At 42.1% G+C, this 144,179-nt stretch overlaps 1 protein-coding gene across 1 annotated transcript; it reads left to right on the top strand.

Moving 5' to 3' along the window:
* The first annotated feature begins 31,945 nt into the window (after nucleotides 1-31,945).
* Nucleotides 31,946-75,807, top strand: LOC125884433 (cytochrome P450 26B1). The gene is made up of 7 exons (XM_049569386.1): nucleotides 31,946-33,234; nucleotides 55,106-55,330; nucleotides 67,746-67,864; nucleotides 68,425-68,581; nucleotides 68,968-69,123; nucleotides 70,909-71,193; nucleotides 72,293-75,807. The coding sequence occupies exons 1-7, from the start codon at nucleotides 33,031-33,033 to the stop codon at nucleotides 72,683-72,685; spliced, it is 1,539 nt and encodes a 512-aa protein (XP_049425343.1). The 5' UTR covers nucleotides 31,946-33,030; the 3' UTR covers nucleotides 72,686-75,807.
* The last annotated feature ends 68,372 nt before the right edge of the window (nucleotides 75,808-144,179 follow it).

The following is a 144,179-nucleotide window of genomic DNA, read 5'->3' as shown; positions in this document are numbered from 1 at the left end:
ATTATTGTTGTGACAAAGACAACTTCTGGTAATGTCATCCTGGTTAATGTCAGCTTGTCATAATCAAGACAACCCAAACAATGTCAAACTTGACATTAAAGGGCCAGTGTGTAATATTTGGCATGGTTTATTGTCAATCTGAATCTGAATCTGAATATTCTACCCATTAATATGTTTATACACGTGTATGATCGCTATAAAATAAAATTCGTTTGGTTTTCGTAGCCTTATAATTATGCTTTATATATATATATATATATATATATATATATATATATATAGCAAGGGCCTTGCCTTAGAGAGGTCGCCATCTTGCGCCGCCATGTATGTACGGCAGACCGAGTGGACAATCCAGCCAGCCAGAGAACGCGTTTCGCGTGTATAAATGAACCAACGAAGACAGCGGAAGGAAGGAAGAAGGAGGAGGAAACAGCAGAGAGTGTTAGTAGTTCATCGATAGAGAGTAGTGAAAAGTTTTTTTAGTTATAAAGTCTGGGAATGGACCACACTTACCACGCAACAGGAGAGAATGAACCTGAAGCGTCATCTGCGAGGAAAAGAAGACACAACTTCACTCCTTGTGATGCACTCTCTGTGGCACTTTTCCTCCTGATGATACATCTCCCCAACGATGGTAGCAGTAGCACCGAATCCCATTCTGTGCATTCAGCCTCTCTTCTCGCCCGCTCAGTATCAAACACATGGAGTTCCTCAAAATCGCGTTCAAAGTCGTCCATTGCAGCTACTATAGTCCGGAGATATTGCTAGGCTAAATAAACAGCTGAGCTCTGTTTACCGGCTACGCTGTCAGTCAGTGTGCGGGCTGGAGATTGGTGGAGCAGAGAGGGGAGGGGGGTCCCCACTCCTTATGGTAAACGAGTATGTGTGTATGAAGTGTGTGTGTTACGCTAGAAGAGTCAGAGTTTGGGACGGAGTCTTTTACCCTCTGGAGTGTTACCAGAGTTTCTGGAGTGCTCAAATAAACTGGCCTTTTCCCAAACGCTCCTCTGGTCTCCTGCTCGTGAGGGATTCATTACAATATCGTAACATGGTTTAGATTTCGAAATAAACATTCACCTCGTCGCTAGATAGACCTACTCCCGAAAAACTCGTGTCTGTGCAATGCTTTTGTCCCTACAAGGCCACCGTCATTTACCCGACAGGAGGGGTGAGCGAGCCCTGCAATCTAGAATTTGACCACTGATGTCACTGTTTTCAACCCATTTTACACACTGGCCCTTTAATCAAAGTGACATTACCAGAAGATGTCTTTGTCATGACAAATTGACATTAAATTTGTTTGGGATGTCCTTATGACATTAACCAGGATGACATTACCAGAAGTTGTCTTTGTCACAACAATAATAATCATTATGTCAACTTGTCATGACAAAGACATCTTCTGGTAATGTCATCCTGGTTAATGTCAAGTTGTCATAATCAAGACAAATCAAACACTGTCAACTACAAAAACCAAATGACACTTAATGACAGCAGTCATAAAGGTTTATGACATGTGCATAATGTTCATGACAGTGTCATGTCACTCTTATGTAGATACCTTCAAGTAAAGTGTTACCAAATTTGTAAAATATGATGGTGAGGAAAACTGAGGAAGGACAAAGAGTGAGATGAAGTGTCTCTTATCTGTACCAGTGTATTTCTGTCCACACGTACCTGCTCATGGTGGTAAAGCTTTCAACACCGTCCTCACTTCCTGGTTTCAACCTGGTTTGCATATCGTCTGGCTCCTGTGTGCGAGATAGAGAGTTAAATAATCAGTCCTTCAGATATCAGCGTGTTCAACTCTTCCTCAGACAGAAAGACAGATGGACGTGTGATGAAAAGATACAGAGAGTGAAAAGAAACTGTCACAATATGTGATAGATGTGTGTGTATGTGTGTGTTTTCATTAAATTAAAAGACGTTTAAACTTTGACCTCTAGCAGGTTTTCAAAAGAATTTCAGAAACCACAAAGCTAAACATCAGTTATCCTTTCAAAATAAAAGCTTGATTTTTCACTTTGTAACAAACAGTTCCTGCAAACGAATGAATCCTACATGTGTGTATCCACTTAAACTGCGTGTACACACACACACACACACACACACACACACACACACACACAGGTCTAATGAAGACGGATGAGACAGCACACACACTTCTCCTCGCCTCCTGGTTATTGATGAGCCTGAGGGGTCAAAGGTTACAGAAACACCAACTGTGTGTGTAACTTTCTCTTTCCCTTTCCCATCATTCTTCATTTTAGGATAAAAACAAAACTGTATTTAGACTATCCTCTTTTTGTTTCATTTTTGTTTCTATGTTTTTTAATTCCCATTGTCTCTCCTCTTCCTTTTCTCTTCTTTATTCCTGTTTTATTCCTTTTTCTCTCCTTCTCATGTCTCTCTGTTCTTAATACTCCATGAAGATACAACTACTAAATTATAACTGTTGTACTGAAGTTGCTGTACTTTATTTTACTTCCCTCCTCTTCCTCCATTTCTCTGTAAGTTTCAGTTCCTTTGATGAATCTACTTCTTCATGTAATTCAGTCAGTTTCTTCGTCAGCTTTAGTCACATTCATGTTCAAACGTTATCCTCTCTTAGATGTGTAATAAACTCTTGACTTGCACACACTTATTTGTTGTATTTGTTTTATAAGTGAACAAAATCAGTGCCTTCATTAATTCCTTCAAATGTTTGAGCCAAACAGTATCCTCATTCAGATTTTAAGAAGCTTCAAATTATATTCAGCCACAAAACAAACCTGAAAAGCTGCTAAGAGAAGTACGGAGAGTTGTTGCATAGAGATGATACACCATCTCTTCTAGTTGCATTGGTGCGAACCGACACATTTTTAGAATGCTGCAGAACAGCATATTGCAGGTAGCGGCCTGTTTCAACTCCACTCGTCGCGAATCTTTGGTCTGAACTGGGCTTTAGCGCTTTTGCAATTTGACCTACAAAGCCCTCATTATGTTAGTTTATATCAGTGGTTCTCAAACTGGGGGGCAGGCCCTCCTAAAGGGGCATCAAGCCACTGCAGGTGGGGCATGGATAACCACAAGGAAATTATGGAGTAATTACGATTTATGTAGGGGAAATTTTGTTTGCTGATGCTATCATTCATTCATTCATTTTCCGTAGCCGCTTATCCTGTTGGGGGTCGCGGGGGGGCTGGAGCCTATCCCAGCTGACATCGGACAAGAGGCAGGGTTCACCCTGGACAGGTCGCCAGGCTATCACAGGGCTGACACATAGAGACAGACAACCATTCACACTCACATTCACACCTAAGGACAATTTAGAGTCACCAATTAACCTGCATGTCTTTGGACTGTGGGAGGAAGCCGGAGTACCCGGAGGAAACCCACGCTGACACAGGGAGAACATGCAAACTCCGCACAGTAGGGCTCCCACACCCTGTGTTTGAACTATGCGGCAGTGCAGTGCGGCCATAATGCCACCATGCTGACCCTTATTTCACTAAAATTCAACATGGATCCTTTCTTTGTGAAGTACTATTTGGACTAATGTCAGTTTACCACAGGAGGTCTATAATATAAATGTCCGAACCACATGGGACAAGAAATCTCCGTAATTCTACCAGAGATGGGAGTGGTAACTCGGTTTGCGTCCTGGCGTCACCTCCCTGTCGGCATGTGCGTGCTACGTTGCTTCCTTTAAGCATCAGCTGAAGGATAATAATAACTAAAGATTAGACCAATATGAAATATTGCCCATGATCAGGATTGTGTGTACACAATGATTAGCAGTATGGATTTATATTAGGCCTACCTAACACAACCAGAAGTCTCGTGGCTCTGAAAAGTGCTTTCTTCTCGACCTTTTTGATTGCTCTCCCACGTACAGTAGGGCTATGCCATCATTAGAAGAATGTCCACTATCACGACTGCCGACAACACCAAATGCTTCTTCAAGCGCCTCCATCATCAAAAAAACGCGGAAAACTAGTTGTAAACGCAGAAAAATGGTTGTAAACAGGAAGTGACGAAATATTTACATACATTTTTAATATTGCAGAAGGTAAAAGACGCCGTAATTTTTACTGACATAATCCGTATTGATTACAGTCATGGCGCATTCGGATGGGACTAAAATCCCTGGTAATAATTACTTTACCCCACGTCTCCATGTTAAACTAATCCCGTCTGAATAGGGCTTTAGTTGCTTCCCAATTAATGACTGCTAAAAAAATTGTGGGATGGTGGTCACGAACTTGTTTCAGCCTCTGAGGGGGTGCATGTCAGAAAAAGTTTGATGACAATGGTTTAAATCCAGGATCCTGAAACATGGATGACCCCTGTAAAGTCACCTAAAGATGGTTTGGTTGAAGTTGTTGGCAAACCTCCCTGAGCCAAAACTCTAAACCCAGAAAATATTGCGTTCACTAATAACATGCCCCTGTTGCCTTCGGATATAATGACTCAGCTCTTAAGCTAGTTAGATCGGTATGCCAGTGTATTCAGCTGACATTAGATGAGAGAAACGCCTGTTCATTCACTTGTTCTTGTAGATGTAGTTTTGTAAAGACTAAAAAGACACCACCCTCTGAACTCTTAAGATACCGAGCATCTGCACGTGAATCCAAAACTCAAGGTTTGTGAACCTTCTACTGCTTATAGATTTTAACCTTCCAAACTTTCTGCTGTCCGTCAAATAGCATTTTAATTTATGTCCGAACACAATTAGCGCACATCAACATTAATGTGCATTTGATGATTTATTTATAGGATAAATTAGCTCAGAACATCAAGTGCGGAAATCATTTTTTAGTCTTGGATGTCCAAGTTTCCTTTTTTCCCCCGACAGCGGCACGACACACCAGAAAATATTTGTAAAAGTAACTCGATTTAAAACTGGAAATGTCCTCTGAGCTGCAGGACGACCACATTACTCCTCTCCCTCTGCGGATGCCTGTGGTCCATCCCTTCTTTCCCTCCTCGCTCTCATCTCTCTATCTCCTCATCTCCTATCGCTTCATCTCTTTCAGTGAGTTTTACTAATATTCCCCAAAAATAGCTGCGGCCTGACCATCAAATTCTCTTTGTTACTGAATAACTACTACTGTGTGTGTGTGTGTGTGTGTGTGTGTGTGTGTGTGTGTGTGTGAAGCTCTGCCAGTTTTTCATTCCTTTCTTGTTCCTGACCACATATGAAGAAAGCTGAATTATAATGGAGCCCATTATTAAGGCTTAGCAGAGACCTGATAGCTCTGTGTTTTGGGGATTGTTATGACATGTGTGTTTGCGTGTGTGTGTGTGTGTGTGTGTGTGTGTGTGCTGGATTTTTCCCCTCGTATTCACGGTGAATACAAAAACATTAAAGTGTCGGGCGGCATTACTGTAATTGCCGTTTTAGATCTGATTCGATACAGACCTCTCTGGGGAAGTTTTCGGAAATGTGTGCGTGTGTGTGCGTGTGTGTGCGTGTGTGTGTGCGTGTGTGTGTGTGTGAGCAAGAGAGAGAGAGGTAAAGAGAGAGTCAGTTATCCAGATGGGAAACTGACTAACTGATTATCGTTATGATTTCTGGGAAATGAGCAACGTTAGCGAACACAGACGAACTGTGCTTATTGCTAATTTGTTCGGTTTTATTATCATAGTTATGTTGTGATAAATTCAGTACATTGTGTTTCACTGAATTAAAACTCATTATTTTGGAGCATTTACATAACTAAAGATTTTCTTGTAACTTCATTAACCCTTTAACACTTATCCTCCTTTTGCAAGAGGTCGCCTAAATTAAAACAAACTGACTATTCTTTGTTGTTACCTGCACATCCAGATTTCCCATTTTTACTACGTTATTAGACAGTAAGGTGGCTCTTTACCCTGCCTTATATCGCACCTGAATTCTTTTAATGACAGTTTTTTCTATTAAAAAAATAACCTAAATTATTGAAGAGATGAGAGTCTAATCTTTTGATACATATATTACATATTCATATTCTTGTAACTAACACTGAACTAGATGTCCGTACATAGGTCTAGATTTCAGGAAGGACGCAGGAGACACATCCCCTTCAATATCTAGAACATGTGAATTTGTCCCTCTCAGTAAAAACATGAAAGTAGCAGAGGACAAAGACATTTACATCATAAACTGATGTACAAAAGGCAGAAAAAAAGAGCATAAATATCCACCAGACTGCAGGAGGTGTTTGATGCTCAAAGTTTTCTAGCAGGTTAACTGGTACTCAAGTAATTAACTGGATTGTTTTAACTACAGGATGCATTGATTGGATTGCTTTATTTGGTAACTCTTTACTTGAAGGTATCTACATAAGGCTGACATGACACTGTCATGAACTTGTCATAAACATTATGAACATGTCATAAACGTTTATGACTGCTGTCATTAAGTGTCATTCAGTCTTTGTAATGACAAGTTGACATTGTTTGGGTTGTCTTGATTATGACAACTTGACATTAACCAGGATGACATTACCAGATGTCTTTGTCATAAACACAAAAAGAGGTGCATTTCTTGTTAATGTCAAGTTGTCATGACAAAGACAACTTCTGGTAATGTCACTTTAATTAATGTCAAGGTGTCATAATCAAGACAACCCAAACACTGTCATTACAAAAACTGAATGACACTTAATGACAGCAGTCATTAACGTTTATGACATGTACATAATGTTTATAAAAGGTTTATGACAGGGTCATGTCACTCTTATGTAGATACCTTCAAGTAAAGTGTTAGCATTTATTTTAACGTGAAATGTAAAAACAGGGCGACATGGTGGTGCAGTGGTTATTGTTGAAACAAAAACTAAAAGGTCGGGAGTCAGGCCAGTAAGCTTGCGATCTTGTTTCCTTCTTCTCGAACAAACTTTCTTTGTTTTCTATTAAATATCAAAAACTCAAATACTCAGAAGTCAAAAAATCACTGGAGACACGTAGAATCAGATGCAACTGAGTTTTATTGTGCACGCAGGCATCAGCACAACACAACTCAATGAGTCAAACTCGGGAGCAAGACTGAAATTTCTTTGTTTGCACACTTGTTTTTATTGTGAAGAGTCTTCACTTTTTTCCCTTTCATCCTAAAACCCGCCTCTTTACTTGTACTCGTATTCCCGCTCTCCTTTTCTTTCTTGGAGCCAATTTCACCGTGTAATGCTCTTCTGGGCAGCCTAAGCTCGCCTCCTCTTGAGTCATATCAGGACAAGCTGGAATTTCCCTAATTTTCTACCAATATTGCTGAGCCCATCCTCATGCTATTTTTAGAAATGATGAAGTGCTCAATGAGTGTATGTGTGTGTCACAGGAATACATAAAATAATAAACCAGTGCGTGACTTCTCAGTGCACAGAGTACATTGTGTATCTCTTGACCACTTTTTTAATTTCAATCACTTCCTAAATTGAGTGATGGCACGTGTTGCGTTCAGATGTGACGATCTGTTTTGTGTTCTTCTAGCTCGCTTCCTCTGCTTCCAAGTTCTGTTAATCCCATGCGGCAAAATGTTGACCTGTGATAACATAAGAATGAGAAAAACAACAATTAGCTTCCATAAACGTAAATATTTTCTGTCAGTGATAGATTTTTTTGTTTCCTTGTTGTGAGCAAAATCTGGGGAGAAAAAGTAAAAAGTTTCCAGCCTTCTTCCATTTAAAGTCATTACAGTGAACGCAATTCTGTTGATTTCGAAGTAATGAGTTTGAACTTTTCCCACCACTGATGTTGAAGCACAACAAGAGTTGAGTGAAAGAGAAACAAAGTAAGAATGTATGAACACGCACAAACACAAACACACACAGAGCTGAGTCATTGAGCCCAGATGTCTTTATTTGCCTCTTCACCTACGTACACAAGAATGACTGCTGAAGTCAGATACAAACACTCGTAAAACATGATTTAACACACACACACACTCATACCAGGCACTAATGAACCTTTGAATACACTCGTACACACATTGCATCGTCATGAACACGCTTGACAACATACACATGCTCACGTTGACCTGATGAACTCTGTTTTCTTGCTGACGGCTGTGTGTCATCATGGGAAACTGATGCTACATGTGTTATCTATAAACCGCTGCTTAACAACAGTGTGTGTGTGTCACAGAGCGAAAGAGTGTGTAGCTCATGGTGTTTGTGGAAAATAGGTTGTTGGACACACACACACACACACACACACACACACAAACACAGACTGTGCCCCCTGTGCAGTGCAGACTAATAGTTTAGGGATGTGTGTATCGCCTTGTTGGCACCGATCAGTGTGGCTGTCAGCAGGAGATCTGACACCCCGAGGACACACAGACGTTTTACACACGAGTCAGTGTGGAGCGGCGGGGTTACGAGCAGCTTAGTGCTGCCCAGTAAAATGCCATGCAGTCTGCGGTCACACGCTCTGTCAGACATAATCCACCACCATCCATTAGAAACAACGAGCTTTACGGCAAATTCATAGTTACTGCAAGAAAACAAATGTTTGGCCATTTTTTGACACGTACGTATGCAAAACCATGACCAAAATTTTCCACTGATCTTAACCAAAATCATTTATCTAAGGCTGAGTGGAGACTAGATGAAGTCGTGTTGGAGTACAGTCTATCCCCTAAAAACTAGATACATCTGGAGTTACAATTTCAGGCAGTCCTTTCAATGTAGGGTGATGAGAATGGGCCAAATTTGGGACAGGGGAGTTGGGGTGGTCAAAACTCAACTGCAAAATGTACTCTTTGCGTTCGTGAGTTCAACCGTCTGTCATTCGATCAAAGAAACACAGTGACTGATCCAAGTCAGCGACAGATGGTTTAATCAACTGATGGCACTACTGTATGAGGACGGCCCATTGTTCAGACAGCCCAAAATTCCAAAGTCCAACAGTCCATTATCCCAAAAACAAATGCCCAAGTCCCGTTACTCTGAAAACACCTATTCCCTGTAGTTAGACAACCCAATCGCCAGAAAAAAAATGCTTGCATTGTACATTTCATTTGTCAACAGCGCTGTCGTTAACCTGTGGTTAGGTTTAGGCACAAAAATGACTTGGTTATGGGAAAAGTTCATGTTTTGGCTTTAAACAACCACATCTCGTGGCACTAAAGTTGCTAGCAAAGCAGGGAAAAACACTGGAGTTCAGTGGCTCAAATGCTGGTGGGAAACATCATGAAGCGTATGTAAAGACATCCTGGATCGGTGGCTCAAATGCTGCCAAGAAACACTGCCAAGAGTTGGTAAAAACTCCTGGGATTGGTGGCTCAGACATCAAAGGAAAACTGTGATGTACCTGCAGGAAGTGTGTATTTTTGGAGAAACAGGCCTTTCTACTGATGTCAGGTTTTTGTGGGGGCCAACAGGCTGTCGGAACAAAGGCATGATACCTACTGTATACATGGCTAAAGAAAACCTACAACAGCCTTAAATCATGTAGGCTATGGACATAACAGTGCCCATCTGTGGGCAACACCAAAATAATCTTTTACAATGATCAGTAGCAGGATTCAGGATTAAGGACAACTGCTTGGGATTCGTCCCGAGTTTTCTAGGGACGTCTGGTCACTGTATTTCAATAGTTGCTTCAGTCTGAAAAAGAAGTGGACTCAAAATTGCTACCCCTAAAGCCATGCTGCTAGCCTGGCTAGAATTCTAAAGAAAACCAAGAAAAACCCAAAAGTTCGTACTGTAGCACAAGATGAGGAAGGCTTAACAAGAATCAACAAACAAACAAAAAGACAGAAAGAAACAAAGAGAGAAGAGCAACTAACCCTGGTGTCAGAATTGTGAATGCAAAAATAAGCCAAAACAAAAAAAACTTTACTTAAAGAGAAAAAAAGGGAGAAAGGTTAAGTGCTAATTTAAGACGCCTTCCGCAAGTCAACTAAGCACTGACAATCAGGCGCCTGATTATCAGCACCTGAGGGTACCAGAAGCTCTAAACAAGAGTCATTCTCGGAACCCATCGGCTGTATTCGGCGTCTGACTTCCGGCAGACGGTGAGACAGCCTCTCGGGGCAGACCCCACGAATTTTTGGCATTGATTTGGGCGGAGCAGGTGAATTTCCATTTCCGACTTCCGTTTATATATAAGTAAATATGCTGAACCATTGCGATGGATTCAGAGTTTGCAGTGACGCCAATTATGTTCCGCCTCGTTAGTTCACCGCACGGACCATTTAACCTGGCAACAACTGCAGCCGGCTCAAACGTGATTGGTCAATATCACGCAGGCTACAAACAGCCTAAAACCGGAAACCATGGCTCTTCCGCTCTTCTTCCGGAGGCAAGATCTCCGGGGTTTGTCTGTATATAGAGACTAAACAAAAGTCAATAGCAACAGCAAAAAAAAGGCTGTTTGGCATTGGCAGAGAAGATTTGGCAAATTTTTCATAGGCGCATCCCACATACTGAGCTCTGCTGCTCATCCCACAAATGCATGTTCCTTACAAATGTGGCACCATTTATAAGTAAAATAAACAGGCTTTCTAATGGTATAAGATTTATTGCCAAGAAGCATTGTTATAACAAAGAAATAATCTACCAAACACCCTTTTCTGCTTAGTTTATGTAAACCTTTGATCTCTGGACACACTGATGCAATTTCTTTCAGAAATGTGGAAATTTTCTTGTTTTTAATTTTCTCTTGACTAATTTTTTTTTGCAATTCTATGGGTCATATTTTCTTTCGTTGCTCAAAGCCTTCTTCCCATGTTTTTAAAAGGAATCAAGCCAATTTGCTCAGGTTTCAAATGGTTCAGAAAAAAGAGGCAAAGCATGTGTTTTTCTATGATTTTATCTGTTGCACATTGTTGATTGTTTGGTCTGTTCAACAGAAACCTACAGTAAATCATCAGTTTGGAGCCTCCTCTCTGTTACAGCATCACTGTTCCTCCACGCCTCATTTATTCTTGTCATTTTTCATGTTATTTGTCAAGAAAGAGCACAGTCGCTCCACCTCTTTCCCCCCAGCACCACTTATTTTCTCTTTTACATCCAGCTTCTCCGTCAGAAAGTTTATTTGTCACATCAAAAGCAACTACTTTCATCCCCTTTGTTTTGCTGCGTCATCGCATGTCGCCACGACAGCTGACGAGGGTGGATTAAGGTCTGTCTGTCCCTCTCTCACACTCTCACAAAGAGATATTTTCTTAATTTAAACCATTCTCCGTCCCCACCAGTAGCGAAATGGTTCCCTGTGGAGCTTTTGACGTCCAGAGAGTCAAAGGGGAACTAAATTTTGGTTAAGTGACTCAGAGATCACAACAAACGGAGCCACTGGCTCCTCATAAATAACAATAACTGAATTTTATGTCTGTTTTATTTTTGCAAGTTAAAGGTTCTCTGAGTTAAAGGTTTTGTCAAAAACATCCTGGTCTCATCATCTTAAATTACAAAGTGTGTCAGAGAAAGATTCCCACGAGCTGAGACACTTCAGATTTACACATTTCAGCTAAATTAGATTCAGTTGTCGGGTCATGACTGTGTGCAAAAAAAAAGTTGAATTTCCCTCTTAACTTTGTAGAATTGTCTGGGAACTGCTTAAGCTACAACAACTGCAGACTTCTATTGTGGCCGACGAGGGCCAACGCACTACAAGTAGACACAACACAGGCGTATGAAGAAACGTCCTCAAAAACTTGATGACAATTTGATGACACATAAGCAGCATTTAGAAAAAACGCTGCAAGATGCTCATGACACAACACAATGGAAACTGTCTCCAGGAGACACTAAAAACTGATGCACACTGCTCGGACATGCTCGTTGTTACCATGGTTATTGGTTTATGAAGTCATGAAGGTCAACTTTCGGTCAGTAATGTTGGACAATCACATATAAAATGTGAGGTTGTTTTGGCTCATTTTAATATGTGATCTGTGATATGTACGAATACTGCGCATGTGTCGTTGAATTTTCTTGCGTTGATGCTTTCGTGTATCATCAAATTGATGCTTCAGTGTGTCGGGAAGTTGATTTTTTTCCCTCGAGTGTCATCAAGTTGATGTTTTTTGTGTGTTCTAAAGTTGATGTTTTTGTGTGTTGCCAAATTTGATGTTTTCATATTGTTAATTTTTTTTTGTCATGTTTTGTCACAAAGTTTATGTGTGTCGTCAAGTCAGTGAATGTTTTCTGGAGGCTGTGTATGTGTCATCAAATTTTCGTGTCATGAAGTTGATGTTTTTGTGTGAAGTCAAGTGAATTTTTTTATGTCATCATATTGATGTTTTCATGTGTTTGTAACTTGATGTTTTTGCGTGTCGTGACTTCCTGTGAAGTCTGTTTTCATGTGTTGCTAAGTTGGTTAATGTTTTTTATAATACTGCTACGTTGATTTTCTTGTGGTCAAGTTGATGTTTTCGTGTCGTCAAATGTTTAAGTGTGTTGCTAATTTTATACTTTGCATGGTTGTGAATGTGATGTAAAGTTTTTTGTCGTGTTGTCAAGATGGTGAATGTTTTCTGAATACTGCGCATGTGTCACACATTTTCGTGTTGTGAAGTTGAAATTTTTTGTGGCACAAAGTTAATTTATTTTCTAGTTTAATCAAGTTGATGTTTTCATGTATCCTGAAGTAGATTTTTTTGTGTTTTCAAGTTGATGTTTTTGTTTGTTGCCAAATTTGATGTTTTCACATATTGTGAAGTTGATGTGAAGTTTTTTTGTCACGTGTTGTCAAGTTGATCAATCAGTCAACCAATTTTATTTACAAAGCTCAATATCACAAATCACAATTTGCCTCAGAGGGCTTTACAGCATACGACATCCCTCTGACACTCGCAGCGAATAAGGAAAATCTCCCCCCAAAAATGGTGGAAACCTCAGGAAGAGCAACTGAGGAGAGATCCCTCTTCCAGGACGGACAGACGTGATGTTTTCGTGTGTCCTCAAGTTGGAGAATGTTTTCTAAACACTGCGCATGTGTCATTGAATTTTCATGTGTTGTGAAGTTGATGTTTTCGTGTGTTGTCCAGGTAATTTTTTTAAAAGTTTCATCAGGCTTGTGTTGTCAGGTCGATGCTCTTGTCTGATGAAAGGTTGGCTTTATGTCTGTTGTCAAGTTTTTTGTTGGTGAATGTTTTCTAACTAACCTCATGCTTCACCTATGAGAACAGGACTGTGAGGACGTGTTGGCTATGAGAGCAGCTGAAGATGCCGGGCTAGAACGGCAAAAAACCCCAAACAAAGCGTCCCGGTACCAGACTGGAGTACTACAGCCCTGCTCAAGGGCTCATTAGCAGTTATGTTTGAGGGAAGAGACATCACCAACTCACTCCCCTCAGGCAAGACGGAGGGTTCAAACCCACAACCCCTGCAGACATGGAAACACATAGTTCTGATCAAATGAAGCTCTAATTAAGTTGTCGCACAGCAACCTTGTGGAGATGCATAAAAAAACCCACATCCTAGTTTTACTCAGAAGTCTTCCCACAAGCCCCGATCCAGAAAATTTGGCGAGGAGTTTCGGGGGGGCAGCCACTTTGTACTTAATTAGTTCAAGGAATCTGCATGTACTGTTTAACCACACTTAGTCGCTGACCCCGTATGTATCCTGTGGGCATCAAACCCAGCACAGATAGTCCTCTTCTTCTGACTTACTTTATCCTCAAACTATGTCTCCTGCTCAGTTTTGGTATTTGCCTTTAGAGGCACATGTCTTTAACTGCACAGTTCCAAAGAAAACTGTTCTAAATGTGTTGTTTTGTTTTGGAAAGTGACGAATAAAAGTTATTTCTTAAAATAAAAACCAGACTATTGACCTCCCGAACTTTTAGGTCTGGAACTGCAACCACAGCCACAGAAACTGTTACAGCCTTCATTAATCCAACATTCACAGAGCGTTTATTAACACTTGAGAAAGCACATGAGGATAAAGTTCATTAGCTGCAAAACAAAGAGTGCAACGTGTAAAACCTCCCCAGTAAAATGAACCATTAGCCACATCTGTAACTACTGAGTCACTTCAACATTTCAGTTCATTAAAGTCTTGTTTCTTTGTGTTTTCTCTTCACGGTGGCTTTGCTGTTGTTTTGTTGTTGTCTTCTTCAGCTTTGCCAGGTCATTTTTATTGTGTATTCATTACCGTGGGTCTGCAGCTGCCCAGATGTTCTAATGGAGCTTACCTAAGAGCACTAATGATGATAAAATGTGCAAAGCTAATTGGTGCAGCCTGTGATTACATAGCAAAAGGTTAACTAACCCATTTCAATTTAATATAATAAAAGCCTTTCTGATGATCATCTTTTTCCACAGTCACTCTGTGAAGCAATTCCAAATTCAAATATTATCTACGTCTGCCTATTTAACCTCTTAACCTCTTAACTATCTGCTTCAGCACTCACTCACTTGAAACTGTGTGATGCCACGATTGAGTATTATTAAACAGGAAAACCCAAAAACAACACCTGAAAGTAGAGATACATTGTTGGTATTGTATGGGCAGCACTGTGGGTTGTATTAAAGGGTAGGAACATTAGACCTATGTGGTCGTACGGGTTGGAGGACTTGTTGAGACTATGAGATATGGTTGCTCTGACAGAAACACTCCACTGTGGTCTGGAAAGTAACTAAAGCCTTATTTCCACTACATGGTACGGCATGGCTCGACCGCACTTAACTTGCTTGGAGCCATTCATTGTGCTTTTACATTGGCAAAAGTTGTGGATAGTACCTGGTATTTTTTCTGCTACCACATCAGTCAAAGTTCCAAGCAGTGTTAATTTCTGTGACGAAAACTATGACGAACATTTTCCATCAATGGCTCTTTTTCCACGACAAAAACGAGCCGATGACAAGCTAAAAATAGATAAAGATGAAGACGAAATCTATGTTGGTGGACTTTCACACATTGACAGCAGAGAACGGCCGTGATTACAAATATCTTCAAATGCCGCAAGAGCAACAGCCTAGTATACTCCAGTAAACAGTCTGCATCAGGATGTTTTGCTAGCCAGCAAAATCACTCACACAGCGGGGCGGCGTCAGCTGTTGGTGTGAGTTGTGAGCTGTATTTCAGCAGAAAATAATCATCTGTGTGTGTCTGACTGTGGATGGCGCAGCTGCTGAATAGATTTGGGGAGTTTGTTAGTTGCAGCGGTGGCTGTTAGTGGGTAGCTCCGCTTGTTAGCTGCTGAATGGCAGCAGAGCTAGCAGCCGCCGGCTGCAGTGAGAATGAAACTGGGGACAAATCCTAGTTGTCTCAGATTAGTCATATGCGGTGTCAAAGTTTTTGAGAGCATAAACAGAGAGATGTTGAGCTTTTCAAATGATGATCAGTCAGCGTGTGCTCGTAAATCACCCCTTAAACCTGTCAATCACCGCTGGAGAAATGATAGTTTGTACAGTAAGTGTGTAGAACTGTCTAAATTAAATTTTTATACAACCTGTTACCTTGATTCTAATTTCAGATTCATGAATGAGCCTCACTGGATTAGTTAAAAGAAAAACAATTGGAAAACATAATGACTAAAAGTTGATTAAAAGGTTTTGAATTTTCGTTGACTAAAACTATGAAGGATAAACATGACTAAAATGTGACTAAAACTAATAAGTATTTTCTAGGGCCCGACCGATTTATCGGCTGGCTGATCATAGCCATTAGAGAATAATCAGCAATCTGCCAAAAGTTGATTGGCCGATTTGAAAATAGTAAAATGTTCTTCCTTCAGTTTATATCTTTGTAACGAGTGTTTGAACTATATTCTATATGTTTTCTGACATTTATCCTAACGATATGAGGCGGTCTTTGTGGAAAAAAAGCTTGTTTAGTGGACTAACTTTGCACTTGAAGGTTGCCCGTTCACTTACGTTTTAACAGGTCTGACGCTACTATGCGCCACTAGTCACTTTAAACAAATTTAGGACGATAGGAGACAGGTTGAAATACACCGAAATTTCCCTTTAAGCCATCAAAAGCAGGTATTTCGGGGGGGGTTTTAAATTGAAAAACGTAAAGATTTAATAGACCGATATATCAGTTATCGGATTTTTTTATTCCATAATATCGGAATCGGCATCGGCCCCAAAAAATCCATATCAGTCGGGCCCTAGTATTTTCATCTAAAGACTAATATCTGAAACAGCTGTCAAAAATTAACAATCTGGGCCGACACTTGAAGGTGGACTTGTTGTGATGATCAGACTCTCACCTACATTGAGAGGGTACTATCTGCAGTGGAAAATGAAATCTCAAAAAGCACACTGTGCCAAAAGAAAGTAGAGTTATGTCGAGCTAAACCATGCAGTGGAAACGCGTACACCTATGTAGTACAGTAAGGTACAAAAGTGAGTAAGGCTACTTGATACTTCGACTCTGCTGCATTCTAAAAAGAAAATACTGGACTTTTTACTTCACTACATTAACTGTATTTTACAGCTACAGATTGTGCACAGTAAAAATATATTCATCTTTTATACGTGATGCTGTGGTACAGCCAGCATAGAAACAACTATCTAACAGTACATCAATTGAAAATGAGCTCCATGTCGACCATCCAATAATGCAACACTATGGGATTTTCATTGTAGGATAACTGTTTCATAAAATATCACAGTTTTGCAGTATCAAGGTATTACACAATTATTATTATTTTTTTCTCATTGTTACTATTATTATCTTTTATAACACCCAAAAAAATTCAACTCAGAGCGGAAAAGCTCCCCACACTATCCCTGCCTTTTCCCCATTGTCCAATCGGATGATTTGAGAGGCGGGCCTTGGTCACAACAACTAGGGGTGTCACGATTATAGATTTACAGTTTTACGATTATCACAATTATTATGCATTAATTAATCTCACATTATAAATGTGTAAAATCACATGAACACTCCTTAGATCTTTAAAGGACAACTTCGGTATTTTTTTTATTTCCCCATGTGTTTGTGTGCGTATGATTCATGGGTACAACTCGTTTTAAAATTGGTTCAGTATTGAGGGAGGTGGATGCAGCCGGTAGCCGCGAAACAAGCTAAAACGGTAACGGGGGCAAATGCGTCCCGTATAAGTTTGCGCATTAAAAGTGCTTTTTTTCGCCACTGACTGGTTCAGATCGCCAGTGCTATCTCTGTAAATAGCATACCAGCCTTTCCCTTACCTCTGGGCTGTGTGATGCCACAAGCTTTGCTCCACTGTGTCTGTAGCTCTCTCTACTCATGGGACAGCCGTTTTCTTGAGGAAGAGGTGTTTCAGGATTGGATGTCTTCTCTTCTTCGGCTGGCAGTAGTCATCTTGGGAGAAGTGAGCACTGCAGACCCGATGGTCTGCAAGGCGCAGTGTCTGGACAGGAGTGTTAGCATCCATTTGTAGCACAACTAGCCACAACTTCAGCATCTCAAAGGCAGCCTATGAAAGCTGTACGGGGTGTTGCGCGACATCCTGTTCTTGCAATTCGGATAAGTACAAACACGAACCACTGTTTTCAATCGATGCAGTAAAACTCTGAGCTGTACTCCGGGACAACCAGCGCCACTCTGAGCAGTGCTCAGCATGGCTCCTGTGTTTTCTTCCGGCAACAAGCAAAGCTCTCGCGAGATGATGATGTCACAGCTGGCAGAAGGCGAAGGGTAAGAGAAATGCTTAGTATGCTATCTACAGAGATAGCACTGGCGATCTGAATTGGTCAGTGGCGAAAAAAAGCTCTTTTAATGTGCAAACTTATACGGGACGCGTTTGCCCCCGTTACCGTTTTAGCTTGTTTCACGGCTGCCGGCTGCATCCGCCTCCCTCAATACTGAACCAATTTTAAAACGAGTTGTACCCATGAATCATACGCACACATACACATGGGGAAATAGAGCCCAGGTTGAAAAATACTGAAGTTATCCTTTAAGTTTCATTTATTTCCATGCCAACATAACAAAAATAATAAAGCAACAAAGAAAAGTAACCAAAAAGTGCAAGATTTAATGACAATAATCGCACTGGAAATAAACAAAAATCACCTCTGTGTTAAACATCCGCAGCAGGATTTCCCTTTTGGGAAAAAAGGTTTCAAATGCTACATGTATGCTACAGACTTTCTGTAAACTAAATTACAAAAATGTTTCTGAACATTTCTTTTGGACCTGAGAAGAGAATTTTTAAACAGGAAAAAAAAAAAACATCGAGCTAGCTTTTGGTTTATAGCTGCGCTTTGAAACATAAATAATCCATACTTCATCACTCGGAGACGCCTATTCACCTGTACCGCTTGTGTAACTTTGTTTTCGTTCCATGAGAGTTGCGCTGATCTGCCTACTGTATATGGTTCCGTGTCCCAGCATAATCTTTGGAGAGTGACAGTGTTGAGGAATCTTTACGAATAATTAACCGTGGCGTTTAAAATCGCGGTTAAAAGTGAAATCAAGTCATCGTGACATCCGTAACGACAACAACTTCACAGTTGGTGAACAATGGAGGAGAAACTGGTGGTAGAGGTTGCTGGATACCCAGAGCTATACGGCCTGATGATAGACAGCAGGTTGTCAAACTGCCCCTGAGTCATCCTCAATATGTCTGGAAACATCCATCATGGAGGAGAAGCTCCTGGACCAACTGGTGGTACTCCCCATGACCCACTCTCTTTCTTAGGGTCTCATGTACCCACACAGATCTCTGTTTATCTGTGACCAACAAGCTATTTGCTGACAGTCTCTCACTCTCAACCAGAGCGACAGCAAGTTCCCTGTGCCTCAACATTTTAGGAGCAAGCTACTAATTACTGTGAAATTTGAAAAACAAACAATAAGAAAAAAAAAGGTAGATTGATTACACAAAAAGGTTAGGGTCCGAGGGTGATAAGGTGGTTGCACGGCAACAATAAAAAGGCAGTGCAGTGCGCCTCACATTATACACCCTGCAAAACACTTTCTGTGTGATCGGGGCCTTAATTGTCTGTTTTTATAATGTCATTTAACTTTTTATAAAGTTGTATGTTAATGCAAAACACAATAAACAAAGTGAAGAAAATATTGGATTCAGTATTAAGGTACTGCTTACATGTTAATGCACCAGTAACAATCATCCCATTTCACTGAGCACTTGTGCTTTCAGTGCATTTTGCTAAAAATATTCAGAAACATTTACTAAAGTGAAGGATCCGAACACTTCTCTCACCCCTAGTCTGTCAGGGTTGAAGAGGTTAAAAAGCTATCCAACATATTTTGGCGATGCACCCACCAAACTACCACTACTGCGTGCCAAACTTGGCTAAATTTGTCCTAATTCGTAAATCGCTTGTGCTCCATCAGCAGATAATAGCAACCCTCCGGCACTGACCGACTGCACTGACTGCAACTTCCCATAATCCCCCCCTCCTGGTTTTACTGTGGAACACCCACAAATCCCCAAAAAACAGTAAAGAAAAGGCTGACGGTGCAAATGTCCTCGTATAAAGGAGTCTCTGGCTGTTATCTGACTTGTTGTGAACCCTCAGAAGTCTGACTGTGCTGCCTGTAAATCAGTGTGTTACTGTAAGTCTGTGATTCCTGTGAGTCAGTAGGCAGCGTGTGATGATGTCATACCTCGTTGACCTCATCCGACAGCGCATGCTCTAATATAACCCAGGCGGCGGGGTCACCAGGGAGCCACTAATGAGGTCATTATGACTGTAAAACCTCTGTCTTGTTGATGACTCTCTGGCTCGCCCCGCCCCTTTTATATTGAGTCAAGTTTTTATGCCTCACATCTTGACTGTGTTTCATGCTATTTATTGTTTTTATTGTTCTCTTGAATTTTGTCTTTAGGTAAAATGTGGTTGTCTGTGCTGTGTTTTGTGTTTTAAAACCCACAATTACATGTTACTCCTTAAACAGAGCTATTGTGCAACTTTTTTGGGTGGTTCATTGATATACTTTTGCATAAGAGAGTGCTGTGTCTTACACAAACATAAAAAAAAGAAGAAAATTGCTCAGGATTTTCTAAGAGTCCTGCAATTTGCCATGTGAGCTACAGAGACCCAAAAGCCACAATTATCTTGTGCATGTCACAGTGTGCACTTCCGACCTGCCATACATGCCACTGTCTGAGTTAACCCAGTAAATTTCCACTGACCCCGCCAGGCCACCACCTGCCTCTGACTCTCCTGCTTCGCTTGCTCCCCGGTAAACCACTCAGCCGTCTGTCCGCGACCAAGAGCTCTGCTTTCATGTCCCTGGTTTCTGTTCGCCTGTTCTCCATGGCTGAGTAGAGGGACTGCCAGTCAGCTCTACGCTGTGAGTGACCCTGTTCTGCTGCCTGTGATTTCCTGTGCTGTGGTCTACCTCGTCACGTGGCTGCACTTTCTGCCTTTGTCTGTGTGCCGGCGTTTTTCTCGCAGAAAATGGAGATTTTCAAAAACAGCTTCCAAAGTTAATGTTATCAAAAATATCCGCTCCTATGGAGACATGTGAACAGGACAGACAGAGATTTTGGAAAACGATAACGTTGCAACCCAGTTCGCACATGCCCATTAGGCGCCCGGGAACTACAACAACAATGGCAGATATATGCCGGGTTGTTTACATTTTGTTAGCACTTTTGGGACTACTTACAAGCTTACAAATGAACTTAGCACTGCTGCATCAACATCACCGCTACATTGGCGCACAAAGACGACTGCTGTGCCCGATATTAGTAAGTGCGTAGCAGCTAGCTATGCTACATAAGTTTAAAATGTAGTTTATCAGTAGCCATAGCCATCAGCCTGTTTAGATGCGCATCTAGAAGTATCGCATTGGAAAATTATGATGTAAACGCCAAAATTCAAATTAAAATCCCCTGATTCGTACAAACTAAAATACGCTCGCTTTAGCCGGGTTTTGCTTGATTCGAAAAAATGTTGATTCGCAAAACGGGGGATGGAAACAGTTATGTTGGAATTAAGTCTGACATAGCGTACCTCTCTCCATGGTGATATCCACACTCCGGGTCGGGAAGGCGGTAATGCATTTACAAGCTGGTTGCCAACCGCCAGAAAACATAGAAGAAGAAGAATGCGAGACTTGTTTTGTTTTTCCGGTTCTGCGTAAAACTCGCGCGAGTTCGTAGTTTTCACCAAAGTCCGTACATTTAATGAAAACACACAGGATTCATATTTCTTTTAATGCGCATTTCCCAATGATTCGAATCACTTTTGGATGGAAACATAGCTGTTGTTTTTATCACTAGTGCCAAGAGGAAAACAAATCACTGTGCATGCACATAACGTTCTTCTATGGCGTATCGCCACCTACTGGCCTGGCATGCTAACTGCTAATAATTTCATGTTACAAATCAGTGTTTCTCTGACGATGTTTGGCATGTTGGAGACAGGCCGCTAGTCCACCACCTGGTAACGTGTGCTCACCTATTTTCTCATCAAGACATTCAGGAGGTTTTTTACCAGGAGCTGAATTCTCTGCAGAGGTCTCCGCCTCACCAAAACAAACAGACCCAGTGATTTCAACCGAAGAAAACACTGAATAAAGCAGTTTCACGTTTAAAAAGTCAGTGTTTTTCTGAGGCAGAGTTAGGTTAGGGTCAGGGTTAAGATATCCTGGGTAAGTTGAACTGGCTTATGTACAGACCTCTGCTCCCTACGTAGATAAAAACAGCTCATTCTGAGGTAACAAAAACACAATGATTCTTTTTTTTTTTTTCAGGTGATTATACACTGAGGAAAATATATTTATTATACTGAATTTGCCAATATATCCATCTACCCACACTGGACCTTTAAATTAAAATAATCTTTTGTTTTTTTTTTAAATACTGAAACCTGTTTTCTTCCTGTTCCTTCCTTCCTGATCTTCCAGTATTTTTTACGACACTCTCGCTTTCTCTTTTTCCGTCTTACCTCCATCTCTTTTTTTCCCCTTGTCATGCACATGCATGCGTGTGTGTGCTCGTGTTCGCTTCCTGTGTCCCACTAAGCCCCCTAAAGCCTAAGCTAAACACCTCGGCTGTGAAAGGTCGTTCCAGGGTCAGAGGAAATTGAAAATACATTCGCTAGCAAAACTCACACGCACCATCATCATGCACACACTCTCTCTCTCTAACACACACTGACACGCTCTTTTCTTTCCCTCGCTGACTGACTGTCACACACCCACACCGTCTCCACTCGGGCTAACTGAGGTAAGCGTGTGTGTGTGTGTGTGTGTGTGTGTGTGTGTGTGTGTGTTGATGTAAAGTGTTAAAAGCTTAAACGGACATAGCTGTGGAATGTAAAGATAAGGCGTCTCTGCTTTTACAAAGAAACACACACACACACCTCGAGCTGCAGCCCCATGGTAATTATCTAACTTACACACATGACAGTGTTAATGGGCTAAGCACTGCCAAATCTTCCCGTCCCTGACCTGGAATGGGTACACTGGAAGTCTAACACATTACACAAGAGGTTGTGACCTTGTAACGGAATGGATGAGGTCACTTAAAGCTGCAGGAGGAGGATTGTTTTTGGGGTGGCAGCAGTTTGGTTGTGTGTTTATGAACACTCAGGAGCGACGTAATTAAGAGCTGGTTTGAACCTCAACTGACCTCTGAAAAACAGTCATCGCTTCGTCACAATCTGTTCAAACAGAACAGAAGATTGAATCACAGCTGCCTTTATCTGCATCATCAGCTCCTCCTTGGGGATTGTTTTTCTCCACTACAGACTCTGAGATTCACTTCTGGAAACTCGCATTCTTTAACATCTGTATGCGAAGCAATGCCAGCGACTCAACGCCACCTCGAGCAGCTACAACAGTGGAAAGTTATTTATGTTTTGGGGGCAGTTTTCTCTGTGATTATGGTTCCTTTAAAGCTGCCAACAGTGTCCATAACATCACTGTCATGCCCATAATCACAGTAAAACATTCCTGCTTGGGTATTAGTGATATAATGTATATAATGATCCTAACTGTAACAAACATTCAGTCAAATAAAGGCCTGTCTCAATTAGAGGTCTGGTCTGGGTGCCAAGCAGTTCATTTTTATGGAAGTTCTTTGGATGTATAAAACCGGATTGTTGACTACCCACTGGAGCTAACACTAGTTAGCTGTTTAGATCACACATACAAATACAAATGTTTTGTCAGTATGGCGATGGTACACATCTTCAGCTTGGTTCATTTCATTTTATTGAAACCATGAGCACTAGAGAAGACCGTAACTCATTCAGATTTACCGGCATGATGGAATAATAAGTAGTGACTCTGTACCTCTAGACTTAAGTCAGAATGTGTGTCCATTACTCGAATCTATGGTACGTCAGTGATATTCCTTTAGTCTGTAAGGGTCCAATAATCAATTGAATCAAAAGTGCTTTTTCATAAAAATTATTCCAAGTTAGGATCATTGTTTTAACAGGTTAAAGTGGTGTCGGATCGGTATGCCGGGTGCCGTAATCCTCGAGTGCCACGACAAGACTGGTCTAATATGACACATAGTTGATATGGGGGGCTGTTGATGACTTGTGGGAGGAGCTGTTGATGACGCCGCACAGCGACCCACTGGTGGTGGACTAACAGGAAACAGCTGATAGCAGGAATTAGCGAGCAGCTCGTAGCAAGAGGGAAACGCAAACCTGACAGACACAGTAAAGATGAGCAACTGGGGAGACAAGGAATTGCGCGCCCTCCTTGTCCTCACAAACTAAGTCCCAAATATAAGCCTGCTGAGTTCAGTGATTTGAGCAAATATTAGCCTGGGCTATTAATCAAAGTTTTACAGAATGTTAATTTGTACATTTCATACAAATTATTAACATTTCTAAAGGGGCGTAATATGCGAGCTGGCTTTGTCATCAGGATAGTGAACGGTGGGACGCCTAGGCCAGATGTCTGCCAAGCTGCAGACAACCGTTTGAGACGAGTGAGTCACCGCTGTTTTTTAAGCAGATTTTTCGCCAACAAACATGGGTGTCTTTTAGCAACCCGTTGTTGAACTGTTATAGTGAATGAAAAGTGTTTGTTTCCCAGCTGCGATTGTGCCATCAAAACCGTGTTTTTTAAGTCCAAACACAATCTTTCCAAACCATAACCAAGTGGTTTTGTGCCTAATAACCATACATTAACTAAAGAGCTGCTGAAACATAAAGTTTTAATGTTTCTGCTACATAATGATGTACAAATATAATATATAAGCAGTTTGCAGAAACCGAGGTTGTCAGTTATAGCAAGACAAGACAGTGGTGGAAGAAGTATTCCAATATTTTACTAAAGTAAAAGTAGCAGTACTACGCCCATTCCACCCTACGGCCCTTTGCTGCATGTTGTCCCCCATCTCTTTCCCCTTTTCACGCTTACAACTGTCCTGTCAATTAAAGGCCAAAAAATCCCTAAAACATATCTTTAAAAAACACTCTACTACTTTACAAATTGAAGTCCTGCATTAATATGTTTTTTAATTTATTTCAAATATGTGAAATAAATAAAAAATTAAAATTATAGGTAAGAAAACAAAATTAAAGTACGTAGCAGATATATTCTACCCTGGAAATCCAGAGTTCTCGCGAGAGCACAATTTGAATTTGTTCAGCGAGTCACTTTGGCAATCAGTAATGATGCTCATTACCCATGCCGTTGGAGCCGAGCTGCACCAATCACATTGGTGCATCTGATATAGGCGGGCCAGAGGCGAGCTAAACAGATGACGACAGCGCTGCGACGACGAAGTCCGGAATCAGTCAGTAAACAATGCAAGATGGCTACGGATGAACACCAGTTGTTTGAAACGGCTTTGGCCGCTACAATGAACGAGTTAGACTTGGCTTTTTCTCTAAAAGAGGAACAGAAGACGGCGCTCGAATCTTTCCTTTGCAAGAAGGACGTTTTTGCTGTTTTGCCAACCGGATACGGCAAGAGTCTAATCTACCAGTTAGCTTCGCTGGTAGCTACGCGTATACGTCACCCCGTGTACTGTTCTGATTGGTCGTAGTGTTATCCAATTGTGTGCAGTGATATTTACAAATGCATGCTTGGTGCCGCCCCTCGAGTTGGGCCATTTGCATTACTCATAGCCAGACCCTAAATCTTTCTAGATTTGGGTCTGGATTTCCAGGCTAGACATATTCAGTAAACAACAAAAATGTATGTGCAAAAAGGAGTAGAAAGAAGTGAATACTTATTAAATCTGACGCTTTTTTATGTTTTATGAATAAACTTTATATTAAAAATGTTGCATCTGATTATAGTGGAGCTCATTTTCAATCAATCAGTCAATCAACATTTATTTCTATAGCCCTTTACAAAACCCAAAGGTACCCAAAGTGCTTAGCGACAATGTCAAGTAACATTGAAAGTACATGAAGTACCAAAAAAACCCCCAAAACAAACAATAAAACAATACATAGTGCGACAGTGCTGCAGGGTATTAAAAGCCTTTCAACACAGATAAAATAGAATAAAACAGAATAAACATAAAAAGGATAGCTCTAGTCGGAATTAAAAGCCATTCTATAAAGGTAGGTCTTCAGCTTAGATTTAAAAAGGCCGAGATCAGCAGTGGTGCAAATGTCAGGGGGGAGCTTGTTCCACAATCTTGGAGCAGCAACAGCGAAAGAACGGTCACCCCATTGTTTGTATCTCAACCTTGGGACTTCTAACAGAAGCTGACCAGATGAGCGCATTGCCCTGCCACCATCGCGGATAGTTAAAATCTCTGACAAGTAGAGATGAGCCTGGCCGTTAATGGCATTAAAAGCAAACAACAGAAGTTTAAAATCTATCCTAAAACGAACTGGAAGCCAGTGGAGTGACGACAGCACAGGGGTGATGTGTTGAAAATCTGATGAATGCATGAATTGCCTTCTCAAGGTCCTGCCGATTGAGAAAAGGCCTCACTTTGGCCAAGAGACGGAGCTGGAAAAAGCTCGTTCTAACAACAGAACCTATCTGTTTATCGAATTTCAAACCATTGTCAAATGTTACTCCAAGATTTTTTTTACGTGTGGTTTACTTTGTTCACTGCTGGGTAGCTTAATCTTCAATAATCCATCATAATTTATTAGTTGATTTCTATTTTGTATAAACAATGTTAATCTGTAAAGTAACTGAAGCTGATAAATAAATGTAATGCAGTAAAAAGTACGATATTTGACCACGAGATGTGGTAGAGTGGAAGAAATACTCAAGTAAAGTACAAATACGCCGAATTCTGACCCCACCATCTGAATGTTGCAGCAGAAATCGAGACTCATTAGACCCGGCGATGTTTTTCCAATCTTCTATTTCTAATCTTCTATTGTCCAGTTTTGGTGAGTATAAGTACTTCATGACTACAGTACTTGAGTGAATGTACTTCGTTTCATTCCACCACTGGGACAAGAGATAAATGTTTGGTTGGGTTTATCTGCAGCGCTTTGACACTATCCATGGTACTGACACTCCCACCACCTCAAGTCAGCTTTCATGTAGCTCTGATTTAGCTCTATCTCAACCTCTGTGGGCTGAACTCGTGAATGCTGGTCAAAGGTTGAATGTGAGGCCAAGTTTCATGCGTTCATTGTGAAACCCAAGTGAAACCACTGGGATGTTGGGTGGCAAACAGCAGCAAATAGATACAGCATCACGACAAACTGGAGCTCCTCATGCTGAGACCTTAAACTGTATGAATACACACATACATGCAGAGTGTATAATTCCCACGCTGAACAGCTCCTATACGTTCCCTTTCAGCGTTTAACCTTTTGCATAATCTGTGCGTCTTGTTTTGAAAAACAGGCTCATCTGTGTATGAATGTGGAGGATTGTACCTTAAGGCTGTTTTGCTGGAGGATTTACATACATTACATACAGTCTTTTCTTTACAGTAATCCATGGGGCACTGGCGTGTGTGCTGAGGTTAAACATGCTTCATGTATATACATAAATTATGTGCAGCTCTGATTCATGTTCAGTGTTTTTGAATGCATTCTTATTATTAGCACGTATAAGTGTTATTTTTTATGTTTTTTGCAGTTTTTTTTTTTTTTTTTGCATTTTTGTTTAGTTCCTGTTTGACATTTTCTCTGTTTTTGTTTTGTCTGCTTGTTATAAGTTTATTTAGACTTACTGCTTATTAATAACTAAACAAGACACTGAAATGCTGTAAAACTTCAATTAATAGCCCAGGCTATTATCTGCTTAAATCACTGAAATCAACAGGCCTATAGAGGGAATCGCTTTGTTGTTTACAAATACTTCCGGGTAGAAAACCAGCAGAGTTTGTAAAGCCTATAAACACAATGATTGAACAAACATTACTATTTCTGTGTGCACGTTTTGTAATTAATGATGTTAGCTTTGATGCTGCTGTTAGCTGTCCCTGTCAGCTGCAGCCACTGATGTTTTCTAGACATTGTGATTTCCCAAAACTGAATAAATACCACACATAGCAACACGAAACTGCTTTGCTAGCTCAATCATGTTGTAACTAAGATATCCGCTGGAAAAAATATTTTTTTCATGGACCGTTTATTGAATTACTGAGTTATTACAGACACGGCTAACGGCTAACAGCAAACGGTTAGCCCAGCTAATAATGTTTGTTCAATCATTGTGTTTATAGACTATATATATATATATATATATATACATATATAGCTAAACTCTGCTGGTTTTCTACCCAGAAGTATTTGTAAACAACAAGGCGATTCCCTCTATATTTGGGACAGGGAAATTCGATCAAATTGTTTACTTGTTTTTTGTTTGTTTTTCATTTTAAATATTTTATTGTCAAATTTTCAATTTAACAAAACCTACAGAACACATACACAACCCCCGCCCCCACATACAAACCAAAAGAGGACCTAACTCAAAAGAAGTAGATTAAATCGAAAATAAATTGATACAACATACAACATGAAGTAAGAGGCGGCACAGTGATGTAGTGTTGCCTCACAGCAAGAGCGTTCCTGGGGATTTGAACCCAGGGTGGAGGAGCCCTTCTGTGCAGAGTCTGCATGTTCTCGTGTCAGCGTGGGTTTCCTCCAGGTGCTCCAGCTTCCTCCCACAGTCCAAAGACATGCAGGTTAACTGGTGACTCTAAATTGTCCATAGGTGTGAATGTGAGCGTGAATGGTTGTCTGTCTCTATGTGTCAGCCCTGTGATAGTCTGGCGACCTGTCCAGGGTGAACCCTGCCTCTCGCCTAATGTCAGCTGGGATAGGCTCCAGCTACGCCGCGGCCCTCAAGAGGATAAGCGGTTATGGAAAATGCATGAACATAAAGTAAGATGCAATATAAATAACCCTGGCTTAATCAGAAGACCAACGGTGTATCAATCTGGTATCCTTTTAGAGTATACATGATCTTTTCTCTGAGCTAGATTATGATACCCTGTGTGTAACTAATTACGTGCCTTACCCTTATTGATCCCGTAGTTTGAATAGTCTAGGAGCAGGAGCACGGATGCAAAATACATCCATGAGCAGGAGTCACCATGGATGCAGGGGCCACTTGCAGGTGCCAGGTGGGAGCATCTCACGAGATTTTGAAGTATCTCGTCTCCTCGTTCAGGAAACAAAATTACTCAGAAAAAATTACCACGAAAAACAGAAAAAATGACCCAAAAAACAGAAAAGATTACCACAAAAAAAACAGAAAAAAATACTCAGAAAAACAGAAAAATTACCACGAAAAACAGAAAAAAATTACTTGGAAAAACAGAAAAAAATACTCAGAAAAACAGGGCTTTTTTTTATTTGTCAAGTGAATGCAATATGCTTCCGTACACAACTGTATGGCTTTAAAACTGTTCATTTATTTTTTTGAAAGTGTGGATGTCCGTGTTTTCCTGGGACAAAAGAAGAATAAATAAAAACAAAAAAACAAACTGGTATCAGTATCGGCCCGGAATTTCAGAATGGGTGCATCCCTAATCCAATTAGAACGTTAATAAGTACATTTTATCGTTGTTTTACAATGTCATATTTAACTGTTTACTTTTTTAATGATCATTAATTTATACTATTATAACACGTACAACATGCACAACTTTCCTAGGGTGCTAAATGTGCTGAGGCCACTGGTAAAAAAAACATTATTTAATTCACCACAACACTTAAATAAACTTTTTTTTTTTTACCCACTATAGTATCTCACCTCCCAACTAACATATTATCTATTCATAACCACAAAATCTACATTCACGTTTTTTCATTTTGTGGTCCACATTTAGCTCGCTGCTGAAAATCACGTCAACCCAAATCATCAAAGATAGGGTACGCTCTGACCCACATGCAGCAATAAAGCATTCTGGGTAGTTTTGTGAACCAGACTCAACCCGAAGTAAAGCTTTAAGGTGAGTTTGAGTAAGACTGTATCAACAGAATCACCGGTCAGATCTGACCCGAAACACCACAGACGTAACCTGTTTTATTTTTTTGGAGAATTTTTCAACACAAATAAAATGATTAATGATGGTTTCGTTGTGTTTATTTAGTTGGATGATTTATAAAAGATTTTAACTTGAAATGGGTCCAATTTAACCAAAACACAATAGGAAGGTTTAAGTGTTCAGGGAAGATTAAATCTGAACACCTACAGTCCCAGAATCTCCATCAGCTGAAGATCAACTAATACGATCAAAAGCTCTGGAACAGCTATTAAATGGATCTTGTGGTGAGAGTGTTAAGCCGATAGTATGGTAGTTTTTCCATCTATTCCACGTGGTTCAGATTCACAAAACAAGTCTTCAATCTCATTTGAACTCTCCGAACTGAACACTGAAGACATCAGAGCTGATGCTGGTTCTGACCTTTTGACCCTGTTCACATTCTCATTACCTCACTCCTGAAGGCTTGTGGAAATGAGATCAAGAAATCTTTCATCAAGCAGATGCGGCCGACAGAGTGTTGAGTCACCTTCAAATATTGAGGGAAATCATGCTCGAGGATAATAAGTGATGTAAACATGCTGTTTTCTCACATAAAAATCCCCACAAAGGTTCTGACGAATTCCCGAAGCATTAGTGAGTCGCACATGAGCATTCACAGGAATCTAGAGAGCTGATTAAGTCATCACATCCCCTCAGATGTGTTTACCCTTCCTCTCATGTCAGCAGATCATTCATGAGGTATCAGTGCGTCTGTGTGTGTATTCACCAGAGAGCTGTGTGTGCACAGATCTAAAACACCGTAAACTTAAATAAAGAAAAACAAAAGAAAATCAAAACAACGCCGTCGTCTTCTGCTCTTTCCTGTCATCCCCCCTCTTTCCTCTCCTCTTTCTGGCCGGCTGCCATGTGTTTCTGCTCCGCTAGGCGGCAGCATTGAGCCGCTGTCAGAGATCGAGTGTGAGATGCTGGGTGGACGAGGAGGAAGGGCAAAGACACAGAGAGACCTGGAGTTCTTCAGTGAAATCAAAGACTGGCTTGTTCCTTATTCTGCGCTGAATGAGGGAATGAGTAAGGAAAGAGGTGTGAGGAGGGATGAAGAGGAAAGGCAAAGGGAGATGGAGGGGTTGGGGGGATGAGAATGAGACAAAAAGAGGCACAAAAGTTAATTAAAAAAAGACAAGAGGGGAAACAGCAGCAGCTGAGACTCAATAATGAGAGAAGAAGAAGAGCAGATGTTGTGAAGCAAACTGCCGAACGCTTTTGCTTCATTCACACTCCTTATTGTCTGAATGACCTTTTGCAGGTGTGTGTGTGCCCCACAGCTGGGGTCAGGGTCTCCTCTCTGACTCTCTGTTACGTAACGGCCGGTTATATCCCTGATCACAGTCAGAGAGGACCTAATTGAAGCCAGTCATTTTCTTTGGAATGGAGGTGGCGCAGCAGCGTGCCGAGAACAGCCCCGACTCCCCCCAGCGCCTGCTCCTGATTGATCTCACTGTTTTCTAAGGGGTTAGGAAGGAGAAGCCGAGGCGAGGACGGGGACGGGGGACACGTGGCCGGGGAGCTGGAGTCGAACCCGTGACCCCTTCCGGTTACGGGGCGCGTTGAGTCAGTCGGTTCAGCTCGCAGGTCATCGGAGTTTAAAGTCAGTTTTGATTCAGCGGGGAAGCAGACAGAGTTGAGTGATGGGATGACGATCAGGGAATTCTTACTTTCGAAGAAATTAAGACAGAAAGAAAGAGCGGGATTTTCCATCTCTGTTGTAGTGCCTCTGAGCAACACGCTGCTCCAGTGTGCACAAGAGTCAAACATGAAGATAATAAGGTGATAATGTGTAAATCAAATCACCTCTGAGGAGTTCTGAATCATTTCTGACACAGTGAAACCAACATTTCCGCTCCTCCAGGCTGATTTTAGCCATTTGGCACAGACTCATTCTGGAAACAAATGATGCCAGTTCCGGTCCGAGGTCCGCGATTGGCGTCCCGTGATGCACCGGGAACAAGCACGTGACAAAACACGAAGATGCGGAGCGGGAGACGCGGCCGATAAACTACAAACGTGCGCCAAAGGGCGTGCGTAAAAGCGCGCGTCTTCAATCCCTGGAAAGTTTGGAGCGATCTCTTTTTTTGTTTTGTTTTGGGTTTTTTTTAACTGCAGTGGGGTTTGTTATTGATTCTAACTGAGTCTAATGCTTCTACTAGCTGGTAAAAAATTAGGTGACATTAATCCCGACGTGCGCGCAGCGCTGCTTCAGTCTGCAGGTGATTAGTTCAGGCGTGCGCACGTACTGCACGGAGACAGAAGTCATAAAAGTAACTCCAAGCCCCGCTTCTCTCTCCTTCCCTCTCCCTCTGTTTCTCTCTGGTTGGCGCTCAGCCAGCTCCAGCACGCTCCAAGCCTCCTCTCCTCTTGCGCCGCTTGCCGCTCACTTTACACCACCCCTCCTTCTGAGAGGAGAGAGGAGGGGAAGGGAAAGGGGAGGAGGAGGGGGTCCTCCAGGAGCTGAAAGAGGTGGAGCAGAGGGGAGGGATGGAGGGAGGAAGGGGGGAGAGGAGGAGGAGGAGGAGGAGGGGAGTCTCTCTCGCTCTGTAGCCGGCGCTGGAGTGAGGTGGGGTGGGGTTGGAGGGGGGCGACGGGAGCCCTTGGCCGCCTATTCGCCTTCCAGTTGCCTCCGCACTATATAAACACTCATTGGTGCCTCTGGCTTGACGCACACACACACACACGTACACACACACGCACACACACTGAGGGTGACTTGTATAGGCAGCCAGAGAGAGAGAGAGGAGAGGAGAGAGAGGAGCGCTCTCAGAAACAGAAAGGTACACAGAGAAGAGAGTGGACGACAGAAAGTAAGAGAAGGAGAAAGAGGACGGTGGCTCCTGAGCATCTCCTGCGCACCTTTTCATTCCTGCACGCTCACGGATCTTAAAAAGTCTACACTTTATCTTCCTCGTGTTTGCTCCAGAGAGAGATTACAACTTCTGTAAAGAGGCTTTTGTTGTTTCTTTTTTCTTTCTAAATTTTTTTTGGAGTTGAGAGAGACGCGATTCCTGGAAGACTTTTCGTTCATTTTTTCCCCCCCAAACCAAGTCTTTCCATCCCTCGAGAAGTTTTAAAAAGTAAAGCCCTTGTTAGTTCCAGGGCTCGGCTTCACTTTTTCCACGTGTCCCACGGTGTCCCAGCTCCTGACATAAACGTGTCACCTTGAGATTTTTTTGCTTGCCTTCAAGTCTCAGACTCTAAAAGAAAAAAAAACAACAACTTCATTTTATGTCACTGACCCACAAACGAGACCAAAGATGAGATTTCAAACATCAGGACAGTCCCCAGTCTTGTGTGGTTGTTGTTCGAAATGCTTAAATCATTAAAACAAAGTGCGTTTTAATGGTTTTATTTTTCCACTCTACAAGCTGAGGTGTGATAGTGAAGATACGGGGAGCCGGGCAGCGCTGCTCACCTGTAGCATCTCCTCCGCTCAGCCGACACTTTGATTTGCACTTTTTACGCACATGAAACGCCACTTTGTGACTATTTGAAGAAAGAGATCACATCTATCTGACAGAAAGAACCGCACTCCACACAGTTCATTCATTCTGAAGACACAGCCGCCACGGCTTTGGAGTGCGTAAAGGAGCATTGCGCTTTTACGCAAAAAAAACTTGAAACTCCAACTTTAAAACCACCACAGGGATCCAGAGCTGCTCGTTTTTGTCACAAATACTAAGTTTAAAGAAACTTCCAGCAGCTTTTTCAGAGGCGTCCAGAGCTCCAGAGAGACCGCCGGGCTCTCCATCACCATGCTGTTCGACACTTTCGACCTCGTCTCGGCTCTGGCCACACTGGCCGCCTGCCTGGTGTCCATGGCCCTGCTCCTCGCCGTCTCCCAGCAGCTGTGGCAGCTCCGGTGGACGGCCACGCGGGATAAAAACTGCAAGCTGCCCATGCCCAAAGGATCCATGGGCTTCCCCTTCATCGGCGAGACCTGCCACTGGCTCCTGCAGGTAAGCGCGCCCTTGGGGCGGGGAGGGGGGGACCGGTGGAGCGAGACACGGTGTCTGGGTCAGCGCGGGTCCTGGTGTCTGCACGGGCACTGAGTGGGAATTTATCCGTGTGTGATGAAATCACTCTGATCTATTTCTTTATTAGATTCTTCAACACTTTCTCTTTAATTTAGCGCTCTGAGTTCATTCATCGCGCTTTTAAAAAGTGTGTTTTAACTGTGTGCGCTCCTTTAACGGATCTCTGTCTGCAATATCAAGTTACTAATGATGAGTTAGTCTGCAGCGGGATGGTGGTGATCCTGATTTTGACGAGCAGGGAGCATTTTAACCACACATATTGCTGCTTTTTCATAGATTTTGCCACATGCGCTGCGTGCGCTCCAGCCAGTGATGCTCACAAAGCAAATACTCGTATTTCTCTCATCATATTAGAACTTTTATCAATTTGGCTCAACATCTCCTGATGCGCACTGTAAAACCAGCTCATAGAGTGTCACCTCGGCGCGTGTAATCTCTATTTTCATGCGTAATGTGTGTCTTTAGGTTCATTTAAACTGTTTCATCCTCATCTCCTGCACACAGAGCGACTCCAGTCCGCGCGCAGCCGCCGGCAGCGACACACACGCGCGAGCATCAAAGACCTTCACTTCACTTTTGATTAGTTTATAACCCTGCAATCTCTCTCTCCCACTCTACTGGGGCTCCATCAGACGATCACATCAGTTTGTTGTTTTATTATCTCAGACGGGAGCGTGTCGGGTCAGCCAACCGCGGCGCGACTTTCCCTGCGCGGAGGGGTCGAGCTGCAGTCAGGCTGATAGGCTATCGATCACATCAGATACGCTGCTGGCAATTAGTGCCGGCGGGTGTGTCTGCGCGGAGGGCAAATAGAGACTGGAATATAAAGCCTCACTATCACGTCATGAGCTCACATGAATGTTTAATATGCAGAAAATGACAAGAATGTGGGGATTACTCGGGAAAGTTTGCGCGGAGGCAGACTGAGGGAGGGGAGGAGAGGGGAGCTGTGCACACCTCGCACTCCCTCCTGTCTTCTCCTGAGTCCAGACGCTGCAGCTCCGCTCCCTGCATACTCATCCTGGCTGCATCCAAAGTTCCCAGCATGCTGCATGTTTCAGAAATCACTCCAAAAAAAAAAAAAAAAAAAAATCCTCATCTTACAAGTTGATTGGCAGACGGAGTGTAAAGTTGCAGAAATCCTCAAACATGCACGTGTAGCTGTGACTTTTTGAAGCTCTCAGAGAGGGATATGGATCATGTATCGGTGACACGCTTCACTCTTCCACCTTTATGCCTCCAAACTTGAGGTAGTGATCTTGTACACAGTGTTTGCTCCCGATCAATCAGCCCCACGGTCCTCTCTGTGCAGGAGGAACTATGCATGAGTCTGAACCTGTGTGTAACCTTCATGTTCAGAGCCAGAGAAGGAGACTTTTATCAGCTGAGGACTTGCAGTCTGACCCCAGTCCTGCTACTCAGCGTGAACTGATGGCTCCCAGGAGCACGCCGACAGACAGAGGTTGGGGGTGTGTGGAGGAGAATGAATAAAAAAGTAAGAGGGAGGTAAAATGTAAAACCTTAAATAGGGGGAGGGAAGCAAAGCAGGGGTTCGACGAGCGGAGGCACTTTGGCCGTGTGCGGGGCTTGAACTCGCGGTGCTCCTCTCTGTTACATCTGACACCGAGCGAGACGCGTTCCCGGAATGCAACCGAGGACCACGGCCAAGTTTATGGTGAGGGGAAGGGGTGGAGTAATGTCAGTCAGATAGAGGAATGAAAGGCTGAGTGTGCCTATACTTATGAGGACCAAATGCCCCTACAAGCGGAGCGAAACCTGGCAGAAGTGAGCAGAGCTTTGGTCCTTTGACCTAATCTCAAAGTCAAAGTTGATGCAGTTGATGAAATGCCTCATGAATACTGTTAAACTGTATGTATGAGAGAGACCGAGATGCTGGGCTGCAGCCTAACCCTCATGTGCTCTGTGGGCAAAGTGAGACGGACACAGATGGAGATCTGATGGGACCTTCTTGCCCAGATGCTGTTTAATGTCTCGGCTACTGGTCTCCTGCTTGATTGCTCGCGGAGACGACATGTCAGACGTGCTCAGAGACGAGTCGTCTCTCTGCGACAGAAAAGAGCTCCGAATGTGCCAAGAACTGAGGCGCACACAGCTTTTGATTAAGTTCAAGAAATTAAGAGAAGAAGTGGCAGATGTTGGGTTTTTGTTGCTACATGGTCTTGATTAAGAGTGTCAGAACAGAGGAACACAGCTGTGCACGGTGCATGTCATTTATTTTAGCATGTGATGAAGAGATAAGAAGTTATGCTTTCATGTCAAATACAGCGCCAAACCAAATCTTACAAACACTGTTTTTGAGTCAAGATCTCCTTTATGAAAGTTAAACGGCTGTTCTAACAAACTCACAGAGATTCAGACACAAACTTTAAGTTGATGTTGAACTGGGTAGCAAACTATCATTATTCATTTGGAGTCATCATTGTGTCCACCTGATGAATTTAAGTCCCATTTTCACTCTCTTTTAGCTCCGATTTTGGTCTCCACCAACTCCTGAGAAAAACAGCTGGCTCTTTAGCTGCTAAATGCTCCACTATGTTCACCAGCTAAGTGCTAGCTTTGTCTATTTACTGTTTGGTGTTGAGCAGGTAACATACAGTGTGTTTTTAAAGCTGCTGCTGCCGAAAACGACGCCGCAAGAGTGAACCAAAACAAGTTGTGGGCGGGAGACAAGCGACATCTTTCATATTGTCACATTGTTTTCACAAAGAAATACTGAGTACAGCTGCTTTACCGGAGGGTAATGAAAAGTAGCTAAACATTGTGTGTTTGTATGTGTGAATGAGCGATATGTGCAAAAATTCTTTGGATGAACGGCCAAAAATCCATTTAAAGGAGCAGTGTGTAAGATCTGGGGGGATTTAGTGGCCCCTAGAGGTGAGGATGGCAAAATGCAACCAGCTGAAACTTCTCCTGGTTAGAATTCCTTCAGTGTTCATTGTTCAGCAGTTTAACGTTACAAATCCAGTGAGCCAGTGTTTGGTTTGTCCATTCTGGGCTACTGTAGAAGTATGGCCTAGCAACATGGCGGTCTCTGCTATATATAGACAGTTTTAACGTCTCATTCTCAGGTAACAAATACACAGCAATTCTTAGTTTCAGGTGTTATACACTAAAGAAGACACACTTATTGTATTATATTCTATTTCAGCCGACACATCACCCTAAATCTTACACACTGGGACTTTAAATACGTTAAAGTTTCATCACCTTCTTTTTCTTTACTCTCGTTTTCTTTTGCTCTTTTACTCCTGCTCCTCTTTTCTCTTAACGTCTCCTCCAGATCTCCTACATACTTTCTGTCTGAAAGTGAGTACATATACATACAGTTTATTTTTAACTCGACACGCGGCAGTAGAAGAACATTTTTGTGACATATCCATTTTAAAGCGTTCTGCAGTCTGAAAAAAAAGTTTTACGGTCACTCTGCCAAAGACCTGTCTGCTCTCATTAGGAGCTGGAGCTTTCTGAAGGGACGGTGCCAAGCAGGAGCGTTACTACCTCGCAGACACACACACACACACACACACACACACACACACACACACACACACACACGTGTACTGAAACACTACCTACATGGTGCAGATTCATGCATATGTCGAGATAAACACAGATACACCAGTATGCTCTCCATACACACGTTTAAACACAAAGCATGGACGACCACACACACTCTCATTCATTTAAATGTTTACAGTCATAATGTTATTTATGAACACAAACACGAATCCACACATTAGCATGTTTTCATGACTTATATGGATATTTTCATAAACTACACCAGATGGAAATTGACGGCACTTTTTTTTAAAATGTTTCTAGAGAAACGCTGTAACTTTCAACAAAATGTTCACGAGTCAGTTTAAGTCATTTTGTCAGGGCTGTGGTTGTCACACTACTTTCAGCAACGTACCAAATATGACATATTTTTTCAGCTACGTACCCGCTGACCTGCACAAATATAAAGAGGTTTGATAATAATGAGGTGAAGCCCTTTAAACATTCTTCCTGATTGACTACTGATGTTTTTTGTTGGTTCTGATTTGGCTTTTGTTTTCAAGTCGTTCGGCAGGTTTTCAGCTGTATTGCTGATGTTTAAATGACAAATCGATTTTCTTGATTTCCGTCTTTCATTCAATATTATAATGATTAATGATTGTATTGTAAATAGGAATGCTGAATATAAAATGTGGTTTGCGTTATTTATGTAACTCATTATAGTATAATTATCTTAGGATTTATGCATGACTGATATAATCAAGATTTTCTCATGCCCTGTTTATACGTTTTCTTTTGAGAAGAAATGCACCAAAACTTCGTAAATATCCCACATAATCATGAGCCAGTAATTCATACATAACTTGCGTATTCTGGAAGGCTGCGATCACGTAAACAGTGCGCTGATAGGAGTAAAGGAGGAATCGGTCCCGAGTGGTCCACCTAAAAAGGCAGGTTGGGGTGGTGGACGGGTCACAAAACATAGGACTTTTTGTCAGGAGACCGGTGTTCGGAACCACGTGAACTTTGAGTCATTTAAAGGTATGCTGTCACCCTGATTCTTTTCGTGAAGCTAACAACAGTAACTTGCCTAAATCTTAAGACAGCTAACCACACTCTTTTCCTTACCGTAACCACAATATCTAATGTGTAGGATATCATATGAATCCTTGTACAAGGTTACGTTGATTACATTAACATTTAATCAAACTCTCATGTACCTCCTGCAGTACTCCAAAGAAACCCTAGGGGGTACCTGTGTCCCTATTTGACAAACCAATGTAGGGGGTTACATTAATTGCGCAAAAGTTAAAGTTACGGACACTTTTTTTGTTTAAAAAACGGCTCTTGTCCATAAATTTTGAAATTATTCAGACACAAAACAACAAATAAAATGCCTTCAATAGGGTCGAAACACATAGCTATTTACAGAATACGTGCTTAAGATTTGATGGATTTGAAAAATTTAACTCAAACACAATACTGGAACTTCTTTGTCAAGAACTAGCTACAAATTAAATTTCAAACTGGAAGACAAAAGCGGTTCCTAAACAGCAACATGCAAACTTAACGTTATTCACCAAAATAGCATAAAATATTTTACATGTGCTGAAAATTAAAGTAGGTACCTTGTGCTTCCACCTGGGGTCACCAAAGAGCAAAGTTCCCATACATGGTTTTGAATTAACTGACTGTTTAGATGTGAAATTAAAAATGTTTGGATTATGAACAGGTTAAATAGTGTTCTAGGATTTCTGGGTAATGAAGTTCTTTAAACGTCCAAAAAAAGTTAACTTTTTGGCCCTTCTAGAACGCAAATTTGTGAATCCTAGGACAGCGAAGGAATGACCCGCCCTACTCTCCCTGTGACTGGCTAGTATGGGCTGCCTTCGTTGGTTGGATTGGTTAGGTTTAGGTAAGAGGAGTGGGATTGGTTATGGTAAGAAGGTAAGCCAATCAGAGGCAGAGTAAGGCAGGACATTCCTTCGCTATCCCAGGATTCGCAAATTCCAACACATTCTCAATCCAACCTCATCACATATTAACGTTTGGTCATGGACTTTCCACATCCACATACGACGTGCAAGGTACCCTAGGTGCGTTGGTTGTTGACGTTCTGGGACGCCATGTCAAGTTCTGCCTGTTACATGCATTGTCATCTTTCACTACGTCAGTACAACACCGCAAATTGACTTATTTTTTTCCCCCTTCAGCAATGAACGCACATGGTTTGGTACAGGAATAAAGAACAGGGTTTGGCTTTAGAGTCTCACCGGACACAAACACCGCTCTCTGAGGTGAAAGTCCGCCCCACTCAGACTTTTTGCTGCCTTAACTCTCATCCTTGTCCTGCCTCGTTTCCCCCCTGACGCCCCCAGGTGGCGATAAACTATAATGGCAATTGGCCGCGTATCATGCCAACATTAAAGGATGCCCTTTTTTTGTTGGTTTCTGATGCCACAAGTCGTCGACTTCGGAGTGAGACTGGGGTCAATATTCGTGGGGAGGACAGCACAGAGCGTGTTTGTCAGAATCAATATCGACACACAGACTGATGCTTTTCTCAGTCAGCAAGCAAGCCTATCACTTATTCTGGATACAGCTTCTCCTGGTCTGGTGCTGATACCTAGCACACACACACACACACACACACACACACACACAAATACATACGCATGCAGTGCAGACAGGCTGGACTGAATCTGGGTCAGACCAGAGGAAATGAACACATGGCAGAGACACTCAGACTGTACTGTGTGTATGTGTGATTTAAATTTGTGAATGAGCCTGAGCCAGAAAGAGCGACACACACGCACACATGCACACACACACACACACACACACACACACACACACACACACACACACACACACACAGAAGATTTCTGTGTTATCAGTAGGCAAATTTGGTCTTCAGCAGTCTGAACAAACTTTAGCTTCAGTGCATCACATACACATGCATATACACTGTACACACACACACACACACACACACACACACACACACTAATGCGTTGTCCTTCTGTCTGCCAGCCTGTCTTCTTGTCTCTGTCTTTTGCAGTGATGAAGTGTAAATGATGGTGGGCAGGGTAATAACAGTCCTGCAGACCAAACACTCTCTCATCTCACACAGTGATGACAGCTCTCTCTCCCTCTTCCTCCCTCTTCTCCTCTTCCTCCTCTACACCTGTCCTGCTGCCTCCTGCTCCTTCTGGTAGCACTTTCACAAACCAAATCCCTCAACATTCAACAGGCAGTTAGGGATCCAGCCATGGTAATGATTTCTTTTTAAGGGTGAATCCATCCTTTAATCTCCATCTGTCCCTCGTGGCACACTCGTGGTGCCTTCAAGTGCGGTTGTCTTTGCCAGAACAGTCAATCTGAGCAACCATCTAATGTGGTTTTCAGAACTTTGCTGGTGGAAAGTTTCTGACAGCTTCAAGTTTTGATGTAAACATTAACATAAGTTTGTAATATTTAAAAGTAAAAAACACAAAATCATTCATAAGTTCTGGTCGTTAGTCACGTAGCAACGTTGTTCTCAAGAGCTAAACCACTTAAATGCTTTCCGTATCCAAAATACAAAGTCAGAAGTTGCGTTTGGAGGCAGCTGTGTTTCCCGTTGTGCTGCAGGAAGCTCACGGGTCATAATGTAAACTTGTCAGACAAAAATAAAAAACCTACCATGTTTGTTGGCAGCGTCACAACTGGCTAACTTCAAGTGTTTGGCGCTGCAAACATGCACTTGCATGTTTTAACATTTCGTCAACATACTGAGTACGAAAACTTGGCAGTTTCAAACATAGCTCAGTGGTGTGAGGAAATGATGTGGACACCCAAAATAAAAACACCTGTCACTACCCTTTAACATTTCCAAAAATATCTGGAATTACATATTTCTGACTTTTTTTGCAGCCTGTCATCGTCTCTGTTCAGATTTCCATTGTTAACCAACTCAAAACTTCAGGATCATGTGCCAGTTTAAGCATTTCGGAAGCTCAAACTTTTGATTTTATGGTGACAGCTTCCAACAAACTAACAAGAAATCAGCTGACAAAGGATCTGAATCTAAAAACTACAGTTAGGATTTCCGGTTTTGCTGGTACAGTCCGGTGTACAGGCTTAAACCAGTTTGACTTTATGCAAACCAGCTGAACCAGCAGTCACCAAGACACATTCTGGCAAATAAAAAAAGTAGCCTATGTCAGTAACCTGTGCAGAAGGCGTAATGGCATGGAATCAGGTAATAGAGGTAAAATTCATTGTGGATGGAGAGCTCTGATGTGATAGTTGGACACGCATTGACTGCGGGAGCTGCTGCTCAGTCAAGTGTGGCATTCGGTATACTGGTCTGCTCAGGTATTTGGCTTAATATCAAACTGGTTATAACATGTTTACATCGACCAAACCTGACCGAAAACCTGCTCTTACGGTGACCTGCTCTGTTACTCACAAACCCCTTTTACGCTGCCTCTTCAAGGTGGGAATTTCACGCTGTTATTCCGCCTCACTGTTCTGTATAAACGGTGAAATTGCGGGATGGGGGGGACAGAGTTGCCTCGTCTTCAAGCTTCACAGGGAGATTTAAAAAGCAACCGATAGCAGTTAGCGCCTAACTCAAAGAGGAAGAACAGCGGCCAAAGATGTTCGCAAATTGAGAAAAGAGTGATGTGAGGGAGCTCCTTACCCTCTGAGCAAAGGACGAGATCGACCGCCATATAACAGGGGCAGGAAATGATTGTTTATGCCATGTTATGCCATTGTTATGGATTAAAAAGGGCTGCCAATGCGTATATTACATGTCATGCTAGAGATTGGTGCTGTTGTCATGTCCATCACGTCTCTTTTGCTTCTGCTGGTGACGGCACGCTGTCTAAAATCACACACTGGAGTGGCATGATGCCACCGTTGTTTGGAAGGCCTTGGTGACACGATCTCATTGTAAAAACGGCTACAGACTCTCCACGATATCAAAGCCCACTTGTTACGAGTGAACCGTGGTTGAAGTCTTCCTTTATATCCTGAAACTGTTTTTCCAGCCGAAGACAACCCTTCTGCTCTACAGCACATGTGGGACCTTTTGTTTTTAGGTGGATTGTGCCTTTAACCAGCTCAGACAGAGCGGGGATTGTGAAGGCCTGGTGGCTTCATCTATAGTAAGGTTCCATTACTGCGGTCCAGCCCGCTGTGTGCTGCATAGCTGCGGTTACACAGTCCTAACACACACACACAGACACGGTAGATGGAAATACTATGAGTATATAAGCACATCACATGCAGCAGACGCACATATAGAGTACGTAGCATGCGCACAGCTAGACAAACACGCACACGTGCACAGCAGAGTGTGAGCGCAGACAGATCATATTACAAAACCAAATAATTAACGTTCTTTCTTTCTTTCTTTCTTTCTTTCTTCGAGAGTGGCAGGGAACTGGCAAGTGTGTGTTTGTTGGGTGAGAGATACATAGTTCATTGAGCGGGCACAAGGGACAGCCCGTTATGTGTGTGTGTGTAACAGTGTTAACATTCAAGGCAGGACCCTTGAACCTCCAAGGACTCTTCCTCTCACAACCCTCTAACTTTTTTTAAGCTTCTCTCCATCTTTATTTTGCTCATCGCTCTTATTTTCGTCCCATTTTTATTCAATTTATTGACGGAAAATCAAGTGTGAGGCATATTTGTGTTATTTTTGTGTGTTGAATTTAATGTTTAACTGTTGTATTTAACCTTTGCGTTTTTGCGTTATCGTATTATCTGTCCACACCGGCTTCTCTCCTGTCGCTCTATTTTTTCTCGTTTTCTTCTTTGCACTTCTTCGGTCCTTTCTAACTCTCCCCTCGTCTCGCGTCTCTTTTTTCGGCATCTATCTTTTCTCTACTCTGTCTTCCTTTTACAGCCGCCTCCTCGCCTCTTTCTGCGTTCTTCCTGCGCTCAGAAATGACGCGGACATACGCTGTAGCTTTATCGCAAAAAAAAATACAGTGACAAAAGTACCTGAATCAAATTTTTTTTATTGGTAAAAGCATCACTCTCCATCTCGCCTTTATCTTCCTCCCTCTTCTTCTTCTCCTCCATCCATCCATCCATCCCTGCCTTCCTCCTCCTCCTCTTGTTCAGATTAGCAGGAGGTGCTGGCAGCAGTCTCCCTTGCCCCTTCTTTCACCCCGAGAACACACTGCTCCCTCCTCCAAACACTCTTGTCCTGGGCCGAGTTTAGAGCACAATGTTAAGCTGTCCCTCTCAATGAGTGCGTGTGTGAAAGAGAGCTTATGAACTTTGTGGATGTGGGTAAATACTAAGAATAAGACTGGAATTACTAATTTCTTTTTCTATTGTCAACAAATCCCAGGAAATGACCAAAACCGACAATGCGTTAGTCCGTCTCTGGACACTTCGGTGCGCTCGCTTCCAAACACAGTTTCTTCCTGTTGAAGAATAAAATCTCAAACGTGTGTTTTCATTTCTACAAAAGGCAAAGTCATTTCGTAAAACAGCTGGGCACTGCAGTTTTTAGCAAAGGTTGTGCAAACAGGAGTAAATGGTGCACTTGTTGGAGGACTATCTTCAGCTGCGGATGAATACACACTTGTGGTTCCAACCTTTTCTTTGTCCCTCATCAAACACGACTCATCAAGTTTCAAACCTGATATTACTTAACACCTTTTTACAATATTTTACAGTATTTTTTTTTTTACACAACTAAACTGTCAATGTTTACGTTAGCTTGTGATTTAGCTCACTGTTTTAACTGCGTATTCACACATTTTGAGGGGTCAAAATTTCAAACCCTTGACCCATGACTTTTCAAGGACCCATAATGAAATCTCCATGACCAGACACAACATATCAAACAAACACTGCTCCATCTCAAATATGCAGTCCAATTGAAAAGCAGTAGCGTGGTGATTGCATAGGTACAGAAACTTTGGGATTCATGACCCTCCATTTGAAGTCGCAGTGTCGAAATATTTTTGTTTTTCCACACTAATGTTCAAACATATCAGATTCAGACTCTGTTAAAACACAATTGATGAAATTCTTGGATGAACGCAGGGAGAAAATTTAAATATGTGCAGCTACAGAAAATACATTTGCTGTTACGTTAGATTGCGTGGCAGGTTATTCGTGGAAAATTAATTTCATCATTACACTAATTTTTATGACTTTCTTCAAACCTTTTAAGGATTTAACTAATTCCATGACTTTCCCAGGTTTTCCAGACCTTGTTTATTACTTTTAGTTAACTGTTTCAGTGTCCAGTGTTTAAACATCTCTGCTTGCTTGCAAACGACTTTTCATTTTTCATTTTTATCTGTATTCAGATTATTCAAATTTCAAATAACAATACAAATATTATCAAAAGTATAACTGTACATGTATTTGTTGAGTTTGTGTGTGTATTCGCTTGTAGCTGCAGTGTGTGTGTGTGTGTGTGTGTGTGTGTGTGTGTGTGTGTGTGTCAGGGTATTAGCTGGGGTCCCAGGGTGAGTGCTTAGAGAGTTTTCAACAACCATAATCTCCCTTCCTATAATGTCCCCGGGTCAGGGGCCAACCCTCTCTCTCCGGCTCTCCCTCGTCTGCTCTCTCCCTCTCTCCCTCTCTATTCTCCTTGTTTTTTGGCTGAACTATCCGAAGCCCTTCTTCGTTAATCCGTCCTTTTTGAAGCGAGCACCCTTCCCATCTCCCCGCCTCCTCTGCCACGCTCTGCGCTCGCTTTCTCTCGCTCCGCTTTTGGCGCTCACCTCTTTGACACTCTCCCTTTCTCTGGTCTCCTTTTTCTTTTCTTCTCATTCTTTATCTCCCCTCTTCCTCTTCTTCTCTTTCTTTCCCGTCTTTCCTCCCTCTCATCCCGCTCTCTCATTTCCCCCTCTTTCGTCGTCTCCCTCTCTGTCCCTGTGATGCGGTGGCGTGACCGCAAAGGGACGGGGTTCATTGTCAAGTCGAGGACCTATCGCACCATTCAAACACACAATCACACACACACACACACACACACACACACACACACACACATATGAAAACTCACACACTGGTTCCTTGGTATCTCTGGCACCAGCTGAATGATTGACAGCTGAAAGGAAAGAAGGAATTCCCTCACAGCCTTTGACCTCGTTTCCTCTCTCTCGTCCTTCTCTGCTGCTGCTTTTCATTTTTAACCTTTATTCTACTTACAGTCCTCAACATTCACCCTCTCCTGACACATTCTGGCCCCGTCTTTGTGCCTCTGCACCGCCTTTCCCAAAAAAAATCAGTCAGTCAAGCTGTGTTGGCAAACTGTGCCTCCTTTGAATTTCTGTTTTTCTTTAGGTGACACGTCTTTTCTTTGTTGCCAACCCGCCTGTTACCAAATACATTGTTGTTTTCCAGACGCTGTTTTTCTGATGCGGGTGACACTTTCCTGTCGCTAATGATAACATTTGACTCACCTGCTCCTTCGCGGCCATCACACCCCGCTGACAAAGATCGACCGATGCGTCACCGCGCGCCGTTCCATCATTGCCTTCCCCGTGTTAAAAGCTGCACTCGAAACAAACGGAACTGACGGCCGTCGTGCACAGACTCTCTGCACCTGCACCGAGAGGAAACAAGCAGTCAGTTCTCTGTTATCTCTCCTCTCCAGTTTGTTTAGTGTGATTGGTGATTTAGGGTTTGAGTAAATACAGAGGGCATCACAGGAATTACTTGATGACTGTGTGAAAGATTTGTTGAGTTACTACAAAATAAAGTTGGAAAGTTTGGCGACTCAGTCGTCCAAGGTTGCAGGTTAGATCATAAGAGCTCCCAAAGCTGCAGTTAGGTTTCGATTGCCAGTCTAAACCCAGGCTGCATGTCAGATTAGACACTAGCGACCACGAGTACGATGAGACGGAGGCAGAAAATGGCGTCCCACAGCAAAGAGGGCGAGTGATGATTAAAGGAGATAAAGACAAGTAACTGCAGAGTGTCAGCCCTGGAGGTCAAAGGTTTCCTTTAAGAAGACCTCGTTTTTCTCCAGGCGCCAGGTGGTGTACAGCATACGTCTTAAAATTCTGCGTGCTTTTCTACCACCCGCATTTACTTGTAGTTTTACTTTCAATACTGAAGTAGATTTAATACAATAAAATTACTTTTGACACTTTAACTCAAGTGATGTTCTAACAGACATCTTCTGTTAAGATATCTCTACTTCATGCTACAGGTGCATTAAAATATTTCAACCCACTGCACAGTTTTTAACCTGCTGATTTTGTAACGCTAAGAAGGCGGAGAGCGTCAGGATGCGTGCTGTTCTGGAGCCAGGATGTTCTGGTCTTTATGCGTCTTCGTCGACTGTGCGAGTTTATAAACGTGCTGTAATTTAAAGTGGAATGTATTTACGTCAATCGACAAGACATTTTTAAGTTGTAGATTGATTTTGCAGAACATTAAATCCAACTGGGAGATGACAAGATATTCGATAACCGACTGGCTGCAAACTTTAGCCACACAAAAATGTAATCTTCCTCCGTCTCTGCTCACTCCATTTCAAAATGCTCTCGTCCTCATATCATCGACTCCTTCTCCTCCTCTCCCTTTTTCATGCAAACTATCAGCAGGACACATCTGAGCCTCTTTGTTTCCCACTCTGAAATGCTGTCAGTCATTTCCTGCTACTGTTTTCCCATCAGCCTCTGGTTCTAGAAAACCCCTCTCTGCTCCGTCTAAGCGTCACCCCGATATTTCAGTTTTACAGCACTTTCCCTCCCTCTCCACACACACGCTGTCACCCCAGCTAGCCGGTGTGTGTGTGTGCTGGTCGAGCCACGGCGTTGATCTGAGTAAACATAATTAGCTGTGTTTTTTTGTCTTGCCCTAATAAAAGAGTCATTTGTTGGACATTTCCACTGCGCTACAAAGAGGACATTTATAAGCCCGGGCCCAGGTTGCCCCCAGGCCAACCCCAACAGAACAGACGGGGGTATTTTTAGCACGGCCGGCGCGCTAGCTAGCTCTGCTCGGACAGCGTGTGTGTGAGAGGGGTGTGTGTTTGTAGAGAGAGTGGGGGGGGGGGGGGGGGACCACAAGAGGGAGATTTTATGAGATTTTCTGTGATCCTGGTGGCGTTTGTTAGACTTTTTTGAGTGTATGTGCGAATATGTAATGAAAGGTTTTATGTGTGAGTGTTTGGATGGCGTGTGTGGAAAATCCTCACAGAACACCCCCCCCCCCACACCCCACCCCCCTCCTCCTCCTCTCTCCCTCCTTTATTGAGGCTCTTGTAAAATATCTGATAAATCTCTGTTCAAAAAAATATAAAAGGGAGTCTGTGGAAGCTGACATCGCTGCTCACCACGGCGGCTGCATCCAGACTGCACACACACGAAATCTTAAGCACTACACTTTGGGAATATTCCCTCGCTTTGTTACTAAACACTTTTCCTGACCCTTACTGGTGTGTGTGTAACCTTTAACCCTCACATAACCTTCATTTTACCTTTATTCTTACCTCAACTGGGATCCTAAATCTTAACCTGCAGCGCTGTGCAGCATGTTACACCTAATGACGCCTCGGGGTCCAGTGTTCGCTGTTCTCAACCTGCCGGCGCCGCTTTTATTTTTTAACCTCAAAGTGAACGAGGAGTTTTGGAGCGAGACGAACACAAAGTGGTAAAAAGTGGTTTTACAGGTTTTACAAAGGCAGGAAAAGTTGTATTTGTTGCGACAAAGACGACGTCATCGCATAAAGTTACCACGAGCCAGACTGCAGAGGAGTGAGGAAGCAGGAGACTTTGTGGTGTTGCTTGTTGCACGTAGAGCATCGTGGAGCCTCGATGCTCCTGATTTTGATATGGCCTGGGGCTTTTATTGCACATCAACCCCTTTGGTGGCTCCTTCCCCAGAGTAAACCCTCTCTAACACACACATTAAAGCAAGGGCATAGGTTTTATTTGAACTTTGGGGCATCCTTCGCCAGATAATTCAGAGCATCAAACACTGAAATTTGTGGCCAATTTGTGGGTTGTGTTATAAAACGTATTGAACGTGTTATATTTAAGCGATAAGACAACATGGTTGCGTTGTGATCTTGCAAATTTCGTGGGGTCAATATGATTTTACTTTGACCAAACATGCTGGAGACACTTTTTAATTGAGCCGTTTTCATTTTTAGCAAAGAAATTTTGCAACTTTACTGTCATTAACAGTCACGTTAAACCTGTCTAATGACCCCTGACAACTGAAGTGAACAGGCAGGAATCATTTAAAATTGAATTCAATTTTAAAAAAGGGGGTTTCTATCTAGAAAAGAAAAAGATAATGGCGACCTCTTTGTTTTTGGCGAATAAACTTTGTTTTACATTGCAGCTGTTTATGCTACTATTAGGTAGTAGAATCCAAATAAAAGCATTTCAATATCTAACTGTTTCACGAGTAATTTAATTTGCAGACATCTTTGCAGTTAATTGCAGCGATGAAATTTGGCGTCAGAGACGTCACGGTAGCTTTAAATTCGCCATACGTACACCACCTGCGTTCACAAACAACAAGCACAAAAATCATGTGAGGCTGCAGTTAAACAGGGAAAAAAAGCGTGAGTGTTCCTGACACGCTTTCATTTCTGGCTTTGTTCAAAGATTATTCACATTAACAACCAGCGACTGCTGGAAAAAACTGAGTGGTTCCCCTTTACGTCCACATGCACACATCGTTTTTGTGCCTCCTCCACATGCAGCTCTCTTAGTTGCTAGGCAACACATCCACAAGAAAAAAAAAAAGCTTTAAAACTTTATGCCCTCCATCATTAAGAAAAACCTCTTTATGGTTTTCAGCTCACATCAGAGTTTGTTGCCTGTGACCTCGGCGGTAAAATCAGCCGTAATGTTGTGGTAGCAATTTTGGTTTCTGGGTCCTTTTTTTTTTTTTTTTTTTTGTGAAACTGAGCGAGTGTTTACAGTGAAGGCTCCTCCGCTCCGCTGAAGTTTGGAGGGAAAGTGTGTTTCAGCCTGCGCAATCAGTGTGAAGCTGTGACGCCTGCGTCTCTGCGGCGACGTCTACGACTCGGTGTGTGTGTGTGTGTGTGTGTGTGTGCCGTGATCTTGTGTGCGGTTTTGTACGTGTTCTCCTGCAAGAGAAGTGTGGCGTCATTACATCACAACTTTTCCATGCTTGCTCTGTCTGTGTGTGTGTGTGTTTTGCCAGATTTTAGAGGGGGGGGGGGGGTGTACACTTCTCACCTTTTACGCTAAATGTCATCCAGACCACACCCCTGGCACACACACACACACACACGGATTATTTTAGTGAAGGTTTTTTGTTAAACGCACAATTATTTTCCGGGGACTAAGATGGATGAAAACCATCAGCGTCCTGCCAAAAATGTGTGTGTGTGAAAAGAAAATACAGAGAAATGGAAAGAGAAAATGTATGAAGAGATACACACATAATGCACGGAGCTGCAACCACACACACACACACACACCAAAAAAAGTACACAATCGACCCAATCTGATGCTGTATCTTGGAGTGTGAAAGGGAGCCTTGTCTGGCTGCCTGAGGAACTCCCTTCGAATTGGACTATGTGTGTGTGTGTGTGTGTGTGTGTGTGTGTGTGTGTGTGAGCAGGCCTGCCAGGCAGACATACTAAACCACTCTACATCCATGTGGCAGCAAAATGTAGCTTGGAAAACAACCCCACTCTTACACGCACACACACCCCGAGGGCTCCAGAGGCCAGCCGGCGACCTGGTGTGTGTGCGCTAATGTGTGTGTCTGTGTGTGTGTGTCTGAGAGTGTATGTGTGTGCATGCCACAGTAAAAAAAAAGGAAGTGTACAGGAGCTGTGAAAACAGTTCAGGTCAACAGTTTGTGCCCAGACAGATCGACAGAGGGAGAAAATGAAACCGAAATCTGCAAAGGTGAAGGCTAAAAGAGAGAATGTTTCTTTAAAAATACACTCCTAAAAAAAAAAGCAACTTGGCGAGCAACATGTAGGTGCTTATTTCCAATTAGTACGATGAAAGTCAATGGCAGAAAATGTTTCTGCACTGGTTTAAATGTCAAGATTTAGTGCAAATCCCTGAAAATCAAAGAGCGGTAGCTTTTCAGTCATTTTGCACTGATGCTCCACAGAAGGAAATGCGACGAAGAAGCAGCTGAGACTGCTCTTGTGGACCTGAATGCAATGCAGCTGCAACCAACGACGCATGCTGAGTAAAGCTTTATAGAAAAACTCAAAAACAGCTCTTAAAAAAATGCACGGCGCAGATAAAATAATGTCAACACCTCATGAAAAGCTCGTAACATCTGAAGCAGCTTAAGCGCAGTGACAAACTACAGCTCCAGAGGCGGGGCATGTTGGGCCGAATGCTAATTAGCAGCATTTTTCATCTATAAAAGCAGTCTGGCAATCAAGACTTTTCAAAGCAACATGAAACAGCCAACAGAGCTGCAAAGAGGCTGAAGCATCTGTGCTCAATTTGGGCCGAGTTCACACAGAGAGACGTTAAGATGTGAGGTGCGTCTCGAGAAGGGGAGAAAGAGATGAGCTGCGACTGCCGGGAGTTAAGACGGCAGACGTGTTGTGTGTGTGGGTAACAGGTATGTCGCGCTACGTCGAATGAAAATTTGAAAATATTTGAAGATTTCCATGGAAAAGGAAAACACAGTTGAGTTGCACCTGTCCGTGGAAACATATGGAGCTGAAAAGCGTTTGTGTGAATGAAGCCTCAAAAAACTGACAGGAATCATATAATATGTTCCAAACAAAAAAAGACCACGGTTACGGTCACCTGAGAGTGCAGAGCTGATCTTCTTCCAGGCGCTGTTTGTAAGTGTGTAGGCCTATTGTCTGTGGGACAGATGTAAAGCTGATGTCGAGCTACAGACGTAAAACTTTTCCACATTTACCACAGACTATTTAAGGAAGAAGGTACGATCTGTCAGCTGTGATTGGTTTTCCCTTGTCACATGGCATGCGGTGCAAATGCCAAATTCTGCTCTAGCGTTTCAGCCCGCGTCTACTTTGAAAACTATGACTTTGACGGTGCAAAAAACACAGCGTGCGTACGGCCCCTCAGACCGCCCTGAATACTCTTCTTCAGGCACACTTCTGCAAGTGTTTACATTACGTAGCCTACACTGCTACATGTAGCTACATGCTAACATCAGGGAAACTTGGCTGCCAATGTTGTCATTTTCTCCCTGATTTCGGATCAGATTCCCACTGGAACATCTCCTGTCACCAGGATTTTGGTTTAGAAGCTTTCATTGGTGGTTTTTCACAGCATAAAGTGCCACTACACTGCGTTACAGTCATTCCCCAGCTGCGAGTACACTGCTACATGTAGCCACATGCTAACATCTGGGAAACCTGTAGTCTTGTTTGCAGATGTTTATTTCTCCATGATTTCAGATCAGATTCCTGCCGGAACATGTCCGCAATTCGCCGTTACGGTCAGTTCTTGGCTGCAATGATGATGCAGCGAATCCGAGACACTGACCAACCAGGGCTTTTGCGGGAGGGGGGCTTCAAGAGACGGGCACTGTTTAGCACCAACAGTATGAGGAAAATAAATTGCTTTTTCAACATTAAAGCGTGTAAACATGTTGTAGAGGAAACCCAAAATACAAGAGTAAAAGGGCACTTCTAATGAAGTGTTAATGAAAAGGATTAAAGTGATGAAGAAAAGAATAAAAGCACCAAACATAAAGTTCCTGCTAATAATAATCTGATACTTTCACTCAGGATGACTAGCAGCAGCTGGGCAGGTAGTTTCTGTTTCCTCAGTTTTAACAGCTCCTGGCGACTGCAGCAGGTTTTTGATTTGATTGTATTAAATGTATCAAGGCTTCACGGCAGGACTCTGCAGCCACAAATTACACCGTAAACCAGAATCACAGTGAGGAGAAACTTCGCTGCTTCAGTCAGTGGAACGCTGCAAAAGATGAAGCCGCGTTTGTGCACACACACACTTTCTCACACACACACACACACTCACACCGCTGCTGTGAGAGGCGTGTCTCAAACAGGAAACAAACTACCTGCTAAAATTAGTCCCAGAAAGAATTCTGCATTCACACACACACACATGCGCTTATGCGTCGTACGCTCTCTCCCAAAGACAAACACACAAACGTGCTGATGGTTTCCAGTAATGTCGCTCTTAATGTCAGTTAAAGAAAAAGTCTCCATCATCTTATACATGTCTGTTTCACAGCACCTCACAGTGCTGCTGCTTTGGCACATATGTTTATATATGTCACCCAATTGTGTGTGTGTGTGTGTGTGTGTGTGTGTGTGTGTGTGTGTGCCTCACAGTCGTACATATCTCTTTCCCCAGGAGTAAACTGGGGTCAAACCAGTTAGTGTTGTCACGGCAATTTGCAGTTAGGCCTCTGCGTGTTTGTTTGCTTTGCACGTTTCTTTTTTTTGTGAATTTTATGAATCTGGAGTACCCGAACATGCGTGTGTGTTTTTACTGTATGTGTGTGAATGATGTGTTTGTCGGCCAGTGTTGGTGTGTATGCCCCGTGTGTGTGTGTGTGTGTGTAACACAGTAAGCTGCCCTCAGGCTGATATATATTCTTTTCACTCAAACAGCCCATTTACAGTTCTGGGGTCGGCTCCCTCTCGCTCTGCCGTGACCCGGACCGTTTAGAGGTCAGCGTCAAAGCTGAACCCAGGTCAGCTCGCTAACTGACTCCAGCTCTGGTCCTCTGGGGGTTTACTGACAGCCAGGTTGCTCAAACTGTGGAGTAGGGGCCAAAAATGGGCTGTGCGGCTTCTTTTAGTCAGTCCTAGTGGGAAAAAGGGGGTTTCTGGATCGTCTGTAGCAAAGACGTTTGCATTTCCAAAGCATACTTAGTGATTTTTGGCATCCCCCACTCGGCGCTCTTTGCTGTGATGCCTCTGTGCTCCGACTTCTCAAGATCGGCTGTAAATATTGGCGTCGTCTTGCTTGGATTTTATGTAGATTCAGGTAGAGTTCCTGCCCGTTGTCTTCTCCTTTTAAGCCAAAGGACTGATGGCTATCGCTGTTCGTTCTTATTACCCATTTAGTTCTTCTTCCTCTTCTTATTCCAACTGAGCCGGAAACCTCAAACACATGACTTCCTACTAAACACTGATGGCACTGATTCACAAAAGGATTGCGCAGCTTTTGCGTCCGCTAAACCAGCGCAAATGAGACAAAAAGAAACCATGTGATTCTCAATGCACCGCTATTTTGCCAAGCAAATAACGTCTCAGTGCTCCTGTGCTATCGGCATGTTTTTAATTAGGTATAATACGCATACATTTGGCGCAAAATTGGCCTCTTTTTAGATCAGCGCTAACAGCCACACGCAATTAGAATAAAAATTATTAGCGTCTGAACGAGAATATCACTTTTCTTTTCCTCTCTGCCATTGCACTGCTGCCAAGACAAAATTTATTCTTTGCTACATGGATAATTATGATCCGATGCAAAAATGTATGACCCTGTTTGAGCGTTAATGTCATTAGCACACTACCTTTTGTGAATTGGACCTTGAGACGGGGCAGATAGTGGTTGCAAGGGATGTGCAATTCATGGTGCTATCAGCGGCCGCAATCTGTTCTTCATGAATCTTCGTGAGTGTTTAGAAGCGCTTTTATGAAATGGAGGTTGATTCAGATTAGAAGAATTTACCAAACCAGTTTAAGAAAGCTTGGGTTCTGGGGTGAATTAATGTAAGTGACTGTAAAAACGTTTCTGGAATCAAAAAGGGGCTCCAGAAAGTGTTCAAATAAAATGATCTGAGAAGGAATGACCACATTACCGTTTAGATTTAGTTTCATTTGCAAGCCCCCGAAAAAACTGCTGGGATCCATTGATGTAAAGGAAAGGAGGGGTCTGTTAATGGAAGATAATAGTCAATACCATAAGACAGTAACTAAAAAAGATGAACTGGGGCTGATCCTTGAGAAAGTACATCGAGATCTTTTTACATGTCTTCATTCTGGTCCTTCTGGATGAGAAATTTCATTTACTGTACTTGAAGCCTGAGCTGAAAATGTTTTGAAAACCTTTGACCTCGACGATTCATTGGTTGATGTTAAAGCTGAACTCAGATCACATCCTAAAGGCATCCCGAATCAGCTTTCATTGAATTAACCTGGTGTATACGGGCTTTTTAAACATCTGCAGTCTGCTACCTTCAGTGTATAAGTTTACTTTTGCTCTGGGAGCTGGGATGATGGAAACATCAGTAACTTTTAGCATGTGGGGACCCACCAGAAACGCTCTGTTTGGGCCCCAAACCACAGAGAGAAAAATACTTACTCAGAGCTTTTAGAGGTGAAGATCAAAGCTGGAGTGAAGGTCAGATCCTAAAGGCTGTTTTAAATTAATAGCAAGCGTAAAAATCAGTCGTAAGAATCGCTGAAGAGCTTAAAACTGGAAAGGTCTGGTTTGCAAAATACCATTCGCGTCTTTTGGCAGCTTGTAGAGAAAGTTTTGTTAATGATGTGATGGTGAGGACGAGGAGAATGATGACGACGCCAGGAAAGATGATGATTGTCGCAACTTTACAAAGTATCCTTAAAAAGTAAAGAAAGCTGGGGATGTGGTATTTCTATCTTCAGCTTTTCGACCCCAGCTGGCCTAAAAGATTGATATTTAAGTGTCCCTTATCAAATTTCTGAAAGCCCATTCTGCTTTTCGTTTGCTTAGAGTCAAACTGAGTATATAAAAAAGTGGAGCTCAAGTGAGAATAACGAGAAATATAACAGAAAATCAGAAGTAGGAGATGAGGGGGATCTCCATCAACCGAAGGGATAGGTAAAGTCAGCTAAACAGGGTGGAGTGTTTGGGGATTTCCTTTCACCTCTTATCACTGTATGTCTCTACTGGTAAAGGGAAATTCCACCTTTTAGCAAAATTCACACCATTGCCTCAGCAGTCGTGCTCTACCCAAGCATCCTTTAAAACTATATGTTCTTTCTCGCTTTCATCAGGCTTCGAAGTTTTAAGCGTCCCTACCTTCTTCCTGTGTGAATAGAAACCTTTATGAGGTGAACATGTAGCAGGAAATACAGTAAACGATATCTATGTCATTGAAATTAAATAAAACATTGGGTGATCTGGGAATGAAAAAGCATCAGGTAATCAGATCAGATCAGATCAGATCAGATCAAGCAACCCTTGAGGGTCAGGTCCCAACTAATGATCCTCCACATGGAAAAGGTCTTAGAATAGTTCGTCAAACTCTTGTCTCTTGAGAGTTCACATTTTTGGTTAAGATTTCTAGAGCTCTAAGATTGATCTTCATGTCTCCTCTCTGTCTCCCTGTCTAGGGTTCGGGCTTCCACGCGTCGCGGAGGCAGAAGTACGGCAACGTGTTCAAGACCCACCTTCTGGGCCGCCCTCTGATCCGAGTGACGGGCGCCGAAAACGTGCGCAAGGTGCTGATGGGCGAGCACACGCTGGTGACGGTAGACTGGCCCCAGAGCACTTCAACGCTGCTGGGACCCAACTCACTGGCCAACAGCATCGGAGACATCCACCGCAAGAGGAGGAAGGTCAGGAGATACACACCCAAATATGCAAATGCACGACCATGCACATTCGGAGATCAGGGCAATATCGTATAGTATCGTATATCGTAGAGTTTCGACACATTCGAACACACACATGCGCCTGAAAGACTCCACTGTCAAAAGCACTGGACTCATGTGCTGCACAATGAGGAAGGTAGGACACACTCTTCCAGACACACACAAACAGAACGACAGAGTATCAGTGTAAAGCTATCCCGTCCTCTCAGTCTTATCAGCAGCGTTCTGGCTACTGAAGCGTGAGAACGATCCCTCCATAACTCCGTCCTCTCCTCCACTCATCTACATGGAGAGAAAGGGATTCCAGTCACCCGCCTGCCCTCTATTACCTGTTTTTCTGTCTTTTCCTCATCTTCTCTTCTTATTTTTTCTGATTTCTTGTGTATTCTGACTATCACATATATATCTCTGTCTCTTTTTCATTTCTCAGCCTCTTTCTCATCTCCTGTCTGTCTTTGCTTCCTCCCTTCTCTCTCTCTGTCTTTTCCGTGCCAGGACCATTCAGGTAATCAGCCACTTACCTCTCCCTCCTATTATCCCGTTATCCCCAGGGCACATACCTTCCCTCTCTTTCGCCCCCCTCTTTCTCTCACACACACATGTAATGCGCACACACACAAAGTCACAGATAAACACACGCATACACACAGAGGACAAAAACGAGATGAACAGGAAGCTCAGTCTGGTGTTTTTTCCTGTAAATCAGTCTCTAGTTTGCTCTCTCTGGATTTCTCTTTTTTTTTTGAGAGACAGAGAGGTTTGGAGGCGGGGTCAGGTTTCGTTGCCGCGGTGCCCGGGGACAGTGAGGGGTCGGCTGGGTCTAATCTGGGCTCTGATCCCCTCTCCTCTCCCTGGAGACCCCCGCACTAACCTCATGTAATGACCCCTGATTAGGAAGGCTGCCTCCAACACGGCACAAAGAGGGGCTTTCTGTGGGGGGCTCCACACACACACACACACACACACACACACGTAACAGTACACAAACGCATAGTATGTGCACACACCTGAACATTCCCCAGCTCTCAACCCAAACAGCCAGATGCAGAGACGGATACAGGGTCGGTAATGTTGCTTATGGCTGAAACGTTTGAGCCTCGTGTGGCTGAGCAACCACACTGCTGAAATACCTTTGAGCAAGACAAGCAATCTCATACCTGCTGCCATTCTGTCTCTCTGTCTGTCTGTCTGACCTCTGAGGAAAGAAGTTTTCCCTACAGAGGTCAAGTGATGACGGGTCACATCAGAGTTTGACTGTACTGGCTCTAACATAAACTGTACCTCAACCTCCATCCAGTTAAAACAACCAATCGCCAGAGAAAAATGTTGGCATTGTGCGTTCCTGCAAACCACCGATATGTTAAATTTTTCTGTTATTACGTAGCGAATACGTTGAAATGTTACGCTTCTTTACATTTCAACAACACTGTGGTATGTGTGGTTAGGTTAAGGCATAAATACGCTTGGTTATGGTTCGGAAAAGATTATGTCTGGGGGGCACGATGCTGGCAGGAAAAGCAGCGACGTCTCGGCAAAAAACCAACACTCTTCGTGACACTATCCCTGCTGATAGGTTGCCATGAAACACCCACATTTGGTGGCTAAAAAGCAGCCGGAAACACAGCAACACCTCGCAAGATCACAACAGTTTTGTTGTTTATTAGTGTCAAACAGTGGTCTGCAACTTGGCAGGTGTCTCCCCTTAGGTGTCACGCTATCCACCATCCCCTCCACCTGTCCATGACAAAGTCAGGCCATATACTACGTCCCTTTAGAAATGTTGATATGGTACGTTTGAAAGATTTAATGTAACATAATTGAAACTTGCAGGAACAGAAAAATTGAGTTCTCTTCAGGCAACGGGTCTGGTTCTACTTCCTGTCAAAAACACTTTCTGTACGGCATACAGGAACTAATGTCTTTACATCCATCCTGAGTTTGTTTGGAAGAAACAGAAGAAGAAGAAAGGGCAAATTAGTGTCAACACAGTGAGCTAACATGAACAGAAAACGTATAACAAGGAGGTATGATCCCGCCGCCACGGATTGATTGACAGGTGTGAGAAGTGCAAAAAGGGCCCTCAACTTACAGTAAGAGATATAACTACGTATCTCTGTAAGTGCGATGCTTGCAATCTTGTTCAACGGCACCTGAACAGGACATGTGGTGCCTGTTTGACCTTCTGACTGTTGCACCGTTTTGATAACAAGAGGGACAATGGATAGACGGACGAGGAGGAAATTGAGAGAAAGAAAGAAGGGCAGAGAGGTCAGCTGGGCAGTTTTCAAGAATTATGTAGTGTGTCTGTGTGTGTGTATGTGTGTGTGTGTGTGTGTGTGTGTGTGTGTGTGTATGTGTGTGTGTGTGTGTGTGTGTGTGTGCGTGTGTGGGTTGGCAGCGCTCCCTCCTGTTTTCTGGGTAATAAAACTAAGTCAACAGCAAAAGCGAAACAACATCAACTAAAGAGAAAGAATGAGCGACTGGCTTACTGTCTGACCCACTGGACCAGAACTGCTCCTCTGTGTGTGTGTGTGTCTGGGTGTGTGTTAGTGTCTGCCCTCCTTGTGGTTTTTGTACGGAAAAACAATCTTCACACAGCACATTAGCCTTTCGGTGGATCAACACAGCCAGCCAGTTTCCATCTAACCCCGTGTTAAGCTAGGAAACTAACTCCCTCAAAGAGCCACAGCGGCCTGGTTTTCCACTACAGGCCGGTCAGGGCCAAACGGGGCCAGCCAGGGCTCACACATCATCCTTGTCTGGAAAACAACATCAAACATATGCATTTCTGCTGCGGACAGACAGTTTATCACCTCAGTTGCCATATCAAGGCTGTGGTCTTCTCCTGACTATTGTGGATAGTCAGGAGAAGTGGTTCAGACTTTGGACCCACCCCCACAAGGCAAACATCACACATACTTGGATACGTGTTACTGGACAAAATTAATCTCTATAAACAGCCGTCTGCATCTGTTGGCAATGGGACAAGATTTTGGTATCGGACATGTTCTGGTTTCCGTTTGTAGCCCCAGTAGAATTCGTCAATGACCTCTGTGATGCATTGGCTGAAATGTAGTCTCAGACCCTGACAGCTGTCATCCAACGCCCAGTTAGCTTTAAATGAACTTTTACAAATGTATATACATTCATAGACATCCATTCATTGTCATCCGCTGATCTGTGGCCAGGTTGCGGGGGCAGCAGGCCAAGCAAAGCACCCTAGACGTCCCTCTTCCTAGCAACCCTTTCCAGCTCCTCCTGGGGGTTCTGGGTCTGGCCGGGGGCCTCCTACCAGTTGGACGTGCCTGGAACACCTCTAACGGGAGGTGCCCAGGAGGCATCCTGATCAGATGCCTGAACCACCTCAACTAACCCCTTTCGGCACAAAGGAGCAGCAGCTCTACTCCGAACTCCCTCCGGATGACCCTATCTCTAAGGCTGAGCCCAGACACCCCACGGAGGACACTCATTTCAGCTTGTGTCATAGATAGATATCTGCTCGGCGTATGGAAGAGGAGGTCTCGGATATCCTTTGGAATATTGGCCCTGGACTGACAGCCCAGAGTCCTGAGATTGGGACAATACGAAACTGACATGAACTCAAAAATTACATTTAGTTATCCCAGGTGTTTGCGTTCCAACATTGCTCTTGCACGCCGTAAAGTTTTTACGACAGCTGGACGGTAAAGGTGTTTCTGAAAATAGGCTTCACCTGCTGTAAATATATCACATGTGAGATCTGAACCGATTAAGATTCGATAAGATTCCTCATCAAAGACCTTATGCTGACCTTGTGACGGACTGAACTGCGACCATTTTGCTGTGAGGTGACACTTCTTAAGAGTTCTGCGTGCAAATGATAAAAAATACGAAGTAAATTTGACCTCACGTTCCCTCGGCTGCTCAAAAAAAGCAAAATATATAATTTCTGTAGCTGTCCCAACATCAAAACCTGACAACACACACAGTAAGTGTGCTGTAGTAAACACGCTGAAGTGGCCTCAGTAAGCCCTACATGACCTGCAGTGGAAAAATGTCCCTTTATACTGAAATAACAGCGGGTGAATCCAAGTTGGGCGCATACACACACATGCAAATACACACAGTGTTGACAGTGGCAGCCAGTTCTTTATTTTCACCCTTCTTACATACCTCTCGCTCTCTGTTCCTCCACTGCTTTAACTCCCTCATTCTCTCCCTCTCTCCGTCCCTCTCCACATTTTCCTCTCCCCTTGTTTTTCCTTTATTTTTTTGGAAACCATCCCTCCATCTCTAAATTTAGGAAAAGGAGAAACACAGGCGGGGAACACGGAGGGTGAGATTGGACAGGAGTAAAAAAAGACATGTGGAGGGATTCGAATTGACATCTGCCTCAATTTAAGTGTCACTTTTAAAGCTGACATCTTCAAGCTGCTTTCTTTCCGTGTGTTTTACACGCAGGCCAGTTTTCCTCTCCCTTAAGGTGCCATCAGTGTGGTAGAGCATGTCAAAGCTACTCTGAGAAAGAGATGTAGTGAAACCAGTCTGCTGCTCCGCGTGCAGCCCTCCTGGCTGTCTCGGTGTGTGTGTGTGTGTGTGTGTGTGTGTGTGTGAGATGGTGAGTCTGTGTCCTGTACTTCTGCTCATCACCAGTAGAGGGCACTGCCAATTCTGACTGAGCTGAAGCCCATCCTGTCCATCCCCTCTTTGCCTCACTCAGTTTTTATCAGCCTCTAAGGTCAAATTTAAAAGAAAGGAAATATGAATAGTGAGGTTTTTTCTACAGGGAGGTGAACACAGACCCAAAGCCATGTTCACTGTATCCCTGTTGTCTTAAGACACCTGAGAGGATTGTTATCAGAGCCAGAAATACTTTATTGATCCCTGAGGGGGCAATGGCTCCTGTTACAGTCACTCTTACATCTAAGCTTAGAGAAACTGTAAGGGATAAGAAGTATGTAAAGGTATGTACATTATGCTTCAATGCATTCACTGGCCACTTTATTAGGTACACCTTGCCAGACGGGCTGGTCTGAGTATTTACTGGGATTTTCACACACAGCCATCCCTAGGGTTTACAGAGGATGGTCCCAACAAGAGAAAATATCCAGTCCAAAATGTCTTGTTGACGCCAGAGGTCAGAGGTCAGAGGTCAGAGGAGAATGGCCAGACTGGTTCAAGATGATAGAAAGGCAACAGGAAGTCAAATAACCACTGGTTCTACAGCAGCAGAAGACCACACCAGGTGCCACTCCTGTCAGCTAACAACAGGAAACTGAGGCTACAGTTCACACAGGCTCACCAAAACTGGACAATAGAAGATTGGAAAAACGTTGCCTGGTCTGATGAGTCTGGATTTCTGCTGCCACATTCAGATGGTAAGGTCATAATTTGGCGTCATGGATCCATCCTGCCTTGTATCAATGCTTCAGGCTGCTGCTGGTGGTGTAATGGTGTGGGGGAGATTTTCTTAGTACCAACTGAGCATGGTTTAAACACCACAGCCTACCTGAGTATTGTTGCTGACCGTGTCCATCCCTTTATGACCACAGTGTACCCATCTTCTGATGGCTACTTCCAGCAGGATAACGCACCATGTCACAAAGCTCACATCATCTCAAACATGACAATGAGTTCACTGTACTCCAATGGCCTCCACAGTCACCAGATCTCAGTCCAATAGAGCACCTTTGGGATGTGCTGGAACGGGAGCAACTGTGTGATGTCATCATGTCAATATGGATCAAAGTCTCTGAGGAATGTTTCCAGCACCTTGTTGAATCTATGACACAAAGAATTAGAAACGGGGTCCAACCTGGTACTAGCAAGGTGTTCCTAATAAAGCGGCCGATGAGTTTATATTGAGTTTATAGCATGGGTCAAAGTTTCTCCTATCAAGTCTGTTTTTACACGGCAATGCCCGCAGATGAGGACCTGCTATGAATTGACCTTTAAGAACAGTGCCTGAGTAAAAGTAATTAGTTGCTTTCCGATACTGACGTACTTCCAAAATGTCCTGCAAGCAAAGTGTTTCGTACATAAACATTAAAAAAACATGAAATGTCAAGTAGATTAAATTGTAGCGATGAATCACATCCTCTTGTGTTTGTATGTAAATCCCCAATTAGTGACTGCGGGCTTATTTAGTGGAGCAATAAGGACATTATTTCCCTTTAAAACACAACGGAGTGAAACCTTAAGGTTCAGATAATGTTGTGGATGTTAAAGAAAATAAGTTTAAGTTGGTCTTGACTGCTGTTAACATGCTTTCAGATCAATCATAAGCTGAAATAATATGATTCAGCCTCGTATGTGACTCTTGCTGTAACACTAACTTCACCTGGCTGCTCTGACCTCTACATCTAAAGCCAACAAAGCAAATCCTCTTCTGATTCCAGGTGATGATAGAAGCAGGGAGAGACGTGTGGACTGCTTGTTTGACTAAGAGAAAGGAATAAGAAGTATTTTAAAAAAGGATGGATGAAGGGGCAGGGAGAGACGGGAAGAGGTGGGAGTACAGAGAGAGAGAGAGAGAGAGAGAGAGAGAGAGAAGGAGGGAAAGGAGGGCAGAGAGAAGAATAAAGGAGTCTTTACATGTCTGTGGAACCAGCAGCTCGCAGCACTTTCACATAATTTAAGACATATGGACGTTATTAGGACGACCGTGTCTGTGTGTGTGTGCGACAGTGTGTGTGTGTGTGTGTGTGTGTGTCTTTAAGCCTGTGTCTTTGCGCTGCAGGCTACAGAAGACAGTCACGTTTTTGTGGTGCAGCAAAATGACTGAACAATCCCCCCACCACCTCCTCCACCCCCGGCCTGTGTGGAACTTGGAACATCCCAGAGTGACGCTGCATAAAAAACTGTGCTTGATTGGCAGCCAGGCCGTGTAGGGAGATACCATATGCATGTGTGTTTGTCTGACCTGTAGTTACCTTTCAGAGTCTCCCGTCCGCCTGCACACACACACACACACACACACACACACACACACACACACACACACACATAAAGCGACTGACTGACTCGCTGGTCCTACAGTAGCTCAACCCTGCTCCGACTTTATGAATGTCTGTGTGTGTGTGTGTGTGTGTGTGTGTGTGTGTGTGTAGGACTAAGCAAAGCACTCGCCCAAATTGACCAATTATGCATAATCCAGTGCAGACGGGTTAAATGGCTAAATTCACAGTGTTACACAACCTCCTCTGGCTTAACGAATATTTCCCTGATGATTCTGAAACATGTTTGTCTAGTTTTCAAGGCGAGTGATCTACAAACTAGCCAACAGCTGGCTCAGTCACAGATAAACACTTGAGTCATGGATGCAAACCACTGAAGTGAGCAGCTGATTGATTGGAAACTAATTCACTCTTCAAACGACTGATTAACCAAAGAATTAGCATCCAATTTACCGATGAAGGAGCCCATAAAATGAACCAACGGCCACGTAACCAACTAAATCTTTAACAGACGGTAAAACAGCTCCCTTAAACTGACCACATAACCACGAGAGTAATTTACTTAATAACTCTATGTATGACAAATGGACTAAGTAATCAGTGAAATTACTCAAATGACTCACCTGATGTAACCAACCGACGCATTTCTGCCAGATCTGGCGATGAAGGGTGTCTCAACACTTTCTATTCTGTTCCTATGGAGAGCAGAAGCAGTTGCGCAGTGCATGGCGGGAGTGTTGTAGTGAGTTCGAAGTAGGGGTTGTGGTGTGTATCCTGGTCGCAGGATTTATACTCCTGTGTCAAATCAACATCAAATCTGTGGTGTAGGCTCTACATAGGTGTGTACCACTACGTTGTAGCCCGCCCCAAAAAGTAACTAAACGCTGTGGTGTTGTAGACCTGTGAAACAATAAATTGTGAAGCCCCCACAAAACAGTATTTTAAGTCTTGTGTGTGATTTATCCTGGCTTCACATGAGCAGCGGAAATCTCTGTTAGCTGCTAGGCTAATTTATACAATGTAAAATGCCGTACGCGTGTGCTAATAACGTTAGAAAACATGTTTAGTATAAGACAACTGTTTTGTCGGTGAAGCTTGTGAGTTAAAATGAAGCTGAATTTTGTAACATCACCTTTATTAGATGTTGCTGTTGTCCCTGGCTAATTTATACAATGTAAAATGCCATAGGCTTGTGCTAATAACGTTAGCATGTTGTATATGTGGGGAGAATGTGTCCAGATAAAGACAAGTGTTTGTGAATGCTGCCAGTTATAGTGAAGAACTTGCAACTACCAACTATAAACTGTATATCTGCCTTTAGACTAGTTTCAACTTAATGCAGCTGCGTCTGTCCATCATGATGCGCCTGGCTCACAAAACCTGGACCAAGCTGTCAAACTAGGCGGTGTAGTTCTAAAACAAAACAAGATTCAGCAGTGGCGCTGCGTATCTCTTGCTTCAAATGTTTTCAGAAACATATTCTGCTTGACTGTTTAGCTGGAATAACAGAAAGTTTAAAAGCAAGCCGCCACATTGCTTCCATGTGTGGAACAGTAAGCAGAGAACCAGTTAAGTGCAGTCCATGATTGGTCCAGTAGAGAACTGGAACCCACATACTTTGTTAGTGAGTGCGCCCATCAAGCAGTTGAGTGGAGCAGTGCTTCCTCTGTAGGATAAGGATACTTTGACATGCGGACAGGAGGAGCTGGGGATCCAACCGCTGATCTTCAGATTTGTAGACGACTCACTCTAGCTTCAGAGCCACAGCCATGGCATTCGTTCTCTGTATGTATTTGTTCATGTTTTACAAGAGGTTTAGTCTGAGGCACGCCGGACATTGGCGGATACGCACGGTGGATCGGAATTGGTATCGGAAAGGAAAAGATGATCGGAACATCTAGACTCCTCGCTAGATCTGGTGGAAATGCGTTGCAAGTAACCAACTTGGTGACGAACAAATAAGACAGAGAAGTACTTGTTTGGGTGTAACAATGGCAACCCTCCTGGAATAATCGATGTAGTTTTGAAAATACTGACAGACAGTTTACAGCTGCATCATTCCTCCAAGTTTTATCCACACCTAACTGACCCTGCTCAATCGACGAGCCAACAGTGGCAAATCAAACACACATCCACATCAACTTTTCCTACACGCTATCTAAAATTGACTGCCAAGCAAACAAAAGCACAGCCACGACAGCCTCTTCCCCAGACTGTTTTGAGGTCAGATAGTGTATGTAATCCCCTGTGGTTGGGGTTGGAGAGCAGGTCATGTAAGCTGATCTGTGACCAGTGGCTCCAGGGTGCGGCAGCAGAGGAAATGTAGCACTGCTAAAGTCTCTGAGCGCCCTGTGATCTGCGCTAACCACTCCCTAACACACACAGCATATACATATATTTATATATATGTATATGTGCCCATGCATACAACGTAATTCACACATGCACACAGCACCAGCTCAGTAGACTATTGTTCATTCATTCTGAGGGCGACGGACGGACGGAGGGAGGGTTTGGAGGAATGATGAGAGAGAGGGAGTGAGGGAAGAGGGCAATGGAGGAGAAAGAAAATGAGAGGAAAATGAGGTAGAGGACAAAATAAGAGTACAAGTGCCCAACTGATGGTTTGGTGGCTAAAACATCGACCTCAGGAACCACATGTACCCTCACTGGCCTGGGCTCAAATCCCACTAGAAGCTCCCGTCTTCCCTCTCAGCCACCGCTATGTGTAAGTGAAAAGAAGCAGGAACACTTTGTCTTTATAGCCATGTTATTTCAGTGTATAAAACATATTACAAATACACAATAAAGTCATTTTCTTTACGCATTATGGGATTTAAAAGCTATACATCCTGTGTGAACACGCTATGGTGCAGTCATGCTGGTTAATTCTGGACAGACGCCACTTTAAAAACGTCTTCTAGGAGATTTAGCGTGTAATGATGCAACATTCCATCAAACTTATTCAAAAGTGAAGTCTTTATTATGTTGAGCAAAGTTTAGTTTATTGGCATGGTTATAAAAAGCACAAGAACCCACAACAGTAAAATAAGTTGAGACAAACCACGGACAAGATGCAATAGAGTTTGTGCAGGTTAGAAAATAAAGAGGGAGCTAAAAGGAAATAAAGAAATACAGCGATTACATGCAAACGTTCGACCAACATCTCAACTAGCATCTCTAAAACGATTGCAAGGCAAGTTAGACAAACATTTATCTCTAATATAAAGCGTTCTTCTCCAAATGTTACAGCTTCATTTCACTGGGCAGAAAATGCAAACCATGTGTGCCCGACAACGTGCTGCATTTCCTCCTGCGATTACTGATCAAATAAAACCTAGTGTTGTAACTTGTATTGAACCTAATGTGAAGAATTAGTCATCCAGGCTGCGGTGTTTTAAAACATCGCTAGAAAGTGCAACTGTTGCCCTTCGTCACTGAAAAGCTGACGTTTCGCCCGAGCAGCAGTGATATGAGCCATTCTCTTCTACATTTAGACCAAATTGTGACTGTTCAGAGAGCTCAAAAGGTTAAATGCACAAGAGTGTTATTTATCTAAATAGAGCTAAGTGTTAGTGACTGATTCATATTAATATAAAAGCCCTATTCTAACCCAGTCCGCTCACTTTTCTCCTCTCCTCTCCAATGCTCTCCACTTCTAAATCATTTCCAAGACTGTTTTAAGGGCAGTTTTGGAGGTTAAATCAGATGGAATGTTATTTGTCCAAACAACACTGACGACTGGTGACTGATTCATACTAAGAAATACTACAAGCAGCCAGGAAAGACTTAACTCTTCCCCCCCTCCTCTCTCCTGCTCTTTCTGCCCGTCATTCTACTTCTGCTGACTACAGGGGAAAACCTCCACAATGTATAAGTCTCTGTGAAGAGGGAGGGAGATGAATAAGGAATGGGCATCACATGAAAATGAATAAGAAGGAACACACGATGGAAAGTCCTGTCTAGGTATAATTCAAGAGAGAGACGAAGGGGATTAATGGATAGAAATTGTTGAGGAGATGTGACAGGAGAGAGACAGAGGGGAATGTTAGGAACACTATACAAGGATGAAGTATGCAAAATTTCAAGAGAGCCACGGGCATTGAGTTAAAGCCTCGTAAAGTTTTTACACTGTTGCAGTAGGTGAAATACCATCAACATTGTGTTGGTTTGTCTGTCACAGAAATGTGAAAGTATTACCTGATGATGGGAACTACATGATAACTGACATTTTAAGGTGACGTTGGCACATTTTCAGTCGTGGTTGCAGAGACAATAACCGGATATTTTTGAGGCAACATCAGCACATTTCTGGCAGTGATTGTGGTGACACCAACTGGGCATTTTTTAAGGTGCAACAGCACATTTTCAGTAATGGTTGTGGCAACAACAATCAGGATTTTTTTAAGGTGACCTTGGTGCTTTTCAAGCAGAGCTTGTGGCGACAACAACCACACATTTTTTAAAGTGCAGTGGCACATCTCCAGCTGTGGTTGTGGTGACAACAACCAGGTATTTTTGAGGCAACATCAGCACATATCTGGCGGTGGTTGTGGTGACACCAACTTGACATTTTTTAAGGTGACCTTGGTGCTTTACCAGTGGAGGTTGTGGCGACAACAACCACATATGTTTTAAGGTGCATTGGCACGTTTTCAGTAGTGGTTGTGGCAACAGCAAACGGGTGTTTTTTAAGGTGACCTTGGTGCTTTTCCAGTAGAGCTTCTGGCGACAACAACAGCATATTTCTTAAGGTGCAGTGGCACATTTCCAACTGTGGTTGTAGCAACAACACAAGTGTCTCTTTTAAGCCAAAAAAAAGATCTTTTCCATACTCCAACCAACTTTTTTGTGCCTACACATAACCACATGCGTCTTAAAGTCAGTAGTATTTATCCTAAAGGCAGCATGGATATATGTACCAAATATCACAGCAATCCACCAAATATTTATTAAAATATTTCAGTCTGGACCAATGGGGTGGAAAGACAGACATGCCCAACAGTGATATCCAATGAGCCACACCCCTAGCGTGGCTAAAAATAACATATATATTTCAGTCATGCAAATATTTGATTGGATTAAATTTGTAGGTGTGGTTAAAGTATTATAAATGTAAATATTACAGCAGAATAAACAGTCAGGATTATCCACACTAAGAGGGTTCCTAAGGACAGTCTGCTTCGGTGTGTCTTTGTACGTACTGGAATTACTATATACAGCCTTTTTGCTTAATCAGTGCTTTTGTCCTCTGTTTGGACTTGCAGTGGTTCAAACAAATTTCTGTATGCTTGCTGTCTGTGTGCCAAGTCATACGATTTATGAGCATCTAATGAAAATCCATGTTGATCTTTATCTGTCTGTATATTATGTGTCATGAACAGACACGTGCAGTCAAATTCTGCTCTGTAGATGACACTATATATATCTTATTCTCTCTCCAGGTGTTTGCCAAAGTGTTCAGCCATGAGGCCTTGGAGTCCTACCTCCCGAAAATCCAGCAGGTCATCCAGGAGAGTCTCAGAGTATGGAGCTCCAACCCTGAGCCCATCAACGTCTACAGGTAGGGGTCAGATCCTAGTGTGGAAACACATTCACAAGAGATAGGAATGTCATGGTAATTGTGCCAAGAGGATTTTTGCTACAAGAAGAAACACAACCTAAAGAAAAAAAAATACATGATTGAGTTGGATTATTGACAGCTTATCACTAAAGGCAGAAAGAAACAATTTTATTATGAGAAGATCAGCTCATCGTAAAAATACATCAATCACTGCAGCAATAAAAAAAAAAAATCCCAGTTGTCTTTCAAACAAAAGAAAAAAAGAAGAAAGTCTTCAGGTGCACGAGGCATCATGGGTAAAAGCATTGTCATCTGAGGTGGAAATGATAATTATTTGTTTCGACACATAAATTCTGTTGCAGGTTAGCGTAAGTTGGAGAGGCCACTATCATTTTCTATGGCAATAAAGCGACACATCATCAGCGTAACATCTAATCCGCAATGTCGCATGAGACAAAAAAGAAGTTGTGGATCAAGAACAGTCATTAAGAAGGGGTGTAAACGCAAGTGAGGTTCATCATTGGATGTAACTGAGGTTCTAATTGGTTGTCTGTCCCCAGGGAGAGCCAGAGGTTGTCGTTTACCATGGCGGTGAGGGTGCTGCTGGGATTCAGGGTGTCAGAAGAGGAGATGAGGCATCTGTTCGCAACCTTCCAGGACTTTGTTGACAACCTGTTCAGCCTGCCTATAGACCTGCCGTTTAGCGGCTACAGGAAGGTATGTATGGGCACCCTTGACTCCTTCAAGGCGCCAAACTTTATACTTAAAAAAAAAAACCTTGAGTTTTACCATGATTTTATCAAATGATGAGTTGTTTGCCTCTATTTTCTATTAATTTGTGCCCCAAAAACAAAACTATTCCCTTTATGCTACATTGCACTTGCTAGAAAATGTATTTTGCTTACTAATGCAGACCTCCAGTGCATAATAAGCACTTAATTCACCCCGTTTTGAGTCATCAACATCACAAGAGGAGAATAAACTGATTTGAAAATATTTGGGTGCTTGGGCACATAAAACATGGGTATTTGTTTAAATCAATGGGCTCCTTTGAAAGACATTTACGATTTATGGTGTTCATTTTCGTTTGCATGTGTTTGCAGGGTATCCGTGCAAGAGACACCCTGCAGAAAAGTATAGAGAAGGCCATCAGAGAGAAGCCGCTGTGCTCCCAGGGGAAGGATTACAGCGACGCGCTGGACGTCCTGATGGAGAGCGCCAAAGAGAACGGCACCGAGCTCACCATGCAGGAACTCAAGGTAACACACCTACGCACAAAAATCACCTGAGCGGGAAGAAAGGTGCGCAAACATGTACTGGCACCAGACACCAGATGCACAAAAAAACATCACACGTGGGAACGTTAACACATACAGAACAGATACACACCAGCTCTGATGTGTGTGTGTTCAAACACACACAAAGTCACACATAAAGAACACACTCAGTGTTTACCTAGCAAAGTGCTGGCAAAGGAAACCTGTCTTGGCTGACTGAGCTTGTACACATCAACAATTATCATAATTTCTCCAACAAATCATCTTGGCATCATAAGCTATGACTTATGATACACATCTTTATGTAAATATGACTGCAGGGATGCTAACGCTGGTGCCCATAGGCTGAAAGTAACAGTACAAGACACACACACACACACACACACACACGGACAGGCACACCCTCTATTTACCTATTAAAGTAATACTGAGGAATTCTGTGGAAACTCAACTCTCTCTGCCTCTCTCTCGCGCTCTGTGGTTTCTGGGTTAAGTCCAGGGCCAAAAATAAGTCAACACTCCCCTTGCTAGGGGTCTGAAAGAGGCCTCCTGTGCGCGCACACTCACACACACATACAGTATATAAATACACACACAAAGTGAACTGGGGAGCCCCTGTCGCAGAGGCCCAGGCTGAAGCACTCTCCTGCAGTTTTCTGACGCACGCATATATAACACACACACACACACACACACACACACACACACACACACACATAGGGTGAGGCAGAGATGTATTTTGACACAGATGGCAGATGAGAGGTTTATAATAAGAGTCGTGCTGCCCAGCCTCTGTGTTACTTATTCCACTACCTTAATAATGGGCCCAGCACGGTGCGCTAAATGTTGTTATTGGATATGAACTTCAGATTTCCAAACACGCTACTTTTAGGAATCAAGAACTGCATACTTTTGTTATGTATTGGCTTTTGACATTTTTTCTGGGCCTTGTGTTACCAAAAAAAAAAAAAAAAGGGCGAGCTTGAGGTGTGGGGTAGTGGATTCGTGCCCAAAGTAACGTTGAGGTACCAGGCTAGTCACAGTTTGGCTCAATAATTACTGACAAAAAGATATCACATTTTGAGAAGAAATCAAAATGCCACTGACAACAACAAATCTGTTTCCTTCAGTCATAAATTGTGTATTTTGTATTGCTACCACCTCAAAAACAGTATTCATGGCTATGGTTGGACATTTGGCTAATGTTCACCCTCACCCTTCGGCACATAATGCTACCATCTATATTTCCATTCTCCGGACCCTCTATTCAAGTGACAAGCAATTAGCCCATCAGAAGCTGAAGCACAAACCAGTTGGCGTTCCCACAAAGTAAAGACAGATCAACTCAAACGCCCTCAGTGCAGTTCTGAACTCAGTGTAACTTTGTCCTCACGCTAAAATTAAACTTTACTTTCCATATCAGTGACTGGGTTTTCCCAGCTCTGGCTGAGTAGTGAATAGTGGCAGTGAGAGGTATGTAGCTTGTTTAGAAGCTGCCTGTAGAGTAAAGTTTGACATTTTCTAAACCCTTTGTGGAGAAGAGTCAAACTACAGTTTTATCTGTGGTTGCAAGATGATCAACAAAATGGCAAAGAAAAAAGAATCTGGCTTCTCATATCGTTTGCCTTTTGAAATATTGCCTGATTTTATCCCTTTAGGATCTAAAACATCTGAATATGAATCACTCATTAGCAACTTGCAACAAACCAAACAGTATTGGGAACCAGTACACTAATGACACCATCTTGCCTCTCTGTCACCCCTCAGGAATCAACCATCGAGCTGATCTTTGCTGCCTTCGCCACCACAGCCAGCGCCAGCACCTCACTCATCATGCAGCTCCTCCGCCACCCTCCCGTCCTGGAGCGCCTGAGGGAGGAGCTCAGAGCCAGGGGTCTGCTCCACAATGGCTGCCTCTGCCCTGAAGGAGAACTGAGGCTGGACACCATCGTGAGCCTCAAGTACCTGGATTGTGTCATCAAGGAGGTGCTGAGACTCTTCACACCTGTCTCAGGGGCCTACCGAACCGCCATGCAGACCTTCGAACTTGATGTGAGTAGCCAAGTAATAGATCCCAACTGAATACTGTAGCTATTTAACTGTTTATATTTCTTTAAAATCTTTATTTATGGCTCTCATCATGCGGAAAAATGATGAAGACGTTTTGTATTTTCTGATCAAGGACTGATTGAATAATAACACTCAAAGGCAGGTTTCAACTTCGTCTTTTTTTCTATAGGCCGAATTATTGTGACAATTCTGTCACTTCTGGGTAGACAACTGGCAATTGATTTTAATGGTGGAGCTATGTGAATTTGGCAAACATGTTTACTACTGTTTTCATTTTCAGCTGCAACTGTAGCATTTAAGTACTGAAAATAAAATGACACAAGCCGTTGGTCTGTCCCAGATCTCCTCCCTTTTCAGACGCTGAGTCTAGAGCTGTCTTTAAGCATGTCTGCTCTTTGCAAATTAAATCCTTCTCTGCTGTTTGTTACCCGGCACCCCCTTCCAAATCAAGACTTAACCGTTTCCTCTTGATATTCAAGCTGTTCCTCGCTTCCATTTGCTCAGCACAGTTAGACTGTATTTACATGATGCAAGGGTTTTCTACCCGGTTCCTGGAAACAAAAATTGTGATTTGGTTTATATAATGGCAGTTATATTCATTAGGATTAAGAACATAGTGCGATCAATCTACAAGAAACTACCTAAAAAAGGTAGTCAAGGTCTCAACAAATTAAGACCACCTCATTTATGAACTGCCATCACAAGCCAGACACGCAAGAGCTAGAACATGATTTTTTGTGACTTCTGATTCAATTAAATCCAATTTTAAAAGCCCAATTTCACAAATCACAATTTGCCCCAGAGGGCTTCACAGCATACATCATCCCCTCTGTTCTCATCATCCCCTCAAAAAACCCTTAAACAAAGAAAAAAAAAATGGTAGAAACACAACCGAGGAGGGATCCCTCTTCCAGGACGGACAGACAAGCATTAGATGACATGTGTTGTTTCTACATCTCAAATCTTACAAGCTCTTGTGCAACATCCTTTCCGGAATTGATTAAACCAATGAAATCTTCTTACAGTTGTGACTGCATCTACAAAATGCCCACTGGCTTAATTTCTGTGTTTCTGTCTCCAGGGTGTCCAGATTCCAAAGGGCTGGAGTGTGATGTACAGCATCCGAGACACCCACGACACCGCAGCTGTGTTCAAGGATGTGGACGCCTTCGACCCTGACCGCTTCAGCCAGGAGCGGGGAGAAGACAAAGAAGGACGCTTCCACTACCTTCCCTTTGGCGGCGGTGTCCGGTCCTGCCTGGGCAAGCAGCTCGCCACTCTCTTCCTTCGCATCCTGGCTATTGAGCTTGCCTGCACCAGCCGTTTCGAGCTGGCCACCCGGCAGTTCCCCCGCGTGGTCACGGTACCCGTGGTTCACCCTGTCGATGGGCTGAAGGTCAAGTTCTACGGCTTGGACTCCAACCAGAACGAGATCATGGCCAAGACGGAAGAGCTGCTGGGAGCGACTGTTTGAAGGCCACAGGGTTGACGAGTAGGTGGGCGGGGGGGGTGAGTGATCGAAGAAGTCTTTAGGGAGAAGATTGAAGGAAGGAAAGAAAGAATTTCAGAGTTATTTTTTCTTCTCCACCTTTGCTCTGCCAAGTTGGAGGTTCCTTTTCAGACTAAAAGAAAAGCAGAAGTCTTCGTCTCTTGTTACATCTGATGATGATCGGGACTTTCCTCTGAGAAAGGAAGAAGCTGCCAAAAAAAGTTCTTAATTATGCTCTATTCTGTGTATTTTTTTAAAGAAATATACAAACAAAATGTATGTACAAAAAAGCTATGTAATATAATTTGAAAGAGAATGTGGGTAGTGCACAATGGGAGAAAGCAAAGTATGGTGGTACTTAGGTGAAATGAAGTGTTGATATTAGAAAAGTAAAGATGGTTGTGTAAGGAAGGTGAGATGGATGAAACAGGGTATAGGATGAAAGAATATGATATTTTAGCATTTTGCTTGTGCTTAATCAAATGCAGTGAACCATTTCAGTTGTCTAGCAGGGTAAAAGACATGGATATATAGAGTGATAGTCCTAGATTTTCTGGTCAAATTTGGTAAATCTTGAACGAGAATTCTTCACGGCGCCACTCGGATTCAATTTATGCTTTCTACTTGTTTGAAAGAAGATTTGAAAGAATGGCATACATCAGTGGTGGCGTTGTGTTTACCATCAACGGTCCATCGAGATTCATTTGTTTGCTAGCTTCCAGATGCAGTCAAAAGGATCATAGCACATTGGATAGCATGCTGTGGCACAGACAGTGTTACTGAGTTTGTCAGATTGGCTCTGCACCATTTCTTCGAGCCAACTGTATCATGATGCAGTAAAATTTGACCTCCTTTCCTGTTTTCTTTCCCACAAAGCTGCCTCTACACTCACAGATTTTTAACTCAACAGCTTCCATATTGCTTTCATTCATAAAGTACAGTATAATAAGCTTCACTTCACAGACAACCAACATTACAAAAATAAACAATAGAAAAGACAAAAGGTTAAGAACCGGAAAGCTTTTATTCAAGTGATCTTGGTGCTTGAGTAAAAGAAACTGCAAGGAAAAAGATATAGAAGCTATGTCATACTGCCATCTTGTTGTCTTTATCTCAAGCGAAATCGCATTCTTCTCAAGTCTCTGCTACCAACTGGTTGCCCAAAAGCATTGACTCAAAATACTGCCCATAGCACATCACAGTAACCTTGCTGATGTGTGAACTCAGGTGCAGAGTAGACATTGTGGTGAGTAATAGTTCAGCCTTTGCTTTTTGATATTTAACTCCGACTGACTGCACATAAATAATGTCATGTCCTCACAGTTGTAGTTTCAGAGTTGGACCATTTACTTTTTGAAAAGTTATCAATTACTGCGCCTTCTTTCATGAAAACAAAAAGATAGAAGGTGTTTCCGGTAGCTCTGGCTCTCACTTGACACATTACCTTCTGCAACCATTTTGTATCCCCCCCATGGTACAAAAGGTTCCCAATTGGCATCCCATAAGATAAAAGTCACTGAATCAAAGTCAATAAGTAATAAGGTCCGGGTCTGCTTTGTAAACTCTTTGAACCTGTGCTTTGATACATAAACTACACTTTTAAGTTGCATTGAGATTGTACTCTCTTAGACGGTGACGTTATCCCGCAATGAGGATACGATAACGAACTTGCTTGCATGAAGCGGCGAGACTTCCTGAGCTGGAAGAAGAGAAAAGACAGAGGGATAAGGTGGAGATGGAGAGGAGAAGACCTACATAAATGCTGCTTGAGTGTTGCTCTGTCATTCTGTGTTTTGTTATTTTTGTGTGCTGTTGTTATTATCCCGTCTCCTTGGGGCAGCCATTTTGAGTTGTGTGGAGAAGGTGACAATTTGTCTTGCTGCTCCTCCAATCAACGCTAAGAATGCAAAACAATTTAAATTCCATGGTTTAAGCAACTTTATGAGCTATAAGAGATTTATTGTATGAGGTGATTGCACAATCAGAACTCTGAGAGCTTTGTGTGTTCCATAATCGGAGAGGAAGACGTCCTTCTTGTCTCCCATATATGGAAAGCATCTGCGATCGAACTCTGGGACTCGTTAGCGGAACTCTTGGACATTCGAGAATCCCTGGAAAGAGTTCTAAGTTCCGAACTGAAGCTTGAGAGAGAAGGACCAATGAGGTTTCAGGGGAGGGCAGAGTCACAGTCAGAGGGCTTTTCTTATTGGATGATCCAGTTGTCCAATAGCATTCCAGATGGATTCTGCCTGTGCTAGACATTGTTCACTCTTTCTACCAACCACACCACTGATTTCTTCATGATTAAAAAAAAAATATATATATATATATATAAAAATAGATTTTTTTGCTGCTTTTCTTGTGTACATTTTCTAATTGAGAGTTCTAGATTGCAATAGTTTGTATCAAGTGAGATTTGCTACATCTTTCCCCTATATATATATATATACATATATATATATATATATATATATATATATATATGATTTGCATTTTGTGAAAGCAAAAAGCATTAATAGATTGTAGTGTATATTAATTTGTACAATATCCCTTTCTTTAGCAAGCCATGGGGAAAATCAGCTATTTACGTCTACTAATAACCTAATATTAATGTTATTGTACGATTAATATTGTTGTTATAAGATATTTGAAATGCTATTTTTTATTCTATTACAGATTTAGAGTTTTTAGCCTAAATGAGAAGGTCTTTGGTAAATATTGGATGTATTTAGAATGTTATGTATTTCAGTTATATTGTAAACAGTGTTTAAAAATGTTAATATTGTTGATTTGATTACTGTAATAATTATTATTTGTTTTGTTATTCAGACTTATTATCACTGCATTTTATTTGATATTAATTATGGAAAACAGAAAGCACTTGCGAGGTATGTCTATTTTTTAAGTGCCATGCGACTACACTTCCCCTCCCTCTCACCTGTTGGTTTCTCTGAACCTGTCTTATGTCATTCTGTACATAATATTTGTATTTCTTTTTACAGGAAAAAAATGTTCATTTAGTTTAAATATGAATGTCTTGTTCTACTTTCTTCCTTTCCTTTTTTGTTACCGTGATTGTTAAATGTACTCCTGTAATAAACTATAAAGAAAAAGATCTGAACAGAGATTTTTGTTTCCTTCCCCTTCTTATAGATAGTGAAAGAGAAACACTATGAGGCTTTAAATATGCTTCTGCTTTTGGCATAGTAACAGGCCCCTTTTACACTGCTTCTTCAAGGTGGGAATTTTCTGCCATTATTCCACCTCGCCACGCTGTGTAAAAAGTACAATCGCAGAATAAAGGGCATAGAGCTGTCTCGCCTTTAAGCAGACATCAAACGTAGTGACATTGCTGAAACAATGTCTGTACAAGCAGGACAGCCGGCATGACAGGATCATTGACAGCATTGGTGTGTTGTTTTGACAATGTGTTAGGTGCGTGACTCGCCGCTGGGAGATTTAAAAAGTAGCCGGTAGCAGTTAGCAGCTAACTCAAAGAAGCAAAGGAGGACGAGATCAGCTGCCATATAACAAGGAAGATAAATGTTTATTGTTGCCATGTTATTGCGCTGCTGACATGTACGTTTTTTGTCACACCAGGGGCTGATGCTATTGTGCTACATGTCATGCCCGTTGCGCCTCTTTTGCTTACGAGATGCCGGCATGCTGTCTAAAATCACACACTGAGGCGACATGTGCTGCCGTTGTTTAGTTCTGTGTAAAAATGCAAAGGAGGCATAAAGGATGGACTTCATAGTGGCCATATAGCACAATCTCTGTGTAAAAAGGGCTACAGTCTAGCAGCTGTACAAAAACTAGAGTGACTTGGCAACATCTGTACAGCAGCTTGACAACAGCAGATTGATTCAAAGCGCAGCAAACAATAGCAACACAGATTCTACAGTCACCATTACCTTGTGTCATGGCTGTTGAGACGGCCTTCTCAGAAAGTAAAAACACAAAAAGCTCTTAAAGCAGTGAAGATCAAGATATTCAAGCATGCTTTACCAGAATTGGTAAAGCATGCATAAAATTCAAGTGTGAACGCAACTTTGTGTGTTTTATTAAACCACATGAAGTATGTGCACAAGCACATCCAGCATGCAAATCAACCAGATGGCAGGCAGCCTGCATATGCTAACGAGCTCGGAGCACTGGAAGCACTGCCATGTAAATCAGAATGTTCAGAAAACTTGTGGATGGGGAACAAGTGAGTCCAGGTGCCTTCTGTCAGCTTATATAAACTGTTAATATGTGCCATTCCATCAACAGCACTTTTTATAACACACTCGCCTGTTAAGGCCAGCACTTTGTTGAGATATTCATGCAACACCTGCACATGACAACTACAGTACTGATAATTCATGGTTACAGTTAGGCAGCTAAAACACTGTGTTGAGCTGAAAACACACCAGCGACAGATGACCATGCAAAGTTATTACTACTTTTATTGAAAGATCTGTACTTCCTCCACCTTTGCACTACCTTAAAATCATGTGTTGTCAGCCCCAAATAAAACTTGATTTCTCAACTGAAGAGCCGATCTCAGGAGCGATGACTGACCAGGCAATATCTTTTTGGTCAGTGTCTTTACAATGACAGGATTGTGGGTTAAATTCAGTTTCACTTTCACTGCGTCTGGCATTATGCTCTGTCTGTGCCCAGAATGAGCTCTGAGCCCCGAGATTGTGGAGCTAACAGCGCTCCTAATGACTGCTCCAGTTCCAAAAGTAGAAAATCAATATGTGGTGGCAAATGCTGATATTGTGGCCGGCTGCCCGAAACAATAAATGTGTGGGGAACCCTTAAGTATTGGTATCATATCACAAAGATTGTTTTTTCCCGTCCTTAGAACTCACACTTGCATTGGCTCATTCATTCATGCTTATTAATCACTGGTTTATTCATTATCTGTTGGTGACTACAGTCAATTCATATTCAAGCACGGTCATTAACCGCTCACTCCCGACCATTACTCTGCAGATAGCTGCCACACCTCCCTCCATGATCCCCAACCTCCTCCTTATGTATGTGCTGCACTTTGAGTATTGCTGACTTTACTGTGAGCAGAATCCTCATTGCACATCATTTTATAAAAATAAGATCAAAGACGACCACAGACTTGATTGAATCTTATTGACAATAGCTCTGCCTATTGCTTTATCTATTAAAAAGACATCAGGAAGTTTCTTGTCTTTTTGTTCTTGTAAATGCTAACCTCTTTGTTATTGAACTCTACAAAATGAGCTTAACAATGGAGCTAAATTCCCGTCATGTGGGGAACGCACAAAAACTGGTGTTCTGGTTTAGACTCTGCACACTTACTGACTGATGTCTCAATGCCTCTATATCTGTTTTTAGTCCCCAGCCAGCAGATCACTGTGGTCTGTGAACATCAAGAAGAAACCGGCTGTGATGTTCGCCGAGAGTTTTCCTTTAGCTTGATGGAAGACAGAAACAGAGACAAAGAAAAGAGAGAAAGCTTTTACAATGAGCACAGATGTAAAACTACACACACTTCAAAGACATCGTTTGAGAGTGTGCGCACGCACACACACACACACACACACACACACACACACACAAACACACACACGGACATAGACAAAGAAATACACACAAATGCCTGGAAGGAAATAACTGATAATATAGTATATAGAGTATTTACTATTTGACATGAATGTAAAATATGACTGAAAGAAACACTGGCTAAACAATTTATGCACACACACACACACACACACACACACACACAGAGACACACACACACACACACACACACACACACACACACACACACACACACACACACACACAGCTTGTGGGAAGAACAAGGAGTTCATTTCTGTTTGTTTTTAGTTTTGCCGCCAGGAGAGACTGTTTGCAACACTAAGTACTCCAAGATGAACCACTTCAAGGGAACCAAGAGAGTGTGTGTTTGTATGTGTGGCCATAAATTGATGGTTTTCATGAATGGACTGAAGTTCTGTGATCACTAACTGAGCAGACTCTTTTTATGGTTTTGACTGTTTCAGTATATTCTCAATTTTCATTTCTGTTGAATGAGTGCACTGCATCGGAACTTTCTCACTGGACAACTTGCTTCAAATAGTAACATTAAGGGTAAAATTCAACTTATTAAACATAATCAACCTTCTCTAATCTTATGTTGCTCCTATAATTTCCAAAACTAGACACCTGAGGGTAGGGCTGGGCGATATTGGCCTTTCAGCAACAGTACGGGATTTTTAAGCAATAACAATACTCAATATATCTTGGCATTTTAAATTCTCCCCTGAACTACTGTTGACTACTAAAATGCTAAACTACTAAATAAACTACAGTTACAATAAAGTTAAATAAGGTACAGATATAGTAAAGGTAAATAAAGTACAGTCAAATGAAGTTCTGTTATAATAAAGTTTAAAAAAAGTACTGTTACATCAAAGTTAAGCAAGGTACTGCTACAATAAAGTGCTGTTACAATTAAAGTAAATAAAGTATTGTTATAATAAAGTTAAATAAAATACTGTCATAATAAAGTTAAAGTACTGTTACAATAAAAGTATATAAATTACTGTTATAATGAAGTTAAAAAAATGTACTGTTACAATAAAGTTAAATAAAGTATTGTTACAACAAAGGCTAGGGTGCCGCTACACTAATGTAAAAAAAACAAAAAAAACATAATGAAATAAATAAATAAATAAACAATAATAATAATAATAATAATAATGATAAAGTTAAATAAGTACTGTAACAATAAAGTTAGATAATACACTGTTACAACAAAGTTAAATAAGGTACAGTTATAGTAAAGGTAAGTAAAGTACAGTCAAATGAAGTTCTGTTACAATAAAGTTTTAATAAGTATAAGTATATAAATTACTGTTATAATGAAGTTAAATAAAATCCTGTAATAATAAAGTTAAATAAAGCACTGCTAAGTTAAATAAAGTATTGTTACAACAAATTTTAATAAAGTCGTTATAATAAAGTTAAATAATGTACTGTTACAAAAAAGTAAAATAAAGTATTGTTACAATAAAATTAAATAAAGTCCTGTTATAATAAAGTTAAATTATGTACTGTTACAACAAAGTCAAGCAAGGTACTGCTACAATAAAGTGCTGTTACAATAAAAGTTAATAAAGTATTTTTATAACGTTAAATACAATACTGTTATAATAAAGTTAAATAATGTACTGTTACAATAAAGTCAAAGTATTGTTACAACAAAGTTAAATAGAAAAAACTGTCATAATAAAGTTCAATAAAGTACTGTTATCATAATTGAAATAATGTACTCTTATAAAGATAAATAAAGAACTGTTATAATGAAGTTAAACAAAATAATGTTATAATAAAGTTAAAGTGCTGTTTTAATAAACTTAAGTAAAATGCTGTTTTAACAAATTTGAATAAAGTACTGTTATAATTAAGTTCAAGTGTTGTTATAATGTCAGTTCATATATTACTAATATTTGTATATTGCACCGGTGCTCCATGGATGCAAAATGCGACTAAAGGGTCACAATCTGGAGCTCAAAAACACACACCTCACCTGCTCACACACTATCACCCATGAGTATGTATGTAAATATATCATGTTCATATTTCATTTTAATTTTTTGTGTCTGTGAGAGAAAAAGAGCTGTAGGAGAGAGAGTCACATGACCTCCTTTTCAAACTGGCATGTTTACCATAAATGTGGACACTGTGACTGTTTAGCTTTGTACTTGTCACCACTGTTGTAGTGGTAACAAGAAGTCAACACTCGGGACATCGGGGAAGTTTGTCAGCCTTTTTTTGAAAGACACATCACTGTTCTACCTTTGTGAAGTTAAATCAATGGAAAGAAATACAAGCAAAATAAAAAACAAAAGCAAGAAAAGACAAAGAGAACCGGAGAGTCCTCTCAGCTGTGACTCTCATCTCCTCTGAAGGATTAAACCACAGTTATTATCCACTGGACTGGATGCAGGAGCACACAGCCGAACCCTCAGCTGCAGGTACGAGGGGATCATGAGAAATACTGAGAGCAGACAATAACCAATCAGCACGCAGACTGAGCCAACAGACTCAGACTGCTGTGGGAGCAGAAGTGTGACAGTACATCTCAGGACTGGATGATGATGCAGTGAAAATCAGAGAGGAGAAGCTGAACATGGTTTGTGACAAACTTCATGCAGGACTGATTTAATCCAAATCCTACTGTATGTCTGTGAGCAGGTGACTGGTTGAATTAATGGAAATTAGGAACTTTTAAGGTATAATCTACATAGAGAAGAATGCAAAAAATAGACTTTCATCAAGGCATTTCAGCCGTTTTGGGGACTAGATGCCACTTTTTTTGCGGGTAATACTGTTGTTTTTCATTTATTAATTTGGCATAAGGTGCTGTTTGTTACTTGACGTACTATGCTGCTCTTATCTTCATTTCTTTTTTGAAGCCATTACATTTGGAGAGTAACAGCTCATAATGACACAGAGGTGGCTGTGCACATTGACAAGTACAGTATTTCCTGCTTTGATGAAGTTACACATTACTTTTATGGGTGACATTTAACTTAAATTTGACTTTTGTTACCTCATCCAATAAAGAGCTAACAGCTTGCATAACAAAGAGCTGGTGTGACCCAGCAGCTGCGGCCTAAAAGTGTCAGTGAGACTCGTATTGGTACGCTGGAGTGCAGGAAGGAATTACACGACAGATGAAGGAGGTGTCAGCAGTTTTAATTGTGTATGTGAGGCCCGGGGCAAAACTGCTGTTTAGTTTATTACGTGATACACAAACAGAGGAAGTCTGATTTTGCATGTCATCTACTTTCATTTTTCTCCATGCACACACCATTTCCCGTAAGACATTCTGTGTGGTTTTTCATCAGAAGGGGAGTGAGTCTGCAGCCGGAAGTGGCAGAAACCGTTGGTACCAAGCTGTCAATCTCACATGAAGCGGTACATCAAAGAACAGAGCGTAATGATACTTAATTGAGATATGAAAATCAAAGACTGCTGACTGACTGTTTGGCAACAGTGTAAGGAAAAAAATCTTAGTGGGATAAAGATGAAATGCCAGCAGGGAAAAAGTTCCCATGAAATCATGTATGTACATGCACTTTATTTGTCCCTCTTACTGTCGACATACGACTTTGCTTGCAGGTGTGTCCTTCGAGCACAAGTGTCAATATTTCCAGGCAGGCAGAAACATCTGTTGGTAAGTCGCCATGTGTTTCGGTTTCTACGAGGTGTGTGAATTTCCTCATTGCAGTAACGTGGGGTTTTTCCTGCATTAATGGCCTGTCAAACATGTGTGAACTGCTCCTGGTATGATATCTCTGTCTATAGCTCCAGCTGCAGTCTGTGGATGACAAAATTCCAAAGAAAACACGAATGACAACCCGATGCTTGTAGAAACTATTTTAAAGGACTCATGGCCTCTACCAACCAGCTGACACTCCTTTTGCAATCAGTATCAAAGTAAATGAGCAGAGAAGGAAGGTATTTGGATGTCTGCCTTCTTAGTTCCATCAACAACAAAAAAAAAAGACAACACAAAGCAGTTCCAAGAATTTGCATGTCAAGGACTTTCAAGTTGATTCATGTAATATTTTGTCCCAGAAACTTCCCAGCTGAGATGGCTGCACCCTCTGTCCATCCATCCATCTATCCATCTATCACTCCTCAGTCTGCGTACAGCCAGATATACACAGAGTCAAACTCTGGACGTGCCTTATTTCTCCAGACTTTCAAATGAATTCTGCTGCATAAAATCAAGATATTTCCACTTCTTTCGTGACTGTCAGATGAGAAGAAATCTTAAAAGAGAGAGAGGTCCAATTCCCAAGTAAAAAATTCACTGTATCGTGCATGTGAGGTTGGAGAACTGTATATTTCATTGTAAGTCATGCATTCTCTAACATTTAAATTAGGATCAATGGATTAATTAATTAATCTTTAGCAGTCACACTAAGGTTACTATAACATTTGGATAGTGCGTATAATCTTATATGTCTGTTGAGCAACTATTTGGAAAAAATAAGAGATATCAGAAATAGGGTTATCTATTTTTTTCTATATATACAGGCATAAAGTAGACTTTAACATCATCAGTGTTTTCACCATTGCAATTAGCACAAGTATAGCTGAGGATAATAGGAGTTTCATTATTTTAGGCGTCACAGTGGTACAGTGGTTAGCATCGTTGCCTCACAGCAAGAGGGTTCCTGGTTTGAACTCAAGGTGGGGGATTTGAACCCCAGGATGGTGGGAGCCCCGTGCATGTTCTCCCCGTGTCAGCCTCATGACCTTACGATGGCGCTACGTGGAAAGTCATAGGATCACCAAAGTTCACAGAGAACGGATATCAGCACCAACTTGCACAGTTATCCACAGACATTCCACTCTGAACGACAGATGTCTACCTGCTGTAGTGATGGGCAAAGCAGTTCTTTAGATGTTACTGAATCACTAGAATCAGTTCATTAAAAAGATTTGTTCAAAAGATTCGTTCACCGAATCGCTCAGTGCTTGGCGGGAGGAGCCCTGACTGTGTACTGCGTAGTCAGACTCACTGAACTGATATACGGCTGAGTTGCTGCTGCGTCTGCCCTGCACTGGTGAGTCTCATTACTGGCCAACCTAACGTTTTAAGTTTGTTTATCTGGAAACTAAGTCTGTTAAAACAGTGGGGAGGTGAGAGATTGTGTTCATGTGGCTTGACTCCTGGCTACATTAGCCGTTAGCTTGGAGAAAACAGTCCCTATGAAAGTGTATCGCTGAGAGGAAATAGATTTGAATCACTCAGGGATCGGGGTTACTTCGTTCACTGAGTGATTTGTTCACCGAGTGATTCGTCACGCAGTAGGCAGTCCCTCCCTGCACCCTGGCTGCCTCGCAACTCGCGAGTGATTCATCGTTCGCATGGACTGAATCGGCAGTTCCACTCCCGGCCTGCACGCTCACTGCTGAGCTTAACTGAACTGAGAAATGAACGAATCAGTTCCCGAAGTGATTCAGTTCAGTACTTTCACTCAACAGAGTCGCTCTTTTGAACGATTTGTTCGCTAACGACACAACATTAACCTGCTAGATGGCAAAAACTTGTTTGCACTAAATTTCATGGAAATTAATCCAACAGTTATTCAGATATTTTAGTCTTCAAGTGTTCCACTTACAGAAAGAGCGGCCGACCTACTTTAATATTGTGATCCCCAGAGCCATACTGCTAAAAGTGATCGAAACAAGAATTTTCACCAGTTAGCAATGCAGTGTTAATTTTGTGAACAAAAACTATGAGTAAATATGTTCGTCAACAACCTTTTTTCAATGACTAAGGCAAGACAATGACAAGATGGCACCGGCCTGTGCTGCATGCACCACATCAGGACTACACCAGCAGCATGCAACAAGTACAGTCAGAAGGACTCAGAGTTGGTGTTAACAATGACAACAATTCTTTGTGAGATATAAACAAGGAAAAAGGTAAGACTAAATTGCCTGAAATGTTCAGAATAACAGTTTTTATCTACTCAAACTATGCTAAAGTAGCTACAGTTTTCTTTGACTAAAATAAGACTTTCAGAATTTCAGTCAACAAACACTTAAAACTAGAATTAACGTCTCGTGGTTGTACGCCTCAGCGAACCAGTCAAGGTGTGGTTACAGTTTACATGAATGTTTGTCCAGACTCATATGTAGGCATGGAAATTGACAATGCTTCAAATATGGATGTTTCTGCAAGAAGCTACAAATTCTAAAACGTGGATGATTCTAATATATCGTGTACCCAACAGCACAGAAGATCTTTACAATCAACACAGTTTCAAGGTGGACACCCAAGATTAGAGTCACTAATTCAGTATCTGATCAAATGTCTCCCATCTGAGATATGATCTTGAATAATGGCCAGAAAAGTGTTTTTGTAGAACTTGAGATCACAGTTACAATGACCTTTGACGTTTTGGATATAAAATGTTACCACTTCATCATTTTTATCTAATTGGGCATTTGTGTGAAATTTTGTCATAATTAGCTTATGAATTACTAAGTTATAGCCAAAAACATGTCTGTTTTGTGAAGTTGACCTTTGAGAATACTTTTCTCAAGGCCTTCTTGGACATTTGTGCCAAACTGAGGAACTTCCCCTCAAGCCTTCTTGAGATATCGCGTTTACAAGAATGAAACAAACAAAAGATCACTGTGACCTTGATCTTTGACCACCAAATTCTTACCAGTTTATACTAGAGTCCAATGGACATTTGTGCCAAATTTAAAGAAAAGGGCATTTTTGAGTTACCGTGTTAACTAGAATGGGATTGAGCCACAGCGATCACGTGCGTGGAAGGATGAAGTTGACTAAACATGATAAAAACTAGCATGTGCCCTTGAGCAAGGCAACAAACCCCCAACTGCTCAGGGCGCCTGTCCATGGGCAGCCCCTTTGCTCAGTGATAAATAAAGTATATCTTATTCTTCTTCTTCTTCTTAAAAGACTCAATTTAAAAAATAGCTGTCAATAATAAAGCAACAGCACTAATGGCATACATACAGAGGAGTTTGCTGCAAGAAAAACATCCACTGCTCGGTGCTCCCATGACGGAGAAATATAGGTGTGTGTGTCATTTTGCCGGGCACCACAGGAAGCCCTGCCAATGACCTCCAGAAGTTCCCCAACAGTTGATATATCAGCTTGGCGACACGTATCATACAGTTACTTTCGCTTTCATCCTGGACACATACTGAAGTGGTGTTCTGCTAAAAATCCCTTGTTTATTTTAATACTTCTTTTCCAGTAGAGGAAGAAAAGAAAATGATAGAAAAGGTGTGACTCATTGACAGTTGGTAGTCACTGGAAGAAATTGTTGCATAATGTAATTGGCTCGCTAAAGAAAAACAAAACTACACGTTAGAGAAAGAGAAAAAGAAGGCGAGTGTGGGAGGGGGAGAGGGAATAAAAAGGAAGCCACGATTGATGGCACATCGAAACCACAACATATGAAACAATGACTAACATGAGGCGTAGGTGAAGATGAGAAGATAAACTGTCGGGATTACCACAGGTGTGTGTGTGGGATCACGAACTTCAGGTGAACTCATAATGATGTGTCTAAAGCCCAGCAGGTGCAGGAGTCAAACTGAGTTCAAAGCACAAGCACTGACACACTCAAACACATACTTAGGTTTGCATTTCTATACTTGTGAGGACCTGCAATGACACAATGCATTCACAAGCCCCTAAACATCACAACAACTGTTTAATCACAGGTCTTAATCTACCTGAAACCACAAAAACAACATTTTGAAAATGTTCCAAAACTGTCCTCATAACGTCTTAAATTAGATATTGGTCCTCATAAATACAGATGGACAAGAATCAAACACACAAACACACACACACACACACACACACACACACAGTGAACTCTCCAAACTAACAGACCAGAACACATATGCAGCACAGTAGCTTCAACACCATATAAAAAAATGTATTCACTTTGTGTGTGAAGTGAATCCAAGATGTGTTCATCCTTTGATGTGAAACCCACATGACCTGACATGAAAGCCAACTGTGAGCTACATCACACTACTACAACACCCTGGTATCCTTTATCATACATTTATTTGCTCAACAGCGCCATCTGATCACCAAAAACAAAATAAAATCCAAACAGTACAAACATATAATAAAAAAATTTGTCATAAAATTTGTTATCTATGTATAAATGAAAGTAATTAAAGCGAATGTACCACAAGTCTAAATATGTGTGTCATCAAATAAAATGCATTACATGGGGCGATATATAAAATAAGAACATGTGAAAGATGATGATCAAAGGATTATGTATGTTTTTGCGTCTTCAAATATATGATTATAAAATCTTTAGAGAAAAAACAACAGATACGCCGTGTGTTTTATTAACAGGGTCTATTCACCTTATTATTCACAGGAACATGGAGGCAAAACAGAACGTCACCAGCTTCCGTTTTTTTTTTGTGTGACACTTCCGGTCCAGCACTCTTGACCACTGTGTAAATGGGAATCGGCTTGTTGTTAACCTTATTGAGTTTAGCTATATATATATCTATATATATATATATATATGTATAGATCTCACGTCATTATATCACCGTTTAGACTAATCTGATGTTTGTAAAGTCTATAAACACAATGGTTAAAGTAGATTAGCTGGGCTAACCATTAGCTGTTAGCCATTAGCGGTGTCTGTAATAACTCAATTACTCAATAAACCATCCATGAAAAAAATATTTCTTCCACTGGATGTCTTAGTTACAACATGATTGAGCTAACTGGAGTAGTTTCATGTCGTATCCGACAACGGGAGGCTTTTAACAGATGACGTCCTGATGTTAGCTTGCTGCTGCTGTTGTTCGCTGTCCCTGTCAGCTGCAGCCACTGCTGCGTTCTAGACATCGTGATTTCCCAAAACTGAATAAATACCACATAGCAACACAAAACTGCTTTGCTAGCTCAATCTTGTTGTAACGGCTTTTTGAAAATTGAAAAAATTAGCTTGCACTGTTAGCTCCAGTAAGGGAAAACATGAGGGAAAGCGGCTGACCGGAAGTCATGCACAAAAACACGGAAGTTGATCACTATATAATTCCGTGTTTGAAAATAAGGTAGATAGATTAAGGCATGTTAGATTCAAGACTTTTAAAATCTTTGTAAAATGCCACTCAGAATGGAATTGAAGACAATTTAACAATAACAAAAACGGAGTATAAAAATGAACTGACGTCAACAGAACTGCGAAATACCCCCTCCTTGTATACAAAGCGCTACATGGGCTGGGACCAAGCTACATTGCTCACTGCCTTGTTAACTATTTGCTTCCAAGAACACTGCGATCATCTGCTGCTGGTTTATTGGAGGTTCCCAGCAACATCTTGAAGAAGATAATGGATGCAGCCTTTGTAAATTACACCTCAAAGCAAGCTCAAAACATATCTGTTCACTTTGGCCTTAAACTAGCTCTGACTTCCTGATACAGGTCTGACACTCTTTCTTTTACTTTCTGTTAATGCTTCAGGCTGCTGCTTATACTGCCCTTATTGTAAAGCACTTTGTTTATTGTTGTTATTTATTATTTGTTGGTGGATTGTTGTTTGTTGATTGATTGTTTCTCACTCTGCATGCTGGACTCTACTGCCTTAATTCCCGTCATGGGTTTGAAAGACTCTTTGCATAGAAAACATCAGGCCTTGTGCAATGCCTTGTACTAGTTTCAGCCATGCTGCAGAATTTTGGTTAAATAGCCAAATTTCATTGAATTCCCACTTCCCTTTATTGTCCAAGGTGCAGTGACAGCTAACTAGCAGACAGTGGATCCTCTGCTCTGAACATCCTGGCCGAACACCAAATATATTTTACTCCACTGTCTTGATCCACATGGTGCTAATGCGAGAGGTATTTCAATGCGTTCTCATCCAAAATTGTCACCTATCGCCACTTTCAGTGGACTCTCACATCTACATAACGCATGCTTGGTACCCTACTGCATCTGCTGTTGATGTTCTAAGATGCTGCAACCAATGGTGGACTGTCAACAAAAGCACATGGTTAGGCTTAGGCTACAAAAGCAGTGGTAAGCTTTCGAAAAACCCCATAGTTTAGCTCTACATTCATAAGGGAAGCGTACACCTGGCTCCCAGGTGAAAGTCCTGGGTTTGCTGAAGCTGCAAAAGGTAGCTTTTGGCGTCAGTGTCTGATGCCAAAATCACTGACGAAGTGGCAGTATTTGACGACTTTGGATTGAGAGCAGGCTGGGTATTCTGTAACGTAATTTTTAAAAATAGATGCTACCAATTATTTTAAGATTTTACAATGGAACGTCAGAAAGAAAACAATTCATGAAATCTTACTTCCTGTGTATCAGCATTTTTCAGACTTTTAAAAGATTGATTTAAGACACTTTAATACCAATTAAGGCCTTATTTTTAGATTAACAAATTCAATACGCTAAGACTTTTTAAGGGTCTGTGAGCGCCCTGGTTAAGATGGACACTGAACCTAGAAAAAAGCAAATGTGCCTTGTTTTAAGATTTTAACCGTGGAGAAGCCCGATATGAATTATTGGTTAAAGTGTAATGAGTCTGTGGCAGGCGGCACGGTGGTGTGGTGGTTAGCACTCTCGCCTCACAGCAAGAGGGTTGCCGGTTCGATCCCGGGCGTGGGAGCCCTTCTGTGAGGAGTTTGCATGTTCTCCCCGTGTCAGCGTGGGTTCTCTCCGGGCACTCCGGCTTCCTCCCACAGTCCAAAGACATGCAGATTGGGGACTAGGTTAATTGATAACTCTAAATTGTCCGTAGGTGTGAATCTGAGTGTGAATGGTTGTCTGTCTCTATGTGTCAGCCCTGCGATAATCTGGCGACCTGTCCAGGGTGTACCCTGCCTCTCACCCGATGTAGCTGGGATAGGCTCCAGCCCCCCCGCGACCCTCAAGAGGATGAAGCGGTTAGAAGATGAATGAATGAATGAGTCTGTGGCATCACTCTATTGATCACTGGCACAAGGTCTGTGTCTTGGTACAGTATATGCATATAGTCTTTGCATATCCACTTATACATGTCCGTCGTTGCATATCCTGTATTTACAGATATTTTGGCTCCAAGTCAAGCAGTTTTTAAGATATTTCTATATTAGCTATGTCACCATTTCACTGTTTCCATGCCAAACATTTGCAATTAGTCATCTATTTCCTGGTGAATGCAATAGCTCGATGACGACACCTTGACATGCCAGTAAAAAGAAACACAATCTCCTCATAATCTCAATCTTTCTGCAACCTGATACCCCAAGGGGGGGTTTGTTAAATTGATCCATAATCAATACGGCTGATTGGTAAGGGAAAGCTGAACCTTGTAGAATTTCACCAGGGAGATGAGGGCACTGCTGTTCAGTGAACGTGTTTGGTTGATATTTAGGCTGTGACATTTTAAGATATCCTGTTGCATTTTACACAATCACAATTTTAACTTCACTGCTCTGATTGGTCGTCATTTCTGGGTCTACTATATCTCAAGGTCGTCATTGCAGCCAGGGGAATGACTGTAGTATAGCAGCATTTCCTACTGTGAAAAAACATGAATCAAAGCTTCTTAAACATACTGTTTTCTATGGTTTTTGGAAAATTATTAAGAATCAATGGAAATCACAGGGACCTACAAAAGTCCACAAAGCTATCGTTATGTAATCAAATCAAGAAAAAAAGGAAAATGAGAAAGTGGATGAGATGACGGGTTAAGAGGAGACAGAAAGACAAAATGAGATCACACAGAGATGACGCTACAGGGCCACTCTGAAGTCCCTTCATTAAGGTGCCTTTGCTTTTTTACATAGAACCACACAACGGCGCCATCATGCTGCCCAAGTATCGGAAGCAAAATAAGCATGACGAGAATTACGTGCAAAGCCCAGTTCGTTCAGACCAAAGATTTTTGACAAGATGAAACCGCTTTAGAACATTGCAGAAAAAAGTTGCAGCAGTGTGAACTGAGCTCGACTCAAGCTGACGGTGTCACCTGCAACTCTGCTGGTCAAGTTGCCGGCAGCTGGTTTTATAACGTCAAGCACGTCACCTGTTTCTACAGCCAGTCGGCTCGAAGTGATGTCTACTGATCAAGTCAAAATGACCACAGACGACGTGTTTGCCTGCTGCGGCAGGTGCTTTCCCTCCTCAATTTGCAGACATTTTCGGCTGCTGTTCTTCATCGTTGTTTGCTGCTAACTGCTCTCAGTTGAGTTTTAAATCTCCCCGTGGTAGGTCGCACACGTAACAGGTCATGAAAACGTCACTACCGTACTGTCCATGGTCCTGTCCTGCGGGTGTCCCTTTTACACAGATATTGATTCTGCAGTGTTACTACCTCCATTGCCGGCTTAGAGGCGAAACAACTCTGTCACCCATTTCATAATTGTACCATTTATACAGAATGGTGAGACGGAATAATGGTGCGATATTCACACATTGAATAGTGTAAAAAGGCAAAAGAAAGAGAACAGAAGGAAGGTGAAGAGAAAGACGGAGGATGATGGGAGGTAACGGGAAGAGAAATGGTGGAGAAGGTGGAAGAAAACTGTGGAGAAGAAAGACAGGACAACAGAAAGAGGGGAGTAAAATTAAGGAAAGGGACTTAAGGAGAAGGTAAGGTAAGAGTAAAAAAGGGCATCGCCAGGGCAATGAGATCATTGAAGAAGAACTGGGAGTGTGGTGGCTGAAGGTAAAGACAAGAAGAAGCAAAGATGGTGGAATGGTTGGAGGACGAATGGGACGGAGAAACAAATGGAAGATGAGAAAACCAAAGCAGGACAGAGGGTGATGAGAGAAAGAAGAAATCAGAGAAGAAGATAATAGGAGGAAAAGAGCAAGATATGGAAAATAAAAGAATGGGAGGAGGTGGTGTGCATCAGATTTTTGTGCTGGCCCTGCCAGCTAACCTCCTCCATCAGTCCATTAACATCTAAATTGTTGAGGAAAACTCCACTTCTTTATCAGTGCCATCACGCGCACACACTGACTATTTTGACTACACTTGCCCTCCAGTTCTTGGGCTCTTATCTGCTTTTATGAAGGAACAATGGCTTCTTTCAGCCGTCTGCCCTCCCTCTCTGTCCAACTCTCTCCTTCTCCCCTCGTCTTCCTCAGCCTCTCTCCATCCTCGGAATGCAGATTTCCGACCACAGGGTTTGAAGTCGGGCTGGAGGGGAGCTAATTATTATGGAAAAGAGAACAAGACACGGACGGAGGGAGCGAGGAAAGAGAGATAGAGGAATCGGGAGGGGGAGAAAGAGACGGGCAGATGTAGAGATGGAAACGAGGAGAGGAGCAGCGCTGGTGTTCATTAGAAGAAGAAAGACCAAAAAAACAAAGAAACAAACACACAGAGAAGTGAAGAGTTCATTTCCCATACTTTTTATGCCATTTAAAGGGCTGGTGAGCAGCTGGGGCATATCCCAGCATGCACTGGGCACGAGGCAGGGGAACATCTTGGGTTCTGATCCACCTGACTTGTACGTCTTTGCAGAGGGAAAGGAAGAGGGTAGTCCTGACTACGGAGATACCACACCACCTTGTTTAAGCTCAGGGTTATGCTCAAAGATACAAAAACTACTAAGTTAAAGTTAAGGGGAGACTAAGGGCATTTTCAAACCTGCATTCTTTTAGTCTGGTTTAATCTGCCTCTGGTTTCTTGTCTCCCTTAGTACAGTTTGTTTGGGCAGATCTGAACACAGCAGCTGAACATAAACGTGGACAAAAACAACTGCACCATGAAAGAAAACAGCATGTGGTGATCAAAAAATTGAGAAAAGTATTTTTAAATGTGATGGACTGAGGCCCTGATAGAGTGCATTTTCTTTGTCGTTGTGTCCGCACACCAAGAACTAGGAACAACCATAGTTAGAACGCCATTTTGGGTGTCTTTTCTCACTTCTTCATTAAAGTAGGTCCTCCCCAGCACAAGGGGAGCCATGGTAACATAGGTGTATGGTGATTGGTCGAACACAGCCATCGCAGCACAGGCAAACCCCCTTGTTCAAAAAACATTAGCTGACTCTGAATGACAGACAACACAAAAACAAACTTTGGCTTGTGAATAAAAAGAAAGAAAACACTTACAAATGGACCGTCAGTGAAGTCCAAGCTTTATGTACACTAATCAGCCAAAACATTAAAACCACTGACAGGTGACGTGAACAATATTGATCATCTTGTTACAATGCAATGTTCTGTTGGAAAACCTTGGGTTCTGACATTCATGTGGATGCCACCTGACACACTCCACCCACTTGAGCACCAGTGCAGAGCAGGTACCCCCTCTTATGGCTGTGACACTCCCCTGTAGCGTTGGCCCCCCAGCAGCACAATGCGCCATGCCACACCATAAAAACTGCTCAGGAATGGCCCAAGGAACGTGACAAAGAGCTCAAGCAGGGCTCGACAGTGCGAGCGTTTCACTCGCATTTGTGACTAAAAATAGGTGTGTGAACTGTAAAAAAATATTTAGGGGCAAAAAAAAAAAAATCAGCCGAAGCAGCCTATGTTTTTGGCAATAAAAAAATATGATAATCTAACCGCAAATGTTGGAGGAACTCCAGCCGCCTTCCCTCTTCCCTGTGTGACACGGCTATGGGCGGTTTTCCAAGCCACTGTCAGCACAATAAATAAGTCCCACTGTCAGCAGCGTGGAAATAAGTCAGAGTGTGGAGGAGACGGACCGGGTTAAGCGGCGGACCTCTGGGGAAGCCTGCTCCGTTCTCCCCACAGTTAGGGACCGTTCTCCACGGCCAGGCTGTCGGCTGGGTGGAAATAAGTCAGAGTGTGGAGGAGACGGGCCGGGTTAAGCAGCGGACCTCCGGGGAAGCCTGCTCCGTTCTCCCTGCAGTTAGGGACCATTCTCCACGGCCAGGCTGTTGGCTGGGTGGAAATAAGTCAAAGTGTAGCGGAGACGAGGGACCGGGAAAAGCGGCGGACCTCCGGGGAAGCCTGCTCTGTTCTCCCCGCAGTTAGGGACCATTCGCCACGGTACCACTGCTGGGCAGGGTGGAAATAAGTCCTGCAGAGTTTCAGAGGACCTGGAGAATGTTTTAGGATAGTAATAACATTATATAAGATAATCAAATTGCAAAGATAATATATATAAGATAATAACATTAAAGACAAAATTAAATTGCAATACCTTTTCAAAACTTGATGATTTTACCTTTCTGTACATTTTGTATACAAATGCATTAAATAATTTTGCTTGTAAATGTCTATTTGCATCACGTTTATCACGGAAAACACATTATTTGATCAATTTACATTGTGCCCCTAAAGGTCTTTGTGCGCTCCTTACTTTTTCAACTTAGGAGCACATGTGCTCCTTGGGAAAAAAGTTAGCGTCAAGCCCTGTCAAGGCATCGAGCTGACCACCAAATTCCCCAAATCCCAATCTGATCAACTATCTCTGGGACGTGCTTGTACCCCATCTCACATCGTACGGGACTCAAAGGATCTTAAGCTGACGCCCTGGTGCCAGACACTATAGGACACCCTCCAGAGGTCCTGTGTCCATGCCTTCACAGGTCAGACCCATGTCCACCCCAAGGAGCACCCACTGTGGACTGGGGTTACCTCTGGGGCACCAGCACGTCCCTCAAATATTCAAACAGATTGGGATCTGGGGTATGTTGAAGAAAAGTCAACACCTTGAGCTCTTTGTCCCATTCCTGGGGTCAATCCTGAGCAGTTTTTGTGGTGTGGCAAGGCGTGCTGGGGGGTCACTGCCACTGACAAGTGCTGTTGCCATGAGGGGTTTACTTGGTCTGCAACGGTTTTCGGGTGGAGCACGTCAAGTAGCATCCACATGAATGCCAGGACCGAAGGTTTCCCAACAGAACATTGCACTGTAACAAGATGATCAATATTATTCACTTCACCCACCAGTGGTTTTAATGTTTTGGCTGATTAGTGTATGTGACAAGGAAAATGCAATGCGATTTTGACTCATCAGAGCAAAAGTGTCGTTGCTATACCAACCACTGGCTAACCTACAGTACATCACTTAAGCATTCCTAGTACAAATGCAAACAAAAAGAGACCTTAAAGGTTTGTAGTTCTTGGAGGAGCTCCCCAGTATGCAGGTCTTCACAGCGAGGCGTTCCCAACATCATCTGTGTTTTCTTCCATTGTCTAATCAGATGAATTGAGAGACGGGCATCTTTGGTAGTGATGACAAGAAACTAGTGATGGCTGTTGCTGGACACCCAGAGTTATATGACTTTTCTAACAGTAGTTCAGATCATGTTAAGTATGATTGGTAAAGTCATATAGCCCCGGGTATCCTGCAACAGCCACCACTAATTGGCTGGTAAACAGCACTTTTGTCTAACTGGTGCCTTAAATTGTTAATTTTGAACAAGTGGACGAGTTGAAAGACTGAGAAGACGAGTATAGTACAGTGATGCTTCCTGTCTTTGTATCGGATTGATTCAGAAATGTATTACCTAGTGTTAACAGTTTGTCACAGTTCTCTTTCTGTAGGAAGAAAAAAGTGTAGACTGACTGTTGGCTCTCAAACAAACTGTGTAAGTGAGACGGGAGAAGAGACGTGACCTTGTAACAAAACGAATTCCAGGCCTACAAATGTGATTCTGTCATGTGTTGACATTTGAAGAGTTAATTTACCGAACCGGCATTTCCCATACTGTGCTAATATCCAGGCGAGCTGCCCAGGTAAATTAACAGAAGCCAAGGACATTTTTTTTTAAATTCATGTTGGGCTCTTTGATGCATGAAGCTGGTGATTCTCATCAATGTAGATTTCAAGCAGTGGAGATCTTAATGCTGCCAAGTGCTGAAAGCTTGTCATTGAGCTACAACTTCATAATTTATTTCACTGCGTCTGTGCTGCTCGATGTGTCAGTGCCAACACAAACTGAATGGAGAGACAGTTTGAATCGTAGCCTCAGTAATGAGGAGGAAGTAGTTAGCTAATGTTGTTGCACTGCCATTAGCTAACACAGTGCCACTACAGTGCGGCTGAAGGTCTCAAGCGGCTTAAACATCTTTTTCTCATAGCATGTTGATAACAGTGAATAAGAGTGATTGTTTCAGTCTCTTACCATGAAAAACATCTCTGATTTAAGGGATATTAATATCACTTTCATAACTGTATGCTAAATATGAAGCTACGACAGCAGCTGTTAGCTTAGCTAAGTATAAAGGCTGGAAACAGGGGAAAAGAGCTAGCCTGACTCCGTCCAGTGGTAACAAAATGTACGCACCAGCCCCTCTAAAGCCCACTAATCCCTATCCCAGCTGACACTGGGTGAGAGGCGGTGTACACCCTGGACAGGTCGCCAGACTATCACAGGGCTGACACATAGAGACAGACAACCATTCACACTCACATTCACACCTACGGACAATTTAGAGTCACCAATTAACCTGCATGTCTTTGGACTGTGGGAGGAAGCTGGAGTACCTGGAGAAAACCCACACTGACACAAGGAGAACATGCAAACTCCGCACAGAAGGGCCCCCCCACCTGGGGTTCAAACCAGGAACCCCCCATGCTGTGAGGTGACAATGCTAACCACTGCAACACCATGCCGCCAAAGGTTCAACAGTTTCTGAAATTAATCAGAAAACAGTTCATGAAGCACACTGAGGTCAAATGTTGCCTGTACACAACAACAAATGAGCAGTTGAAATCATTTCAGTGTTTTAAAACTTCATGATCTGACCTCTGTAAATAATTTTGAATTAATTTTGACATCGGGATGTTTTAAATTGTGGTGTTGTCGGTTCTTGTGGTTGGTGTCAGTTTACGTGCACTTGTTTTTATCTTTGGCTACTGCCCATCTTGGCCAGGGGTTCGTTTCAGAAAGGAGGTTCAACAAACTCTGAGCCTAACCCTGAACTCTGAGTTGAGTAACTGAGACGAGAAACTCTGGGTTACGGGTTTCAGAACAGGTGATTTCAATCGGTTCAATCAACACAGAGTTTGTTCACTCTGAGTTAAGCGTGTGCACCACGACCTTAAAAAGCCGTCATCAATGGAGCCCCGATACCACGATTCACCATGGCAACAACCGACAAGAAAAGGTCTGCATTTTTTTTTACTCCTCTGGAGTTGGATATTTTAATGCGCTCATACAGCGAATTTGAAACTGTTGCAGCAGCGAAGGAACGGGAGTCTGCGTAGGAGAAAATTACTGCTCGAGTCAATGCGTAGCCTAAGTTTAAATTTATTTTATACATTTATACAATCACAATAATGTTAGGCTACAGATGCAAACAGGTGGAATGGTGTTAAAGCTAAAATTTAGTTCACTTAGATGCAATCCCACCTCGTTATTTTTCAAGTGAAAATGGTCTAAAAACAAGTTACTTTTAGGTGTGACTTGTTTTGACTAGAAATAAGACACATATTCTTGGTATGATTTTGAGTTTTTGCAGTGTGACGCTGTCTGACATTTTGAGACAGTCAATCTACCTGCACATTAATGCTGTGAATGGACTTCATATTCACATAGTCTCCTTCATTTTGTGAAGGAGCAATGATGGGAATGTGGGTTCCATCAATGCACCCTATCACACCGAGAAATCCTAAAAGAAATTAAAATGACTAATCCCAGTGTGAGGTTGCAGCACCATGTCATTAACTGAATATGATTTATAATCATAAATTTTAACTGATTTCTACATCATTCACCTGCAATCCTGTGGAACTCCTCCTGGATGACCCTCACAGGTTTATGTCCAGGGAACACAACAAAAGAGTTTAATAGATGTTTCAGAGCTAGGGACACTTTTCTCACGGCTCTGCAGACAGTGGCCTTACTGATATTTTCTGCATCTCCAATATTATACAGAAAACTCCCGTTTGCAAAAAAACGAAGAGCAACACAAAGAATGTGGGTAGATGAAAGTGCACGTCCACGGTTGGTGACGTTGGTTATGTCACGACGGATGAGGTTATGGATATAAATGATGGACTGTGATGTGAAACCGCACTGTTCAAAAAGAAAATGTTCTGGCAATGATAATACGTCAATTCTGGGCCTGTGATTAATCTCCCGATGAATGCGTAACTCCCTCCTCAGTAACACTGCGTCTTCATCCACAGGCTCCTCCAAGAACGGACATGCCATGGTCGAAAAAAGTAGATTTAGAACTAGAACACACTTTAGGATTCGACTTTACCTTGAGGACAGATGATCAAACTCGCTGAAACCCGCGCGACACTAAACAAACGAATGAATGAATGAATCACACTGCGTGTGTGGCGTAAGAGGGAGGAGACAGCTAGAAACTCGAGGTTCATTGAAGAAAACCTGTTCCAGACCGGGTTAGGTTCACAGAGTCAGTTGCCATAGTAACTGACACCGAGCTTCAGTTACCTCCCTTTCTGAAACGGAAAACCCAGAGTTTCCCTCATTTCAGGGTTAACAGACTCAGAGTTTTCACTAAACCTGCTTTGTGAAACGGACCCCAGGACTTTGCTGAAAAACAGACTGGGACCGATCCTGGTTAAATACAGGGTAAATAAACAAAAGCATCACTTCAGGCTTAGTTCACTTTGGACTCAAATTTCTCTGGTCAACTTACAGCCACACTGAAACCACACAGCACCTGCTCAGCTGCTACTGCTCTGACTTGCAGCATCAGCTTTATAAGTAACAAAAAATTAATAACAAGACATAATGACGACAAAAAAATAAATATGAAGGGAAAAATGAAAGACTGTATCCAGATTTTACACAGTATCCTTTACAAAATGCCACGTACCAACTGAGCTTCAACAAATCTCTGCCAGCCTCTTAAATCTCATGGATTCTCATTCCTACTGTCACCAGATCCCATCAGAATCCCTGTCACCCCCCTTAAAAATCTAAAATCCCAGATCTTCTGCATGTATTGTAAAATATTATTGTTGTCATATTGTTGGCTGGTGAGCACAGCGGGTATGATGGTCTGTAATGTTGCAACTGGGATGTTGGTTTGTGTCCCAGACCTCTGGTGAAGTTCATCTGATGCCACGAGACACTGGAGGGGGCTTAAGATGCTGGAAAGCTGGCGAACGATGAACACACGCATACACACACACACACACACACACACACACACACTGTTTGTCAAACATCCACGCATATACATAAACACTTGTGCATGGGCACACACACACACTGAGTCCACAAATGCAAACATATACTGTGTGTACGCACACATGTACACACAGTCACAAACAGAACGGTATACCACACACACACACACACACACACACACACCAATACAAAAATGCACATATGGATGGAAACTTGTGCATGGGGGATTTATACACACATTTATACACACAACCACACACACATCAATCAGGGAATGCGTTCCCCCAAAAGCCATCACTCTTTTTGAAGGCTGAAGGGTTATGCAAATTAGCGGTGTGGAAGGGAGAGAAGTTGCTCTGTGATTGGTGCGTGAGTTCAGCTGGAGTCCTGGTAGTGACTCACTGTGGCAGAGAAGGAGAGAAATAGATGGAGGAAAGGAGAAAGGGAGAATGTAGGGTCAAAAAGGGAAAAAGAGAAAGACAATGGAGTTTAGAAAAATGACGAAAAATGGAGAAAAAATATCAGCTGAAAAAGGAAAAACCGAAGAAGTGAAAAGCAACGTGGTCATCGGAGACAGAACGGGTCTCAACAAGACAAATGAGAGGAGGAGAGGACATGAGTGGCAAGAAAGAGCAAAGTCACTAATTTGTTGTAAAAATGATCAACGGAGAAAGACATGAGTATGACAGAAAGTAAGAGGTAAGGACAGAACGACGAACAAGAAACGAAACAAAGAAGATGTTTGCAGGTAGAGGCAGGTTTCAAAATATTTAAAGTGAGTTGCTTTAAAAATTAATTTGTGCCAACCTCAATTAGGACTTCATGCGAGAAGTATACTTGCTGCAGACAACACGTGTATGTACACATCATGGCTGCCGTGCATATTTTTCGGTCGTTTGGCGTGTAGGCCGCTCACTTTGACGCGAGGTAACATGAAGCGTGTGCGAGATGCATTATTGACATGAACACTAGAGGCACTCGTGCGAAGTAGGCCTCTAGAGACCGTGAACGTGAGGTCGGGCCGCACATACATCTCCAGAGACGACACCTTTTCCTCTGCCAAGATCTTAAAAGACATAAAATTATAATCTCCTCTTCATCGAGAGTATCCATGTTTGTGTATAGCCTACTACATCCGGAAACACAGTGTCACCACCTTCTTCGCTTTTCGCGACCTCTGTGTCTGGGTGCTGTGGTCTGCCCCTAGCGGAGACCACCAGCATCAGGTGTGTTGGCTGCATCGACGAACGACCGTGCTGTACGCGTACATTTGGCCATGCAGCCAGTACACTTGTGCCCTTAGGGTTTGTGATGTGCTTTGCTTATGGTGGTCTGTTGTGTGCTGGCGTTATGTGCAGTGTAGACCCTTTTACTGTAATTAAACAATGTGTGAAATTTTATCATGATCAGCATATTAATACTTAAGTAGCCAAAAACAAGTTTCGTAAGGTCCCACTGACCTTTGACTACCAAATTCTATTCAGTTCAGTCAGTCTTGTGTTAAAATGGATGTTTGCGCCAAATTTGAGTAAACTCCCTTGAAATGTTCTTGAGATATTACATTCACAAGAATGACACAGAGGTCACAGTAACCTTGACCTTTTCTTTGAGATTTTCTTTTGGCTTTTTGCCTTCATTAGATCAGACAGTCAAAGTGTGAAAGGGAGAGAGAGAGAGAGGAGATGACATGCAGCAAAGGGCCGCAGGCTGGAATTAAAGCTGTGGCCAATGCGGCAAGGACATTGTCCCACCCACTAAGCCACCAGGTGCCCCGTGACCTTGACATTTGATCACCAAAATGTAATAAGTTCATTGATGAGTCAAAGAGAACGTTCATACCAAATTTGGAGAAATTCCCCCCCAAAGGTGTTCTTGAGATATCGCGTATCACGAGAATCATACGAATGGACGTACGGACGATCCAAAAATATAATGTGTTCGGCCATGGCTTTCGCCGGCATAGAGGAATAAAAAAAGACTGAATAAGAAGAAGGAGGTCTAAAAGCGTGAAAGTGAAAAGAAAGAGAGGCCATAATGAGTCAAACAGGGATCCTAGGCTCAGCTGTGCTTTGGTTTATGCTGCTGGCAAACACACCGACGTGACCAAAACCAAGTGGCCCTCCTACTCACCCCCCCCCCCCCCCCCATCTCCCAACACACACACACACACACACACACACACCACCCCTAAAATACATCCTCTCCCTCCCATTGCGCTCTGAGGGGGAGATATTTGCGGAGAGCGCCTGGTTTGAAAACAATGTACGTTCCACTTCGCTCCCCCGTCCCTAGTCAGAGACAAACAAGACTGTGGTCCCTTCCCCGGAGACTTTTGTGTGTGTGTGTGTGTGTGTGTGTGTGTGTGTGTGTGTGTGTGTGTGTGTGTGTGAGACCTCTGAAACTTTTCCACAATAATCAAAAGATGCAATCAAAGATGGAATGAGAAGGAAAGACGCAGAGAAGCAGAAAGCTGAGTTACTGTTGCCTCAGTTGTATATGAACTCCATGTTGCGCAGTAGAGGTGCTGAAGTGCCTGTCTGGCTTTCGTGCCAACTCTGTGTTGTTGCAGTGAGGTGCTGATCAGTCCAGATGCATACTCAAACAATATGGGCGGTGACAGTTCAACTTTCCAAGGGAAACAATTAGCACGAAGGTCCCCTGAAGGCAACAGTGGCTCCATTTGAACATGATGCATATTTGGCAGGCTGTTCTCATAAACTGCTCGTACGTTTTCCTACGAAATGTAACACACCCAAAATCATACATTTCTGAGGTATTTTTTTAAAGGCTGCGATCACGTGACCAATGCGCCAATGGGAGTGAACAAGAAAGCAGTCCAGAGTGGTGTCATAAGGAGGCAGGTTTGGGTAGTGGGCGGATCACAAAACCTAGGACTTTCCCCTGGAGACACGTTTGGAACCGTGTGAACTTTGAGCCATTCTAAGGTATGTTCTCACCTTGTTTCTTTTCCTAAACTTACCTGGACAGAGTTACCATTGATAATTTGCAGGTGGTGCATGCCGAGGATAGCTAACCAGGACAGACAGCTGGGCAGCTAACCGGCTGTCTGTCAGCAGAGCCAACAAATACAATAAAAAACAAGTCATTTACAACATAAAATATTAAAATGTCACCCTCTCTAAATGGATAGTGCTTTGATGCTAAAGTTCAAGAGTTATGGAGAGCTGGAGAAAAAGAAGGGTTGCTTGTATTTCACGTCATTTTGCATTTTTTCTTAAAAATGAATGAGTTATTTAGTGCTTAGTCGATATTGGGCTCTGGAAAGTAAAATTAATGGAAACTGACATCCAAAAATCAAAGTGAATGATTACCTTGCTGTAACTGTGCATATCAGGAGATTTTTTTCACAAAGACTGATGCTTGGAAATTGAATTGATGAGAGTGTAGTTACACTCAAAGCATCTACCTATTCATCTATTGCTAATGTAAGGGGCATGCATTAATGCAGCTTACTGAAACTAGAAAGCTTTCTGCAGCTGATGAACTTCAGACTAAGGCCACAGCCATCTTTGTCAAACCAGCTCCAGGTGTAGACTAAACTGAATTTTTGACCAAATGTTGCTCCAGAGGTGAGCTCCAGCGCTCCTCAGAGAAAAAGCCAGTGTGATCCGTCACTCTTAAGGTGCCTTCAGACGAGATGCTTTTAACAGGCGCCAACTTGTTGCCGTCCAGATCCAGTGGCTCGTTTCCAGTTTCCTTTGAACCGTTGCGCATCCCTGTGAGTGATGTGACTTAATGTGGAGCCGAGAGTCATCCATTTGGAGATGCTCTAAAATGCAACCAGTTGCCATGGGTGTAGCCAGTGTGAGGTGGGGGAAACATTGAGGTTTCCACTGAAGTTGTGAAAGTCCAAATACATACATCAGATTTGTTTTGGAACCACCAGTCTTTTTCCACAAACTACTTGAGAAGGAGGCGAGACATAGAAGAGGAACCAGTGTCTGACTGTCATTTCACAGATCATCCCGACAACAGTAGTGCACTGTAGCTGTGACACCTGTATCCATGGAGATTTGGATGTCTATTGCGCAAACAGCGGCTGCTGGGCGTCGACGCTTACAGCCAAGTCTGAGGACACCTTGAGAAGATTCGAGCTCAAGCATTGCATGACGCACACGAAAATGTTTTCAAGGTCTCTTGAAGATAACAAAATCATGCAGTACACGGCAGTGGAAAGACGCTGGAAGGAATAATTATGTGGATTTGGAGGGATTCAAAGTCACTGGAAGTTTTAATGTCTCTTCGCCAAAATCTTTCATAAATATTACACATGCTGCAGGATGAAGGACAGACATTATAAGCTGACGAGGACAACTCGCAAAGCACTAATCAAATGCTTTGATAACACCTGTGATTTCCACGTTGGCCAGCGTAGTCGCCGGAAGGTTGGCATTGCACTTTGCTGTAAGCTGCAAATATATTACATTTGCACATTTCATATCATATCAACATTTCTGAAGGGACGTAGTGTAGGAGCTGACTTTGTCACCTGGAGGTGGAGGGCATGGTGGGTGGCGTGTTCCCTAGGTGAGACGCCTGCAGAGCTGCAGACCACTGCTTGAGACCAACAAACAACAAAACCTGTTGTTTTTAAACAAGGCTTTTTAGCCACTGAATACAAGTGAGTTTTCAGGGACCCATGGCTTTTGTCGAGCGGCTTTTCAGCCCCCAAATGTGACTGTTTTTAGGCACCCTTCACTTTTTTCCTTGGGATTTTTTGCCCCCAAACGTGGATGGTTTTGTGGGAACCATTGCACTCTCTCTAGCAATTTTGCAGCCCCTAAACAAGGGTCCTTTTTAATGACTCAAGGCACTTTTTCAGTGGCTTTCAGCCTCCAAACACAGGTGTTATTCAGGGACCTGTCACTGTTTTTCCGTGGCTTTTAAGCACCCAAATGTGAGTGCTTTTTAGTAACCCATGGCTCTATTCAAACAAGTTTTCAGCTCCCAGATGTGAGTGTTTTTAGGGACGCTTCACTTTTTTCTCTGGATTTTTAGTCCCTAAACAGGGTGTTTATCTGGGACCCGTGGCACTTTTTCAGTGGCTTTCAGCCTCCAAACACAGGTGTTATTAATGAACCCATCACTGATTTTCCTGTGGCTTTTTAGCACCCAAATGTGGGTTTTATTCAGGAATCCACGGCTCTTTTTCCAGTACATTTTCAGCCCCCAGATGTGACTGTTTTTAGGGACACTTCACTTTTTTCCTTGGGATTTTTTGCCCACAAACGTGTTTTTCTGGGACCCATGGCACTCTCTCTGGCAAATTTGTAGCCATAGAGAGGGTGTTTTATAAGGACCCAAGTCACTTTTTCAGTAGCTTTCAGTCCCCAAACATGGATGTTACTCAGGGACCCGTTGCTGTTTTTCCGTGGCTTTTTAGCCCCCAAATGTGAGTGCTTTTAAGCAAGTTTCAGTGTATCTGCAACATGATAAGGTGCAAATGTAACGTATTTGTGGGTTGCAGGTTTGCAGAAATGCCATGCCAACATTGTTGTGGGGAAGACTGGGTTGCTTTAAAAATTGATCCCAGTCTGAAAGTTTGTGATCGCTGGATGTCAATTTAAAACAGCATCTGCTGTGTCAGTGATCCCTGAATGTGACATTACTGAATCACTGGTTGCCGCTAACGCCACACTGTCCTGGCTTCTAGCTGAATCTGTTTACAATTTGTAGACTGGAGCAGTATTTGCTCTGGGTACTGTTGTACTTCATGCCAATAAAGCAGACTGGAAATGAAAGTTAATTAAATGACAGAAGAATAGAATGACAGAGACGGAGAAAATGAAAGTGTCAACGAGGGTATGACCTGAAAGTTGGAAGCTGTGAGCTCTGAGCAAACCCTGACGACGCAAGTTTCCAATTTACACTAATTATTACAAGATGAGCAAGAGGAGAGAGGGGTTTGTGTGTGTGTGTGTGTGTGTGTGTGTGTGTGTGTGTGTGTGTGTGTGACAGGGAAAATGTGTTAAATGTTTAAGGAGGCTGACGACACATTTGTTAGAACAGAGGCCCATACTGAACTGGAATGAAGCAGAGAGGCAAAAAGACAGAAAGACTGAACAAAAGGAGAGATAAACACACACATGGAAAGCTAAGGTACTCACAATGAGTAGTTTTAGACGGACAGACACTTAGAAAATAAGAAGTAATAAGGAGTAATCATATAAAGATGATCGTGACGATGGTCATTACACACCAGGGAACCAAACTGTTGAATGGCTCACAAATGGAGAGATCACCTTGTACAATAACACCTTGGAATCTATATTTACACCACGCTTAATTTGGTTGAAAAAAAGGAACTACATATAACAAATGCTCCAAACAATTTTGTGCTCAGTAAGGACCCGCTAACACTCCTCTTTTTTAAATTGAATTCAGCCCAGTTTCAGGCACATTTCAGGCAAAACATATATCCTCCTGAGACCCGAACTTTTGTTTGGTATGCATTTTTAATTTCTCCGAGCTATTTGGGATCCCGTAAGTATAAAAACTATACGCTGTTGACAATAATTTTGTCCCACTGTCCTTAAATGAGACAACAATAAAGTCCCAATGTCTTCAAACGAGATGATAATATAGCCGCAATGTCAAACGAGTAGTTCCTAACAGCGTAGCTTGTTACTGTTGATAAAATTGGTCAAATGTGTTGCCATATCAAACTACAAACCTTATTATAATTAGAAATAAACAGGTTTCAACCATAAAATGTGATCAGGTTTTGGACCTTGTCCATTTTCGTGTCAGGGTCGGCTTCTGACTGACTTGGCAGAGATGGCTGCCATCTTGTTTTAACATGGATAAGTGTATTGTGCTCTTAGCGCCACTAGATGGCACAAAAAAGTGTCCACGAATGAAGACAACAGGTCTGAGTCAAGTAGAATTAAGTATAAGGTCAAGTAAAGCCAAAATGTGATGTCCTCAAATGAGGACACAGGGTCTCAGTTCTGTCTACGTGGCCATTGTTTTACAAAATAAATCCATCCACATGAGAAAGCAAAAATGACTCTGAGCCCTCTCTGGGTCAGTAGGTGGCAAAAATGGCCAAGCCAGCAATATGTCAAATACCAGAGAAGATTCAGTGGATCAGCCTCGAGAAGACCAAGGTCATGATTGTCGGACAGGATCAACACCACCCACCACTCACTCTAGGCGAGTATGACAACGAGTACGTTGAGAACTTAACGTATCTTGGCAGTAGCATCTCAAGTACAGGAGATGTGGAGAAAGACGTACGGACGAGAATTGGCAAAGCTGCAGGAGTGTTCCAACGGCTCCACAACGGCTCCACAACGTATGGTCGTCCAAAGCTATCACTATGGCCATCAAGCTACGCCTGTATACGTAAGTGGTCATTGCAACAGCGACCTACGCCTGAGAGACGTGGATGACGGCTGCCAGCATTACCAACATGTTGGATGTTTTCCACTGACGACGCCTCAGAACCATCTTGAGGTTCTCATGGCGAGACCACATCACCAACGATGAGGTGATGAGAAGGGCAGGGGTGGCGCTACTGTCTGACATGGTCTCCGACAGGAGAAGAAGAATAGCTGGACACGTACTCCAACCAGTGAGTGTGGCAATGGACTGGGTGCCTGAGGGCGGCAAGAGGAAGAGAGGGAGGCCAAGGAAGACGTGGAGACAGACGTTTAAGGAAGACCTAAGAGAGACGGGTGTCAGCTGGCATGGTGCAAGGAGGGTTGCCAGGGACTGGAGAAAGTGGAAGGGATTCGTCGCCCAATGTTCCAATAAGAACGAGAGGAACTAAGTCTAAGTAAGTAAGAGAAGATTCTGAGCATGCGTAATGAGCTTATTTTCCTTTGGCGGTACTGACATAAAAAAAGAAGCAAAACAATGGTAGCTAATTACTTCTTTGTTTATACATATTCTTACATATTTATTTAACATCTTTATGAGTCCAAGTCCAAGCTACTGTCATGTTTCTAGTGACGGAAGTCATGGTTAATCCACCACTTTGGTCCAGACATTAAAATATGGCAACTACTCAAGGTCCCCTGTTTTTCATCTTGACCTACCAGCAAGTCAAAGTCTTAACTTATTCAGAAAAATATCTCAACTTCTATGAAATGAGTTGGCACAAAATGCATCATTCTCAGACGATATGTCCTAATGACTATCACCTGCCTTGGAAATGTAAAATACCTGAAGATCAGAAAGTCCAGGTTGGAAACTTAGATCCTTCCTCTCTGTTTTTTTAATTTGCCTTCACAACGCTAAATTCTTTTTTCCAGCTTGAGTCGAACAAAATAATAAATATAAACTTTGACCAGGAGCGGAGTGAAACAAGAGAGAGCCAGATGAATGATGAAACAGGTAACACGAGGACACAATTTATAAGAGGATGGATGATGACGACGATTACGATGAATGTACACTGGGAATGTTGATGCCACCAGCATCTTCTTTATTATCATTTTTTCAGTGGAAACTGTATGCTGTTATTAAGACAGCCGAGCTTATCCCAGCTTGTATCAATGTGTGTTTGTGTGCTATTTTCACAGGGATACTAACAGGATTTAGCCGAGCCATTTCACCATTAAGCTAATTATCCTCTGTCTCCAAACGCACGCATACACACACACCAACCTCCAATCAGCATCCTGATATTCGATCCACTCCACCTGACAGCTTCCAGCTCCTTGTCCGGAAAACCGACCCCTCACACACACACATGCACACACGGGAGCTGAGACGTTCCCGGCTATTTTCCTAGACCCGCATTCTGAGCCCATTCCCAATTATCTTAACTACTCTGAAAAACACACACGGGACGCTTGCGTGAATGCACACACGTAGGGAAACACACACACTTACAAATATACCCACACATACAATTACACACGTGCAAATACACAATAACACACAGTGTTGCAAGCGTGTTGCAGGCCAGGCTGAAGCTTGGGTGGACGTTCGGTCTGTGTCCAGAAGCAAATTAACATAACTGACACAATTAAAATGTCAACAAACATTCACAATGGAGCCTTTTATAAATCACAGCGTGAGAGAGAGAGAGAGACGGAAAGAAAGGAGAAAGATTTTTAAGAAAAAGTTGTGAAGGAAATTGTCTTAAGAAAAAAAAAACTAAAGGGAGAGATTACTATGGAGAAAGAGAATAAGACATCTGACAGCATGGGAGAATGTGAAAATGGTCAGAGATGAAAGCTGGACATCAGGGTAGTTTTCTCGTGCGTCATGCCCTCCCCCCGTTTTGGTTGAAAGCAGCCACGTCTACTTTGACTGGTGGTAAATTCCAAGGTCTTTAATAGCATCATGTAAGAGTAGCATATTGGTTATTAGCAATTAGGAGCCCAAATCCTATGGACAGTCAGGTAAACAATTATGTTACGTCGTTGCCAGTCAATGATCAGTGTTGTTATAAAGAAAAAAATTACAGAACACTGGGCCTCACTGGGAATTAAAGTCTTTCCAGGTAGTTTACATGAGAAATATTCATTCCAAATGAGGGTTTACACGGGAGATCAGTTTAATCACCTGTATTCGGGTCCGCGCAAGGTTTGGGGCAGGGAAAATTTCTGATTGGATAGGGAGCGGGGCAGATGTAACGTGTTTACGTTTACCGGAAGAAAACACTGTAGTCCTCGCTCCGGATAACAAGATGCTTGACGACGCCGTTCTTAGTGCCTTTTTCGGGCTTGTTTTGCTTATATTCTTGAAGCAGCAGTACGACAACAACCTTGTTCTGCTAATGCTTCGTCTGTTGAGGAGGAGAAGGGAGGCAGAAGGTCGAGGAAGGGAGATAGAGGACCATGCTGTGGCGAATGGAAACCGGTGAGTCTGACTGCTCTATCTCAGCCTGTTGCTATGCGCGCTATATACGTCATCGCGCCACAAGGGCAAGAAAACGAGCATGCGCAGAAAGACCGGAATGGCTGGAATCAGGTAGGAGGTGTATACAAGACAGAAAAATTCTTCCATTCGGGTTCTGAAAAGGAATATTCCACCCCTGTGCACCCGATTAGATTTTTTTCGGGTTGGCTGTTTCATTCGGGTTGAGTGTAAATGCACATACTGTCTCAATCAATGTGCACGAACATCCCCATCCAATAGCTGGAGGTGTCATATTCTGACAAACAACTACCTTATTAAATTTCCAGGTTATGTACTGTATGTCTGACATTTGTCGTCAAGACACTTTATTTTGCTGTTTTGGTCCAATGTACATTAGGGCTATCCCCCAATTGTTGACCAAACATTACTTGACCAGGAAGGTCGACCAACTTAGCGCCTTGTCAAAATAAATCAAAACTTTTGTGACTGGATCATGTGGGAATTTAATTTGGAAGGACACACACAAGAAGAGGCCGCTCCAGGCAGGAGTCAGGTTAATTTCCAGGGCTGGTACCTGCGGTTATTCCACAGGCTAGTTAATAACATGTCGGACAGGAAATCCAAAGTGTGGGATCATTTTGAGAAGGTGAAGGACGAACCCAAGGTGATATGTAAACTCATCTTCATTGGTCGACTACAAACATGACGTATCATCTGAAACATGGAAGTAGCTACATGCCCATTAGCCCACAGCGTCATTAACAGGCGGCTCGCTCAGTGTGTGACGTGCACTTGTAGATAAAATATAGGCCTATGTTAATGAAGGGTCGTTAGTACGGTTTTGTATTTCTCTGTAATGTAATGTACTGTCCGTTTAATCACGAATACAAAATGTCGAGGGAAAAATGGCTTGATACAAAGAAATTAAAAGAAGCTGTGACTGCGTGCTAGTGCTAGCATGTTCCAAGCTAGCCAGCATTTAAGCGGTTAGCTTGCAAGCTACAGTAGATCACCAACCGGCCCTGCGAGTCACTAGTCACTGTCTGGTGTGAGCAAGCCTTAAATCTGAGTCAAAAAACTGAAGTGAAACGGTGGAAAAAGGGAGAGATGACCCAAATTTGGTGGAAAGACGCCCACAGAGAATGATCAAAGATGAGATGTCTGGTGAGAGCATGAAAGACAATCAAAGAGAAATCAAACACATGGAAATGTGATCAAGAGGACTTAAAAGATAGAGAATGTGTGTCCAAGCATTTCCACGAAGATATCAATGCTTCCAATTAGAAGATTTTTTTTTTTTTTGTCTTCATGGACACATTAACATTTTTCTGCCTGATTTATATGGAAATATGTTTTGAAGCAGATTAAATTAGAGGGCCGAGAGTTCGATTAATCAAAGGCAACATCTTGAAATAAGTGAAATGGTCGCTGTGCCGTCCTAAACAAACAGTGTGCCTGGTGATGAAGAGTCCTGACAGGGATGCACATGCTGGACATCTTACTCAGAGCTGTGTGGAGAATGGAGAAGAAATTACACCCTTAATATAGACAGAAATCCATTTGTGGTCTTAGCATGATCGACCCAACAAATGCTCCACTGCAAGACAAATCAAATGTGGCTTTGGAAATGTCTGAAAGATCTGTAAAATATGCCTGCTACAACCTCCCCGAAGTGTAAAACCCCAATTTCTTCGCTTTCATGTTTAGATGAAAGCGGGAACTGTCGCCAACATGTAAAGTCCCGCTCTTGGGATGGTTTCCACTTTGAATGGGGGAGGCTTTTATTTTGAAATAGCTCATTAGGTCTATTTATTTGTGTCAAGCAGGTGATGGAAATGAAGCAAAAAGAGAAAGTAGACTTATTTATCCTTGGTTCACGTTGGACAGAAAACAGGTCACTGGCTGACATACACATACTGTTCACTCACACACACACACACACACACACACACACACACACTGTATATGCGCACACGTAGAGGCAGCAGATTATCAGAAGGAAACAGCTCAGACTTTCTCCTGCTGGCTCACAGTCTTAAAGCCAAACAAGATAATAAATTCATTTAGAGTAACAATGCTTCCACTGTGCTCTGCAGACCTAACAATGTCAATGAGACTGCGTGTATGTGTGCAACAAAGACGGAGAAAGAGAACAAGTTCTGTTTGTGTGTTCAGGTGTAAATTTGTGTTACACGACAGAGAAGAGTAAGAGCTAAACTTATTCAAACTTTGACATTTCTGAATGCTTCCAGTCAGATCACAGCATCATTTAAAGCTGGGGTAGGCAAAAAACAAAAACAACAACAAAGAAAAATGGCACAGTTTGAAAATACACCCTCCTCCTGCAGCTCCTCCCTCTGTCATAAGCCCCTCCCACCAGACGAACACAGGCATATGCTTGCGCTTCACACAGTAGCGCAGTGTTTTCCATACATAAAACGATCTCATTTAATTGTACTGTTGTACGCAGCTCATTCACTCAGACCCTACTTGCCCCGCTCTCTATCTTTCTGTTTATCAGACCACAAATGAGACAAGAATTAGCCAACTAGCCATCCCGCGGTTTCTACGCCTCAGTCCCCGTCACTGTGGACTGCTTCCCTGGGGAAAAAGGAGACGGTAGCTCGGGAGACAGACCTTAAGTTGGCCACTATAGCGGCTTAAATTCAGCCAGGGCAAACCCCCCAGAGCTGAGTGTCACAGCAGCCTGGAGGCCAGCAACAGCACTGGGTCTAACCTGTGTAAAGGCAGCAACAGAAAGTTTGGTATTGAATGGGGAGTCAGGGCTGTCGCGGAACAAAGTTGTCTCGCCTTCAAGCCGGCCGCAGAGGTATAACAGAGGTAGGTGTTATAAAAATTATGATCACATTGTATAAACATGCCATTGTGTTGTGCAAGTCTGGAGGTTCCTGTTTATTTCTATGGCAAATGCAAGATCAGCAGGTGGTTAAGGATAAAGGGAAGTCCGTCATTATATATGTAAGAGGAAATGAGAGAAACAGAGGGTCGGAGAAAGGTCGGGGACGGTGTCATCTGGAGGACAGTGTGACAAGACATCACACCAACTGAAAACCATTGTTATCTATGAAGTCTGTACTTGATAGATTAGGGGAACTGAAACCCCCAAAACTCCAACGCCCAAATGTACTGTATAAAAGCTTGCAGTAGACACTCCTCAGGGAGCCTTTTCTCTGTAACCTCATCTTGTGTGTTGCACTGTGAAACGCTCCTCTTGTACAAGATAATAAATTCTGTTAAACTTTGATATTTCGGCTCTGGTCTTTATTTGCTTTAAAGGTCATTACAAACAAATTCTTATGACAGTAGGTATTACAGAGCAGAGGTATTATGCAGAGCCTACATTGTAGCCTAGGCTGTTGTGAGCATTTATACTTGTGTAGTGGTGTGTATGTGCCACTCTGCAGTTACACCTCCAAAACACTAATCGGCAGCGGAGGTTTCTGTGAAGTGCTGCAAATTTTGGCACACAAATCAGCTTAATTATAACTTGCAGCATTCACAGACAAACACTTGTCTTTATCTGGACACATTTTCCCCACAAATACAACATGCTAATGTTATTAGCACAAGCCTATGGCATTTTACATTGTATAAATTAGCCCAGTGGCTAGCAGACTTGTCCTCTACTCATATAAAACCAGGGAAAACAGCAACATTTAACAAAGGTAACGTTACAAAATTCGGGTCCGTTACAACTCACAAGGTTCACTGACAAAACAACTGTCTTATACTAAACACGTTTTCCAAACAAATACAACATGCTAATGTTGTTAGCACACGCCTATGGCATTTTACATGGTATAAATTAGCCTAGCAACTAGCACAGATTTCCTCTGCTCATATGATGCCAGGATAAATCATAAAACAAGACTTAAAATGCTATTTTTGTGGAGGCTTTATTGTCTTCACAATTTATTGTTTCTTATCTGTGAAATTAAAGTAAATACAAGCTTTGTTTCCACTGAGGGAAATGGTTGCCTTGAGCCTTTAGCTCCGATTAGCAGAGGGCTAAATTATTAGCAACTCTTTTTTTTTTTTTTTTTTTTTAAGTCTATGAACTCTGAAATGCCTCTCTGCCATTGACATGTGTTTAATTTTTTGCTCTGTCTTAGATTCTCTTTTTGGTAAGTCTGTGTTCGTTTTTCGGGTTTCTTTGCAGTGTAGACAGTTGTTGCTAATGCTGGAACTTTCTCTGCAGGATTCTCCGCCATTGAATCAGACTTTCAGAGAACAGGCGTGCATCTGCATTTGTAGAACACCCAATAGGAGCCCCCGCTCTCCCATCACAAGCTACACTTTCTAAATCCTGAAAACAGAGCCGAGACAAGGTGCAGAGTTCTAGTTTTCTTTCAGTCCACTAAAAATACAACATGCTCAAAGTTCATTATGGGATTTTTTTCTCAGTGACACATGTAATTAAATTATGGAGTTCTGAATGATTCATTTTTCCGTTTTTGTTGAGAGAAAGAATTAGTTCCTACTTTGAAACTGTCAGTGAATAAAACAACAGTATGTAAATAAAGTTGTCTTAATACTGTGCAACAAGAGAATACAGGAATACTTGGATTTGTCCCTCAACCATCTCAACACTGGATCTTTTGGAGTGATCGGCAGTCACCCTACATATTCCTGCAAGGTATGTTTTCCTCAGTGAGTAATCCCACCCAGGTGATGAAGCTCTTTTCTACCACTGCAGGCGTGTCCGTGAAGCGTGCCGAAAGGGTCTGGCTGCGACAGACTAATCAGGTTTGTGTTCACAGTAAAATGATACGTGTTTTTGATTGATGACTGTTTTTACGCTTCCCACTGGCCATGCCCACAGCTCCGTGTACACACCTGGCATGTAGACGCAAAGCAAAGAGGTTTGAGAACTTGGACTGAGGATCATTTAAAAAACTAAAAACACACTTGATCATTTCTTTGACCTTGATTTTAACCTGATGACAGTGAGAGTTTCTCGCTTCGGTTTTGCATTCATGCAATGTTAAAATCCCTGGAGGATCAGAGTACCACAAACTGTAAGTAACTTAAAAAAATGGCAGGATGTATATACACTAGGGGTGGGAACCATCAGAAGATCCATGATACGATATTACAATACCTAAGTTGCGATGCAATTTTATTGCAATTTTAAATATGTTACGATATGCTGAGTATTGGGATAAAATATATTGTGAGTTACTACTTTTTTTCAACTGTAAATTATGTCCCCAAAGGAAAACTTTTTTTATTTGTAATATGTATAATTAGTATAATTAAAAAAAAACCTGCCACATAAAAATATTGCAATACTATGCCATATTGATTTTTTCCTCAACCCCTAATATACAGGTGCCTCACTACAAATGTAATTGCTGTCATAAAAAGTTAACCATCATGCTTTGAGTTTGACATTCCTTCAGTTGAGCTCACAAATGTGCTGCCAAGTTTTTCATGCCTTGCCTTTATAACATACTTCCTATTTCTTTATTATATTAGTTGCTTTAATTAACAGTACATAACACACACACCCATCAGATCCTCTCTGTTGAATTCATTTTTTTGGTTTCCCATCTGTGCTGCATTTGACTTTGAAAACTCCAAAATGTCGACATTTTCAACTGAACGTTTTTTTTTGTTTGTTTGTTTGTTTTTTTTAATCAGCCACAATAACGTTACGATGCCTGGTATTGTTTTCACCTCGTAAGTCTGTGGATGTTGTAACAGTGAAATGGGATCCGGGTGACACCTACTGTCTATGTGTCTGTTTGTGCGAGATGAAGTCATGAAACTTCACAGGTGTGTGGTTGAAATCAAAATGAAGGTTAAGTTCAAGATGGGTGTTTGTCCAAGCAAGGAGGCTGGAAGTAGGGTGTAGGAGGTAGACTAGGCTGTTATGATACCAGAACTATCGCACATTCACATATACGTAGTTTTTGTCAAGCAGCGAGCATCACGTAGGTTTACATTACCAAAGGTTTATGACGCTGTGCTGCTGCCACAGGAGTCATTGACTGAGTCTCCTCTGAGCGGTAAGTCACTAAAAGAGTCTGAGAAGTCTGGGGCTGTTCATAAAACATTCAGGAGGCCACAGTTTATTCCAAACTACTGAAGCTGCTCCTCTTTTTGGAACCACCGCGGAGTCCGTAGTAATTTCACTTTCAGCCATGTTTGTTGTTGCCGTGGGTAACAGTATGACGTCAATGTCTCAACATGCCGAAATATGAGTATCACGATATGAATTATTCATATCATATTAAAAAATACACCAGTATTATCACGAACGAGATGATTTGGCACACCCCTAAATGTCATCCTATTAGACATGTGAAATGTTGTCATGATTAGCATATGAATTCTTGAGTTATGGCCAAAAACATGTTTTGGGAGATGACCTTGACCTTCGACCATCGACCATCAAAATCTAATCAGTTCATCCTTAAGTCCATGTGAAGGTTTGTGCCAAATTTAAAAAAAAAAAAAAAGTCAAGGTGTTCTTGAGATTTTGGGTTCACTGGAATGAGACAGAACAGGTCATAGTGACCTTTGACCACCAAAATCTATTCAGTTAATTGTCGAGTCCACGTGGACGTTTGTGCCAAATTTGAAAAAGTCCTTCACGGCGTTCTTGAGATATCACCTTCAAGCGAATTGGAGAGATGGACAGACAACCTGAAAAACATGACGCCTGCAGCCATGGCTGTCGCTGGCATAACAATAAACATCCTCCATCAGCCTCCATGTTTGCTATTCTTAATTAGCTTTTAATTTAAATTCCTCATCATCTACTTCTCACTCTTTGAACTCCATTTGCATTATTTGACCCAATTCCCCCAGGCCTCATCTTATTCTGTGTAATTAACCAAACAAAAGCACTTAGAACTCTGAATCGACCGCCTTTAAATCACATTGAAAGGTCAGAAAAAACATTCAACTACTGAATGCATGTTCAATACATGAGGTAATCTTTTCCCCAACCAAACCCTAAAGTCAGTTGCAAAACAGTTGCGCCATGGTACAGTGAGAACAGGAGCCCTCGTTTCCTTGCAAACACTTGGAGACTAAAAGCTGCAAAAACACAGAAACAGAGTCACCAGGAGGTCACAGAGTCAATGCTTGATCACACTACCGTCGATTCAACTGCTGCGTTTAATCAAGTGCATCGTAACATAAGTGATTAATTAAGATGGAATAAGGAATGAGGAGAGACATGGAGAAGATTTCTCTTATGCTTCTCTGTCGTTTTTTCTGTCCTTGCCTGTATCTCCATCTTTCAACATCCCAGTCCTTCAGAGACTGGACTCCCACTCCTTCGCTTCCCCTCCTCTCCTCACTCTCTCTGTCTCCTTCCCTCCTTCTCATCATCTTTCATCCAGATGCCATGTTGTTGATGAATTCAATCAAAAGCTCATTTGTCACTGTCTGGAAAACACACACCGACAATGGAAGCATCGTGTGCTCCGACACATTAGGAAAACAATCGCTGGATGCTTTTGTGTGTGCTCCGGCGTCCTGAGAAAACCTTTTGTCACGCACCTAAAAAGGTTGAGTTTAAATGGGAGCTCAGAAATAAACAAGGTTGTTCCTGTTGCATTTGTGATATATAACACACTTTCCATCTCTGCCTCCGGTGACTTGGATTCCCCGCTCCACTCGGGAGGACAGCCAAAGGTTACCAGATGCTAAATAACACAATGCAAAGTTATATAACAGTTTACCAGATATGAGTCAGTTCTCATTAACATCATGCAAATTTATACTCTCACTCTGCAAAGTTTATTCACGCAGCCATGGCAAAAAGAACGCCCTGTATCTGATTATTGACATTTTGCATCAGCTTTTTCTTTTGGTGAAAATGTCTCAAACTCTTTGGGGAGTTCTGTTCAGTCCACCGTGTCACCCATTCAGTTTTGAATTGTAAAACACAAAAGGGAATTTGTTTCCTTGAGCCATGATGTTCCTCAACTTGAATCTGACTTTAGGTTAGGGTCAAAGTCCATTTTTGTACTTTGGACTCCAGCTTAGCTCATGGAACTACACGTACTGCAAGATGAACATTATTTAAATTGTAGTGATAACGTTTTGCAAGTTGGGGCTTCGAGGAATACTTCACCCACAATCCGATCATTTGTGTCAGTTACTCAGCCCACACTGTACTGAATTTATGAAGAAAACATTGTTTTTCAAGAATAAATCCATGGTGAACGAAGAATCCAAAACAGTGAAAATTCTTGATGAATTGGAGTAAAATGTGGCCACATTTAACAACAGCAAAGCTACAAAAACCACATGCTGTCACAATATCATCACATCATCCTACTGCTCTGAGCTCTAGTAAGCTCTTTTCGATTAATAACCCTCCAGCAGGTTCAGAACATCAGTTTTGGATTCCATGCCCATTCCTGCAAAATCTTCAAAAGGGAAGTACAGTGCGGATATATTTAGGGAAAGACTGAACTCAAATTTCAGTCTCTTGCATGGAAGTCTGAAGTGCTACACATTCACTCACCACCCAGACCTTCAAACTAGAATGTGAACTCTGCCCGGATCATCACCTGCACCACATCGTCCGACCACATAACCCCCATTCTCATGCAACTACGCTGGCTCCCTGTTCAGTAACATATTAATTACAAAAACCTTCTGCTCACCTTCAAAGCCCTCCACAACCTAGCCCCGACCTATCTCTCTGACCTCCTCCAGGAGTACAGCCCCTCCTACTCCCTGCGCTCTGCCCTGCTGGTCTCCTGACCATTCCCACCTAGTCTCCATATACAGACTCTACATTCAGTGAATGTAGAGTCTGTAGGCAAACCCCGGAGATCTTGCCTCCGGAAGAAGAGCGGAAGAGCCCTGGTTTCCGGTTTTAGGCTGTTTGTAGTCCGCGTGATATTGACCAATCATGTTTGAGCCGGCTGCAGTTGTTGCCAGGTTAAACGGTCCATGTGGTGAACTAACGAGGCGGAACATAATTGACGTCACTGCAAACTCTGAATCCATTGCAATGGTTCAGCATATTTACTTATATATAAACGGAAGTCGGAAACAGAAATTCGCCTCCTCCGCCCAAATCAAACCGGAATGCCAAAAAATCGGGGGTCTGCCCACAGAGGCTGTATTCGGCGTCTGCCAGAAGTCAGACGCCGAATACAGCCGATGGGTTCCGAGAATGTTCCCACCTCACTCCCAGGCTCTCAAACTCCCTACCTCCACACATTCAACAGTCCAAAAGCATAACGTCCTTCATATCCCATCTCAACGCCCACCACCAACCCTCGGCTGGCTTAATTCAACGTTCCTATTGGTGGTGCGAATATAAACAGAAAAAACACCCTTGGAAGTATATAGTTCTCAGGGGAACTTCCTTTCAGGGAGTCCCCAGAACTGTTTGCTGTGGCTACATGATGGTCCAATGGGCAAGTGTGAGCTTTAACCCTAAGTGCAGAAATTGCACCTTACATGCACCAGAAAGGGCAAGTCCACTATCCATTTCAAAATCCATGAAGAGCAAACTTGGTGCCCAAATTAAGCTTTGACATATGTCGTCATTTGTGGCTACAAGACAGAACCATGTCCTGTTTTTTTTTTCAAAGTGTTTGCATTGCAGCAACGTGACCGGCCAGTCAAGGCCTTATAAATGAACGAAGCACCTTGCCCTGGGGTTTGGGTTTCAGCTGCATGTTGGGTAAGAGAATCATTCTCCCCATAACCCAACAAAAGAGCCCAAAGTCAGCTTCAAAGCTCGGTAGTTTACTCATGACCCACACGAACACGGATCAAACAGAATGAAACCCCATTCTTATCATTATCATTTCAACACGAGAAAGAAAAAGATGGTGTTCGGAGCCTGTGAGAGTCACTGCAGGATGTGTAGGGACCAAAGCCTTGTTTCTTTAAGGAGATGGGGACGATATGGGAGAGAAGGCAGAGAGAATGAAGCGAGAAGGCGAGCCAGGTGTTTTTAATTCCGACCGCTGAGAAAACAGCAACGAAAAGAGAAATGAAAGAAAGAGGATTAAAGATAGAGAAAAAAATCAATCCCTTGCAGAGAAGATTTTTCTGGTTTTGTATTTTTCAAATTATCATTCTGTGGTCTGAGAGTGGGTGTGTGTGTGTGCGCACATGTCAGTGTTTAAATGTGTGTATGCATTCTGCATAATGCAATCTGTATAAGTGACAAACGGGGCCAGCTGTGTATGTGTGTGAGTGTGTGTGTGTGTGTGTGTGTGTTTGTGTCTGTGTGTGAATGCATTTGTGCCATTGTGTGAGTGTGTGTGAGTTAAGTGCTCAAGTGTGTACTGTGTCTAAAATGTGTGCAAGTATGTGTGAAAAATATGACAAACTAAGGCCTCACTCTGCAGTGCGTGTGTGAGTGTGTGTGAGTGTGTGTGTGTGTGTGTGTGTGTGTGTGTGTGTGTGTGTGTGTGTGTGTGTGTGGACAGATGGATTAGTGATGTTGACTATGTGTTACAAGTCTCATGGCTGTGCTAAGAGATGTTTTATCACACTGACACTCAACTACGACATTTAGCAAAGACAACCCACATCCCACACACACACACACACACACACACACACACAAGTATTTCAGTACATTTAGGTAGCTTACTTTCTCGTATGTGAAATCTGAGGGATAAAAATCATAATGTAAGGGTTCCTAAGTTTATATCAATGGAAAATTTTGACATTTTCAATAGCATGCTCATTTGCATCTTTGCCGAGAGTCAGATGATCAGCTCGATGATGATTCTACGTAGCTTAACACAGAATAAAGACTTAAAACAAAGGGAAACACCTACATGCAGCATGGCCCTGTCCAAAGCCCTGTCAACAAATCCACCTACCAGCACCTCTAATGCCTACCATACACGAGAAGACTTTGAAAAGATTGTTGAACGACTGAAGTCTGATACCCTCTCACATCTAAAGTCAGTGGCCATCATTTATCGACCTAACGTCCAAATTAGAGCAGGTGTGATCGCAGAAATCATCTTATTGTAAGACTCTGAGGTGAATCGCTCTTATGTCGCAAATCAAGGCGCAGGAATGATCAACCACTGATAAATGTGGTGGCTGAAAACAGTCATCGCTTACTGTAACACTTCAATTAGCAGCCTGGGCTATGATTTGTTTGAATCACTGAAATCAACGACCTATATTTGGGACAGGCCTTCAATTTTTATGAAAAACCCTTCTGATTCTTTTGATCTGAGGACCCTTACGGACTAAAGGAATATGAATGACTTACAGGGTAATCAAGAAATGAACACATCATTAGAGGTAGCCCGGTTTTATACATCCGAAGAGCTTCTATAAACAAACTAACGTCTTGGCAACCAGATCAGGCCTCTAATTAAGACAGGTGTTTATTTGTCGAAATGTGTAGCCACACCAGGCTAGTAAAAGGGACTCAGTGCTAAATTGGGACTAGGACTTTAATTGAAGTTTTATGGTAAATACCCTGCCCCAATATATTCTCGGTTTAGAGGCTTCATCCCCAGAGTTTATGAGCCAAGAAAAGAAACTTCTCTGAGCAAGAAACGGAAACGTTGACATCGACGGTCCGATGAAAGCAGCTGGTTCTATCTGGCAGCTTGAAATGTGGCATCAAAGGAGGCTGGAAAAACATAGTGTGGAAAGAAAACGCTGCTGTGCTCAATGGGGTTGCAGTAGAGTTGTATCGATACCAGTATCGGAAATGCCTCCGATACTACCTAAAATGCGGTATTGGGTATCGGCGAGTACAGCCTATGACCAATCCGATACCACATAATGCCTCACATCATTACGCAGATGCATGCTAGAGGCAAACAAAACGGAAACGGAGCAGAGTTTAAAAAGCATTCATGTCAAATGTCTTTTTGACCAAATTGTGTGGCTGCACTTTAACCTGTGTCTTGATCTGTGTCAACACTGGATAATAATTATAATAAAAAGTTTTATGGCATTCATTCTACTATTATGTATTTATTTCTTAATATTTTACATAGAGTTTTAGGAGTTGAGACATACAACAACTCATATCCCATCCATTTTTATTTTACGCGCTGGTATCGGATTGGTACTTGGTATCGGCAGATATCTAAGGTTCAGGGATCGGAATTGGTATTGGTAAGGAAAAGTGGTATCAGTACATCTCTAGGTTGCAGTAGACAATTGAAACTCCAGTTGACGGTGGAGTATTTGATCCATGATACTGGATGTACTGACCTATAGCCTAAATATATTAATATTATAAGTATATATTAATAACGTTAACGTGTGCATTAGTGTATTCCGTTGGTTAGCTGCACTATTATAGTGGGAGGGTCGCATGGGTATGAGAGGTTTAAAAGATTTAGATTTTTCACTAAACTAAACACCAAATTAAACACAAACTTTTGTTCACTTCAAAATTCCACAAGTTTCTTCTACTTTACCACAGTCTAAGAGAACTGAGACTTTTTTGAGTTCTTGCACCTCCCTAGAGTTCCCTCCATGTTTCATGTCTACCTGGCCTGCTGCTTCTTGTTTGGTGCTGGAGGGATTGCAGCTATTGGTTGGTGAAAATGTTCACCTCATTGAACTTCAGTATTTGCAGGAGCCAAGACTAGAAACTCTGAATAATATTAAACATGTTTGATTTTAATGGTGCGACAAGAAGACAGCTCGGACTGAGTTTAATGGTCAACTTACACCAAACGATCAAGATTGTGGGAGCACGCATCAACTGACGTAAAACTGTCATTATTTTATTTCAATATTGGTTATTTCATGGAAGCAAAGAAGCAACATACGTTGTGAACATTTAACAACCAAACACTTAATATTGAAAGTTAAACATCACTGAATTCATAAATATTTTACTTCAAGAATCATGTGTCTGAATTTATTCGTTTTTAATTCACCTCTTTGAGATTAAAATTTAGAATTTTGTGATATCCAGTTGCTAAGATGACTTTGATTTTTAATTTAATTTTCTTTAATGTTCACAAATTCAGATCCACAAATTTTGTGTTTCAGAGTTTCAAAAGATAAACGACTCAGGTTGCACAAATTCGGTAAAAATTGGTCAAATTCCGATAATAAAAAAAAAAAAAAAAATCAGTCTATTTTTGATTTCTTTATTTTTCTTTACTTGTGAAACTTTAAATTTTGGATCTAAATTTGTGAACATTAAAAAACTATGTTTTAATTCAAAGAGGTGAACTCAGCACTCAGAGTTTTTCAAAGTAAAATATCTAATGCTATGAATTCAGCTGTGTTTACATGTTAATATCAAGTATTCAGTAGTTGTTGAGATTAAAATACTTCTCTTATGTGCCTCTATATAATTTGTCTGCAACAGCGAAGTTGCTTGAAAAGTCATTTGGTTTACGGCCGGACTAAAACTCACTGATTAACATGCTGTATCTTCTTTGTGTTATCTTGGGTAAATAAGTGAAATAGTGTTTCTTAAAACGTCAAACTGCTCCTTTAAGGTACTTTACACACACCTAAACACACACCAGCACTAATGCATTTGCACATTGTAACAAACTGATGATGCAGCTCTGTTTATCACTGCGTCTCTTTCACATACACACACAGACGAAGCAGTTGACCTTAGCAACGGTCACTGAGTGTACAGACACAACACCATCCAAAACAGACTGATGTCATTCTATAGAAAAGGAACTAACACACACACACACACACACACACACACACACACACACACACACACACATCTGTCTCTCACACGTACACACATTTCATTAACAGTTGTGTGTAGACATTAGCGTTGTCAGGTTCGGGAGCTATCAGCACTGCAGTGACAATACAAGTCATTAATCATAAAACACAACAAGGGAGTGAACAGAAACACTGACATGTAAAGAACAGTGTTGATTCTTCTGGGTGTTTTTTTATAATGGTTCATTTGTCACCTTCCCCAGCAGTCTGTCGACATTAGAGAAACTGCAGCATCAGTCATTACAGTCAAAGTCCAAGTCCAAGTCCTCCAGTAGCCATTCTAAGTATGACTGATGTCAATCGGTGGGAAATTAGGAAGTCGTGTGACTTTGTTTTAGAGCCAAAAGTCCAAAGAAAGAGAAGTTTGGGCTGTTTTTTTTTTTTTTTTTTAACTATCCCAACTTTTACAAAGTAGTCTTCATGTGTGTAATGTAAGTGTAACCCTGGTTATTTTCTATAGCTATAAATTACAGATGTCCCCTAAAAAATTCACATACAGACTATCTTTAGATGCTACTACTTACTAGGGCTTCCCCCAACTAAGAATTTTCCTAGTCGACCAATAGTCGTCATTTAGGGTTTACGATATTAATTTAATGATTACAGTATATATTTTGGGTGGGGCAATACAATGCTTTGAGTTGAAGGTGTGAGAAAGAATAGTATCAGTAACATTGTTAACACTGTGCTACATTACAGAGAAATACAAACCGTACTAATGAACCTTCATTAATATAGGCCTATATTTTATCTCCAAGTGCACGTCACACACTGAGCGAGCCGCCTGTTAATGACGCTGTGGGCTAATGGGCATGTAGCTACTTCCATGTTTCAGATGATACGTCATGTTTGTAGTCGACCAATGAAGATGAGTTTACATATCACCTTGGGTTCGTCCTTCACCTTCTCAAAATGATCCCACACTTTGGATTTCCTGCCCGACATGTTATTAACTAGCCTGTGGAATAACCGCAGGTACCAGCCCTGGAAATTAACCTGACTCCGTGGCCACTTCCTGTGTCTGTCCTTTCAAATTAGATTCCCACATGGTCCAGTCATATAGGGTTTGATTTATTTTGACAAAGCGCAGCTTGCTTTTGTTTGGTTTTTTTTGTTCTGTGATGAAGGGACCAATGAAATCTTGCGGACCAATGACCTTTCTTGTCTGCTCAGGTTGGGTTGACTATTGGGGGGCAGGCCTACAATTTGCCGATGTATCCTAAATGTCTCATGTTCAGGCTACTGGTGGTGATATATAATTGTTAAAGAGGCCGACTCCACAGATCAGTCTGCAGCAATGACGTTACATAAGGCTATAGTTTCAAAATCAAAGAGCACTCACGTCACAACATAGCACTAGCAGAGCGCATAATATCTTTTGAATTTATGAACAATTCAGCCCGCGCACCAGCTACATCACTTAATGTTACGCCCACATGAGGAATACATGCGCAGAAGGAATATATTTATGCCAACCGGAGAAAGACTATTAGAGTTTTTAGCTTTTCCTATTCTGACTTTGAATAAAGGCTTTCTAACTTAATCTAAGTGCATTTGTTCCTTCTCCACGCATGAGGGCATGAAGTTCATTATTTTTCTTCCCATGTGCTGACCCTTTTCTTCAAGAGCACCTGTGCTTTCTTGAGTTTCATGTGGTAAAGACATGGGCAAAGACATGTGCCATGTGTCGCTCTGGACGTCACTGACAAACTTAGAATAGAGAATAAATGAGACACCAGATAATAGAACACGAAACAGCGCCGACACAGATGGAGACAGAGGAAAGAAGAGATAAAGTGAATTGAATATGGCATAATCTCTAACCTTTGAAATCTAAATAAATATAATCCTTTACAGAAAAGAGCAGGAAAAGAAGGTTACACCAAAAATAGATCAAAAATGAAAGAGACAAACATCTTTTTTCTCAAACCTCCCTCCCTGTCTCAAACAGTATTTTAGTCATTCTGCGAATCCCAAATGGCGACAGCAGCTCAGCTATCTGAGCTGCGAGCCAGCGGTCAAATCGAATTATCTTACGTTTCAACCTTGCAGCTTTTTGGGCTTCGTCGCAGCTAATATTGATGTATTGTGTTCCGGGATTTAGCCCGATTCCAAAACCACATCGGCTGCCTCTGTGATCCCTCAGGTGTCAGCGAGGACTAATACCTGGAATCAGACACACATCTGTAACTCGCAGACGCTTTGTTGTGATGTGTTTTATCCGAGGAGCTGAGGGAGATATGGAATTACCATCAGCCACCGCACAAATCCATCTGTGGGTTTGATGGGTGCACCGAGAATGGATTACACATTATTGATACTACACTTAGCTGTTTTTAAAAGTAGTGAATATGCTGAAAAGTCATTTAACTATTGAATGATTTATGCTGCAACCTTAAGCTTGAACTTGTATGTTTCGTAGACCCCACAGGATCATATTTTGACTGTTTAGGGTTGTTGCTAAATGATATAAATGCTGCACCCCAGGGAACTATTAGCTTCCTAGTCCTCTTGCATAGACCCAGGCCCGCCGTCAGGGGGAATTAAAGAGTGGCCAAAGGAGGGCCCATTAAAATTGATCCTTAACTGGGGTCAAGTACAACGATTTATTCACTGACTTATATCACTGACAATACAAGTGTGTTTGAAGGATATATCCAGGATGTCAAACTGACTCAGCAGCAACAACAGGTTAAAAAGACAAAGACAGTTAGAAGCTAAAGCCGAACTATAGGCTACAGATCACAGTGTAAAAGTGAACCACCACATCACTGCTGATCGCCACACAAGACAATGAATATAAAGGGAAACTTTGCTGATATTGAACCAGCTGTGTGGCATCGCAGTGTGTGCAGATGAACACTTTTGCCCTAATGCATACATTCACTAGGCTATATCTTCAGTAGCTAGCTAGCTAACCCTATGCTTTTCAGGGTTTTGGAACAGGGAAGAAACGTATATCTTTTTCCAACCTCTCCAGGTAACGAGTATTATTAATGCATGACGTGCCCCAGGCACAACATTTAGCTCCAAATCCACAAAACCAGTACCCTGGAAATCCAGAGTTCTCATGAGAGCACAATTTGAATTTGCTCAGCGAGTCACTCTGGCAATCAGTAATGATGCTCATTACCCATGCCCATGAAACCGAGCTGCACCAATCACATCGGTGTATCTGATACAGGCGGGCCAGAGGCGAGCTACGCACTGCGACGATGAAGTCCGGAATCAGTCAGTAAACATTGCAAGATGGCTACGGATGAACACCAGCTGTTTGAAACGGCTTTGGCTGCTACAATGAACGAGTTAGACTTGGCTTTTTCTCTGAAAGAGGAACAGAAGATGATGCTCGAGTCTTTCCATTGCAAGAAGGACGTTTTTGCTGTTTTGCCGACCGGATACAGCAAGAGTAGTTAGCTCCGCTGGTAGCTAAGCGTATACGTCACCCCGTGTATTGTTCTGATTGGTCATACTGTTATCCAGTTGTGTGCAGTGATATTTACAAATGCATGCTTGGTGCCACCCCTCGAGTTGGGCCATTTTCATTACTCATGGCCAGACCCTAAATCTTTCTAGATTTGGGTCTGGATTTCCAGGCTACAAAACCAGCCTGAAAATTAAGGAAATCTGAAACGACTGCAATGGAGTCAATGGAGCACAGCTGTGTTGTTGGCAAACCCTGGTCTGAGCCGGAGTGATGCTACGTTTTGACTGGCCAGTCTGCTTTCAGGCACGTAACTTAGCGAAGGGTCAATTGGTCAGGGAAAATCGAGCATACCTTTTCCACAGAAATCAGTTCAACTGCACCCGTAATTCACGCAAGGTATCATGAGGGCTAGGAATAAGGTGGATAGCACTTTCCTAGTCTCGGCAACCACAGAGTGCTTTAAAGATTATTTGTTCGGGCTTTTGCCTTTAATGGATAGGACAGGTGAGTGTGAAGGGGGAAATGACATGCAGCAGAGGGCCACAAGGAATCGAACCCGAGCTGCTGCAGCAAGAACAATGTCTCTAAATATGTGGCACCCGCTCTAACCACTAAGCCACCAATGCCCCCTCAGAGCGCTTTATATCACAAGTCAGAATTCACCCACTGACACACATTCACACACTCATGGGCAAGACTACGATACGAGGTGCCACCTGTTCATCAGGAACAATAACCACTCACATGTACTCAATATCTTGCCGAGGACATTTCAACATGTAGACTGCAGGGACCATGGGTCAAACCAGCAACTTTCATAATGGACGACCGCTCTACCTCCTTAACCACAGCTGCTCAAGATATTCAGGTTACCTGTGCTTTTTCCCGGTGTGATTGGACCTCAGCATGAGGCTGCATCAGGGGTAACGTTTCTGCACCATACTCCAGGATATAAACTGAGCCAAGACCATGACTTGTTAAGAGTTCACTGTGGGTCTGATACTGATTAATACCTGGAATAAAAGCACAGATCTGGCTCTTCTTAACAGCAGGCCACCTATGTTGTGTTATAACAAAGGAGCCAACTGGTGCATAGAGGAGGAAATTACAATCAGCAATCAGCTGTAGAATCTTGATTTCTTATCTCTACCAATGATCATTTCCAAGGTCTTGTCTTTTGCAAAAAATCCAAGTGGCTTTTACATTTTGAGACACAGACACTATTCTGGCCTGAAGGCCAAGAGGTTTGTTTTCCTGCCCTTAATATAAGGCTCTGTGGGCTCTATAACAGCTAATATTCCTGTATTGTGTTCCAGGATATAGGTTGATCCAAAAACCACAGCGGCTGGCTGAGGATTCCCTCTGGCTTGTCTCTTTTTTAGTTTGTTCATCTTTGGTTCCAATGAAGACAAAGTGCACAGAAGGCGTCTGATTGCAGGTCAGAGTAATAAAGCAGAGGAAATCACCACCAGCCACCGAACATATGATGGTGAAACTTTGCCTGTGGGGGATAGAAATCACAAAATTGCTGGTTGACATGTTGGTTGAAACAGTGGCTGCATGCGGGTAGTCTGAAGACAAGAATAGTTTTCTGCCCTCAACGTAAATCTGTCTGGGCTTCGTCACAGCCAGTATCACCGTATTCTATTCCAGGACGTAGCCTCATTCAAAACCACAGCAGCTGGCTGAGGATTCCCTTTGGCCTCAGGCATGGCTAATACCTGGAATGAGACACGGATCAGTTACTCTCTCTGTCTCAGCACATCTCTTGTGGGATTTTGAAGGCCGATACTGATGTTCTTGGCCCGACACCGCCAACAGCCGATATGTAACATAGTATCTTCGAATTTAAACTTCCACTTCGACGCTTTTCATGCCAAAAACTGCCACAAAATTAGTAATCAGTGGAAAAGCATCTGAAACTGGAATGGAAAAAAATATGATCTAACAATATCAAAATATGTTCCTGCATACTTTTGTGGAACCTCATCAGAAACTGTTCAAATACTGAAACTGAAAACATTGTCTAAACCTGTAAGATGAAAAAATAAATACATCACCACCACACTGGGGCTGGGTATCAACCGAAATAATCCAGTACCAAGTGGTACTGAAACTTCTCCAGTCAAACGATACCTGCATTTGATCCTTTTTGTACCCAGATTCAGAAAACACAACTATTTGTATGGTTTTGCTGGCAGTCAGTCACTGCAGGCGGTCTTTGATTTAATGTGATGTGTGATTGGCCAACTACTTCAGCAGCTACAACCCATACAGTCTGTGGCGTGAAGTCGACTGCTGTGTGTCTGACAGAGCTGGCAATTCATTGTGCCGAGATGCCATCAAAACATTTAAAAGTATGGCTATGCTACACGCCTGAGCCTCTGGTGACATTTAATGCTTCCATTAACATAACAGGTATCAAATGAAGAACCCTATTTGTATTAGTATCACGTGAAGGGTAATGCTACTGGTATCATAATTTTCTAAATGATACTCAGCCCTTAACATAATAAAACACCTGCCATGAATGAACTTGGTGTAAGTTCAGGTCAGGTATGAATGGGATTTGGGAAAAAAAAAAAATCTTGGTGTTACTGTGTATGAATCTGGTCTCTTTACTCCTGGGTCACCCGTGTCAAGATGCTATTGTTGGTACTTGATCTAGCAGACTGTATGATATTCTTGCAAATGCTGCGAGGAATATATTTATGTCATGGATAAGTGACAAACCACCTTCTAAGGAAAAGTGACACAAGATAATCATGGAGTGTTTTCCTCTGGAATACCTGACCTGTTTGCGTCACTCCACAAAGGGAAATATGGACTCCATACCTCCGTTTCTCAAACTATACTGTGGCTTTGACATTTGAACGCTTTTTGGTCAACTGACTTCCAGACACTGCACCTATGGATTGTACTGTTGTTTTAAATTCATGTTTAAATATTTTGCCATTTTTATTCTTGAAGAAGAGTCAATAGCCCCTTTTACACTGACAGATTTCCGGTGAATGTTGGGCCGTTTTGCCGGCAAGCTGCAAGTGTTTAGAGAGTTGATCGGAGGTGCCCAATTTTACGCAGCGTAGGGTAGACATATTGGCGGAACCTTTTTGGTTTAAGGCTGTGGCTCAGACGTAGAGCGGGTCATCCACCAATCGAAATATCAGCAGTTTGATCCCGGGCTCCTCCAGGCTGCATGTCGAAGTATCCTTGAGCAAGATACTGAACCCCAAATTGCTCCCGATGGCTGTTCCATCGGTGTGTGGATGGCTGTTCCATCGGTGTGTGAGTGTGTTAAAACTGAGCAGCAGGTGGCACCTTGTATGGTAGCCTATGAATGTGTGTGTGAATGGGTGAATGTGACTCGTAGTGTAAAAAGCGTTTGGAGTGGTCGGATGACTAGAGAGGTGCTATACAAATGCAGGTACATTTAAAAAGAATGAGGCGACCTTCCGCCACGGGAGGGGTTGTTGATGACTTGCGGGAGGGGCTGTTGATGACTTGTGGGAGGGGTTGTTGATGACTTGCGGGAGGGGCTGTTGATGACTTGTGGGAAGGGGCTGTTGATGACTTGTGTGAGGAGCTGTTGATGACTTGTGTGAGGAGCTGTTGATGACTTGTGGGAGGGGCTGTTGGTGATGTCACATGTGCAACCAACTGGCGGTGGACTAACAGGAGACAACTGATAGCAGGAATTAGCAAGCAGCTAGTAGCAAGAGGGAAACACAAACCTGACAGACACTGTAAAGATGAGCAACTGGGGAGACAAGGAATTGCGCGCCCTCCTTGTCCTCGCAAACAAAGAGGCCATTAACCGTCAGATGACATAAACGATGAAGGATGAGTGAATTGCCGAAGGACTGACCAGTCGTGGCTTCTCCTGGAGCAAGGTGTAAGTCATCAGTAAGTTAAAGAATGTGAAGAAAAAGCTCACGAACAAAAGTAGGCAGGTAGCGTTTCGCTGCACTCCCTGATTTTGGTTTTATACTGCCAATGCTGAAAAAAGACTGATTCCTGCAATTTTGTACAATTCCTATTTAAAAAGGGCTGATAAATATACTTGGGAAAAAGAGTATGCATTGTGAAATGGCTCTATATTTTTATGGTGGACACTGAAGTCTCACTTGCCCCATCACTCTGAAACTAGTGCTGGGGGCTTGCCTAAGACACTGAGAGTGCTAAGGCCGCCGTTGTTTTTTTTTTTTGTTGTTGTTGTTGTTGTTGTTTGTTTTTGCTTTGTTTGCTATGGTGGTATTTAAAGTAAAAAAAAAACTACAGTGCAAAAGGGATATAAGAAAAATTGGCTTATAAAAGTTGTAAATCAAGACAATAACTTTGGTAAGATCGATTTCTTATATACTAACTGCTCACATGGTGCAGTGTCAGGTTCTGCCGTCAATTGCACCTGCAAATTTTAAAAAAGGGGCATTTTATTGTGAAAATGACCTCAGAAACTTTAGTGTAATCCATTTATACACAAATTAAATGACATATAGATGTATATGTTTATAGTATTAGTAGAGTGTGCTAGTTCTAGATAATGCCAGGATCCTGCTGGTGGAACAGTGAGTAGAAAAAGGAAGAAAAAGACCAGAAAAGGTTCACAGCTAAAACCAAATATCCATGTACTGTATCTCATTCCAAACAATAAAATCCAAGAATTATATTAAAGGTCAACATAGGGGAAAAAAGGTGCATGGAATTGATAAAGAGATGATAAATATCATATATCTGACATGGACAATGTGTTTCTCATGCTCTCACACACTTTAATCCTCCGTCTTTCTCTTTGTCTTATAACAAACTGCAAGAGTGCGACCCACACTTTGTCCTTTGTTATCACACACATGTGTTTTCTATCTGTTGTCCTGGTTGTCTGTGTGTGTATCAGAGGCTGAGATCTCTGTTCACTCCCTGCATGACCCTGGCACTCTGAACAGAAGCGGGCTCATGTTGTATGTGTTACATACAGCCGGCATACACAGACGTGGCATGACATGTCACAATACTTTTCTTTAAAACGTAATAAAATGTAATAAAAGGTCATATAATTTGCAGATAATGTAATCTGTTATTCCAAAAATATATTACAATAGCAACCTGAAGATCTTCTGATTACATAAAGTCAACTTGGCATATATTTTTGAATATTTAGATAAGAAGCTGTATACACACTAATTCAATGAGTGTCATCTCCCATTCCCTTTAAAAACCAGCCGCCACTGCCCGTCAACGACAACAAGGACAGCTATGGTTAAATGTGATAAGAGCAAAGGACTGGACGGAGGCCATCATCAAAAATGCTCACATGTGCAGCGCACACTTCATATCAGGTTAGGGAAAAAGTATTTCCTGTTGTAGGGATGCAGCAGGCAGCTCTGCAGCAGCAACACTGTCTGTGTGAACACTACACGCATACAGGACGCAGCAGTGTAGTGAAGAAGCTGTGACGCACTGTTCACACAGAAAGTGTGACCTGGTCGGTAGTAAATAACAAACACAAGATAACTGTTTTGTGCCATAAAAGGAATCCTTAGTAAACATCACTCTTAAGCAGGATTTATACTTTCTATACACTCTAGCCTACACCATTGTGAGCATTTATACTTGTGCAGTGGTATGTTTGTGTCACTCTGCAGTTACACCTCCAAAACACTAGTCAGCAGCAGAGGTTTGTGTGAGGTGCTGTAAAGTTTAGTTGATTCAAAACACACATTAAACACACATTAAACATGGCTTAATAGAGACAAATTCAAACACAAGTACACAAATTGGCTTCACTGTAACTCGTAGCATTCACAGACAAACACTTGTCTTTATCTGGACACATTTTCCCCACAAATACAACATGCTAACGTTATTAGCACAAGCCTATGGCATTTTACATTGTATAAATTAGCCTAGCAGCTAGCAGACTTTTCCTCCTCTCATATGAAGCCAGGGACAACAGCAACATGTAACAAAGCTAACGTTACATAATTCGGCTCCATTACAGCTCACAAGGTTCACTGACAAAACAACTGTCTTATAATAAACACGTTTTCCAAACAAATATAACATGCTAACTTTATTAGCACAAGCATATGACATTTTACATTGTATAAACTAGCCTAGCGTCTAGCACAGATTTCCTTTGCTCATATGAAGCCAGGATAAATCACACACAAGACTTAAAATGCTATTTTTGTGGAGGTTTTATTGTCTTGGAAAGTTATTGTTTCTTATCTGTGAAATTAAAGTAAATCAAAGCTTTGTTTCCACTGAGGGAAATGGTTTCAGCGTACAGAAATAGACAGGAGATCTGCGTCCCCGAAACGCGTAGTTACAACTCTGGGCAGGTGCACGTCAGGCTAAGTACGCTGTCAATTCGATGCATAAGCATTGATCAAACTTGAGTCTTCTTAAATTAGATGATACTGTGGATGTCATTCAGCTAATGTAAAGATATCTACAGGTATATTAGTACATATAGTCCACATATACATTAGTATTAATAAGAAATATCTACAAACTCGCAAAACACACCTGCACAGTAAACACTTGAGTGGAGCATACAGGCGGCACAGAGGGAGGAAGTGGTGATGCCAAGATTGTATCTCCACGCTAACAGTAACAAGGGTGATAGCATCTCTGAATCGGCGCACATCATGAGGGGTGCGGGCCACAACGGTGTGTGAGGCCTGTTTGAAGATCTAAGTGTGTGTCGATGTGAGAGGTCACAGAGTTGCTTAACGGGTTTTGTTTTGGAACTGAAAAGTTATTTGTTTGGACACACATGCTATCGCCCACACTACGAAAACATGCACACATAATTGCTCACATACATGCATACACAACACACACACATGTATGCAGGCTCTGAACATGGTTACATGGAGAGTAAACAGCGATGAAAGAAGAAAGACAGAGGCAGCTGAAGGAGGAGGGGAGCGAGGGAGTGAAACAAAGGACAAGAGGATAAAAAGAGAGAAGAGATGAAAGGGGGAAGAAAAGGAAGAAAGAAAAAGTTCAAGATGGATCAAACACAGACAACGGAGAATCACAAGATGAGCGGAGCGAAAAGACGTTAAAGAGAAAATGAAAGAGAAGGAGGAGAGGAAGGAAGGAACTTAGTGAACAAGGAAGAAAAAGTAGGAAGGACAGAAGAAGAAAATGAGTGGACGGCTGGAGTGAGAGGGGAAACAGTAAATGCTGTGTAACATTTATAGTTCAGCACTTTTCAGGGTCACTCTGTTCACTGACCCCCAACACACACACACACAATCTCTCTCACTCTCTCAATCCATCTTTCTCTCTCTGCTTCCTTTCAGTCTATATGATACACACACACACACACACACACACACACACACACGCTCATACAGTTATATGTGGCCGAGAGTCGTCCATAAATTTTTAAATGGAAAAATCTCCTTTTCCGTCTGTTGATTTTTACTTTACGGCGTGCCGACCTGGGTGGCTTCTGAGTGTGTGTGTGTGTGTGTGTGTGTGTGTGTGTGATTGAGAGAGAGGTATGGATGGTGATTAGGTATCATGGATGGATTCATCATGTTGTAGGGACAAACATCAGCTCAAAATCACAATATGGAGACTTAATTACCATCTAAGGACAAAAGTGGGGACACAACGTTAACCATTTAATATAGAGAGAAGACGCGGTCACAGAAATATGGTTGTATTGGTGTCTGACGCAAGCGCACTGGAGGTAATGTGTTTTATGTGGACAAGCCAGAGCTAAAGAGGGGAGCGATTCGTTCATTTATTTTATGTTGGATTTATTTAATTTTTTGTTGTCTTTTCTGTTTGGCACTGTTTTTTTTTTTTTGTTTGCTATCTCTACGATTCATCTGTATGTGTGTGATTCTGATGTTTTCTTCTGATGCCAACTTTGAAGAAATTCCCTCAAGGTGTTCTTATGATATCGTCTTACAAAGATGAGACAGACAAGGTCCCGAAATCTTGACCTTTGACTACCAAGATCACCCTTGGGTCCAAGTAGACGATTGTGCCACATTTGAAGAAATTCCCGAAAAGCGCTCTTGAGATATTAAGTTCACAAGAATGAAACAAATACAAGGTCATAGTGACGTCGATGTTTGGCCAACAGATTTCAATAAATTCATTGTTAAGTCCAAGTGGATGTTTATGCCAAATATGAAGAAATTCCCCCTTGGTGTTCTTGAGATATCGCATTCACAAGAATGCGACAAATGGAGTCACAGTGACCTTGACCTTGACCTTTGATCACCTAATTCCAATCTGTTCATCCTTGACTCAAAGTGGACATTTGGGCCAACTTTGGAGAACTTCTACCGAGGCATTTTTGAGCTATCACGTTCACAAGTATGAGACGGATGCAAGGTCACAGTAAGCTTGACCTCTGACCACCAAAATCTCATCAGTTCAGCGTTGAGTCCAAGTGGACATTTGTGCCAAATTTAAAGAAATTCCCTCAAAGTGTTCTTGTAATATCATCTTACAAAGATGAGACAGACAAGGTCCTGAAATCCTGACATCTGGCCACCAAGATATAATCACTTCATCCTTGGGTCCAAGTGGACGTTTGTGCCACATCTGAAGAAATTCCTGAAAGGCGCTCTTTAGATATCAAGTTCACATGAATGAGACAGATACAAGGTCACAGTGACGTTGATGTTTGGCCAACAAATTTCAATAAATTCATTGTTAAGTCCAAGTGGATGTTTATGCCAAATATGAAGAAATTCCCCCTTGGTGTTCTCGAGATATCACGTTCACAAGAATGCGACAAATGGAGTCACAGTGACCTTGACCTTTGACCACCAAATTCCAATCAGTTCATCACTGACTCAAAGTGGACATTTGGGCCAACTTTGAAGAACTTCTATTTTTGAGATATTGCGTTCACAAGTATGAGATGGATGCAAGGTCACAGAAAGCTTGACCTCTGACCACCAAAATCTCATCAGTCCATCGTTGAGTCCAAGTGGACGTTTGAACAAAGGGTGAAAAATTCCCTCACGGTGTTCTTGAGTTTTCATGTTCACAAAAATGAAACAGACAAGGTTGCAGTCACCTTGACCCTTGACCACCAAAGTCTAATCAATTTATCACCGACTCCAATTGGATGGCAAATTTGAAGAAATTCCCTCAGGGCTTTCTTAAGGTGTTGCACTCACAGTGTATTGGGGAGACTGTGGTTCTGTACTTCAGCTTTAAGGAAAAGTTATTGAAGAGATATTACTAGTGGTACTGCAAGAAAAGTAGACCAATACCAGGCTGACTGCACAAAACACCTTAAGTTAAGATATTCCTTAATTCATTAAAGTCCTTGTTAAGGTTTTCCTAAAATAAAATCAGTTGCACAAAACATGTCTTCTCCTTCAGATTTTCTTAAAATATTGACTTAAATATTTAAGTTTTTTTTTTCCTTATATTGGTCTTATACTTAAGTAATCCCTTAAGGTTAGTTAAACCATTGCACAAAAGACTTAAGGTATCACAAGCTTGAGCACAAGCAAACGAATGGTCACCATGTAAACTGTAGTATTTTACCTCTGTAAAATCTGTCAGTAAATGCTTTAATATTTTTACTTAACTTAGGAAACCTTCTAAGGGATTCTGTGCAACACCCTTAAGTAAGAACGCATTCACACTTGCGCTATTCGGTCCGCTTTAAACAAACCCTGGTCCGCTGCCACAGATAGTTTGGTTCGTTTGGAGTGGTGTGAACAGTCATTCGAACTCTGTTGTGGACTAAACAAGCGGATGCGAAATGCAGACTATCCAGCGGACCAAAGAGAGGAATTGACATAAGCACAGTGCATACGTATGCTATATGGACATATATTTGATCTGAAAACTTTTAAATCCTTGCAATACCTCGCTCGGCGTCTGTTTAACTACAGCAGCACGTCATAGTCTCTCACTCTCCGACATATTTTTCGGTACTGCTGCATTCGTCTCATGTACAGAGCAACACACTGGATAGGAAATGGAAGGGGATGGATTTCCGGGTTTTCTTCTTCCTCATGCTTTTTTTCTGTGTGACGTTGTCCAGGCGGTTTGGTCCACTTTAAAAAGTGCAGTGTGAAAGTGAACCAAACCAAATGAAGGTGTGAATTTTTTTGGCATTCCCCGCCCAATCGAACCGAGTCCCCTGGACTATCCTGGTGTGATTGCGCCCTGAGTCCCTCAGTTTAGTCTTAAGTTTCATACTTACAGAGGAAACGTAAGGTTTTTTTTATGCATCTGGCTCCAGGAAACTGTTTTATTTTTTTCAGTAATGTCTGTTAATGTATAAACATAATGCACAAAAATAAAACAGTGACTTTCTGTTGAATTTCTGTAGAGCTTTATATAACTCTTCTGCATCTTGTAGAAAGCAGTACACATAAATATTGGTTTAATGGTTGGTTAAGTAGATACTTTAAACTACTTCCTAACTACCTCATGAAAATCTGGATATCACTCTCATTTAATTTAAAGATATGGAATCAATACCAGTGCAGTCTATTCTATTCCACTACACCACGTCCATGACTATTTAGCCTTTGGAGTTCATCATGTTTGAGAGTTTAAAATAATTATCTAATTATTCAGTTACAGTTTTGTCTGCAGTTTCTTCACATCCACTCACATTTACAGATGAAACCATCCTGTTCTATTATTTTCTGCTCTACACACTGGGGTGCAGTCAGTTACATAGCTGGGTAGTTTTCTTAACCTTTCGCCTCTGTGACACACTCGGCCATGACGGCCGCAAAATACACACACACTCCAACACACCTCAACCTCGTTTATACAGCTGTCTGAAATGTGTGTGTGTGTGTGTGCTGACACTGCTCTTGCTATATGAAATTAAATGGGGGTGGAGGGGGATAGAAGGGAACCTCAAAGAACAACTATTTCTTTGTGAAAGATCTTCATCATACAATGGTAGAGTCAGGGAGGGAGGGAGATGGGTGAGTCAAAAATTCACTTCACTCATCAATCAGATTTGCAGGGCGAGGGGAAAGAGTGTGTGTGTCAAACCCACTTCTTCTCTTACTGATTCACCCACCCAAAACCTCCCCTCTATGACTCCATCCATTCATCAAAGTTGAATTGCACCGCTGTGATTACACTGGAATAAATTGTTTTACATGCTGTTGTGACCAGGCCTTGACACACACTATTTGTGTATATAGTGTGTGCATGTAGATTGTACTTTTATGTATTTGTTCTGGCATGTTTGTGTGTGAAAGAAACCATCTAACTGTCCAGTGTACCGTGTTTGTGACTGAGACACCTGTTTCAAATAGTAATAGGTGTTGTCTGATTATGAGTCTCATAAATATGGGTTAGGAGGGAGCTGCTACACCTAGTAGGTTCAGAAGACCATTATCAGCCCATTAAATGGCGTGTTTATTGTTAGGTAGTTACCTCTACGGGCCATGGTAATTATGATTGGAGAAAAGGAGGAAGTCAGGTGACATAACGTGGGAAAGTCCCCACACAGAGGAGGTCTGAGTGGTGGATGTGTCAAAAGAATACAGGACTTTCACCCAGGAGACAGGGGTTTGTGTCCAGAGCGTAACCAAAAGACTTATTTTAACTAGTGTAGGCAAGTTTGTCATGTTACCTAACACTACATCACATTATGTAACCCAAACTACTGTCTCTTTTCTAAACCAAACCACGTAGTTTTGGGGCCTAAACCAAACGAAACAAAGTGAAACCTCATAAAAGTGCCCCCAAAGACAGTTGATAATGCAGCCCAGTCGCAAGAAAACATGTTAGCATAGTAAGTTTCTGCTAACCACAAACATGTTACATTCGCATGTTGCATGCCTGCAGGTGGTGGACGGGATGGTAGATGGCGTGTTAACCTAGGTGAGACACCTGCCAAGCTGCAGACCACTGTTTGAGACTGTTTTTTAAGCAGTTTTTAAGGCACCAAACTTGGGTGTTTTTTAGCACCTTTATAGGCACCGATCATGGATGGATTCTAGCAACCTGTTGCTGATTTTTAGTGACCTTTTAGTGTTTTAAAAGCAGTGTTTTTAGGAACTAAACCTGGGTGTTTTTAGCAAACTTTTGTTGTTGTTTTTTCAGATGTTTTATACACCAAACATGGGAAATTTTTAGTGGCCTGTTGCTGTTTCATAAGCAGTTTTTAAGGTGCCAAACTTGGGTATTTTTAAGCAACTGAGCACTGCTTTTCCAGCACACATGGGTGTTTTTTAGAGATCACTTCCTGTTTTGCAAGCGGCTTTTAAGGCTCCAAACATTGATGTTTTTTTAGTGACCCTTGACTGTTTACAAGCAACTTTTTAGGCACCAATCATGGGTGTTTTTGGCAACCTGTTGCTGTTTTGCAAGTGGCTTTTTAGGCTCCAAACATAGGTGTTTTTAGTGATTCTTCAGTGGTTAAGAAGTAACTTTTTAGGCACTAAACATGCGTGTTTTTTAGCTTCCTGTTGCTCTTTTTCCAGATGTTTCAGACACCAAACCTGGGTCATTTGTAGTAGCCTGTTGCTGTTCCATGAGCGGTTTTTAAGGCACCAAACCTCTGTGCTTTTTAAGGAACCTGTTGCTGTTTTTCCAGATGTTTCAGACACCAAATGTGGATCATTTTTAGCAGTCTGCTGCTGCTTTACAAGTGGCATTTTAGGCACCGAACCTGGGTACTTTTTAGTGACCCATCCCTGTTTTTACATGAGGGATAGTGCCACGAAGAGCAGTTGATTTTTGCAGAGACATTGGTATGTTTGTTGCCAGGATATTGTGACAGAAAGTGGTTGTTTTTTGACTGAGCCATCGTTGGGTTTTCTGCTGGGATAGTGCCACGAAAGTGGTAATTTTCCGCCGAGACATTGCTGCTTTTCCAGTGGGGATTGTGCCACCACAACCAGGTATTTTAGGCCAAAACAGGATCTTTTTCTAACCTTAACCAAACGGTTTTGGTGCCTAAACCTACCCACACGTCAACCACAGCGTTGTTGAGACATCAAGTTTCAACATAGCTGCTACATAATAATATACAAATGTAAGTTATCCATGGTTTGCAAAAATGCACAATGCCAACATTTTGCCTGGCAATTAGGTTGGATAGCAGTGATTTATTGCACTGGTTATGGCGTCCTTAACCTACTAGTAAGAGCAGCAGGCCCCCTCTAACCCATATCAATGAGGCTGATGATCACTGATGATAACATTTGGTGTAGGTGTCTGAGACCAAAGTGACCACTTGAACTTGAGTTAACTTTTCAGCGTGGGTCTGCCTCTGCCATACAAATGATGTAGTTCTCTGGCTATGCAGTGGTTTCTCCCTCAAATATACAGTTTGGACACACCACACACACTCACACACACGTCCAGAATGAGCTCTGACCATAGTCATTGTGTGTCCTGACCAAAGGCAGCCCTGACCCTGAATCAGGAATGCGGTGGTTTAGACTGTGTCCATCCTGTATATGCTTGTGTATGAATTTCTGGTTTGTGTGCGATATATGCGGATCTGTCGTGGTAATGTGTCAGTGCATGACATCATGATGTGTAATGACAGGAAGCTGGCTGCTCCGCGTGGGAATCTGATCCGCTCCACTCCTGTGGGAAGGGGAGGAAGATGCTGGATCAAGAATTTAAAAACAATCTGTCTGCTGCTCTGTCAATATTAATCCCTTAGGATAATCATTTTGTAACGAGCAGAGGGTCACAAATATTTAGTGATCTAGGAATTTAACACTAACTGTCAAGGCAATTTAACCAACAAATTTCATAATGAAAATGTAAAAAATCAGCTGATAGGAGGAAAATGAACAGACTTTGCGAATATGAAACAATACTATCAATGGATTGATTGGTTTTGTGGTTGTTTTATAGTGCTAGTTAATGTTTTATGGATTCTCTCAGTTACATACCAAACATAAGTTTTAGTAGGCAATAGTATCTCTGGAAAAAATATTCCAGAGAAATATTGAAGGAAATAAAAATGTTGAATATCTTTGTAAATGCAGTGCCAAAGCAATAAACAGGTATAATTCACTGGGGTCGTAACTCATGTCGTAGCTCCATCAATCGTTTGTTATATTCTTTTGTTTTCAGGCCATGATGTCTCGTTAATATCTGCACTACACCTCCATTAGCAGGTGGTCTAACTTGAAAGGCAGCAACAATCTAAATCGAGCCAGAGATCGTACCTCAACAAAAAACAGAACAAGAGCATTTACTCTCTACACCGAGGAGACGGCAGAATGGGCCTACGCTTGCTTATCCTGGATGTCCTTCAGTGCCGATGGTCTTACGATGAGTGACAGCGGGTAATACACCAGGAAGGGAGTGGATGATGAATCAGAGAAGGTTTGGCCATGCTTATTATTCTATGCGTGTGTGTCAGCTACCAGCACATACCAGTGGTGCAGTGAGTGTGTAAGCCCAGTCTGCCTGATGGTTGCCTCTGTAACCACGCAGAAGCCTTTCCACCTTTACCCTGTTTTTCTGTTTCAGCTTTTAGAGGCAGCAAACCAGACTTACAAGAATAACAAGAAGAAAATATTTCTGACCTTTTGAAGAGCTAACTGGAGGTTTAGGTCTAGACAAGCTACACCTTTGTCCTGTCAAGTTCATGGAAGATGCCCGGAGAAAATGTCTAACTACAGAAACAGCTGAATGAGAATAAAGGAGATGTACAAATTCAAATGAGAGAAGGGCAAGAAAGCTGGAAATGACAGAAGATATCATGAGCCCTGCCCCATTTTGCTCTGTGCTTCAATAACAGTTGAGCTAGGTGCGGCAGGAGCTCAGGCATCTTTCCCTTTTCCTGTTAGATATGTTATGTGCTGCCCTTATCAAATTCTGCAGATGGTTAAACAGTGTGTCTGGTGACTTTCATGATCTTTATAGACACATTAAAGTGTAATGTAAAAAAGGCATATCTTAAATTAGCTGATGTTAGCAAATGTTGGCTAACTAGTTAGGTAATGCGCAGCTATATTAAGAAAGGATAACCTAATGTATGATCAGCAGCATCAGCTAGGTTTACCTCTTTTGTATTTCTATGGTAACGTCAAAGAGATTTGGGAAAGGACAGATAGGTTGCTGACATGTGTTTCAGATAGGGCTGCAACTAACGATTATTTTCATTGTTGCCTAATCTGTCCATTATTTCTTCGATTAGTTGACTAATCATTTTTTCAAAAATTGTGTTAAAATGTTGAAAAATGTCAGTCTGTCTCTCCCAAACCCCAAAATTATGCCATCTAATGTCTTGTTTTGTACTCACGCCAAAGGGTTTTAGTTCACCGTCATGGGAGAGTGTGTAAAGCTGCCAATATCTGAACGTAAGAAGCTGCAATAAGAGTATTTTGGGGTACTTTTATAGTACTTTTTACTTTTCTATGAAGAATTACTCAAACCGATTAGTGGACTACTAAAATAGTCACTTATTATTTTAATAGTCGATTAGTCATCAATTAGTCAACTAATCGTTGCAGCCCTAGTTTCTCAGTTGACATAAATACATATCAACGCTAATGTTCCTGGGTTTAGATTATCACTGTGAGGTTACGTGTCACCCCAACGTAATTTTTGTTGTTATTCATTTGGATATACAAGACGTTATCCATCACAAACTGTAGTCCTTACTGTCATAACATAACCAGCATCGCCATATTTCTTTTTGTCAAGCTTGTCTTACCTAGCAATGGTAGCTACAGGGGGCAGGACTTTAAACTGGTCATTTGACGTCACTGCAAATGAAAAAGTATGCGGGCGCATTAAACAGATGCAACAAATGCCCAAACAGTCACTTGATTTTAAAAATGTATACACACTGTGTATTTTCATCGTGTGATACGTTTTTATGAACCTTACTTGAACACACGAATCGGGCTCTTTGTTTAAATGATATGAAAAGAAAGCTTTGAGATTGTCCTCACAAGTCATATAAGTATTTGATTCATGGTGTACATTGAGCTGCCAACTGACTGGCGAAGAGAAGTTTTATGTTTTTGTTTTTGACCACTCCTCAACATTCCTCGCTGACTTAAGGACCCACAAAGTAACCACATCAATGTTTTTGTCTTGACTACGTGACACACTGACCCTCTGGGCCAACGTCCTCCAACGCTGCAACCGCAGAAGGCTTCCTCTCCAACCTGTTTTGGAAAAATCTGTCAATTTCGTCATGTTCCCTGTCAGGAAATAACACGTCATGTTGACAGAGGGAATTCCAGAAAATTCAAGAATTGTGTGTGATTTAGCGGGTCTGTTGAGGACAGTTGGAAGCACCATGTGTTATTTTTCCAAGACGGATTTCCATGAATGTCGCTAATGATGTCTGTGGTCTGTCTGGGCTGATGGGCTGATGGTCAGAGGTCGAGGAACAAGAAAGAGGGATGGACGGAGGCGAAATGAGGTGAAGAGAGCAAGGAGGGAGGATGGAAAGAAAGTGAAGGAGTGAAGAACGGATGGGGACATAAACAGGAAAATAAAGGAGGACAAAAACAGGGAATCGGAACAACAGACGCACGGAAAACATAGGATGAGATCAAAAGGAAAGGAGTGAAGGACGGAATGAAGGGACAGATAGGATGAATCAGAGGAGAGAAAGCAAAGGTGCAAGGGAGAAAAAGAGGGATGATAAGATGTACATGTACGTGCAAAGGAGAGATTAAGGATACAGACCAAGGATGGAGAAGGGAAGTGAATACCAAAAGAGTAAATGTAAAAGAAGAAAAGATGGGGTGAATCAGAGAAGAAAAAAGAAAGGAAAAGATGGAGTGATAGATGAAGGAGCATGAGGACTGGAGAAGGGAGGTGGGGTTCACTAACTCCACGTCCAAATCACAGCCGCAGACACATGACTTCGGCCAAAACCTAAAGGCATCTGAAGTGCTGTTATGTAGTTCATAACAACTGCTTCTATCATTATTAATAATATGAAACCGCAAACTGGAATATGTTTTTCTGCCTCTTTACCAACCTGACAATTGGTTGTACTCCACACAGACCAATAAAAACCAGCAAACTAGCTTGCACTTATTAAACGAGTGCATGCACTGCAGTGGCCCAGCAATATGATTATGCACTTTAACAACCTGACAAATGAATAATGTTCCATACAGACTAATAAAAGATACTGCTCTCTTAGAAAAGGGGCACTCAGTAACGAATAATAAATGTCAACAACTCTAATGAACATCACCACACAGTCTGCAGAGCTGAGGAGTTTCCATTTTACTCTGCTAAGGAACAAAACTAAGAAATTTACTTTAATCAGATAGCAAGAAAATGTTGCACATTTCTTACAGACGTTACACAATGAAATTTAAGGACTTTCAAGCAAGTCTTCAAGTGCTATTTTTGCATTTTCAAGAACTGCAAAGTAAATGATTTGTTTTCAGTTTTTCAAAAAATAAATGATGTTTAGGCTGAGCTGTATGAAATCATCAACAAAAAACTTGAATGGCATGAGAGCTGGTGCTTATACTACTTGAATGCACCACTGATCGGTTCATCCTTGAGCCCAGGTGGACGCTTATGCTAAACTATAGAACATTTCTTTGTGGTTCTTGAGATATCGCGTTCACAAGAATGAGACAGACGCATGGTCACAGTGACCATGACCTCTGAACACCAAAATCTAATCAGTTCATCCTTGAGTCCAAGTGGAGGCATGTGCCAAATTTGAAGAAATTCCCTCAAGGTGTTCTTGAGGCCAAGACTCACCAAACCGATTCTAAGAAGAAGCAGCAATGAAAGTCGACTGTGGTGTTGCCTTACATCACCAAACCTTGGCCAAAAAGTTGCACATGAACACACCGCAAAGACTACAGCCAGCCAGCATGTGTGTTCTGCACTTGGGTTTGAGTTAAGCCATGTAGATATGGTCAAGGCAACATGCTGAAGTTCAAACTGAGCATCAGACGGGGGAAGAAAAGTGATTTAAGTGACTTTGAAGGTGGCATGGTTGTTGGTGCCAGACGGGCTGCTCTGAGTATTTACTGGGATACTCACACAAAACCATCTCTAGGGTTTACAGAGGATGGTCCCAACAAGAGAAAATATCCAGTGAGCCAAAATGCCTTGTTGATGCCAGAGGTCAGAGGTCAGAGGAGAATGGCCAGACTGGTTCAAGATGATAGAAAGGCAACAGGAAGTCAAATAACCACTGGTTCCAACCAAGGTGTGCAGAAGACCATCTCTGAAGCAACAACACCTTGTCCAACCTTGAAGCAGATGGGCTACAGCAGCAGAAGACCACACCAGGTGCCACTCCTGTCAGCTAACAACAGGAAACTGAGGCTACAGTTCACACAGGCTCACCAAAACTGGACAATAGAAGATTGGAAAAACGTTGCCTGGTCTGATGAGTCTGGATTTCTGCTGCCACATTCAGATGGTAGGGTCAGAATTTGGTGTCATGGATCCATCCTGCCTTGTATCAATGGTTCAGGCTGCTGCTGGTGGTGTAATGGTGTGGGGGAGATTTTCTTAGTACCAACTGAACATGGTTTAAACACCACAGCCTACCTGAGTATTGTTGCTGAGCGTGTCCATCCCTTTATGACCACAGTGGACCCATCTTCTGATGGCTACTTCCAGCAGGATAACGCACCATGTCACAAAGCTCACATCATCTCAAACATGACAATGAGTTCACTGTACTCCAATGGCCTCCACAGTCACCAGATCTCAGTCCAGTAGAGCACCTTTGGGATGTGCTGGAACGGGAGCACCTTGTTGAATCTGTGCCACCAAGAATTGTTGATTTAAGAAAGTTTTGAGAACTCTAAATATAGGCTAATACTGTAAGAGTAATGGCTACACATCAAAATTTCCAGGCTTACAAGAGGACAAACTATCCGCAATTTCTAATTTCAAATAAACAATTAAATGTTTTTACACTTGCTTCACTTAGCCCT

The sequence above is a fragment of the Epinephelus fuscoguttatus genome, linkage group LG23 (genome assembly GCF_011397635.1).
Source record: "Epinephelus fuscoguttatus linkage group LG23, E.fuscoguttatus.final_Chr_v1".
In the NCBI taxonomy this organism is placed as follows: Eukaryota; Metazoa; Chordata; class Actinopteri; order Perciformes; family Serranidae; genus Epinephelus; species Epinephelus fuscoguttatus.
The sequence above is the reverse complement of the archived record's forward strand: the minus strand, read 5'-3'. Positions and strand labels throughout refer to the sequence as shown.

Excerpts from the sequence above, each read along its gene's own strand:
- LOC125884433 (XM_049569386.1), top strand. The coding sequence starts at position 33,031 with ATGCTGTTCGACACTTTCGACCTCGTCTCGGCTCTGGCCACACTGGCC. Across the intron at positions 67,865-68,424 it reads GAGCCCATCAACGTCTACAG|GGAGAGCCAGAGGTTGTCGT; the intron begins GTAGGGGTCAGA and ends GTCTGTCCCCAG. Across the intron at positions 69,124-70,908 it reads TCACCATGCAGGAACTCAAG|GAATCAACCATCGAGCTGAT; the intron begins GTAACACACCTA and ends GTCACCCCTCAG.